Source organism: Ambystoma mexicanum, chromosome 5p, assembly GCF_040938575.1.
Source record: "Ambystoma mexicanum isolate Mex_15411 chromosome 5p, UKY_AmexF1_1, whole genome shotgun sequence".
Lineage (NCBI taxonomy): Eukaryota > Metazoa > Chordata > Amphibia > Caudata > Ambystomatidae > Ambystoma > Ambystoma mexicanum.
The window spans coordinates 1211650692-1211794870 of record NC_090930.1 but is presented as its reverse complement, the minus strand read 5'-3'; positions in this window follow the sequence as shown (position 1 = coordinate 1211794870).

Below are 144179 nucleotides of genomic sequence, written 5' to 3'. Positions count from 1 at the left end.
AAAATTACCTGACTCCTACTCTTCTTGAAGACACCTGTGATGATTCTTCTTCCACCCATGGTCTTGCCTCTCTGTGAGGTTAAGGGTTTACCAGGCAATGAGCCAAAAATGGGGTTCGGAATAAAGACCAATCTCGGGGCAATCTCCAGGGTCATACACCCCCAGAGTGACACTCTTGCAATTTGGGCTTTACTGTAACTCACCCACTCACAAGGACTTAACCCTGTTGGGTCCCGCAAACACATGACGGGTGGAAGGTACTCTTATTGGATGTCTTGCACAGTTCCTCAGGCTGTTCAGTGTTGCTGTAGCTCACATGGAGACCAGTGGCCTCAACACCCTTGGTCTGAGTCCCTCTGCACTGGAAACACAATACCCACTGATGGTCAATTGGGTCAGCAGCCTTCCACATGCCTAGCCCTTCCATTGCCCGGCCATCAATGCAAGTTACCAGGGCTATCTCCTTTGAAACCCACCATCACATCATAGCGCCCAGGGCTGGGCTCACCGCAATAGCTAATTCCCCCTTGCTCTCCTAGGAGATGGCACTCAGATAAAGTGACACAGACTTCAACATTTGGCAGCAGAACCCAAATATTGTGGTATTTATATTTAATTACAACAGAGAAAGGTAGTTCTAAACTTACAGAATGCCATTGTTGATGTCACTATTGAGCGCTCCAGATTAAAAACAAGCTCTACTGAGACAGTGCATTTATTTAAATCCTGTCTTTTTCTTAAGGGCACTGGTGCTTTGGAAATCAAATATTTGAAACTACTACATGGTGATTAGGCTACCTGAGCTGTTAAATGGTGTGATTAACTAGGCATATGATCGCAGCGTCAGGTAAATGCCTACCCAATTCCTATACAAAAGGTAAAGTGTTGGCTTGCCAATGCTTGTGTTGAAGAAGAATTCAGTACAAGAAACAGATGGGAAGGCACATATACTATAGCACCCTAAAAATAGCGTGGTAAAGCACAAATAAGGCTACCTACACACATTGTTTTCCCCAGAGATTGGGGGTTTCAGGTGGCCCAACTGTGTGTGATTAACTGTTATTCAAGTCACTATTGCCTGTTATTCAAGCCAAGAAAGTGCAATCTATCCACCACTCGCATGCACAACACCACAAGGTGCACTGATCTTCGGGCGCACACAGATCTCCACTATGCAAAAGGTTTTAATTTGTGAACATTCCCAGAGTGTGTGGTAGAAAGTGCCACCCTCTGTTCCGCATCTGAGGCAGGTATCACTATCTATCCTCCCCCATCTATTGAGCATTGTGTGAGAGTAGTATACCCTGTGGAGGATTTTAAATTGTATTAGTCACAGCCGTGCCGCTATCCAGACCTCTCTTGGGAACATCAAGGCCTCTACCCATTCTTCAGGTTCGATCCTGCCCAAATCTGGCTCCCATTTGCATTGCAGGTTAGTTAGGTCTCCTGCCCCGAACGCCATGAGTAGCTGATATAAGGTGGATGTTACCATAGTGGGAATGCCTGCTTCCAATAAGTTGGCCTCAAGCCGGGATTTTCTAGGAATGTCGCTCAGGGGAAGGGGGGACTGGGCTGAGATGGCATGGTAAATTTGCCTGTATCTGAAACCCTCTGCTATGGACAGTCCCTACTGCAGTTGTAGTTCCCGGAACGGCCTAGGCCTGCTGTCCTTTGTAACATCTGCCAGGTTGTCTATCTTTTTCTTCGCCCAGCTTTCCAGGTACCCCACTTTCAACAGTTCCCCAAGGAGTGCGTTATGCCAAATCGGTTGTGCGAGGGTCGGTCTTTGGCCCCATCCTATGTCTTGGTGAGCTTCTGCCCAAACCCGACACGTGTGTTTCATTGGCCCGGGTAGGGTTCCATGCTATCGGTTCCCCCCATATAGGGCCTGTCTGGGTGTCCTCCCTCCCAGTCGTCTCCTCTCCGCTGCGATGTGTGGAAGAGATTGGTCTCCATGCAGCCAGTTATTTACTGTCCCTAGCTGGGCTGCCCAGTAGTATCTGCGCAGATCGGGTAGACCTATGCCTCTCTCCCATACAGACCTCTGTAGTGTCCTCAGTGCCACCCAGGGTTGTTTCCCTCCCCACAGGAGCCCCCTCAAGGATCCCTCAATGTCAGTAAAAGTGTTTTTTGGGATTGGGAGCGGGGCGTTTTGCAGGACATATAGAAAGTTGGGCAGGGCCAGCATTTTGAACAGGGCCACCTTGCCCAGAAGGGTCAGTGGGAGGGATTGCCAGTGGATGGTATCAGATGCAAACCTATTCATCACCGGGTTTAGATTGAGTTGCATGTAGTCTCCCAGTGTGGGGCTGAAATGAATTCCAAGGTATTTAAAGCCTGCTGTGGACACTGTGTATCGGCATTCTGAAGGGGGCCCTGTTGTTTCGCCCTGTATTGGGAAAAGGACCGACTTTTGCCAGTTGATTTTTAAGCCCGGAAAATGTCTGGTATTCTTGTAATATTCTTGTCACGGTTGGGCATGAGTCCCTGTGGTTGCTCATATAGATTAAAAGGTCATCCGCATAAAGCGATACCCTGTCTTCTCCCCCCCCCCAAGGCCATTTGAATCCCACCCAATTTGGACTTTCCCTGAGCCGTATTGCAAGTGACTCTATCGTGAGGACGAAAAGCAGTGGTGAGAAGGGGCAGCCCTGTCGCGTGCCTCTTTCCAGTGCGAAGGTCTGGGATCTGATCCCATTTACCCTTATTGCAGCTACAGGGGCGGTGTATAGTAGTTGGACCCAGGCCAGGAAGTTCTCTCCAAATCCCATTCTGCTCATTATTTCCCAAAGTGTCTCCCACCTCACAGAGTCGAACGCCTTTTCGAAATCTATGGCAAGCAGCGCCAGCTCATGCGGTATCGTAGTGGCTAAATCAATGGCTAGTTGCGCCCTGCGGATATTAATTCTGGTGGATTTGGAGGGCATAAAACCGCACTGGTCCGGGTGGATTAGTGAGCCTATCACCGGCATTAGGCGGTTGGCTAGAATTCGAGCCAGGACCTTGGCTTCCCCGTTTATTAGGGAGATTGGCCTGTATGATGCACAACATTCCGGGGGTTTGCCCGGTTTTGGGAGGACAACTATACATACCTGTTTGAGGTCGGGTGAGAGGTCCCCATCTGTCTTACATTGTAAAAAGAGGAGATGTAAATGGCCATTAATCTTATTCCCCAGTCTCTTCCATACCTCTATCGGAAACCCGTTGGGCCCAGGTGTCTTCCTAGGCTGCTGCTGGGCGATGCCTCAGAGACTTCCTCTTCTGATATGTCAGCTTCCAGTCCGGAAGCCTGTGAGCCGATAATTTCAGGATAGGCACTTGTTCAAGAACTGCCGGATCCCAGTCTTGCCGGTGTCTACTACCCACACTGTATAGCGCTTCATAGTATTGCGCAAAGTCTTCAGCTATCTCTGTTTCCTCAGTGATTTCCTCCCCGTAGGTGTTTCGTAGGGATCGGACATGCCTTGGTCCCGCATCCCTCCTTTCCAGCCAGGCCAGCGTTCTATCCCTCAGTTCTAGGATCCGGCTCTGACAGGCCTGGTGGGCTTCTTTGGCACTGTCCAGTGCAATGTTGCGTAGCAACTCTTGCGCTGTGATGAGCGTCTGCTTGGCCCTCTGTGCCCCGGAGGAGAGGAACTCCAACTCCATTTGTTGGACCACCCTTTCAGCCTCCTCTACCTTCTCCCCATGCTGTCTCCTTTTAGCTGCGACCATAGACAGCGCTTACCCCCTTAGTGTAAACTTATACCCTTCCCAGCCCGTGACTGGGCTGTCTACCGTCCCTGCATTTATCTCGAAGTATTCATTGGTTTTGGCTTCAAGGCCTTCTATGAACTCAGGGTGCCCCAGGTAGTAGGCCCTTGGGGCTTTGCCCTCCCATTCTTGGGGCTTTAGTTCGGTGATCAGGGGGGAGTGGTTTGAGATTCCTCTTGATAGGAATTTAGCTGACAGCAGCCGGTGCGTCATGTTGGCGGGGACGAACAAGTAGTCAAATCATGACATCATGGCGTTGGCCCCCGAGAGAAAAGAGTATCCCCTTTCGGTGGGATGTAGCCACCTCCACGTGTCTACCCACCCCGGGCATCAGTGAAGGAGCGCAACTTAGTGCGGGTCGACAGGCTTCTTGAACCTATATGGGATCTGTCAAGACTATGGTCCATTACTTCGTTGAAGTCCCCACCTAGTACCCAGGTGTCAGCCTGGCATTGAGTTGTGAGTTCTTGCAGTTCTGTCAGGAGATCCAAAGAAAGTGGGGGGGGGCATAAACTGCTACCATTCCCAGGGTGTTGCCTCCCAGTTCTCCCCTGGCCAGGACGTATCGCCCCCTTGGGTCAGACCTCACCTCCATCAGCTGGAATGGGACCCTTTTGTGCAAGAGTATGAGTGCTCCCCTGGAGCCTCTGGAAAAGCCTGCATGGAAAGCCACCTTGTAGGTGGTCCTTAGGAAAAACCTGCATTCTGTCCCTGCCAGGTGGGTCTCTGTAAGGAACACGATGTCGGGGGAGTGCCTGTTAAGAAATTGCAAGACTAGTCTCCTTTTGACCTCAGAACATAACCCATTCACGTTCCAGGTCATCACTGTGATCTTCCCTTCAAGAGCCATCATCCCAGGGGAGTCCCATTTCTGCCCGTGTGGCGCCTCCTCTTCCCACTCTGTTCCGGTAATTCACCTGCCCTTTTCTGTGTGTGTCGGCTGCCCAAAGGGTGCCGGTGCGTGCTGCATACAATTGTAACTCTAGTAGAAACATAATCAACCCAACTGTGGTATCTAATCTATCCCTTTACTCTCCCTGTACTCCTCCCCAACTGGAAGCACCTGTATCCCTAACTTTGCTCCAACTGGGTGCGAAAAACAGAGTAAACCGGTTGTGGGGTGGTTGCTGCAGTGGACTGCGAGAACCATCGCCTCCGATCCCAAGGCCGCTAAGGGCTTCTGCTCCCGTGCCACCCGCAAGAGTGCTGTTGGGGTCCGTAGGCCCCGGGTCATCCGTTGCCCTCTCCCTCGGGCTCAGATTCAGCGGGAGGCACCAGTGCGGGCCACTGCATCTCTCTCTTTGCTGGAGAGCAACTTTGTATGGTCTTCCACCGGGTCATCCACTGGGTGTACGATGTTCTGGCTGCGACAGGACATAAATTTTGATCCACGACCATGCCGCCTTTGAGTTGTGAAAAAGGTGCACTGTGCCCGCATAATTTACCTTGAGTTGTGCTGAAAAAAAGAGCGCATACTTAAAGCCTAGTGAGTGTAGCTTCTTTTTAACAGATTCGAAGGATTGGCGGGGGTTTTGAACTTTTTTGGTGGAGTCCGGGAAAAACCTGATTCGGTCGCCATTGTACGTAATGGGGCCGGCGGCGCGTGCCATCTGTAGCAGGGAGTCTCAGTCCCGGTAGTTTAGCAGGCGCGCCATTATGGTGCGGGGTGCCCCGGGGATGGACCGGCCCGTTGGCATCCTATGGGCTCTTTCTACCAAAAATTATTTGGAAAGTTTCTTGGGGGCAAAGATTTCGGTCAGCCACTGCTCCAAGAAGAGCTCCATGTTGGGTCCCTCCTCTTTTTCCGGTACCCCAAGAATGCAGATATTATTCCGTCTGGCTCTCCCTTCGCTGTCTTCTGCCCGGTTCTCTGGGTAAGCAACGTTAGTTGTTTTTCCATTTTCTTTATGGTGTCCCCTGAGTCTGACATGCGTTGCTCTGCTTCCCCAACTCTTGAGCTCATGTTCCTCATGTCCTGTCTAATAATGGTCACCTCTGACGAGAGTCCACCCTTTTTCTCTTCCATAGAGGATCTGGATTTGTTTATGGCCTTCATTATGTCACATACCGTAATTTGGGAGTCAGTTAGCCCCACTTCCATGTCCTCTGTTCCACTAGTGCTTGCCCCAGTTGTTCGGGAGGCCTCTACTGTGTACTGGTCCATATTACTTTGGAGACCGGCCTTGTTTACCTTGACTTTTCCCATTGTGTTTTGTTGGTGGGCCACAGCGCAACGGGCTTCAGCTTGAGGTTAGCGGTGGGTGCTGGGGTTTTATGCCGGTAGAGTGCTTGATCCGTATAGCATTCGGTTAGGCGCAGCACCTCTTCCTGCTCCTTTGTATTTTGCCTTATCTGGATGGGGTGAGTTTGGCCCCTTTGCAAGGGGATTGTGTCCTTGCGGCGTATGATGCCAGGCGTCCAGTGCATCGGAGCTGGGTTCTCTTGTTCTTGCCTCCCTGGCCCATGTCTGATTCCTGGTTTAAGCTCCTGCAGGCCCCCACTGCCGGGCTGGGGTTATTAAGAGGGCCTCTGCCCGTGGGCCCCTTATTGCCCTGCAGAATATTGTAACTCGCTGGTCGGGGGACCCTCGGGACCCTGTGTTGGGCTGCTTGCCCACCCATGCAGTAGCCACCAGGCTTTCGGGTGTCCTTTGCTGGTGGTGAGTGTTTAGCCTGGTCTTGTGGGTTTTTCCGGGTTTAAGGCCCCGCTGTAACAGACAATGGTCTATTGCTGGGGAGGGGAGGGTCTCTCCCCAAGTGTGCCGGAGTCTCCGCCACCTTCAGTTCTGCGACATGGGCCTGGAGGAACGGGTCTACCTTCCTCTCCTCATTACGTGGCTCAGGCCCCCGCTGCATGTAAAGGCTCCCCTGGTTCTTGAACGCTTGGGCCTTGATAAGTGCCCTTCAGCAAGTCACAGTAATGGGCAATGGGCGGGGGAGTTTTTAGTGTTCCGCCGGGATGTCTAGGGTGCAGCTGCATGTGGCAGCAGGGGGAATGGGGTCCCAATTCCCTTCCTCCTCACCTGATCACAGCCGCGGGCTATGTCGTCTCGCCAGCTTGGGGCATGAATAGCGGTCCCGGGATCTTTGGTGGGTCTCGCTGGGTCTGTTTTTGCGGCCGTGACACCCCGGACCTCTCTGCCCAGGGTGGTGGGGTCCGCCTCGATGCTTGTGGCCGGTTGGAGGCTCCAACCTAAGTGCGGGGCTGCGTGGGAAGAAATGGTGCCTGTTAGAAGGGATCCCGGCTCTGATTTCCTTCAGGAGCTCAGCCGTTGCAGCACGGCTCCTCCGCAGTCTGGGGTTGTCCTTTGTTTGTGCGATCTTAGCAGGGAGTTGGGACAAAATTCCAGGATATTTGCTGTGGCTCGGGAGCTATGGCCGCTCACGTCCTCATAGTTCCACTGTGCAAAGCGCCCCTATTGAGTTGCCTTTTGATTTAGAAAAGATATGGGGGTAAATACCTCCACCTCAGAGCCTTCGGGGACACACAGGAGGAAGAGTTGCGTGGGTCCTGGAAAGGCACCTTGGATGCCTACTTCCCTGCTAAAATGCCTGTTCCTCTTAGCGTCCAGCAATTGCCTGAAAATAAGGGCGTGCCAGAGCAAGATATGAGTTTTACTCCATTTGATCTCGACAATGGGCCTCATTACAAGGTGCCGGTCCGGATGCAACGGTACCAGTAAGCTTACCGGTACTGTTGTATCCGACCTGCAAACTGGGGATATACTGGCACCGGCACCCATGAAAGGGCAATTACCGGGGCAGGAATACCCTGGTAATTGCCCATTCGCGGGTGCCGGATTTTCTTGCCGGTATGGAGGTAGCCTTGCTGGTAAAACCGGCAGGACTACCTCCAACCTCATAATGAGGTCGATTGACTCACTTTTACAGCTATGCTATGCTCTTCAAAATAGTGCTTAACCAGTGGTATCTAACCCTGAGCACAGAGATCTTGGCGCAGTAGTGGCCCCGAGTGAGGGCCTGAGGGAAACCCATATTGACTCCATTGTGGAGGTAGGAAACTTACCCTCAAAAGTAAGAAAGCAGTCCAATGGCGCTGCCAGCAAACTCTTTTTCATCTACATCCCTGCCACCACCTATAATTTTGAGGTCAGGTTTGTCTACGTTAACACTTCCCTTGAGGCCGGCTTGTACTCAGAGGCTATCGACTAGTCCTAATATTATATGAGACCAAGATCACCACTGACTCTGAGCCTGATAATTACAGCACTCATGACAATTCTGATTCCCCTCAAAGTAATTGTATCTTACATTTTGCTGTTAAGATACTTTTAAAACTTTGCGGGGCAATACATGAAGACGTAAAAAAACAGGCTCAGTCCATAGCTCCCTTGCACCATTTACTTAGTTGCCAGCCACTATTGGAGGTACAGCAACCTCAATCTTCCAGTAAGCTGCCTGCAAAGGAGACCCCGTCCCTGGTGGGTGGCCCTCAGTTATTACCACCACTAGCCTCAACCCCGCAGGTGGTGGAGATTGGGGAAATTGATCCCCTCATATCAATGGAGGGACTAATATTGCTCATTCGTTCCCATCTAGGAAACAGCTGCGCCTGGCTAAAAGATTGCAAAGTAGAAATAAAAAATTGCAAAAAATTGTGACTGGCCCCGAGGTTCAGATCCTACAGGTGGACAATCAGCCACTAAACTCTACTTTACGTTTCGGAAAAAGCAACCTCTCCAAGAAACATCATCCAAGAGGGGCCAGAAGAAAAAGGAGGTCTGCCCAGTCGGTGGGTACCCTGACAAGCTGGTTGGTAGCGGGGAAGTCCGAAATTCCTTGAGCCCCTCTCCTCCTACGGCCGCCCTTAATGTTTGCAGCAATGGTAATACATCTACTGAGGCTTGTCCCTTAATTAAGGAAGCCCCCTTTCCTCCTACGGTACCGGGGCCGCTCCTTGAGCAGCAGCGGCTTATTGATAAAGTACCCTTGGCCGTACTGGATCCGAAAAAGTTTACAATCGCTCAAGGAAGTGGTAAGGAGAAGGCACAGCCTTTGAACCATACCATGTTGATGATGCTGCTTAATAAAGTTCCTTCATTGAGAATCCTGAATTCTGGCGATTTTGAATTTGTGGAACCCCTTCGGCATCATCAGTCAAAGGTTACCAAGGTACATTGTTGTCTACCAGAGACAACCATTCTGATGCGACTCAACCAACTATCCTTGATACACTTGGGTTATGTTTTGGATATCACTGAGCAGGAGAAGGTCACTTCTCGGGATTGCTCTGAGTGCAAGTGCTCTTGTGGAGACCCCAAAACTAATAGTATTCCCAAACACGCAGTACAGAGCGGAAATTTCAAGGACTCTCAAAGTTGGCAATGATAAGCCAAAAATGCCCTCCCCAGTGATATTTTAAAGCTCTTAGCTGCAATACCAGGGGATTAACAGGATGGGTCTCGCCATTGCTTGTCAGCCAGTGACTTATTTGCATCACAGGAGACTTGGGTTACTTTTGACGATGGCTGTGCAATATTCCAAACGCCTGCACTTAAAGGAGTTTGGGGACGACCTGCAGGTGGTCTTCTGATGGGAGTTAAAAATTAATATAATACCAGACCTATTGTATTGGGTGGCCACTTACTAGTAGTCTACTTTTCTCTCCCTGGTACAGGGACAATATGAAATAATATGCTGGTCATAAACATCTATGACCCTCTCGGCCTGGATGTATTAGACTCAGTCTTGTCGGCTTGGTTCAGCAACTCTTCTATCAATGCAGTACTCCTGTGTGGTGATTGGAATGCTAGATGTTATGACCTTGAAGGTGGAGTCTCTATCGAAAATGTCTTCGATAAATGCATTATGAAATGCGGAAGATCTATTGACAAGGGCAAACAGTGGCTTGGTTTCCTGGAGGACTGGGACCTCACGCTGTTGAACAGACGCACCACGGGCGACCAGCCAGGAAACATTACTTGGTCCCTGGGTAACAATGAGGTTACCCTGGACTATATGGCCGGTAATCCAAGACTACTTGAACGAGTGATATCGCTATAAGTGTCGCCAAATGATCATAGTGACCATGCATTCATCTTACTAGTATTGAAATTCTGTGATTCTCTTGTGAGGACCACTATGTGTAGTGGGGCTATGGTGAATCATGCTTGAAATTGTATCTCATGGACCAAAAAAAAGATCACTAAGATGTGTGAGACAGCATTCCCTTATGGCATGGTTGATTGCATTAATTTCCGAGGTAAAGACCCTACGGCTATTGAACATTGGATATACAATCTGGCACATTATTTTGGCCAATCTGTCACCATTCCTGAACTTTGTGGGAAGGGCAGTGCTAAGGCAGTATTCGATATAAAAATCTGCGATGCCAAGCGTAGTCTGTGTCATGAGGTAAGAACCCTAATTGCAAAGGGGCGGCAGCTGGGTTGTGTAATTATTTTTCTAAAAGGCATGAAAGTCAGCAAGTTGAAATTTCGTAGGTGTCTTAAATTCCATCACCAGTCGGAACAAAGAATGGCCTGGCAGCGGTTTGTGCAGGCCATGACTATGCGCGACACACCAGATATTTGGAAAATGTTGACTACAGTCAGGATGACAAACAGAATAAAACCCTTAAACCAATTTCTGGGGCAGAGTGAGTGGCGTATATTTCAGAAACATTTTAAAAAGGAATCCGCACCAAGATCACTAATTACCAATTGCTGTCAATGCTGGATATCACAGGGAAGATTTTTACTTCTATGGTACTCAGAGAATTACAGCAATGGGTCGACAACAACAAGGTTCTGAACTTGGCACAGAACGGTTATCGACCTGGCTCTGGCACTAACCACAATCTTAGGGTTTTGGACTAGCTCATACAGATGACCCAAAGCCGTAGAAATGTGACCTTATATGTTGCATTTATAGATTTCAGGAGTGCATGTGACCAGATCAACAGAGACATCCTATGGGCTAAGTTCCGGGCTCTGAAATGTCCAGACTGGATCATACATATCCTGATTCTCCTTCACAGTCATAACACTGGCAGAGTTTGTTTGGACCTAGGAGGTGGAGTCACGGACCCAATTCATATAAATATGGAAGTAAAACAAGGATGTGTTGCCGCGCCCTTACTATTCAATTTATATATAGCTGATCTACTACTTCGTCTGCTTGGGGTTGCTAACTGCCTACATAGGATTGGCGATCTTCCTATGGTGAGCATGTTATATGCAGACAATTTAGTATGCTTTAACCGTGCATTTAAAGGTATGAAGACTCTCCTAAATGAACTTGCTAAGTACGCTTTGGAATTGGGCCTGACCATTAATCTTGAAAAAAACTAGTATTATGTTGATCACCAGGAACATTGTTAATAGGTCCAGGATGGACACGATGATTGCCACCATCGAATATGCTGCATCCTACACATATTTAGGCCTTAAAATTAGCTCAGGTGCTGATTATGATCTGATCATGGCTAACAAAATCAGAAAGGTGAAGCAGCTCATATGCCAGGCGCGCAAATTTGCTAGTGGACATGCAGGTTTCTCCCTTTGAGGGGGTTTCATTGCTTTACAAACAATGTTTTGCTGCAACATTATTGTACAGCCTAGAGTCACTTGCCATGCAAGATTTCTCCTGGGTGAATAAGCTGGAGGGACTTTTTTGGCAGGCTATGTTGGGTATGAGCCCTTCGTGCTCGATGGAGTACCTGCGCCTTCAACTCGCCCTTACTTTGCTGGGGGGAATGGCAACTCGGGCAAGAGGTAGTGTCTTTCTAAAGACTCTATCTAAACCTGCCTGTGAGTTATTAGCTGCGGTTGGTAGGAACCTTGACCTCAAAAAAATATAGAGGTTTCAATTTTGGTAAACTTAACTAAGAGCTTTTCGATCAGCTGGTCCCCTGATTTTGCCAGAGGGACTTCCTAGAACCATCTAAAGAAAGACTTCGAAAAAAAAAATTAATAAGTGGGATTGCTGTAGTAATTACTCTCACTTGGCCAAACTAAAAGGGTATGAAGCTGTTTCCCATGTGGTGCACCGGTATAGGAGAATACAGCCTTACTTACTTTTTTGCCCTGATACAGCTATCAGGACATTCATGTTGAGGCTTCGGACTAACCAATTACCGGTTAGATCTATAACAGGACCCCGAACAGGCTTAACGTCTGATAATAGATATTGTCATATCTGTGCAGTTATGGATATACCTGAAACTGCCAGATATGTGCTTACGCAGTGTGCTAAATCGGGACACATATACATGTGTAATCTGGGGAGTCTAGTACATAGTTATGAGATGAGTCTTACTGCCTCCTTTTCGGATTACTGCCTTAAAGCAGATCACATGGCCATGCAAATCGCCCTCTATAGGATGTGGTGCCATGTACAAACCCTTCTGGTTGAATGAGGGCGTCTGCTTTGTACTTTCTACTGGCATTTGGCAGCAGGGGAAACTGGACGTCATGCTATGCTAGAGGAGAATTAAGCCATCTCTCTAAATACTGAATGGTTCCTGGTATGTTTGATATAGAGTGTGTTGACCGACTGGTAACCAGAAGGGTTATTAGTTGGAGGGCATGTAGTTTAGTTGGGGCTCCTCTGTTTGTTTGATAACTTATCTTTCAGATTCTAAAAAAAAAAATGAATCAGTCCCTTATTGCGGAAGTTTGTGTAAGTCATTCATTAATCGTTCACTTAATGGGAGTGATTTTGATTCTGTGTTACTGAATGTTCATTTATGATTATTTATAATTCAGCGACGTTACCTACGGTATACATTTTAGGGTTTGTCACACTCTTTTTATACAAGCTGAATATAGAGTATCAAATATAGTGTATATTACGAATTTGAATATTGAATTTCAATGTTGAATTTTTATCGTATTGAATTGTAATTTTCTTAAACCTGTGTATATTGATTGATTGTTCATTGATTTGAGTAAAGTTCTTGATTGAACTAATCACAAAGTTTATTAATAATAATAATTTTGAGTGGAGACTGTGATCGGCAGTCAACACACGATCACCAATACAGTTGTTATACTGCACTACTCAAGTGATTGAAATACAAGAAGAGAGCTCACTCCGACAGAGTTGTAGCACATGCACTGCACCCATCAGGGGTGTGCATTGAACTGGGCCACATGCCAGAACCCGGGTCTCAGGGCACGGCCAAACAAACCAAAATGAAGTTTTTTGCCCAACGCAATGTGACAAAGGCTGAAGGGACACTGGTGATGCCACACTATCAAAGAATTGCAAACAATGGTACAGCATCTGGTGATGAAAATCCTAAACACGGCGGAACTCCGGTGCAGCGAGCAAGAGGGGCTTGTTGGCAGTCTGAGGCAGAGAAGAGAACACAGTGTGACACGGAGTGAAGGCACTGGGAGCGTTGGAGAGACTCCCCCGCGCTCGCAGGTGCAGGACCGCTGACTGCCGTTGACCGGAGTTCCGAAGTAGGCAGCAGGAAAGCGAGAAAGCTGTGGAAGACGTTCTATGCCAAAAGGAACCAGCACGAGTCAAACACAATTGGTGACGGTCCTCCGGAAAGCTGCAGAAAGTGGAAAGCAGACTGTGAGAAGGCTGGTGAGTCAGCCTGGGGGAAAAGGGGGTCCCGGACATGGTTAATGGGTGGCTTAAGGCAAGAGACATTTAATTTTGAATATCTGAATTGAATATAAGGAAACCAATGTGAAAAATCAATATGAATGCATAATCAATGTGATGAGATGCAGCAAAAGCAAGCATTGCCAAGAGACAAGAATAATTGTTTAAAAGAACATTAATACTAATCAAGCCTGTATGCATGAGAAACCTGGGAAAAGTGTGCCAGGTGCTGTAATAAAGAAACCTAAAACAGAGAATACGTTTCATAGCATGAGATTGCACTGGGAAGCTTATGATGAATGGTCCAAATAAATTATAACCGTAGCAGAGTTAACTGCAGGAAATTGTCCTGGGAATCCTATGATGGTTCGGCAAGTGAAATGTACTACATAAATGAATAGTGACAAAAGCAGTGATAATAAAGCTTCAAGGGCACTTGAAAGTATATTACGTCAAACCTCATTGTGAAGCTGAAACTGTGGCAAGATATATATGAAACCAAGAAGAGGGTAAATCGCCCCCTCTCCCCAGGCACATCAGCAGACAGAACAGCAGGAAGAATAAGGAGCGCACTCATCATTTGCACCAGGATCCAGTATGCCCATGGGTGACAAATATGCTGAAAGACACCCACTTCACCAACATTGCAACCTACATATTGCATTAGCCTCAATGCAGCAATACCAGAATCTGCAAAACACAAGAATTCTTGTGTAAAGGCTTAAAGGCTTTTATGTTTTAAGCTGTTTAAAGGCTTGCAGACGCTTATATGAATTAACCTAATCTAATGGCACAGTGTAAAGCCATGTTTTAGGAAAATTACAGCCACGTACACTTGTCTCACTGAACACCAGCCGCAGTGGGGATTCGTGCTGACTTCAGCAATGCGCCTCGCAAATCCAGCAGCAGCACAAGGTCTTACAGTAAGATAAGATTTGTTTCCTTGAACGACAGTGATCTCTGGCAGACAAGCATTTTTAATTCTTCACAAATATGAATAAGTCAGAGCAGAACATCCAGGGCCCAGTGTTTTTTCTCTGGGAATGAAAGACATTTTCGCAAGACCCACACATCATTTGAAACATAATTGTAACAAGAATGGCTCAGCTCTGGCCAATGAATGCCGAGGGCCCAGGGGCGAAAAGCCTGTTCAAGCTAAAACTAATGGGAACAAATTCACAATGCAACAATTTTAGAATTAGGTAATGGGGGAGGCGCAGTTAAACCAGCGCACTGACACCAAAGTCCAGAGGTCCAATGACCAGGTGTCCTATAAGAGCACTATAGGCTACCTATCAGCTTAGCTGCCAATCTCAGGACGAGATATGCTTCTGGGAGCTGGTCCAATTCTGTGATGTCAGCCTGCAGTGTGTTACAAAGCTGGCTTGCAAGCCAGCCCCGGGGGAGACAGTGCCTGGATTTTCGCTGTGCACGAAGCCCTCTGTGTGTTTTTTGCTGCCCAGAAATAAACGCAGTTTGGAACATGTAGCTGCTTGCTTGGAACTCTGCTGCATTTCTTCGGGCAAAATGGGAGGTTTTGGGGCCTCCCATAGCTGGGACCCCCAGAAGCCCTGGTGGGGGTCCAACTTCTCCCCAACAAGTTGGTGCCCTCTGTGAGGCTCATTGCTCATTGTAAGACATTGGTGAATGGGCATGAATGGGCACTGCCTGCACAAGCCCTGCATTGAACTGCCCTCCCTGCCGCCGACCCAAGGAAGCTGTGGGACCCTCGCCTGCACCTCAAGACCACCGGAACACGCATTTACCGGGTAAAGGCATCAGGGGCCACTTGGAAATACCCCGCTTAAGGGCAAGTGAGAGCCCTGCAGAAGAAGGGGTCCGGTGAAGAACCTTGATGGGGGTCCAGTAGCAGAGCAAGTGTCAGTGCAACATAGGAAATGTAAGTACAAGTCCAAGCAACCAGCAACATGGGCTTTGAGGGGAGGGTGTGATTGTGTGGGGTAACAATGGGCAAATGTTTTAAGTATTAGGAAGTATTGTTGAACAGTATGTTGTAGAAATGTTACATTGTATTGTCTGGATAGGGACTGGAGCTTTTGTATGTAGGGAGTGTTAGGTCTTCGAGGTAAAAGGTTCTGGGCAATAACCAGGACTATAGAGTTGACAGGCTTGGACTGCAGAAGTATGTAAATAGAGGTATACCTGTGAGTCGGCGTTGTAGTCTGGATCATGGATGATGTATTCCTGTAGTGATTGGTTAGCTGGAGCTATCCTACATTGCGGAAGGTGTTTGACTGGTTAAGTCTCCTGGAGAGAGGTGTGTCATCCATGAGGCGATGCCACAGGTGCATTTTAAAGCAAACACAAGGGAATAAAGAGAATACCCCACCCTGGTGTGTGGGAAGACAGCTGTGGGGGAGGTATTGTAAATAGGGTGGTGGTTGATTGTACATTGTCGCAAAATTCAGCATATTGGTGGTGATTGGCACGTGAATTGTAGTCGGAACTGGAGCGGTGGTAGTGGACCCTTCTTCTGTTTATGAGGCTATTGGGTGGGGTAGTGACTCCCCACGTATCGGACGGAGTGCCGCGCAGGTTGGTCTGGATGGCGATTACATGTACAGGGGTGTGGTATTGCTATGAGTCGGCGTTATAGTTAGATGAGTAGATGAGGATTCCTATTAATTTAGTGTTTTAGCTCGGTGAATAGATGACGGATTCCCGCTGGAGATAGCTAGAGTCTGCCTCACATTGCGGAAGATAGTTGGCTGGTTAAGTTCCCTTGGTGAGGGTGCGTATCACATGCGAGGCGATGCAGCGTGTGCAGACTGACTATTTGAAAATGATTAATGGATACTCCACTGCAGGTAAAGTGGGAAGACAGCTGTGGGGATTGTGGGGTTTTATTTTGGGATATTCGTGGGGTTTTGTGTGGGGTTGGAAGCAATGGGTTGTTGTTATGTGTATGCGCATTTGTCTGTTCATTTGTACTGTGTTTTTGGTTTGGTGATGTCACCTTCAGGTTGATGCATAGGATACAGAGTTTTGATGATGAGGAGCTAGTGGTGTGGATTTGGAGAGGAAGAAGAGGTGACCAAGAGACGGTGTGCGCAAGGCACATGCGCAAGATTGAGGGAGTGTGCCGGAGAAGGCAATGGATTGGTGAAGATGGGCTGTACATGGAGTACACTGGCTAAGGCGCAGAGCCAAGAAGGCTCATAGAAATTTTAAAATGTTAAATTATCTTCTAACTTTTGCTCCCTGAACAGCGGACTATCGAAATTCTCAACTTGAGATGAGGTAAAAGGTATCACATAATAGAGAAATGACTCCCCTTCAACTGTTATGTAGGACACAGCCCCCATGCCAAGGTAAATTAGTAAAACATAGTGTACAATGGTTCAAAAGTACTGAAGACAAATACACAAGACCATAGCTGCCCACAGGCAGCTTCTCCAGAAGCGTGCAGCAATTGCTAATGACGCACATACATAGCACTTACACAAGAAAGAAGCTGAAAAAGCGCCTGGCTACAGTTGAACTGTGGCGCATGATGGAAAGGAAAGTGGTAAGGCGTCAGCAAATGCTGAACCAGCACGAGCAGAGGGAAGAGGGGTCTCACCCTTCTGTACATCAGGGAGTGTAATATTTGCTGACACAGATGGTAAGCAAGGAATGCATTCCATGAGAGAACTGAAAGCAGCAGCAAGGACAGATACAGGGATCATTTCAGCAGACACCACAAGCACCAACGCAGGCACTGTCACCACTACAGGTACAGACACAGACACAAAAAATTACAGCACCACTACCCCAGGACTTACAAGCATCACAACCCAGGGGCACTACACAGCAGTCAGCACCCATACAGAACACTGACACAATAGCAACAGTACCGGTTACATGACTGGGAGGGGTCATCTTGGTGGGGAACAACCCTTTCAAAGGAAATGGATTGACATTATACTCTTAATAAGACAGCCCCATACAACTGATTTGTCTCACTCTGCCACACACACTCACGCACACTCAATCATGCAGAGGACAATTGCATAGGAGTGGTGATAGGTAACAAAACATTTTCCTTTCTGGGTGACAGTGGGGTGACTAGGCTATTCATTAGGGAAGGGACATTTGTGACATCATGAGTAGACTGGATATGACCATTGTATTCGCAGACAAAGCCATAACTTGTTCAACACCAGGCATACACATGCTGAAAGTAAGGAAGATTGTTTAGGCATAGTGGGGGTGCACGCTACAAAGGGGGGTGCGTAAAGATAGTGCATTGAAAGAGAGTAAATTGAGCTACATTCTGAGCGCACATATTTCAGCAAGGAGACTGGGCTCATGCATACACAAATAGCACAGAGCAATTCAATGAGACACACATGGAGGAGAAAGGTGCACTTGAGGGGGGAGGCGTGCATTTCATTGACGGTTCACTAACTATTGATCAGACTGAAGGGGTCAAGAGGTTAGGAAATGCTCTAGTGAGACTGAGGGAAGGCAGGACAAGTGAGAAGGTTAGAGGCGCACGATGGCCAACTAATTATTAAACACACACAGTAAAATGAGTTGCTCTCACACTGGCACTAGAACACAGCACAGAAAACTGAAGGAGAGACACATTGCCCTGAGAGGAGTGAGGAACATGGTGATGTGAGTGGGGTACAACAATACACAAGAGACACACATCATGGAATTGCGAGGAGCTGCACCCAGGGAGGAGAGAACTCTGGGTAAGGGGTGGATGATCCATGTTTCCAACAGACACCCTATGGCGACAAAATAACAGAGTGCAAGTAGTAATGCCACTAGCGCTTTTGAACACAGCACTGGCACAAATGCATTAGCCAACACACCAACACACATAGGGGAAAAGGTCATTGCTGCATGAATTGGAGAACAATGTTGGTATCAAAATGTGGGAGTATATCATGGGGGGAGAAATATATTGTTTAACTGTAACAGGAATGAAAGTATTGGAGTAATACAATACTAGACTTAAATGAGTAATTAACAGAGTAGGTAGGGTTTAACAAGTGGACATGGGGTGGTATACAGAGCATGGGAGTACATTGTGATGGTTAGGATTGATAGAAAACAAAAACAAAAAGAAAAAAGAGATAAAAAGAGGGGAGGGGGAAGGTAGCGAATACTTGGTAGCAAATTTCATTAGAACCAGCTTACAGTGCCTGCAGTTCACTGCGGGCCACGCCCTGAGAAGTTGTGAGAGGAGCCACAGAAGAAAGGTGTAAAAACCCTACGATTATCTTAATTAAGGAACATGATCCTCTTAATTTAGAGACACAGCCACCCTATATGACAGATTTACCCCCCTGATGTTTCCCTGTTTGTGCCTAATGCCCCCGGGACAAAGGCGCGCACTATAAATAGCTAAAAGTAAAGTACAGTAAATTCAAAGACTCAAAGACCCATTTGTACACCACCACCTAAATTACGTGTATATGATCCAAGTTTGTCATGAGTATCTTCACTTAAATTAAGTGCAGATGATCCAGATGTGTTAAGGATACAGCTACAGGACAGTGGTTGTCTACCCATTTTCCTGGTACATTTCAAATTGTGCAACAAGTTACGGTCAGACCGCCATTGAACGCCACCAGGTGGTGACAGGATGGTGAATAAATGTACCCGTGGCTCCTCCCACTAGGACACTGAATAGTGTAAGAGTCTTGCAGAGAGGTTAGGTCAAGAAATTAAAGAATATGTCAATTCTCAGGTCTCAAGCGCTTCTTTTTCATTTCTCGCCAGATACAAAGGACCCAGGGCAGGCTTGAAGACAACGGACAACTGAATTCCAATGGCTAGGGACTAGAGTGGGACATTTTGCCCTCCTACGGACTTTGTTAGATGTGTAAGGCGTCAAGCCCTACAAATCGATGGCCACCCTGGCAACGAGGGAGCAACGATCAACAGGGCCAGCGCAACAGATTTTCATGAACTGCAAGACAGCACGAACATTCTCGAGTTAGGGAAACATGGCCATCCTATGGTCTAATGCACACAAGCAGCTAGAATAGGGACCAACACCCCAGTGTGCATAGCATGCTGAAATAGGCTTCAAATGATATTTTGTGTACCCGACAGCTGTAACACTTTTTGCTCTCTCTCTCTTTTCCTCGCACATGCAGGTTGTTGCGTATGTATGCTGTTAGAATTATATAGGAAATGTCCTTGATGTTACCTCCCATTCATCACCCTGAGGCCTACTCATCCAACCATTCTGAAGCCTTTCCGCACTCAATTTGCCCACTCTGTCAGAAAACCCAGACCCCTTAGAGCATGTTTCCCTGAAGAATATTTCCTTGCTTCTATTGAATACATAGCCCAAACTTTTCCCCAACTTGAATACAGTGCATATACTGTCCGCCCCACATTGAGAAACCCTCAACAAGAAATGTCCGGGGGGAGGTTTCATTTTTGCCATCAGTGATTGTTTAGTTTGTGGAGCTTGAGGTTACTAACAAGTACTAACATATTAACGCCTTTCTTGCGATTTTCAAGCGGGTAACTTTATCATCTCATCAGCTGCAAAGACTCAGCAGCGTAAGTGGCTATGGGCAAGCCAATAAGGACTCTTATCTTCATGATGGGACTGTTAATGATGAACGAAATAATGGGGGGTGGTCATTTAAAAATAATATGTAATAGTGAGCATTACCGCTGTACCCCCTACTAACATTCCCTAACCCAAGCAGGAAGACTTACGGTGTCAGAGGGTGAGGAAAAGACTGCTACCAAAGTAAGGAGAGGTAAGCGCAGTGTAACTGCAGACACAAAGGGAGTAAAACATACACATAACACACATAGCAGAAGTAACCAACAACATGCATGCATGTACAAAATTGATAGGGACACCACTGGGGAGAGCTGTCCTGACTGCTCTTTAATCACCTATGCCTTGAGAGAATTGATTGCAACAGAAATACATGCAGCAAAGTACGACGCCCATGTATCTCAAAGTGTTCCAAACGTGAAGGAGATTGCAAGGGAAGACAGCAACATTGAGATTGATGTAAAAAAAAAAGACAATCCCCTATGAAAGAAGAGTACATCAAGACACTACTTGGGTAGAGAATGAAGAAGGACCTATACTTTGAAGGCACCAGCCTTATGTTACCAGCACAGCAGTGAAAAGAAGTGGACGAACATGCCGGATGCAAGAAGGTTGAGACAAGTAGGGAGATGAGAGCAGGAACAGCAGTGCTTATGGACAACTATTGAGCATATGGATCTAAAGCTCAAGAGTAACTGCCACCGAATTGGGGAGGAGACTGTTTGTTGGTACACATCAGCATGCCCTTGTTGGTGATGCCCAAGGAAGATGTCAGACCTGACGACTTCCCCAAGATGGAAAACAACCAAAGGAAGAAGAGATGACTGAGCAAAGCACCAAAAGCCCAAACAATGGAAGAAGAGAAACAGACAGAGGAGTGAAAAGAGGGGGGAACTACTTCTCGAGCGAGACAGAAGCAACATTGGATGTACCAGCACACGAAAGACTGTTCAGCAGAAAACACATGTGAACAGAGAAAGACAAGAACTGGCTAACGTTTCCATGGTCATGGATGCCATCATGACTGGCTGGTGGATTGAAGATGATAATTTAAGCACTAGTACCGAGCGCAGCATCATTGTGCAAGATCAAAATCCATTGCAAGATGCGAGAGAACAGCAGAAGAAGAGATCGGAATGCAAATAAAAGACATGGTGAAAGGAAGAGCCGGACTAAGGGAGAAGATAGCGGTGTGCGACTTGGTTCCAGCAGTAATAAAGGTGGACACTCCCTGTGATCCGAGGAAGTACGAAGGGAAGTGAGTGTGGTGGATCGCAGAAGGAGAACACTCCTACATGTACTGTTCATCGACAATCATGTGAACAATTATGGACACTTCAGAGAATTCACAAAGATATGCCGACCGGAAGGAGGTGAACGTTGCTTGGTGGTGTGGTCGACAAGTCGACCAGAGGGAGGACCGAAGAGGGAAAATCGAGATCAAACTCCTGCCTCTCACCCCAGGCACATCAAAAGACAGCACAGCAGGAAGAATAAGGAGCGCACTCATCATTTGCACCAGGATCCATTATGCCCATGGGTGACAAATATGCTGAAAGACACCCACTTCACCAACATTGCAACCTACATGCTACATTAGCCTCAATGCAGCAATACCAGAATCTACAAAACACAAAAGTTCCTGTTTAAAGGCTTGCAGATGCCTATATGAATTAACCTAATCTAATGGCACAGTGTAAAGCCACGTTTTAGAAAAGTTACAGCCATGTACACTTGTCTCACTGAGCCCCAGCCGCAGTGGGGATTCGTGCTGACTTCAGCAATGCACCTCGCAAACCCAGCAGCAGCCCATTGTCTTACAGTAAGATAAGATTCCTTTCCTTGAACGACAGTGAACTCTGGCAGATAAGCATTTTTAATTCTTCACAAATGCGAGTAAGTCAGAGCAGAACATCCAGAGCCCAGTGTTTTTTCTCTGGGAACGAAAGACATTTTCGCAAGACCCACACATCATTTGAAACATAATTTTACAAGAATGGCTCAGCTCTGGCCAATGAACGCCGAGGGCCCGGGGGCGAAAAGCCTTTTGATGCTAAAACTAATGGGAACAAATTCACAATGCAACAATTTTAGAATTAGGTAATGGGGGAGGCGCAGTTAAACCAGCCCACTGACACCAAAGTCCAGAGGTCCAATGACCAGGCATCCTATAAGGGCACTATAAGCTATCTATCAGCTTAGCAGCCAATCTCAGGATGAGATAGGTTTCTGGGAGCTGGTCCAATTCTGTGATGTCAGCCTGCAGTGTGTTACAAAGCTGGCTTGCAAGTCAGCCCCGGGGGAGACGGTGCCTGGATTTTCACTGTGCACAAAGCCCTGTGTGTGTTTTTTGCTGCCCAGAAACAAACACAGTTTGGAACATGTTGCTGCTTGCGTGGAACTCTGCTGCATTTCTTCGGGCAAAATGGGAGGTGTTGGGGCCTCCCATAGCTGGGACCCCCAGAAGCCCTGATGGGGGTCGAACTTCTCCCCAACAAATGCATGACCTGTAATGGGTGGACCGTGTGGTCCAACAACTGCGCCTAAACCAAATACACACACCTAAGGAAAAGCCACTTTGTGTCTGTTGTGATTAAGTAAATAAAGAAACTCTGTGTGAACTGAAATTGAGGAATTGAACTTTCTAAATTTGAACATTGAATATCTCAAGGACATCATCGTCTTATGCATCTTCAACAGCTATCTGAGTTTCTTGGGTTTTTCCCTTAAATTCATTTAAAATGTTGAACAACTCTCTGGTGCAGGTTTTGGCACCCAGAATACACTCCTCCAATTTAGCTAGGATGGCGTCTCTGTAGTACTTAGCTGCCTCTTTATAAAGACCCAGAGTATTTTTGGTTGGAAATTTCCGCAATCCTGTTTCAGCCACTCGCTTAAGTTGTCTGGCTGCCAGGATATCTTGGGAGAACCACTGTCTAGCGCTAGGATGAACTTCTTTCTTACAAGAACAGGGTTTAAGGGGTGCTAGCTTGTCAAAGACCTGATTTAGGATATTGCGCAGCTGAGCTGTAAGACTCCAGTGACTCATTATCCTGGATGGCCAGGAATAGGGGGGAAGTAATAGATGTAAAGGCCTCCAGCAAGGCATTGCGATTACATCTACGTGAATTGGGTTCCAGGTTTACACACACTCTCTCCGTAACATGGCTTCATGTTAAGATAGAGAACAAAACAAGGTGGTTGTCAGAGCAGCAGCAGGTTTTGACGTTAATAGGTGAGATAGGCTGCTTTCTGGTCAGTATTAAGTCCAATTTATTACCTGCATGATGTGTCGGCACATTAACATGTTGTGTGAAACAAACACTCTCAAGTAGGTTCAGTAAGCTGCATGCTTCCAGAATAGTAATTTGCCCATAAGTTAAAATCTCCTGCCACAATAAATGGAGTCTGGGGTTTAGTGTGCAAGCTAAGAAAAGCCAGGAGGTGTTCCTGGAAGTCAGGTAAAATTGTAGGGGGACATTAGATGATAAAAAGGCTTAGCGTAGAGGTGGGGCTTAGGAAAAGCTTTGCCAATAGGCCCTCACAGCTATCTAGCATCAGTGTACAAGATATAAAAAGTTTTAGACTTGCCCTGTAAATTATTGCCAGCCCTCTACCTTTTTGCCCTGCCCTAACCGAATGCAGAATTGTATAGCCCACAGGAGTGGCTAACTGTGTGGAGTGCCAGTTGGCCTCAGTAAGCCGGGTTTCGGTTGTGGAAATCGAAATAATATTATACCTCCTATCGCATTGTTTGAATGTATGTTGGCCTACGCCAAGTTGTCTAAAACATCGTGTAAATAGATTCCGCGGCAAGGTCTTGACCTTAATGTATTGTGTAAATCGCCATCTTGGATTTAGCCGCCATTTTAGGTTCTCTTGTAGTGTGGAAGTCGTCCTCAACAACAAAATGGAGGCTGAATGACATTTCGAGTGGGATTCTGGCCGTTGTGACCTCCGCACACATGAATAAGTAATATGCCCGCAGGCCACTTGTTGGGGTCGCGAACTGAGACCTTGTCCTATCCCTGACCTATGTGTAAATGAACAACTGCATTAGCGGAACTGATCAAATGCATACATTATGGGATTGACCTGGCAACGAACTCTAGGCCTGGTTCCAAGAATGGTTAACCCGTGAGGGGGTTGGCCAGAGCTGGATAAAAAGTATAAAAACCCGAGTATCCCAATGTACGGTCTCTCACACTAACATGGCGAACTACCGTTGATAGTTCGTTCTGTTACTCTGAGGGCCGAATAGCTATCCGTTTGTCAATTGACTTTTGGTAATTGTTGTATCTTTGAATAAAGCGCTTTGTATGTCCTTTGTAACCTGTGTTGGTGTGTTTCCTTTGGGCTTCCCGGCCTCATATCAATTTTTCTGTTTCCACAGTTGGCCCCCGAACAGGGACCCTGAAGATTGATGCCGGATTATTGAAGGTTGACGCAGACTATCGAACCGGGATCGGACGGTGTGATTCTGTGGGCCCGACCGATCGAGACGCGATACCTCGGCAGCGCTGCACGATCCGATCCTTGGATGATAGTCGTGTGGTCTGACACTGCATCTTGACGAGGGTCCAATTTTGAGGCGGGCAGATTTGCCGAAACCACCAAACACAAGGTAAAATTCGTTAGGTAAGTTCTTTGGTAAACCGTATGGTCCTCCTTAGGTTTGGTCAGGTGCAGTCGTGACCCGGCTCTTAATTTAACCCTGACAATTTGAATTTGGCGTATTGTATCTGCAGACACAATTATTGAACCAGGTAACACCAATTTTTTGTGAAATGCCTGGGAAATTGTCTAGCTGCTTTAGGGCTCTGTTCCGCAGCGATCGACAATCCTTGGAATTTAGCCGCCTGGCACCACAGGAGGGGTCGCCGGCGTGTACTATGTACTGTAAGTATGGCATTGGAAGTATAGTATTTAATGATATTTGGCACAGACAGACCAGACATGCCTCCGAATTTCAGTGGCCAATCAACGGTAGTTTTGAGATCCCCCGTATTGAATACTTAGAATCGATCCTGTTAAAGAAAAAGGCTAGACCTAGCAGCCTTTGATGTGTTACAGAATTGGAAGAAAGAAGCATTACAGCAGCTTAAAAGTAGGGATAAACATGCACGTCGTCATAAAACAAACGCTGAAAAAGCATTATTATATGATAAAGAAAAGCGGTCAGGATCAGTTAAAAATATGGATAGAGCCTTTTCACTCGGGATCCAGAAAATGTATCCCTCTAAAGATTTCCATGTTTCTGAGGAATTTATTGAGAAATTATTAAATGAACGCAGGCCCGATGCCTCAGCGCCACCTCCGTATGCTCCTGTTCTGGGCGCTCTGCCCATTCCTGCTGTTGTTCCTGTTGTTATTCCTGTTCCCCCTGTACAGCCTATTGTTCTTAGTCCATTGGTTATTGTTCCTCCGCCTATCGCGCCACCCCTTCCCCCTGCACCGATAGTTGCACCTTTGTTAAATTTACCTATACCTCTGTTCCCGAGTGGCCCCGTATTGACTGAAGTCGATTCAGGTGCAGGGTCAAAGATCGTGACTCGTAGTACTGTTTCTGCAGATAAGAAACAGGAATTGTTTGCATGGGCTAAGCATTGCATGGAGAAAGGTGATCAAGCTAATGTTTTTTCCACATTATCTAATTTGAATAGTTTTCCCGAGAAAAATGTTTTTATCGAAGGTTTGGGGACTCATTTGTGTGTGATGTGGGGTAGATTACAAAATTCGGATCTTCCACAAGGGGTGAGAGATCGGAATGCTTTGGCACTTTCGAGGGACACAGAGCAGAAAGTATATGGACATGTTGAAAGATTGTTTGAGTTTAGGAAAGACTTTGAAAAATCACGAGACGAGGATGATGAAGATGATAGAATATATGTACAGACACGGTTCCTTCCGTGCCGAAGATCGGCACCTGAGGAAGTACGAATTTGTACTAAAGATGCGGTTTGATGGATCTCGGATTCATCGATACCGCCAGACGAAGTGTATGACACGTATAGTCAGTATACAGTAGAAATGCAAAGAAAGGTAATTCAGGTGATGGTACAGCACCTACAAGAGGAATGTGTAAGGAAGAGGCTCTATTGCTTAGTAAGCGGCTGGAGGTACCTATATCTCAGTTGCCTATGAGAGAGGTTCCTCCGACCTTTGTCCCAAAGGTTGAGATCCCCGCCAACGCGGCGACTGGTGCCCCCGCTGTGGATATCCCTGCACATTATGTATCACAATTCGTTCACGTCCCGTTTTCACGACAGGAAGTGAACACAATTAGACAATCAGTTCCCGATATTAGGAAAAACCCGACGGGGTTTTACAAAGAAATAGAGTCCGTTTTACAGTCCTCTGTGTTCACCTTGAGTGACATTGACTTGTTATTCCCTGTACTCCTACCCGTAGATGTATGGAAACAGGTTCGGACAATAGACGATGTGCCGGGGCTGGGAGATACGTGGGCAAATATGATTAGAATTGATGGAGAAAGACCAGCTGGTGAGAAACCACCACAGGTAATACTTACTTTACCTGATAGGATTGTCGCTAAACTAAAAACTGTAATTCCAGAAAAAAAGGATTATTTGGGACAAGCTTACGGCCTGTGTCCAAGGGAAAACTGAAGGTGCCACCGAATTTTTTAATAGATTCGAGCAGGTATTTTCTGACTTCAGTGGACAGGATTTAGGTACAGAGTCGGGGAAGAGGTTGTTCGTGGACAGATTTGTACGTGGATTTTTACCTGACATCCAGTCACAAATTATGTCCTCTGAGAGCGCTTGGCAGGCAAAATCTCAATCTGAGGTTTTGCACATGGCTCAGTATTATGAGAACCGTGTTAATAACGAGAAGGAAAACATTGAAAAGAGAAAGGGAGATTTGAAAACCAAAGTATTATTACAGCAAATTATTAGAAACCCCAGAGGAGGTATGACACAAACTAGAGGTCAGTACGTTCCAAAAGGAAATGCTCCTCTGAGTCCTGTAAATATTAATCAATGTGCTTATTGCCGCCAGGAAGGTCATTGGCGAGCACAGAGCCCTGTCCTTCGCCAGAGGTCAAGCAGTGCATTTGGGGGTATGGGTAGATGACCTAGGGGCCGCCCTGGAGCAGGGGGCCCTGACAGAGGTCAGCTTTTGCAAGATTCTCAGCAACCTTTTTCACAGGAAAATCAGATCTCGAGTATGGACTCGAGAAACATATTTGATCACCCTTCTGCTGCCTACCTTTCTGAAGAGCTTCCTTCTGATGAGGCTCTATTTCATTAGGATTGCCCGAAGCAGGGTTTGGAACCTTCACCTATTCCCGTTAATCAGAAAGGCCCCTACGTTGAATTCTTAGCTGGGAATAGGAAACACCAGTTTTTGATTGACACTGGAGCACAGAAGTGCTCCATTGATCATTCTAGGGTTCCAAACATCCCACTGTCAGGGCAAACAAATGTTTCCTTAGGGTTTTCTGGTATACCAACTGTCTGTCCGGTTTCTGCACCGGTATCCGTTTCTTTGGGTCCCTTCACGGACCATTGTCCTTTTCTTCTCACTTCGAACTGTGGAGAGAATTTGCTTGGGTTGAATTTGTTAAAGAAATTGAACGCAGTAATTCATTGTTCTTCGGATGGAGTACGGCTAACGGTTTCACCACAGCAACTTCCTAATTCTCAGTTCTTGATTCGACCTTTACCTCCCGAGTTCAGCATTGTCCCGGAATGTTTGTGGGCGGTGGACGACAATGATGTTGGAGTGTTACAGATTGAGCCCGTTAAAATAGTCCTGAAATATGGGGTGAAACTGCCACGCATCCCGCAGTATAAAATATCAGTCGAAGGTGAACGTGCTTTGAAATGCATTGTCTCCGATTTTGTACATCGTGGGGTGATCGAGGAGATTACAGGTAGTTTGTGTAACAGTCCGATCTTACCCGTATATAAGAAAGGCGACAATGCAATTCCATACCGGTTTATAATTGATCTTCGTGCTATTAACCGAGTGGTCGCCCCACAATCTCCAATTGTGCCTGATGTGACGACGATATTAACAATGATCCCTGCTACGGCTACGCACTTCAGCGTTGTGGATTTAAAGAACGCTTTCTTTAGTATCCCTATACATAAAGAAAGCAGATATCTGTTTGCGTTCACCTTGGGGGGACGCTCATTTACGTTTACAAGGGCACCTCAAGGGTATACTGAAAGTCCTAGTATTTATAGTAGAGCCTTGAAAGAGCAGCTCGACACCCTTGAATTGCCACCTGCTTGCACGCTGCTTCAATATGTTGACGATTTGCTTTTGGCTGCAGACTCTGAGAGTGCCTGTAAAGAAGGCACTGTATTGTTGCTAGTTCGTCTAGCTAAAAATGGTCATAAAGCTTTGCTTAAAAAATGTCAATATTGTTGTCAGGAGGTTGCCTATCTAGGCTACCTCCTGTCAAAGGAGGGGAGAAGATTGACACCTGAAAGAATAAAACACATTTCTGGCATGCCTGTTCCAAATACACAGAAGGAAGTCAGAGCCCTGATAGGTATGGCTTCTTACTGTAGGTTGTGGATCCCGAATTTCACACTAGTGATAAAACCGATGTTGGCTTTGACGAAGAAGGGCATTTCTCTGCCACTGCCATGGGAATCGGAACATCAACGATCATTTGAGCTTCTCAAAACCGCGCTATGTTCGGCACCGGTTCTGGGTACTCCAAATTATGACAAGGCCTTTGTGTTGCTTGTGCATGAATGTGATGGATGTGCTTTGGCTGTGTTAACACAGGAACACGGAGGGAAGAATAGGCCGTGCGGCTACTACTCCTCCGCCCCTTGATCCTGTCGCATGCGCTTTGCCAAGATGTTTGCGCGCTGTCGCTGCTGCTGCCGCGTCTGTAAAACAGAGTGAGGGAATGGTCGTAGGCCATGATTTGATTTTGATGGTACCTCACTCTGTTGATATTTTATTGAACAAAACCCAAACGCAACACCTCACCTCAGCACGGTTAACAAGGTATGAACTAATTCTGTTTGCCCCTCATATTCAAATTAAGAGGTGTTGTGTTCTCAATCCGGCTGAACTCTTACCTTTCCCGCAAAACACTGTTTGCGGTGACGAAGAATTACATGACTGCCTGTATACCACTGAACAAGAAACGAAGGGCAGGATAGATCTCATAGATACTCCTTTGGACAATGCAGAAGGGGAGCTGTTTTGTGATGGCTCCTGCTTCAAACTTTCGAATGGTACATCTACAGCTGCTTATGCAGTTACTACATTGAGCAAAGTTGTCGAAACTAAGAGAATTTCGCATAACTCCGCGCAGGCCGCAGAGATTATAGCGTTGACCCGAGCTTGTGAACTTTCCCAGGGGCATAGAGTCAATATATATACTGATAGTCAGTACGCATTTGGGGTGGCTCACAACTTTGGAAAGCTTTGGTCGGAAAGAGGGTTCCTGACCTCACATGGGACCAAGATTCAGCATGGCCCCTTGATAGTGCAATTACTTTCGGCACTCTCACTCCCTAAACAGTTAGCGATCATGAAATGTGCAGCACATCGCAAGGTCATAGATGATGTAGGCAAAGGGAACGCTTTTGCGGATTTGATAGCCAGACAAACGGCCACAGACCTTAGCACGGACATGTATGCTTCGAGGGAAATGAGAGATGCTTGTATAATGGATGAAGGTATTGGGTCTGTGCGAGATATTCAAACTGATGCCACAATGGAAGAATCTAAAAAGTGGGCTGAAGGAATGGGGAAACTGGATGACGAAGGGTGTTGGGTGGATACATCCGAAGGGAAATAGTTGCTTCCTGATTCTTATATATTGGCAATGGTTACAATGGCACACGGTCCTACGCATGTGTGTGCCCAGCAGATCACGAAAATGTTAGAACAGGTTTGGGTAAATGACAAGATTCTGGAAAATGCAAAGAGGCACGTCCAGAACTGTATGATCTGCCTACAGCACAATGTGGGTAAAGGGACAGTGGGCCTCATTACGACTCAGGCGGTAAGGGTTTCACGGCGGCGTAAACAGCGCCGACCCTTACCGCCTTAGTACGAGGTCCCTTAGCGCCATGGAGTTTTTAACACAGGTGTTAAAATCCATGGCGCTAAGGGACCATGGAGTTAATTACGCCACCGTAATTTACGGTGGCGTAATTAACGCCTTCCCCACTCCCATTATGCCCTATGGGGCAAAATGGGAATGGGGAAGGGTAAATGGGAAAATGGGGATTTACCGCCCCGCCAAGGTTGGAATGGGGCGGTAAATCCGCCAACCACCATGGCGTAAACATAGTTTACGCCATGGTGGTAAAGTCACGGCCCAGGCGGTAACTTACCGCCTGGGTCGTAATGAGGCCCAGTGACTCCAAGGGGAAGTTTCGGGCCCCCCTCTGTCCCCTTTGAGGTCATCCACTTTGATTTTATTGAGATGGAACGATGTAATAATCTAAAATATGTTCTTGTCATTATTTGTGCCTTCAGTAAATGGGTCGAGGCTTTCCCCGTCAAAGATGCTACCGCCATGACCACTGCAAAGATTATGGTAAAATAATTCTTCCCTCGATTTGGGCTCCCGAGGATAATCTGGTCGGATAATGGTCCTCACTTTATCGCAGCAGTAATTTTACAAATATGTGCAGCCCTATGTATTGAGAAACGATTTCATTCAGCTAGACATCCTCAAAGTGCTGGGTTGGTAGAAAGACACAACAGTATTTTAAAGAATAAACTTGCAAAAACATGTGCTGATACCAAACTAAAATGGCCAGATGCTTTGCCTATTGTGTTATTAGCTATGCGTACCACACCTCAGACCAGAACTGGGCTTTCTCCATTTGAAGTAGTAATGGGGAGACCCGCTAACATTTGGGGTCTCCCGAAACCTAAAGCCCTGAGGGAGGTGGAAAATGTATTGCTTGTAGACTACTGTAACCAGTTAACTAAAAATCTGTATTTCATTTACCACCAGGTGAATTCTGCTTTACCTGTACGGTTCACGGGCCCAGGACACGATATACAGCCTGGAAGTTGGGTCCTCGTGAAGGCCTACGAGAGGTCTTCCTGTCTCGCGCCTCGCTGGCGGGGACCCCATCAGGTGTTATTGGTCACTCGGACAGCAGTGCGGGTGGCTGGAAAGAAGAACTGGATTCACGCGATGCACGTCAAGAAACTTCCTCACCCGACGCCACACGTTACAGAAGAAGCAGAACCCCTCGCTGATGCTACAGTCTCTGATCTTGGAGTAGCAAACAGCGCTGTGAGTGCGTCGGAGAAGTTCTCTGAGCCTGAGGAGCTTGGGGAACAGTCCATTTCGTCTCCGCACTCTCTTGAAAAATCACTTCCGGAAAACACTGTTTCGAGCTCTGCGACTTCCGTCGCCACCGACACGTTGCTTCCCTCAGGAAGTGACGACACTTTGCTTCCAGACCAGACAATTTCGGGTACCATCAGGTACAACCTTCGACCAAGGAAATAGAACTACGGCACGAGTTTCATGCATCTGGGAAAAAAGGAAGTGATTGGAAAATTGTCTTGTTATGAGAAAGTTTTGTTGAACAAAAAGGAATTCTGCTGGCTAGGGTTGGGAAGGACTAAGAAATCACGCGACCGTAGTGTCGCCAGCAACGAACATTGGGGCCGTCGATTGAGAAACTACAATGCCTGCCACCTTCACCCCTGCTCCCCTTACTGAATTTGTAAATAAGGGGGTGACCAAATCGAACAATGAACAATGTGCCTGGGCCCCGAAAACGTACTGTTGTGTTTTGATTATGATTATTGTTATTTTTGCAACTGCTGCTGTAGGACTTTGGTATTTCAAAGAAATCTATCCTTTGAAACCTTTATTACCGACCGAGATCGTACCAACTGTTTTGACTCCCTCTGTACACCTTCACACTCTGTCCCCTAGAGACTCCCAACATAGACAAAAGTATCATAATAACACTCTGATGATAGTAATGAATGCTACTCATGCCATTTTTAATAAGAGTAATTGTTGGATTTGTACTCATTTACCGCAACATGGGAACAAGGGACTGGGATGGTATATAGATCCTCTACCTTTAACGACTTCTTGCTATGCCTCTATTAGAGCACTATTCTTTGGCCGATGGAATGATAGCATCTTAGGGATCTTTGATGGAACTAATTTAAATGATTTCGAGAAACGTGAATTGACTCCCCTGGGATGCTCGCTTTTCGCAAATAGAAGTAAACCTAACGTCGCTTCTATAAGGCCGTCTGACAAACTATCTCTTCCTTTTCAAACTCTGATTTCCTTTAAAATGGCTCCGATAGGCAATAAGGACACTGTACCTCCTTCTTATTCTATAAATCATAGTCCTGACTCGGTTCCCTTCTGTGTACAGAGAAATGGCACTAGGCCAATGGGAGATCTTGAAGCTTGTAAAAATATTGTAAATTTGACTGGGGAAAACAGGCCTCTGTATGTAGGGGGGGCTGTTTATTTTGTTTGTGGTAGTTTAGCATTTCCCTGGTTGCCCAAGGATTGGCAGGGAACCTGTTATTTAGGAATATTGTTACCTGGGGTATTTGTAGCTAGTACATTGGAGGTTTCTAAGGCTCGCCCACGGCGAGACAACAACGGAGATACCCCTGGGCAAGTATTGGGGGACATAGCTAAATCGGTTGTGCCCTTTTGGGGACAAATAGCAAACTCAGAGAACATTAGGGGATTAGCAAGGGTACTGGAGAGAACGATCAACCGGACCACGGACATACTCTACAATATGACCTTAGAGCAAAAGTCGATAAGATTGGTAGCACTTCAAAATCGGATGGCATTAGATGTCATCTTGGCAGAACGAGGTGGAGTATGCAAATTAGTGGGGTCCGCTTGTTGTGTTTTCGTACCAGACTCCTCACCAACAATTTTTAAAGCAATTCAGAACTTGCATACTCTCAGTTCTGAGGTCCATATCCCTGTAGGAGACTGGAACCTTAGTACTTGGTTTTGGGATTCTTTGCGATCTTGGGGTTGGAAGGTTCTTTCCGTTATTCTGGTTATTTTAGGGATTCTGTTATTCCTTTGTTGTTGTTTTCAATGCCTCCCAAGTATATGTGGAATGATAGGGGGGTGTTGTGCTCAAGCAGTGAGCGCAATAGGGCATAAAATATATATCCCAGATACAGCATCTAAAGAATTCATGTTACAAGAGGTTTTTATGAACAACCTCATGGCTATAGACATTACAGACAATGATGCGGAATCTATGGATGATAACACATGGAGTTATTTTCAAAAGTATTAGGAATGATGTTTAGCACTTGGCATAGGCCAAAAGGAGGGTCTGAAGAAATCGAAATAATATTATACCTCCTATCGCATTGTTTGAATGTATGTTGGCCTACGCCAAGTTGTCTAAAACATCGTGTAAATAGATTCCGCGGCAAGGTCTTGACCTTAATGTATTGTGTAAATCGCCATCTTGGATTTAGCCGCCATTTTAGGTTCTCTTGTATTGTGGAAGTCGCCCTGAACAACAAAATGGAGGCCGAATGACATTTCGAGTGGGATTCTGGCCGTTGTGACCTCCGCACACATGAATAAGTAATATGCCCGCAGGCCACTTGTTGGGGTCACGAACTGAGACCTTGTCCTATCCCTGACCTATGTGTAAATGAACAACTGTATCAGCGGAACTGATCAAATGCATACATTATGGGATTAACCTGGCAACGAACTCTAGGCCTGGTTCCAAGAATGGTTAACCCGTGAGGGGGTTGGCCAGAGCTGGATAAAAAGTATAAAAACCCGAGTATCCCAATGTACGGTCTCTCACACTAACACGGCGAACTACCGTTGATAGTTCGTTCTGTTACTCTGAGGGCCGAATAGCTATCCGTTTGTCAATTGACTTTTGGTAATTGTTGTATCTTTGAATAAAGCGCTTTGTATGTCCTTTGTAACCTGTGTTGGTGTGTTTCCTTTGGGCTTCCCGGCCTCATATCAATTTTTCTGTTTCCACTTGGTGAGTAGCATAATGTCTATATCGCATGACAGGATGTAGTCAAGCTATCTCTGTAGCATGACCTACTAGCGACCGAGTGTTAAGTAGCACTGTTTTGAGTGTGCTTGCACTAGGGTAGCTGTTAATAAGCGCAGGGGAGATTTGGTCATCAGTAACGGCTTTCGCTACTTCTGTAGAAATAGAATTTTGTGATTCCAACACTAATTGCATAGTTTCCGCTGTGGGCCATTAATGTTGGAGGTGTCCGCCATAGGAGCAGAGTCTGGGGCGCGGCCCTGCCTTTCAGCTTGTAATCTTAATAGGTGGTTGCACTGGGTCTGCGAAATTAGATCATTCCTTGACACTCTATTAAATGTGGAGGTTTCAGTAGATGCAAAAGATAACTTACAATCATATTAGCTGTGCCGGAATACGAGGAGACTATAACAGGGCTCTCCTGCCCTCTCCTTGCACAAACCGGCCCGTTAGTGCGAGGCGTGTTTGTGCCTTTTTCCTAAATTTAAAACTACAGGAAGTATGGGAAATATAGTTCCCAGGCTTCCGGCCATGCGTTAGAAACTAGGTTTCTACTTCAAATCGCCTGGGAGGCTAACAGATGTAATGGAAATATTGCACACACAAGTCAGTAAAAGCAGCAGTAATATGATTCAATATAAATAAAAGAATAAAAACACAGCGACCGAGGTGGATAAAAATAGTTACGTAATGTGTAGAAAGGCAGATGAAAGTAAAGGTGAAAAGGCAGCAAGTTGATCAGAGGCCCACTCCTACATTTGGCATCCCTGGATGGGCCTCAGGCTCTCAGAGACATTGGAGGTCTCTGGTCCTCCCAGCTCTGTTGCAGCACTTCTCTGTGGGGATCAGTCATTCATGCACGACAAATAAGAGGTCTACAGGTGCCATATTGGTTAGAGGCCTGTCAGGCCCCCGGAGGTGTGGTACTGTGGTCCAGCTGTGCAGGACGGCTTAATGGAACACCACTGTGCAGTGCTTCGAGCTTCACTTTCATGTGAATGAATCTTTGCCAGATAAAGCAAGAGGGTATTGGGGAGAAGAAACTGTTTTTTTTTGTTCTTGGATAGGGTAAGATAGGTGTGGGTGGAGTTAGATGAAGTTAAGTAGGTTTGAAAAGTGAGTTATTTTTGGGGTAGTGGATGGATTGTTCTATGGCGCAAGTTCTTTTTTGTTATTTTAGAGGTGTGGTCTCCCACTCTTGCATGTCCACTTTAAGGATAGCCTTGATACCCTTCACTTTGCTTGTCTGGTTGGCTGGAGCCCTCACCTTAGAGTGAAGTGGCATCTTATGGTAAGTCCACCCATAGATACCTTTCTGCAGTATACCCTTGGTAACCCTCTACTTTGTATTGTTTTTACGGACGGAGCCCGCTGCTCGCTTTTTCTTTGTTAGTCGTAGTCGAAGTAGTGAAGGGTATCTTCCTGTAGTCAGGAAAAAACAGCACTGTAGTCAAGAGTGTTGTACTAGTAAAGAAGAGAGAGAGCTACAGGAGTGGTGTAGTGGAAAACATTGTGCTCATTTTATGCTCGAGTGAAGGAGAAATCTCAGGAGTAAAGAGGATTTTGGCCGGCGTGTGTTTTGATAATATGATGTCTTTTGTGTATGCATGGAGAGTTTATAAGTGAGTGTGGGGATTTTTTTTTTTAAAGAAAAAGAAAAGTGATTTTTTTGGGTCATACTTCTGTGCTGAGGGTTCTGTTCTTGGAGGTTTATTGTGATTTTTGAAAATGTGTTTGAGTTAGATTGGTTTTGAGTATGGAGACTCCATTGAATCATTTATGTCAGGTGCTCCCTGGACATAAGGTAAAGATTTAAAAATATAATCGAGAATGGTTGAGGGAAATGAAAGGCAAAATGCTTAATTCTTGGCCTAATGAAGGGTCTTACGATAGGGGTATGTTGGAGAAATTGCATACTTTCCCAGTAACTAAGTATAAAGGTTCGAAATTGGAGAATAGATTGGAGTTAGGGCTGTTGTATGAGAAGGTCCAGAAGGCCCATAAAATTATGGCCATTGAGATGGGGATGAGAAAATAGGGTCAAGGAATTTCTTCTGCACCGCCCCCATATGGGTGCTATACTTTGTCGCCTGCAGAAGGATACCAGCCCTGAGTTTGAGCCTACATATTCTCCGGTAACCACTCAGGTAGTTACAAGACGAGCAGGGGTGATACCTTCGTCGGCTCCAATTTTCAAAAGATGGAGTTATGAAGAGAACAGTAGGATAACACCTTCTTCAGTAAAAGTTATTGAAGGGTCTTGAATGGAAGGTGGAATGAGAAAAGTGTATTTGATGGTTAGACAAAAAATAGCAGAAACTATAGCTGGAAGAACGAGAGCAGGGGAGAACTGTAAGAGGAAGGAGTGATGAAGAGGGAAGAGGTGCCTCCCATCACCAGAATAGCGGATAGACTGCAGATGACAGTAGAGAGGCATGAGCAACAGCACCGGGAAGAAGCAGTAAGGTTAGCAGAGAATGAAGTAGCACGGTTACGACAGAGCAGGAGTGAAGAACGGGAAGAAGAGAACAGGCAAGTGAAAGAGGTTGAGGAAGGGAGATGGAGGAATGGTCAGATCCTCATTAGGTTAGACAAATCAGTCACAAAGGGAGTAAATGTGGATCTGGAGGAAAGATGTGCCATCAAAGGTACTGAATCAGAACAAGGAGAAAGAGAGGTGGCATGCTACGGCAGTGCCGGATATGCGTATGTCCCCATAGAAAGATTAGGGGAAGTGGTAAAGAATAGGGGATGTGGTAACAGGGACAGAAGAGGATGAATGAGAAACAGATGATGAGCAGGGAGGACAGGAGGTAGTGGTTATGCCTCCCACTCGATAACAAACAAGGGGAAACAGACCATGAGGCCTTCAAACCCACTGGGGAGCTCACATGACTGTAGGAAGAAGCCAAGGACAGATGGGGAAACCCCCAGTAAAGGTAGGAGCAACTCAATTACCGCTACTTCAGAAGGGTCAGGGGAAGGCATAGTATGTCCGGTGGTCACACACGGACCACATAATCTAATAAAGACGCTTCCTACGCTCACTGAAGGGGCAGGGAAGTGGATTTATGGTTTGGTAAAACAAACTGCCGGTATCATATTAGCAATTGGGGACATGAAAAGCCTTTTCACAGCCTTGATGGGGGAACGGGTAGATAAGCTCTAGACAAAAGCAGGATATCCGGGGGTTCAATTGAATACAAACACCCATGATGTAGAGGCCTTTAATAATTATAGGGCACTAGTTTGGGAGGCATTGAGGATGATGTATCCCAATAAGCCCGACATAAAATCGATTTTGGCGAAAACGATGAAACTAGATAAGGATCCTGCCGCACACATCCAATTAATTCAAGAAATGTGGAGTGTAGAGATGGGAGGAGCTCGGGACAAGAATGTGGCTATCCTATATCACATGTTAAGGAAAGGACTCCACAACGAAGTCCAACATGACCTGGATAAAGTAGTAGGAATAGAGGCCAAGAGTTGGCCGCAGATTCAAGCGCACATTGTGACATCGTGCATTTTTGTAAAAGGCGGCAGGAGAAGAAAAACATGGAGCAAGCACAGAAGGAAGAGGTGAAACTGGTTCAGAAAAAGCTGGCAGAGATCTGCTTAGAAGGAGCAATGATAACAAGCTCCACAGAGGGACAGCAGGGACAAATGGAAACTGGAATGGGATAAGGATGGGCAGACAGGTACACACCTGGACAGAGGCCAATGAGAGGATTTCCATGGGGTAGGTGAGGATTGTCACACGGTGGTGGGTCATTTGGCAGGTTTGGAGGGATGGGGCCCCAGTTTAATGGGCTGATGGGAGGAGGCTCTGGAGGAATGTATGGAGTGCAGTGTTGGGCGTGTGGGAGAATGTGACACATGGCACAGGAATGTCAAAGCTGGACACAATATTTCAATGCAGGTCCCCCACAAATGAATCCCCACCTTTTCCATATGCCCCAAGCTCTGTGCCATCGCAGCAAATCTAGTTTGATCAGAACCCAGGAACTGGAATGGCACAGACCTACATAACCACAGCGACTGTGTCAGCCCAGACACTGGTACAGGCTTGGGAGAAAAACGCTCTAATCCATGAGTCAATCACTCACTACACCAGAGCAAGTGTGTTCAGAGGAAAGCCTTTTTCGCCTCTTGGTGCTCAAATATCCATGGAATAGGACAGCCCACAGGGATCTCTGATGTGTCCAGTTATATCGGTTACTACTGATCTGGAAGAGGAACCTCAGATAGAAGTAAAGGTAGGTGAACAGACGTTTTCATTTATGGTCAATACAGGGGCCACAAAATCATATATCAAAGACAGTGCGTTTCCCCTGTCAGCTAAAATGATGTACACACAGGGATTTTATGGGGTTGTTCTGTCGGTTCCTTACACTGAGTATCAAGGTAGGTAAGGAAATTTGATCTGCTCCCTTGTTATATTGTAAGAATACCCCGGTGAATCCTTTGGGAAGGGACCTCCTGAGCAAGCTTAATGTGTTTATTACTTTTTCAAAAGTCAGCATAGTATACTCGACAGCAGGATTGTACTCAGTAAGAGAAGCAGCGCATTCCCATGCATATTACAGTGGCAGAGCGACCAGAAGGGTGCTGGTGCATTCAGCATTGTTTCTGTATGGGGTGATGATAGTATTAAGTTGGGTCTCAGAAATAAAATATGGAACATGGAATATGACTCTTGATTTTTTGTTGCGATCTGCTGAGTCACAGGAAATAGCACCAGGGACTATTGTTACCATTCTGTTAGAAGCAGTGGTTGGCAAGAAGGACAGGGTGGTTCTTTCAGGCACCGATGAGGAAGAAGGCGAATGGCGCACAGTGTTGTGTCCGGATCCAACCTCATCGTTAAGAGACGTGTCCGATGAGCAATTGTTCAAGGATGCAAAAGACACAGGAGAGATGGTCTTTGAGTTTGGGGTGCCTTGCCAGGTAACGATAAAGCAAAGAGAGGTACCTTAGACCATGCTTGTCGCTAGGAAAACATTGCCGTATTGGAATAAGGATTTGGAGAAAGTGCCAGACCACTTGTGGACCAGCAATAGTCATGACGTGGGGTTGTTGAAAAGTGTACGAGCATTACAGATTAAATTAAAACCAGGAGCAATATTGCCACGAATTAGGCAATACCCCATCTCTAGGGAGACAGACAAAGGGATGTTTGAGACCATTATGGCATTATTAAAGCAAGGCATTATACAACCATCTGCATCCCCATGCAATACGGCCATCTACCCTGTGAAGAAAGCAAAGGGGTCCAGTTGGAGGATGGTCTCGGATTTGCAGCCTCATTTGTGAAGCAGAGTTTCTTCTGGTATCGAATCCTGACACCATTCTCTGTAACATCCCTTCTGGGTCGACCCATTTTACAGAAATTGATTTAAAAAATTCCCTTTTCTCGATTCCCTTACACCCTGATTCCCAGTACCTCACAGTGCTCACGTATCGTGGGCAGAGATTTCAGCACACAAGGTTACCCAATGGGTACTGTGAATTTCTAAGTGTTTTTAACAGGGTCATTCAAATGAGTTTGGGAAATTTACTAGTATTCAGTACCATAATACAGTACATGGACGACCTATTAGTCTCTAGTGGTTTGGAGGAGCAGTGTCAAGGACACTCAATCAAGCTCCTCCCCTGCTCGTGGAGAAGGGGTACAAAGAGGACAAGGATACATTTCAGTACTGCCAGACAGAAGTAGTATATTTGGGACAGGTAATATTGTCTTCAGGGAGAAAGGTGATGCCTGAGAGAGCCACCGCAGTCCAGAATACACCTCAGCCAGTTATAGTAAAACAAATACAACAGTTTCTGGGGCTGTGTAACTTTTGCAGGTCATGGATTCTTGACTACTCTCGTTACACGATGCCCCTATTTCAAGCACTTAAGGAAGCACAGAAGGAGAATGATCTGATAAAGGTTCTATGTCATTTCATTGCGGGAGGAAATTTCATTGGGTTTTTTCCACAGATATTTTAATGAAGAAACTCATCAAATTATTTATTTTGCCCCCCCAATCCTCTATCTCCATTAATTTTGTATCTATCACCCACACCCCATATATATACTTTTCTAAGCCCCCCAAACATTTTGATGAGTTTTTTTGTTAAAATAACTGCAGCAAAAAATCCATCAAAATTTCATCCTGTAATGAGAGGACTTCATACCCCGATAAAATGGTCGGAATGAAAACATGTTTCCGGTAACTCAAGACCAAAAACTGCAATCGGTAATGCTTCAGTTTTGACGAACCCGAATGACCAGAAACAATTTTTTCTATTTTCACATACATGTGGAAAGTTAATGACAGCCGTCCTGTCTCAAAAACATCACTAGGTCACAAACCCTTGGCTTTCTAATGCAGGCTTTTAGATTCAGTTATGCAAGACCAGTTCACATGTGAAGAAGCTCTTGCAGCAGTGGCCTGTGCAATACAACAGTGACATTGTATGTGGCACATGCAGTTTTTCTGATTTTGGAAAAAGTCTAAGTCAACTTTGACAAACCAAAGAGTATCAGGGTACAAAGTTATTTTGTTATATGCTTCCATACATACGATAAGGATGAATGTTCAGGAGGATGCCTTAGAAGGAGGTGAGGTACTCTTTGTTGATGGGTCGTCGACAATTAATCAGGACACTGGTAAGAGGGACACAGGAGTGGTTGTTGTAGTAATGCCCGTAGAGCTGCTTCTTAACATTAACCGTCACATACATCTCGACAACAAATGGCAACAGAGCTACAGGAGGAGTGGTTTAAACCAAACATTCACGAACAGATAAGTAGGTTGCTAGGGAATTGTATAGTTTGTAAATAAATCAATCCTGGTAACACCATGAAGGCAGTGAGAGGGTTAATACCCAGGCCTTCAGGTGCTTTGAGAGAGCTTCATATTGACTTCATCAATATGATACAGAAGTGCAATAATTGTAGGTACTTGATTGTAATTGTATTTCCGTTTTCCTCATGGTTTGAGGTTGGTCCCTGCATGCACTCTGATGCACAATCAGCAGCATTTTTGGTGAGGGAGGTAATTTGACAGTGGGGTATATTTGAGTTCCTGAGATCAGATAATAGGATCCATTCTTTAATGCATTATTTGCCGAGATTGCGTCACTTCTGGTGCTCAGTGTAGCACCCACAAGCCAACAGATTTATAGGAAGACCTAATGGTTTTCTTAAAATGCAGTTGTCTAAGCTATGTAACTATGTAGTAGATTTGCGAAAACGTTGGTTGCATTGTCTTCCTTTGGCCCTGTTTTACTTACAGAATAAGCCAGGGTAAGATCACCAGCTCAGCCCTCTTGAGGTAGTGACAGGCCGTAGTTTGTATACACCACTCTCAACCACACGCACAGGTTCAGATGCACATAAGTCAGCAGAAATTCAAGGAGAAGAGTTTTAGGAATATCTGAGGGCCTTAACTAATCAAAATTGTATCTTTGCAGGTTACAGCATCACATCAGCAAGCAACGGAAAACAATGGGAAAGAACAAGAAGATCAACAGAAACCATGCTACTCCCCGGGGACTCAATCTATGTGTGTTCTTTTGTATGCCACTGAAATGAACAGCGATTCCATGAACTGCACAAGGTCATTTTTGCTACACCAACTGCAGTGAAAGTTGAGGGCAACAAGAATTGGATCAACAACCATAACATGCAAAGAGACACCACAGTCCCTCCACTGACACTTGGGGAAGGGCAGTCCTCAAAAAGATAAGTGTGCCCTAGGGAATCACAGATCATGCCAGTGGAAAGGGGGGGTGCACAAAGATCGAGAACTGTTATTCAGACTGTAAAACAAAAGAATGGTTTCAAAAATGTGTATGAGAATGTATACATTTATTTCTCTATTGATGTCTGTGTTATATGTTTTTAATAGTAGAAATGTAAATGGATCTGAGTTATTAAGCACTATTGATATGGCTGAAACATTATTAAGAGCACAACAAGACCGCAAAATAGTAATGATAATGAAAATTTAAAAATAGTAAAAGATGCACATGGCTTTGCAGCAGACAACCTTTGGGACCATCATATGAAGAGGGTGGGGGGAGGGGGAGAGCAACAGAATTGTGTTACAGTTGCTCTCTCATCCCCCATGCTTTCTGGTGTCCCTAGATTATGTATTCCCGTTGAGGTAGTGGTAATGGAGGCACAGTGTCTAGTGTATCTAGCCATGTGCAGGGTCTGAGGACAGTTTCTGGGACAATCTGTAGCAGCTTCTATCCTTCCAGTCAAGGAAGAATGTTAAAGATCAGATTGGGAAGAACAGAAGGATATTCGTTGCATGCAAAGAGTACAGATCAATCTTGAAGGAATTGTCAGTGCGAACTATTAATGAGACCAAAGGGTTGAAAGTTGCAGAGCAGGAGGGTTGGTGGGACTCTCCGAAGAACGGATGGCACAAAATCAATCTAGTTTGTGGAAATGTATGGATAAAGTTCTTGAACTTTTTGGCATGGCTCAAAGAGCCAGAAAAACCTGTTAAGATCCAGTTATGTACACATTTGGCTCTGTATTTTAAGGGCAATGGCACAGTTCCTGTAAGCACAAATCAAAACTGCAGCTGCACGGTTTGCATCACTGATCTGGATGGAGGTACAGCAACACTTCGCGACTTGTTCTGACCTTTTTCCTATAAGCAGTTGCCTCTGGCCTCGTGTTTGCATTCTCACCACTCTGCACGTGCCTGTCCTTGTGGTTCCCCAGAGCCACTTGACACTTGCCAATTCAAAATCTGAGTCTCAAATGTGTGCCCTGTTTGTCCCCCGTTCCCCTTGTATCCCTTGCACCATCAGATAAGGACAATCCACTAACTTCTATCTATCTATCTATATTTATTTTTATATAGCGCTGTTCACCCACAGGCCTCAGAGTGCTCACAAAAGATAGACAGACACTAATACAGAAAAAAGACAATTAAGAACGGCAGAGTGTTAATTATCCAGGAAGGCAAGTGGAATTGGTAAATTAGTTACACTGTTCCTTCATCCTTCTTAAATGCGTTGATGGGTCCACAATTTGTTATGGAAAGCGGAAGGGAGTTCCAAACCATGGGTGCCCAAAAATTGAAATTGGTACTACCAACTCTTTTGAGAAGTTGTCGGGTTGATACAAATCATGGTTATTGTCTGATCGCAAGTTTCTTCTGATAGGAGCTTGCTTTACTTTATCAATGAGATAGTTCGGCGTGGAACCTGCAGGGCATTTGAAAACCAAAACTATGCCTTTGAATTTTATTCTTGTTCAACCGGGAGCCAGTGTAGCTTCCCCCTTGCTGTTGAGATTTTAGAGCATTGGCTGAGCCCATTGAGAGCCCTGACAGCTCCATTTTGAATAGTTTGCATTTTTGTTATATTAGATTTCGAAGTGCCCATTAATAGACTATTGCAATAGTCTAATTTGGAATTTATTATGACTCCAGCAATCACAGCAGGGTTATGCTTGGTCAGATACGGGCAGAGTAAGTTGGGATAAAAAGCACACATAGATTTTAAATATGATGCATGCCTCTTAAAGGAAATATTTGAGTCCATGAAAATTCCAAGTGTTTTTACATGATCATTTACCAAGATGCTGTTGTTATTAATTTTAAAGCTTTGGTATTGATCATCTAGTTTTTTTTAATCTCTGAGAGGTGACAACTATCAGTAATTCTGTTTTAGCTTCATTGAGAGCTAAATGTTTGGTTGCCATCCATTTTTTTTACAGCATAGAAGACCGACCTCACTCTTTGGGCATCCTTTTCCTGAAAGAGTGAACACCAACTGGGTGTCATCGGCATAGTTTGTAAACCTGACACCCAGGGTAAGTAGCATGTTGCATAATAGTTTGGAGAAAATATTAAAAAGTAGGGTCGACAAGCAAGACCCCTGAGGGACACCAGAGAGCAGCTGGGTTTTTAGGGACGTGAAATTTCACTTAACCACTGCCGCCATTGGGTCCCAAAAAGGACTTAAACCAATTTGCTCCAGAAGGAGAACATCTACTGACTGTTATTAATCTTTCGGCTAGAAGATTGTGATCAATCAGATCGAATGCTGAAGAAAGATCTAGCAGCAGGAGTAGCTCTGGGTTCCCTTTTTCGATGATGGAGGCGATGTTTGCCTGAAGATCTAGAAGGGCCATCTTCGTGCCGTGGTTGGCACGAAAACCTGATTGTTCATCTGCAAGTATATTGTTTTTTCTGCGAATTTCTGATACTGTAGGTTTGCAATCTTGTCAATTATTTTCTAACAAAAACGACACATTAGTAATGGGCCTAAAAGTTCCTGGGACTGATTCAAGATTGTCTTTTTTGATGAGCGGAGTGATCCATGCTTCCCTAATGTTTCCTGGGACATAGGATTCATCAAAGGACTGGTTCACAAAGTGGGCAACCCATGGTGCTAGTGTATCTGCAAAATACTTGAAGAGCTCAGCAGGGAAAATATCCCCTTTGCATGAAGATGGTTTTAGGTTGTGAATTACCTCTAGAACCTCCAACCCAGATACTCTTTCAAAGGAGAAAGCTTCGGGATGGATTTGAACGGAGTAAGCTACAAGCTCAGATCATGTGTCATCATTAGCAAGTATGTTCAACTGTTCTCTAATGGCCTGCTGATGTTTTTCAGTTTTGCTAGTGAAACCATCATGAATCGCTTGACACCAGGCTTTGCCCTCTTGTTCCTGGCAACTTACTGGGGCGTTTTTTTAGCTCCTGTAAGATAGTAAATATCTCTTTCAACTGGGATTTCGCTTGATGGATTCTATCATTAAATTTTTTGGCTTTAGCATTAAAGATCGTTAGTTTGTAGAATTATACTGCCTGTTTATAGCTTGACATTGGGCCTCATTCTGAGGTGGGCGCAAAGGGATGCCTGGCACCGGTAATGACACCAGTGCCAGTAATCCCTTTGTTCCCTATTCCCAGGTCCCTTAGCGGGTCCCTCCCTTAACGCCTGGTTTTACCAGGCATTATGGACGGGACACGTTAAGGGATACCTGGGTCAATAACGGTACCGCAATTTGCGGTACCGTTTTTGACGCCTTTCCCCTTCGCATTGAGCCCTATGGGGGCTCAAATGGGAATGGGGAATGGCTTTTACAATGGGGTCTTACCGGTCCCGCCAAGGTCGGACTGGACCGGTAAATCCCCATTGAACGAGGGCGGACACGGTCCCGTTATTGGTGCTAGTTATGCCGCTAATAGCGCCATGAATAGCAGCAACCTCGTAATGAGGCCCAATGAGAGAAATATGATCCTGTATGGATGGAAGGATTGGGATTACTAGCTCCTTAAATGCCTCACTAGTAGCATTTTTGTAACTACGCCAAGTCTTAAGTGGCTTATTCCTGATTGACAGAGATGCCTGTGGTAATTGTGTGGAACAAACAAAATATATAAGGTAGTGATCAGGCCAAGCGCATTCTAAAATTTAGGAAATTATTACTTCTTTGATTTTTTCCACCATCCAGTCTAGTATATTGCCACCATTGTGTGTTGCGACTTGGACCAATTGTTGGAAGCCAATGGCTTCCAAAGACATTTTCAAATCCTTGGCCTCCTCATCTGAAGGGTTATTATCCCAAAGATTGAAGTCGCCAAGGACAACAAAATCTGTGGAGTCTTTAGAAGAATTACCTATAGTGGCTAGTAACTGTTCCTCGAACAAAGGGGTTGATCTTGGGGGACGATACAGTAACAGCAGGCTAATAGAGGAGACTGGATTAATATTGAGTTTTACCATTATAGCTTCACAGTTTTCTATATCTGGAATGTTGGTTGTGTGGAGCTTCGAATTGTGCCCCTTTCATTGAAGGACCATAGTTGTATAAAAGGCAGAGCCATGAAGGGAGAGGGTGAGGCCTGGTGAACTTGGACAGAGACTATTGTACAATCCAGCAGATCCAGAGGCAGCCGTGGCGGGATCCAAGGATAAGACGGGATGTCGACTGACATTCCCCCACCAAGGGAAGCCTCCTTTATGCAGAATCAAGACTCCCATGTGAAGTGGGAGCAAAAGGGGCTGCAGTGTGGTGCGAACAACAAGAACACTGTGCCAGCCGTGCAGCGGCAGTGAAGCTACCTACGCCGACAGAGCTCCTGTCCCCATGCGAGCGGGGCACACCGAAAGCTGCAAGGACTGCTTGAGGCTGTCCCCATGCAAGCAGGGCTTGCAGAAAGCAGCAAAGACCACCGGAGGATGACAACTACAACCGATGAGTGCTGGGAAGGCTACCCAGAGACAGGTGTGCTCCGGGCAGGTTATGAAGGTTGAATACAGCCAAGCTGCGAATATTGAATACTGAATTAAATGAAACCAGCAACACTTCTAATATTGAATCCCGAACAGAACGAAAACAACACAGATGAAAGGCGTAGCACAAAAGCACACTCTTAGCAAGGCAAAACACACAAGGAAGCAGCAGTTCAGAGGTGGCAGTTTAATACGAGGAGGGTTGCAAGGAGGGAAGTGCCCTTGACCTTTTCAGAGAAAAAAACGCTACTTTCATGAGCCCTTGAGAATAAGAAACATAAGACCTGGAATTCAAGTTGAAGAAAGGTTCATTGTGTGTCGGAGGTACCCGAGGCTCTCCCGCGTCAATAACCCAGGTGGAGAGGAGCGGTTGGCGCTGTGATACTGTCCTTGGCTCCTACAACAAGGCTGCACCAGTAAAGTCAGCACAGCCGGTGAGTCAGAGAGACCGATAGCAGACCAGTCTGTGTTAGAACCAAGCTTGCAAGCAGCAACTTTGTATGAGCAATCTGAAGAAACAGTGTGTGAAAAATATGTAATGAGCTCCACGCAAGCGCCAGTTCAAAATGTTTTATTAATAAATTTCATTTATAAAACATTTTGAACTGGCGGTTGTTTGGAGGCATTGCATTGATTTATCAAATTTAAGAAAGCAGTTGGAGCACTTCAAGCCCACACACTCCAGCAATGATGGCAATGCCACCACCTCTAGCGTGTGCTCTGTCAGCGCTTATGATAGTGTAGTTGTCTGGTACTGCAAGTAAAAGCGACGGACCCTTTAGCTGCATGTAACCATGACCCCATCCCAATAACATGCAGAGAACATCAAGGATCCTGTGTTTCACCGACTGTGTATGACATTTTCACAAAGCCTCTGTTTGATGACCTTGATCATCTGGGTGTCACCTACACTAATTATGCAGATGATACCCAGATCCTCATACCTCTCACTGGAAACTATGATACAGACTTGGCCCTGGTGAATAAAATGTATCTAATCATCCAGGCATGGATGGCTTCTCATGGCCTCTGCCAGAATGATGATAAAACAGAGCTCCCGATTCTAGGTTCCTCAGCTAACCTCATCAAACTCAGCAACAATTATGACTCTTTCAACATTGACGGGAACAACATTAAAGTGGTAAAAGAGGTAAAAACGCTAGGCTTCTATCTAAATTCAGCTCTTAACCTACGTAAACAAGTCAATGCCACAGCATCGGCTACAGCATATACTTGCAAATTGATTCGGACCTGCAAACCCTTTCTCTCCAATGAGAGCTGTCATATCTAAGCCAGAGCCCTCATTCTATCAAAATTGGATTATTGCAACGCACAATACTTAGGTGTAAGTAAGTATGTTGTCAATAAACTCCAAATTCTTCAAAACAATGCAATTAGAACCGCTCTGAGTATATTGAGGAGAGGACATATCTCGGAGACGAGGCGACAATATAAATGGCTTTCCATCAATGACAAAATTCAGCTTAAAACAGAGTCTTTAACCCACAAATGCCTCAATCACGCTGCCCCACTATACCTTACTGAGTAAATTGACTTAAAATCCTCATCACGCCCCGCCAGTTCCACTAACTCATCCTGCCTGCTAGTGTCCAAGTACAAACTAAAAAAAGCAGGGGGAAGCAGCTTCCTGCTTATGGCAGCTCAGCTTTGGAACACACTCCCACCCGCTATAAGTTCTGACCACTCCTTCCCTAACTTTTGGAGAAATACCATAAACTGTCTGTCTGAGAAGGACCAATGATATGCCTAGATCTGCTTCTCATTCATTGCGTATTGTTTCATAAATGTTCTCTTGTGCCTAACTACAGTCAATAATGCCCACTTGTGCTAGTCTTTTTTTACTGTATTAGCCGCTGTTTCTCCTGTACATATTTGATGTATTACCTGTAACATTGTTTATTTCATCTTGTAACTTTTGCAAAAGAAACCAGATACCCCTGGGTTCGGCACGCTATATAAATCAATAAACAAACAAACACGATGCGACAGGCAAACTGGCACTGATTTCTGTCACACCAAACTGATTCACGGATTCCTGTCGCAGCACTATTCCTCCACCGGATCCCACAATTAGATTGCCAGTATGTAATGAGCGACGCAAACATAATTGAACATCCAAGGAGTGAGTGAACTTTTGAAGCCAAGATAGATACCATAAACAGAGTGGTCTGGCACCAGGTGGGTGCTCATTCTAAGGTCTCTGTTAGGTATCCAACTGTGAGGTGGCAAATGTGAACTGTGAATTGTGAAATCGAAGTGGTCCTGCAATAGGTCAAGCTAAATCCTGTGCACATAGCTAATACAAACTGCAATTGGTCCAAACCCGGTGGAGGGAGACTGGTTGTGTAAGAGGAAGGATCTGAGCCGGCTGAGGGGCAACCGGGGTGAACCGTGAGTCACACGAGAAAGGATATTCTCTGAACATTGGAGAAGGGGGTCTGAGCCTGGAAGAGGGGGATCCAAAGTAATGCGTGTGGTATAAAAGGGATCAGAGCCTGGCTGAGGGGGATCCAGGGTGAAGACTGAATCACCTAACTTGAGTACTTGTAAGAGAAAAGTAGCTTTTCATTTATTTTGGTACATCAGGCCCTCTGAATCAAGAGACTTTTATAACTTAAGAGACTTGGGGACAGAAGGCTGTGATGCTGGAATGGAACCGTGGCCTTGTGCCTAAGAAGCCTGAGAGTGTGTTATGCTCGAGTGAACCACCTTGTCCCGTGCTGAAAACATGGGGAAGGGAGGCCAGCGGCCTGAACATCCTGACATATCATTTTTGTGAACACGTCTTTCTTTTTCATGAACACTATTTGTATTTAGCAGTAAGGATTGGCAATTGTTTTTTTAGTATAGGCCCTTTTGCTTTGAGACTCCACTAGGACTGCATTATTATTATTTGATGGTCGTAGCTTGCTCCCATCTGGAGATTTAGGATTACATAGGCATTTATCACCCCCTTGTGAAAGTTCAATAAACACCCTTGAACTGTGGTCACTTATGTCTGGCTTACTATTGATGCCATGCCTTTCTTACAGAAGGGAACCCTGAGCAGTGAAGAATTGTTGGAACTTAGCTCAAAGACAGCGATTCAAGATACTGGCTCTTATTCCGAGTTAGGACTACACCATGGAGTAAATAGCTCCATGGTTGGCAACCATGGAGCTATTTACTCCATGGAATACCAGCATGGTGAATGGAGTAATTTCCGGTCCATTCCAAGGTTGGATGGACCGGTAATTCCCCATTCACCATAGCCCTTCACCATCCCCATTTCTGCCCCCATAGGGCTCAATGGGAATGGGGAAGGAGATAATTACGGCACTGTAAATTACGGTGCCGTAATTTACTCCAAGGTCACTTTGCGGGTCCCGTAATTTACTCCTGCTAAAAGCAGGAGGTAAAGAGGGACCCGCAAAGGGAACTCGGAATACAGAGGTAAGGGGTTACCGCCATCGGTGCACTTACAGGCGCCGGTAATCCCTTACCTCCAACCTCGGAATGACCCCCACTATCTTTTGTGGCATCTTTTATATTGAACTAACTTGGGGAAGGGCATCCTGACTTTTAAAAGGTTGTGGATCTATTTTGTTTTAAACCCAAGAGAAGGTGATTTGAACATTGTGACGAACTTGTCAATATTTGAGGAGGAGAAGCTGAAGAATAAGCACGAGCTGGAAATATTTTTGGAACACTGTTTAATTGATGGTTGCCATGCCGACACATTTTGATGTTAGTTGTGAGGGCAAGCATAGGTTTTGGACACAGACAGATCTTTAAGTTGAACTTACTGAAGCAGACTATCCTTAGTTTCTTTAGGTAGGTAAAACCCACCTTAGCATGGGGCAAGTTAGACCTTACACCATCCTGACATTTACATTAAGAAACACTTTTTTTATTACACTAAATCTATTGTCTGTGTCTCCATCCATGATGCCAACCTCACAGTGCTTGCCACTGTGTGTGATCTTACCTTGATAATAGAGGTCTCATGTGTAGAGAGAAGTTTCAATTGTACACGCCATGTTGGGGATTTAGGTGATAGCGATGTTGATGCAATGTTGCAAATTGGCACAAATATAGTGTAGTTAATGTGAATGGGATGAATGTTACTTTAGTGTTATTTATGTAAGATGATACATTTTTAGATTTGCATGTGTTTTGAATTCTATTAGAATGTTATTTACCAAAATGAGATGTAATGACAACTTTGTTATAGATACAATGTATATGCATGCAGTGCCACTCAGCTTTAATGAAAAGCGATAAGTTCAACATGCGCACGCAAGATGGAAGTTTGTAAATGGAGATAGTGGTACGGGGATACAGTAGTCTATAACACACACATGCGTGAACATACTTACACAGGAAGCTTTTTGGGGAAGTTGGGAAATATGGGGTACATTGTGAATAGATGATTCTGTGTGCCGTGTGTCCCCTCACTGTGGGGAGTTTGTGTGATTCACTGAAGCTTGGATCTGTGAGGTAAAACTCTGAACGGCCAGGAGATTGGTTTTGCAAGATTGAAGACTGAGAGAGCAGCAGCTGCGATCAGTTTTGGGCAGGTCTGCCTTATGGCCTGGTGCTGTTGTGGAGGGGAGATGTAATCTCTCTAAATACATGGGAGCCTGTTAGTCAATGAAGGGAAGATTCAAGCCACCTGTCAGAGCTAGGTTTAAGGTCCGGACAATTAACCTGATGCAAGGGTTGCTTGTAGGGAAGATGCAGCAATAGATCATGGGTTTTCAAATAAGTTGTCAGGGTGTGGGTTAAGGACATGTGTGCTGGAATGGTAAGTCACATAGTTTAGAATGAAACGTGGACACCAAAAAGTTTGGCCGGATAAAATCAGCAACAATAGATTAAAAGGAAGTTTGTGTGTTTCCCTCCTCTTCACAACAATGGAATTTCCATAGAATGCCTGTGTGCGTCACAAGTAGGGGTAGAGGTTTCCAACCAGATGGAACCTGTAATAATTGAAATCTTTTTGTAGTGGTGTAACTAAGAGATGGGACTGTGACCAAATATGGAAGGACCCCAGAGAGGGGGCATTCTGAATGTCAAGCATGCAATTATACGTTTAAAGAGGATGGTGCTTAAATTAATGTGTCCAATGAGAAGTGTGGACACTGAAGGGGATATGATTACATTGTACAAGCTTGACCAATCATGTGTGGGTGACTGACTTTGGACTGTTTTAACTGTTTCAAAGTGTATAAAATGGGTGTTCTTTGTGTGGTTTGAGGAGATTCTGGTTAGTTTGATTCTTGGATGTCATCTATCCCCTCGCAGCCATTTGTACAATAAACTTGCTTTACGGACAAACCCGCACTTGCTCTTTAAGTGGTGGGCCTGCTTTGGGTTAAGGTGCTCAAAGTCCCACTCCTACACTAGCAATCAGCAATGGCAGGTAGGGGTTGCAATGCAGAATTGTGCTCTGGGGGAAACAGTCTATGCTTGGAGAAGGCAGCCCCTCTGTGAAGTGGAGGCATTTCAGCACAGGCTTGTGATATTTGTGAATACTTCACATTCTAGCTTCTCTTCTTTATGATGGCGCCTTGCCTGAATGTTGCACATTATAAAAAACAAAATAAACAAAGTGTATTTATTGGCGTACTTAGAGCATCGTTAATATAGCAAACTGCATTGGCTTCTCTGAAAGTTAATGAAATTGTAAAGCAAACCATTATTTCGCAAGATGCTCCCTCCATGGTCTTCCCTGTGTTCATATTATTTTCCAAATTGATCGTTGCACCTGGGTTCACTAATACTTTTTGTGATCTTGGCATTAAAATTGCTTGGTAATGTAGTATGCCTGCGACGCCTTTGTGCTGAAGGCCGCAGGAAGGTTTCCCATCTCCATTCCAGCAACTGTAGTTGGGACATGGCAGTGTGATTGAAAGAAATCTTCAAGTAATTGATAGCAGCCCAGAGATGTCTTTTATATTTTAGCATGTTGTCTCATATTTCCTGCTCCAAACCAGCTGCCACCACTCAGACACCCCCACTCCCTCTACTCCCACTCACTCCACTCTACACCATCCACTCTATGCCCACCTTAACCCCACTATCTCAACCTCTACCTAGCTGACCCCACTCTCTCCATCCCAGCCTACACCCACTCGCTCTACACCAATCACCCACCCTACACCCCTAGCCCCACTCCCTCTACAACCCTACCCATCCTATCCCCATTTTCTCTATTCCCACCCACCCTATCACCACTCTATCCCTACCCCCACTCCCTCTACCCTGATCACCCACCCTACCTCCACTCTCTCTACAACCCCACCCACCATACCCTCACTCTCTCTATGCCCCTCACCCTACCACACTCTCTCTATGCTAACCCTCCCACCTACCCTCACACTCTCTACAAACCACCCACCCCACCCAACTGTCATTAAAAACCCAACTCGCTCTACCCCACCTACCTTACCCAACCCTCTCTAACCCCACACACCCTACCAACTCTCTCTACCAAACCCTCTATGCCCCACTACCCATCCTACTCCCACTCTCTCTACCCCCCTACCCCCACTCACTACACCACCCACCCTACCCCCACTCTCTCTACGAACCAATCACCCACCCTAACCCCACACTCTCTATGCCCCCACCCACCCTACCCCCACTCTCTCTACCCCAATCCTCCCAACCCCCACTCTCTACAAACCACCCACCCACCCTACCCACCCAACTTTCTCTAAAAACGCAACTCTCTCTACCCCACCTACTGAACCCAACTTGCTCTACCCCACCCACCCTACCAACTCTCTCTACTCCAAACCACCCACCCTACCAGCTCTCTATACCAACCCCCACTCTCCCTACCCCGCTCCCTATGTCCCCCCACCAAACTTAACCCATTCTCTCTTCCCCCCACCCACCCTACCCCTCCCTCTCTGCCTCCAGAGACCCACTCTCTCTATCCCTCTGCCCACCAAACCCCCACTCTCTATGCTAATCCACCTACCCCTGCACTGTACCCCCACTGCCCTATCCCCACTCCCTCTACCCCCACCCACCCTAATCCACCCTCCTTACCCCCACTCTCTACCCCGACCCTCTTCCCCCACCCTACGCCCACTATCTCTACCTGTACCCCCACTCTCTCTACCCCCACTCGCCCACCCTACCCCACTCTCTCTATCCCGACTCTATCTACCCCATTCTCCCTAAACCCACCTGCCCTCACTATCTCTACCCCAACCTACCCACGCTCACCCACTCTACCCCACTCACTCACCCTACCCTCACTCTCTGTGCCTTCACTCTCTGTAACCCAATCCTCCCACCCTATCCCCTCTCTCTACCCCCACCCTCTCTATCCTCACCCACCCAACCCGCACTCTCTCTACCCTCGCACATCCCCCACTTTCTCTACCCCACCCTCCCTCACCCTACCCCACTCTCTCTACCAAACCCCACTCTTTCCCCACCCACCTTACCCCAACCAACTCTCTCTAAAAGCCCAACTCTCTTTACTTCACCCACCCAGACTTCCAACTCTCTCTACCCCACCTACCCCATCCACCCAGCCTTCCAACTCTCTACCCCAACCCACCTACCCTACCAAATGTCTCTACCGCCACCCTCACCCTCTACCCCAACAACCCACCCTACACCCTCTAATATCCCTAATCCCCCTCTCCCTACCCCATCGACCGACCCGACATAGCCACTCTGTCTTTATCCCCACCCACCCCACCCCCTTCTCTCTACTGCCACCCATCCTACCTCCTCTTTTCTACTCAACACTACCCTACTCTCTTTACCCAGTCATGCACCCGCCCCCTCTCTCTAGCCCCACCCAACACCCTTTATTCCAAACCCACCCAACACCCTTTATTCCAAACCCACCCTGCCCCCTCTATTCCCCCACCCACCTTATTCCAAGTCCCTATATCCACTCAATCCTTCCTCTCAATCTCTCACTTTACCCTCTCACTCTCTCCCTTTCTTGCTCATATTTCCTCTTGCTCATCACTGATGGCACCCTCTATCAACGGCTTCCTCTCTTTTCTTTCTCATTCCATTGCACACATGCACCCATTATCGCATTCTCCTTTGAAACGTTGCACTCGCCTCCTTGCACCCTGGTGCCTATAAATGCAAAGAACAGCAGTAAGCGCCAAAACGATTGGCATTGCCAATGCGTGTTTATTATGGCAGTTTGATACATAAATAAAGCTAAAGGGTGGAGTGGGAGAATGCTCCTGTTTGAGAATAAAAATTAGCTCGACCCAAAAAGTGGCGACCAAAATTACACAGACTGAACAGAGGTCGTGGTGACATAGAACCAGTGAAGACAAGTAAATGATAGCATTTTTACGAGTTAAGGGAAGCCCGCTAATTCGGAGTCATTAGTAAAGGGCAGTGTCTGCTCACATCAATGACTTCACAAGAAAGCAATGTGGATGCAGTTAGCCTCCAGGGATTCACGTACTGTTCGGGCAAGCAGAACACAATGTGCCTCCAAGGAAAGAGGAGATCCTGTCATTTTATCTGATCGTCTTTTCATAGAAAGGGAAGAGGTATTTGTAATGATCTAGATTAGAAGGTATGTAAACCCGCCCACTGCGTGTTATATTGATGTACTGCCCAGTCAGCTAATATAGGAGCCGCCCACCCTAGAATGTATTTACGGATTCTGAAACAAGTCACTTGAGCCACGACCAACACCACTAATCAAGCGAACATCTTCCAAAAGGGGCTTTTGTGCCGTGTTTACGCTTCCAGATGTTTCTAAAGTATGTCATTTGATGATGTGCAGCATGTGAAATATGAAGCCACATTGTTTAGAGAAAGATGATATTCCGCGTGAACAAATGTGTAGGGATGGGTAAAAGAAAACGTGTAATTGTTTTCTTATATCCCGTTTCTTGCCGGACTCTAGCCTCCAAACCCGGGACCGAGTATCGAACCCATGAAGCCCCTGAACTATTCTCCCGGCCCATAGGAAGGTGTGGTCCATTAAAGCAAGTTAAAGAAGGAGCATGTTCTGTCTGTAGCCGCCCTGGCTTCCTCTACTGAGTGTACTTCTGAAAACACCTGGAAATGCTCATGTGTCACTTGTTCTCCAGCGTGTGTCTTAAATCTGCCCAAGAAGTCGATCTTCTCTTCCTTTTAGTGTGTTTTTGTCAACGTTGTTTCCCTCTCATCTACACCTAAAGTGTACACTACCTTTCCAAGTGTGTGTCTCACCTTCTCCCAAACGTTCTCTCTTCCTCCTCAATGTGTCTCTTTCCCATTTCTCTTGTCTTTCTTTTTTTCTGATGGGCAGTTAGTATTCCCACAATGCACCCAGGCTGGTGGTGGAAGCACATTTTACGGTAAAGCACACTTTGTCATTGCCAAATATAAAAAAACACAAAGGCATTTGAAGGATAGATATGAAAGTGAGTCTGCAGCAGTTATTGTCCGTCTCCTTATGACTGTTTTGAGAAGTTGGTGTTGAATGCGTTGATGTTCTGTGTATTACCACCACATTCCATTTGTTATGTTATGTTACTTGGCATTAATATAGCGCTTTATATTTCATTGGTATGACCTCAAAGCGCTGGTAGGTTGAACGCCCTTGGGAACCGTAGTTCATGTCAGTAGAGAGAGATAGTGTTGTATGGTGCGTGGATGCACCAGATATGTGTGCAGCTGGTGTAGTTGTCGGATGATAGCTGCTTCCTAGCAATAGGTGTTGTGCTGAAGATTTCAGTTGGATGTGTGCAGTCTGGTGGGTGGACACCCAGACTTGGTTCTGGCTGTGTTAGGCCTGAGGAACGTGTATGTGAGCTGCTAGGGCGGAATGTGCTCAGCTAGCTGCGTTTTATTAGGGTGATGTGGTGTTCATGGGGTTGTATTCGTATGTGGACAGCTAGGCCGAATTATCAGGGGAATAGCTGTGTTCTGGTTGAATGATGGTGTATAGTAGAGAGTAAATGTAGTGGTATGATATGGTGGTTATCTGTATAGTGCCTGAGACCAGGCACGTGAACAGGGCGGTGGGGACATACATAGCGACATATGCATATATAGGGACAGGGTCAGTACAGGTATATAAGGGGATACAGATATATAAGGGGATACAGATATATGAGGGATACAGATATATAGCATATATAGGGGATACAGATATATGGCAACAACACGGGAGCAGGTGCATAGTGAAACAACGCGTGGGGTGAGTTTCAACAGGTTCCACTCATTCTATTCTTCCCCATTCATTCAGTCTACTCCGACCATTTTTCTGCTTCGTCTACTCAATCCATTGCATCTATGTTATCTATGTCAACTAATCCACCTATTCTATTCACTCTCTTCATTCTGCCTATTCCAGTGCGAGATATGCTATCATTCTTAATTATAACGAAGTGAGAGGTATGCTACCAATCATAATTCTATCTAGATGAGGGACATGCTATCATTCCCAATTCCATCGAAGTGTGGCACATGCTATTGTTCACAGTTCCATCCAAGTGCGGCACATGCTATTGTTCACAGTTCCATATACGTGTTGCACATGCTATCATTTATAATTCCAAGTGAGGGATATGCTGTCGTTGGTATTCGACCCAAGAGAGGGACATGCTATCATTCATAATTCAATCTAAGTGTGGCACATGCTATCCTTCACAATTCCATCAAAGTGTGGCACATGCTATCCTTCACAATGCCATCTACGTGTGGCACATGCTATCCTTCACAATTCCATCTAACTTTGGCACATTCTATCCTTCACAATTCCATCAACGTGTGGCACATGCTATCCTTCACAATTCCATCTAAGTGAATTTGATATTAGCTTTAAAATATGCAGACACGCCCCTTTCCGGTCTCTTTATAAATATTTAATATAAGCATTTTTCATCATTCCATTTTTTCAGAAGTTGGGAGTAAAAAGTAGTTCTCTTTCTCAGCTGGTCTATTTGTAGTGAAATAAAAACATGCTGACTGTACCTGGAGTAGCTCATGCAGGTCTAGCACTCCTCTCTGTCTCTCTATTTTTCTTTTTCTTTCTCTGTCCCTCCCTCACACTCTATGTCTCAGTCTTTCTATCTCATGGCTAGAGTCATATGGTCAGGCCGCGTTTGCTAGAGCCATCCCAGCTGTTGCTGACAGCTGCAGAACTAGAAAAAACACAGATATCTTGAAGAAGGGTGGTGTTATTTTTTATGGTTAAAAGTGGAATGGCATGGTCCAGTAAAAAATGTTATTGTCCCTACGGGTCGGCCATGTTTTTTTAAGCCTAAGTGGCTCGATTTTAGAAAACTTTCCTATGGACCTTACCCGAGTTTTCGTCCATTAAACGCACGCGAAAACAGGCACCAGGGAGCCGCCATTTTGTGATAATCCTATCACTTGCCGCATCGCCCTGGCTGACCTGCTTCTGCGGCACTAAATCAAATCCCCCGCCCCTGAGCCTGTCATCAGCAGACTCGTACCGCCCATTTCCCAACGCCAAAGCACGTCTCGTGTCAACAATCGCTGCGCCTCAGCTAATGACGTGTCGCCATGGAAATGGCAGGATGCCTCTTTCCTCAATAAGTATAAACAGACCGTTTCCCAACACACAGCAGCAGATTTTCGATTCCATTTCTCTCTCTGTGTTACTTTGAGTATTCTGTGACTCGTTTCTGTGCTCTGGTCAGCTACCTTCGCCACTTGTAGCCCGTGTGAACACCTGCACCATCTCTGTAAATTATTTTACTTTGTTTACCACACAATGGCTACAATAATGCCCTACATGTACAAGCCCGAGTAGACCGAGGAGGAACTACTGGAAAGGGAAGCACGCGAAAACGATGGGGACTCGGACGGCAGTTTGGAGGACGATTCAACAGATGAAGAGCCTGGACCTAGTCGCATGGACGGCGTCTCCACCTGGTGCACATGCAATCGGTGCGAGCTAATGCCAACCGAGGACGAGAACTGCTGCTGCCGAGAAAACTCGGGATGCCTGGCCTACATTTCGGAAGGCAAGCCACGACCGCAATGCATCACCGAGCTGCCAGACTTCAGGGCAGCCTGCCTCACATGGGCGGTGTTGAGAATAATGATGGTGCTTATGCACGAACTTCGCGCAACTGTTCGTCCTCGTATTGCGAGTAACGAGTAAGTATACTCTGCTTGTCATGCCACTCCTATTTCATGTTCTTCTACTATATCCAAAATGATATATTCATATCATAGTAACGCATGAAAGTTGTTCAATAGTGTGCATTGTCTAGATAGCATTTGTCCGTGCAGAATGCCATTAGTTACAAGAATTGTCATTGACAACAAACGTTTATTAAACTTATCTTGGTCATTTAAAAACAGTTTGTTTCATTCCTTTTCACAGGTGGTACAGGCTGGTGGCCTATCGTTCCTTTACATGGTGGCTCCACGGGAGGCTTGGACACCGGGTTCGAAGAGTGATACCCGCCTGTGCCGTTCGTGCCATAAGAGAAACGTTTCCGAGTGACATCGGTCAGTACAGGGGATTTTCTCTTGCTGTGCTGCAACCTGACCTGTATGATCTTTAAAGTCTTGTATTTTTGTGTCATGATAATAAGATACAAAATAAAACACCACATATATTTTAACAACGGTTGTTTCGATTTTTTAAATGAATCAAGTATGTCTCCATTCAAGGATGGAGGTCAGACATCTGTGCTCCGAATGGGTGAAGGTCTGGTCGCTGTGAAGCAGGGTGGTCACTATCTATCTAAGCTAACATAACATATTCTCGATAATGCATGCACTAAATAACATTTGTTCAAAGTCTTTCAGTAGGTTATGTCTCTATAAAAGTCACACATATATCTATACTAACAATTACCATTGGATTATACAGGCCTTAGGTTAAGGGTCTTGCGCACTATAATACACCGGTTGAAGTGTGGGTCTGTGCTCACAAGAATCTCCGGTATGTGGCATTTGTTATTGATAAGCAACGATATACTATCAAAGGCAGTTCGCACCCGTGGATGAGCGCTGGCATGTGGGGCTGTCTGGGGCGCGAACGGCCAAGGTGCCAAACAACATGTACACTTCAAAAGGTATCCCACGCCAAGGGGCCATCGCTCACATGGTCTCCTCAGACCCTGTGTCTCCAGCCAGGCCTCCCCCTCCCCTCGAAGCAGGCCGCCCCCCTGCAATCCACATAAGTGTGTCTCCATTCAGCATTCTTCCTGTGCCTTATCTGCACTCCCCAGGCTCATCCATCCCACCCACCCTCTATCAAAGGCGGTTTGCGCCAGTGGATGCGCGCTGTCAGGGGCGCGAAAGGCCAAGCTGCCAAACTACATGTACACTTCAAAAGGTATCCCACGCCCAGGGGCCATCGCTCACATGGCCTCCTCAGACCCCGTGTCTCCAGCCAGGCCTCCCCTTCAAGCAGGCCGCCCCCCTAAGACCACGACATACATATGTCATTCATTCACAAACACACCCCTGTTTCTAATACTTTATAAACCACTTGATATGTCTCATGAGAACATCTTTGTGCTTTGCAAGTCAACTCCTGAACGTGCTACCTGGCAACCACTGAGATATACGCTAATCTGCTCGTCGTCGTGCTATCCGTGAACTTCTGTGACCGCTTAGAGCAAACCCATCAGTGTGCTACCTGTGGCCACCCAACTATTCTCCTGCAACATACTGCTCTGCTTGTTGAATCCAACTGTTTGTTGGTCAAGGTAAGGCCATGTATCCTAGTCATATTTCGCAGATTTTCAAATTTCTATCTATTTGCGAGTAGGATACACAATAATGCTATGTTCATTGGTCTCATTGCTATTGACTTGAGTTTCCATTGCTATGCTATCAATAGATCTATTTATTTTCATCTTTGTCTATTGTCATCGAATTGCATCCTTCAGGGGTCCAGTCTATAATGTAAGCATGTTTCCTTCTCGTGCAAGACAGAACATCCAAGGGACGAGTCACATGTTCAGATTTTAGTCACATCATTTATACATTTCTGCAACTTATGCAAATACTAAGCCGCACATAATGAACTGGTATAGTTCCTGCGACCAAAACAAACCTTGCATTGATCATTGTATGATTAATTTACTTTTGTATCAAATCTTTATTCATGAAGATTGTATAATGTCGATATTTACTTTTCAGATTTATCAACAATGCCTGCCTGCCCTTCGAAGACCCATGCGAAATCTGAAGGCACTACAATGCATGTATTCCCAAAAACTGTTGATCGAATAAGAGAATGGGTCAGACATTGCGGATATCCACTGGATGAGCTGGAAAGTAGAGTCCAACAAGTCTTAGAGGACAAGAGGGGTGATCGATACCGCATCTGCGGCCGGCACTTTTCCTTGGACATGTACACAACATCTTGTGTAACAAAGAAGAATAAACGGCGAACGACACGGAAATTGCTCGAAAACGCTATTCCCACTCTATTCGTCCACATTCCGCCACCGGTGAGTAAAGTGTCCGGATTTAGGTTTAGGCCTTGCGGTAGTGTGTAGGTAGGCGAATGGATTAATTGATATTGTAGGTGTTCTATCCCTTGTAATAATTTCGATATTGATATGAGTGTATAGCTTTTTGAATAATGACATTTATCAATATATTCTTTTTCGATTTCATAACCCACAAACGAAATGTATATATATGGGAACAGGGAACTGTGCTTTATTGAGCATTTTTCAAGTATTCTGTCGCCTTACATGGCTATTTTTAATATTGGCATTTCATTATCAATCATTAATTTACCTTTACAACTTCTTGACTATCCCTTGAATCTGAAGCAAGAACATTCTACATCCTTGACGTGGTCGCAGTTATCAACCACTTCTAGCGCGTATCAGGTAATCTTACTAGGCTAATCCGCTACAGACTTGTTTTATGCATGTCAAGTAATAGTTTTATTCTATCGTGTAATTATTTTACCGAATGTTTGGTTAGTGCTTTCCAATTGATATACACCTTAGTTATCGTCCACTGTTTTTGTTGTCGTGTTTGTTTTCAGTTATAATTAGTGTTATCCATACTAATGCAAGTACTGTCTTTCAGGGAGATGCTGAAGTGTCCGCCACATCTACAACATTTCTAGATGTTCCTCACCAGCAGGAGGTATGGATACTGACAGCTCCATCGAGCGTCATCATCAGAGCTGGAATTATTGCCGTTTGATTGTTCTACACAATGTTTCATTCGTGGTTAGCCGTTGATATGTACCTGTGATGTCGACCCCAGGTGTGTGTTATGTTTTCACTATTGTAATCCTCACTAATGCAAGTACTATGTTTCAGGCAGTTGATGGAGCGTCAACCCCTGCACTTGATGCAGAGCCTGACATTCAAGTAATTCCAGGGGAAGTGGAAGCGGGACCATGCGTATTCGAATCAGCGCAACAGCTTTCGGAAGTGCGCACTACATTTGCAACATCCATAGATATTCCTCAGCAGCACGAGGTATGGATACTGACAGCTCCATCATGCGTGATCATATAACGTGATTCCATTTGCTATACTTTCTTCCCTATTAACGCAAGTGCTGTGTTTCAGGGAGACGACAGAGCTTCCACTACAATCACAACATCCCATTTAGATGATGCAGATGTAAATAAATCGGAGAAATAACTCGATGAAATGTGATCATATTTAGATTTTCCTTGATTCTTTTAGACAATGCATCGTTTGTGGTTATCTCTTTATATGTACCTGTGCGTTCGACCCCAAGTGTGTGTTATGTTTCCAATATTGAAAACCATAATAATGCAAGTACTGTGTTTCAGGGAGACGACGGAGCTTCCACTACAATCACAACATCCCATTTTGATGATGCAGATGTAAAGGAATCAGAGAAATAAGTCGATGAAATCTGCATATTTATATTTTCCTTGATTGTTTTAGACAATGCATCATTTGTGGTTATCTCTTTATATGTACCTGTGCCTTCGACCCCGAGTGTGTGTTATGTTTCCAATATTGAAAACCATACTAATACAAGTACTGTGTTTCAGGGAGATGCTGCTGCCTCCTCTCCAATACAACCATTCATGGCAGTCCATGCAGAGCCAGAGGTATGGATACTGACAGTTCCATCGAAATAGATCATCACAGGTCGAATACTTGTCGTTTGATTGTTGCACACAATGTTTAAATCGTGTTTGGCTATTGAGATGTACCTGTGTGTTCGTCCTCACGTGTGTTTTATGCTAACAATATTTTGATACATAGTAATGAAAGTACTATGTTTCAGGGAGACGATGGAGCCTCATTCCGTGCTGTCTATGCGGATACAGAAAATATAGTCGTTGCAGCGCATGTAGAAAAATCTCTGGATCTACCGGAACGCCTCGCAGAGCCTCTTGCCCTCTGAACGCCTTGATAAACTCTCCCATGTTTAAATAGTGTAATCCTGGAGTGGAGCACACTATTCCTTGATCGCTAAATTAAATCGTCATGTTGAGTTTCTTCATTAAATCTCTTCCCAAAATATTAACTAGTGTTTGTCGTGAGTATAACAAAGGAACAGACATGTCACAGTCTCCTATGGAGACTGGTAATTTATCAGTAAAAGGAACTCGACTCATAGGTCCAGAGAACCCTTGAGCATTGGATATCTTCCTTCTGCTATACACAAACAAGTTGTTCCAGTGTCTACAAGAAAAGAAAAGGATGTGCCTCCTATTGTCATATCGACCCTTGGTTCCTCTTGGGGTCTGGGGTCACAGATAGTACTGAACACATTAAGTCACCCTGTGCACTGTCCTATTGTGTATACAAGCTCATCCCCGTCCCTGTGAAAGGATTTCCTCCTACCACAGTGACACCTCCTATTCTGGGTGTCAATACTTGTTCTGTGTTTGGATACTGTTGTGTCTGCATAGGGGCTTGTTGCGACTGCCCTTGTGGCAGATTCATTTGTACTTGTCCCTGCTGTTGTACCTGTTGTACTCGTGGCGTTTGCGTCTGATAAGATGTGTGATCTTGGGCAAAGCCCTCTCTGGTCTGTGTGCCATATGGCAGAGGATAAGCTGTCCCCCCTCTGGAAAATTGGCCATTTTGTACATTCTTGGCTTCCACATATACACGCAATATGTCCTGTCATTCCACAATTCAAACATACTGGGGGAACTCTTCTGTTAATTCCTCCTTGGTTATATCCTGCCTGAGTATTATTGTTTTCATTTTGTATATTTTGAAACCCACCTTGGTTATTCTGAAGTCCACCTCCTCTTCATCTATATCATATGATATGAAATGGTATTTATAACACGTCTATACAAAAGTGTTTTAAGACGCGATGAGGCAAGGGAAGTACAGAGGAAGGACAGAGACAACGATCTTACTAGGCCAAGTGACATTGAGTTTGCGCAAGTGCAGGGGAGAGGGGAGGGGAAAAAGTGCCAGGGGAGGCGGAGGAGGGAAGTGCTGTACATGGGATCAAACAAAACAAGAAATCCGGCCAGCAACGTGGCAGGTGCAAGGGTAAGTGCAGACCGCGGGTGCCCAATAAGTGCAGGTAGGGAGACTGTAGGGTTACAGATACAGCCCCTAGTGCAAGGGTTGTCAGGAGCCAGTGCATGTGTGCATCGGGTGGGCAGGGACCTGGGCCCGAAATCAAGAGGGTATCATGTGACCAGTGCAGTATCAGACAGGAGATCAACACGGGAGAAGAAGAGAGAAGGCAGAAGCAAAGAGGAAGGTCTTGGGGTGCTTTCCGGAAACAGAGATGGTTCTCCTCAAATTTCACAGAGGCAGGGAGGCTGTTCCAGAGGGATGAACCAGCCGAAGAAAGAGATCTACCACCAACTTGTTTGTTGGAGAGGCGTCTGACCCTGAGGGAGTTGGAGGTGGAGGAGCGACGAGCTTGAGTAGGAAGGTATTTATGAAGAGTGAGTCTGGGGACCCAGGCCCCAGAAGGCCTTGTGGACAGTGCAGAGGGTCTTCAACTTAATCATTGCAGCCACTGAGAGCCAATTAAGAGATTTCAGTGCTGTAGAGATACAATCCCTGGGCTTGAGGCCAAGTACAAGTCTGGCAGTCCTGTTCTGGATGAGTTGCCGAGGGCGGAGAGTAGCAGCAGGCAAGTTTAGAAAGAGGCTGTTGCAGTAGTCAAGCCTAGAGGAAACCAGTGATCTACAGACAGTGACCTTCTGGGGGAAGGAGAGGAAAGGAAGAATACCTCTAAGGATGTGCATTTGGTAGTTTGACTTCTACAGATGTCAGAGATGTGAGGAGCCAATGGCTTTGCTTCCATCCCTACTTGTTTCTTCATCTGCCTCTGTACTGGCTCAGGCAACCCCTTACATAAAATATTGTAAAATAATGCCACTGTTTTTCCCACGGCTCGCGAGTTTCAAGCTGCCATTTCTCCTGAATATTCTGAATGTAAGCAATATGGTCTTCATCTTCCTTCATTTTACGTGTCATAATTGCACCCATATCTGATGTGTCAGGATACTGTACTCTGAGAGCCCTCCAAACATCTGATCTACAATGATTAAATGATGCTCCATCATGCGTTGTGTTCTGTGCAGTCACATTTGAATAACCCGCTCTCCTACATATGTGACCAGTCCTCTCTCCAAGAATAGCTACTCGGCAACCTTTTATGTCCCCTAAGGCCAGTGTATTTCCTCCTGTGATTGTCTCTAATTCGCATATCCATTTCCAAACGCCCAAAGTCAAACTAGTGAGTTTGCATTTTAAATTGTCCTTGTCCATTTGTGGCCTTGGAATTTATTGCAGTCTTGTTCCCCCTTTCTCTAATAAGGAAAACTGTGTAAACCCCATCCCATAGTCAGATCCCACTATTGGTCTATCCATGGCATGGATAATCGTCCCTGTCTGTCTCCTTGTCGGTAATGACCTTAACCTGCTTACATATGGTGGTGACTCTCCCTTCTCACTAGGGACCTCTGGGACGCTCAGGATATGCTATGGGATCTGTCTGCTGTTCTATCTTTAGGCTGTTCCAGATCCAACCATCTCGCTTCCTTATCCATTTGTGGGCTTCCTTCAGGGACACACATGTTCCCTCCTTCTGCCCCAAGACCGGACTCTCTTTCCTCGTCTGACATGTCTAGGCCCCAACTAGTGTGACTATCATCCTCCTCACTTTTGTCTAAGTACAGTCTGCTCAAACACAATGCTCAATGTTCATCACTGAACAGGTTTCCCTTCTCACCTCGTGACTGAGGTACTGGGGATCGATCACCATTCCCTCGAGTGCCATACTCACTACCTCGTCTTAACTGTTAATAGACCTGGTCGATCCTTTCTCCAGTGCTTTCTGCATCATCTCTTTCTTCTTCTAGTGCTACTCTAGATACTGCTGGCGTTACTTACTTTATCAGAAGAATCTCTTCCACTCTGTCTCATTGTATTTCTGTGTTCGGCCTCATTTGTTCTTTACGAATGTGACTGGCATCAAAACCTCACTGTCTCCTTTTTCGTTCTATTTCTTCATCTACTTCCCATCGCTTTCTCGCATCCCTTCTAATTCTTTCTTCCTCTTGCCTTTGTTCTTCTCCTCTCCTTATTCCTTCCCTTCTTTCCTCTTCTTCCCTTTGTCTCTGTAGTCTTTTGTCCCTTAGTCTTTGTGCTTCCTCCTCTTCTCTTTCTTTCCTTTCTCTCTTTCTTCTATCGCTCTTTGTCTATTGTCATACTTTCTTTGTTCTTTTGCCCTTTCTTCAATTTTCACTTGTTCTTCCTGATATATCTGCTATCGTCGCTCCCTGCTTTTCCTTTCCTGCTCATCTTCTTTTATTCTCTTCTCTCATTCCTTATCTTTTCTTTCTTGTTCCTCCTTATCTTCTCTTTGCCTAACTTCCTCAATACTTTTCCTGTCTACCTTGAGTAATATCTGTCCTCCCATCCATTCGTTCTGCACAACTGCTACCTCGTCAGCCTTATCCTTTTTTCCTTTCCATCTCTTAATCTGACCCTGATTCCTAAATCTTCAGCAGTACCTTGGGAAGCAGTGGGATTGGATCAAATGCATAAAGCAGAGCCTGTTGCCATTCCTGCGTTAAGGCATCCACACCCCAAGACCCTGTAGACAGAAACTGGAGCAGTTCAGCATCCATCAGAGATGCAGACAGGTCCAGCACTGGTGACCGAACTTCCGACAGATCCAGATCCTGCGAAACACCGACCTGTGCGATTAGAAAATGGGACAATCCTGATCAGACCATTGCCCTGGATGCTCTCCACCCCCCTGGTATAAACTACTTGCAAAGACTGCAGGCTGCTCTGCACCCATCACCTCAACTGGAACGCTAGAGACTCCAGGCGAAATTATTTGGTAACACCCTGTCAAATGACATACTCCAAAGCAGACATTTTGTCCGTCAGGACCAGAACAGCTGACCCCAGATGGCACTGGAAAATGTACTGAGAGCCAAGAAGATCGCAGCCAGCTCCCTCCAATTGGATGATTGTGATGCCTGCATCGGCGTCTAGCATCCCTGAGCACTCTGATCCCCAAACACTGCCCCCTCCATCTGAGGCCATTGGCGTTAGTAGTAACAATGTTTGGTAAGGGGTGAACCAACAGAAAATCCCACAACAGACTGTCCACCTGAAGCCCCTGCTGAAGCGCATCCTCCTCTCCATGCAAAGGATAAAGCCTGGCCATAAAACAAGAAATCGATGCCTTTTCAGGTTCCGGCGAACCCTTGAGGGCTTCCGCCCTTATCTCAGGAAGTAACAGCATTCCTGCCCTGGTAGTATGTTTGAACTGGGGAGGAGTGAGCCTGGAACAGGACACCACACTGAGCACAGGGGGTGTTTGATGAAACCTCATGTATTCTGCCACTTGCACCAACAGTGCAACCAGCACTTCTTTATCCACATACTTCCCTTTAGGATCTTCACCATCGTCTTGCACCACAGAGGAAGACAAGGAGGACTCCACTTCAGAAGAAGAAGCCGACAGCAGCACCAGATTCTTGGAGCGTCTGGAATTCTTCTGCACACCAGCCTCCCTACTGAGTGCCTTCCTACAAATGTGGATCAAAAACCTATCGGACAGTGCAGAGGCCCTCTTATACTTGGAGGAGAAGCACCGGTCAGAGTCCGAAGAGGAAGACAGTGAACTTGGCTTGTCATCCTCCACCTCAACATGCTTCAGCTTACACCACCTTTTTACCTGGAGACAAGGAACCAGGTACAACACTGCAGTCAAGCACCAGCAAAATCCTCAACAAAGCCGCAGTAGAGCACAGCATGAACCAAGAGCAGGGCACTGGGCACCAGCACTGCAAAATACCAGAAGTCAAATAAACTGAAGCAGAGCCCCTTAAAGTAAGGCTGCAAGGCCAACCCAGGTGCAAGCAATTTCAATCAAGGAAAGCCCCATGCCAAGGCTTCCTCCTGCAGCACCTGGGACCACATTGTGACCACCTGACTCAGTGAAGCAGTCCAGAGCATGCATGCATCCGGCGGAAAGAGGCACGGCAAGCCCGGACGGTGTTGTGCCAGTCACCCCAGCATCCACCTGCTGCACATTATAATATTCATATTATTTTTAAAGAATGACCTTGTGGAGGCTCCGGATCCATACCCGTATCCCTGCGGAGTCCAGGAATCATGCGACCGCGCCTAGAGGTTGCCACACACAGTGGAGCCCAGACCCATCTCCATGGAACGAAACAGCATCAGAGACGGGGACCGGAGCTGTCCTGCCTGTTATCACAAGGAGCAGGAAGCCTCTCCCACCACCTCATATGACAGCCAAGTGCCCCAACCACAGCCCCCACTCACTGGCACCCATTCCTGGAGTGACTCTCTGGCCCGGGCAGATACAAAAATTAGGAAATCCACACTGGGCCATCCAGCAGGGCCCACAGGATAGGTGTCAACCAGCCCCCCTGCTCAGCAAAGGGGCCCGGGAGACCAACATTCCCACCCCAAGTACCCCAAAGCCCAACAGGGAGTGTAGGGGGTAGGGAACACACAGGTGAACTTCCAAGGCAGGAACTTAAAAAATGAACATGTTTTAGGGGTGGGGGATTATTGTTCTCTCTGGACGGGTGGGGCCTTTGAAGCCCACAGAGCTTTGAAGGGGGGTGGGGCCTTTGAAACCCACAGAGTTATGTGGAAAAGACTCAGAAGTAAGCCAAAGGCAACACGAAATGTGTGGCTCTAGACAACTCCACATACTATGAAGTATGTTCCACTAATTAATTAAAACACCAAGTAAATCAAGTAAATCAAGCAGTTTAAGGAACCATTGACTCACGAGCATTTATACTATATCTAAATATCCACAATCCGTTATAGCATATTTGGATATCGACAATCCTTTGTAAGGAATCTGAACATGCCCAATCTCGTTTATGAGAAAAAACATCATGGTATCTTTGTATTACCATACTAAGCAAAATCAAACCAAATAAAAGCACTTCACAATTCAGCTGTATCATTTTCTTTCTTTCAAAATTGAATAATAGTTAATTGCCTAAAAAGTCCCGTCTAATATAAAAATGTTTACTATTCAGTGCGGGAGTATCTTCTTACCTTTTTTTAGGTTGAAGGAACGATGGAAGGTCTGACCCTACGAGATGGAGACACAATTCTCATTACAGTGGAGATAGAGCCCGTATTCATGAAAATTCCACACAAGATGTATCATTAAGAATATTAGCTGAAGTGCTGCATAAAAAACCTCTGGCATATGCATCAAAGCCTTTCAACTTTTGGTGTACAGGGATGGCCCTCCGAGAGAAGTATGTCCCCTTCCACAAACAATTTCATCATTAGGCCGGTGTGGCACACCGATTGGTTCTCCTGTGGCTCCCAGGATCGCCACCACCATACATGGCAACTCTCCCAATATAGGCGGGAGACTCCCACCTAAAATAAATCTAACCCCAATGCACTCAAATGGAGAAATTTAATTCTACTGCTTTCGCTGAGAATGTAACCCTCAGGTGCTTCAAAAAGTTGGCCTGTATGCAACATATACATTGAAACATTCAAAATATTACACATTTACTGCAACAAACCACTGCAAGGAACGCATGGTATCAAAGTAAGACCGACACAAGTGATCACAGTTCAAGGGTGTTTATTAAACTGTAAAATGGGTGAGATAAATGCCTAATCTAAACCTAAATCTAAGATGGGAGCAAGCTACGACCATCAAATAATAATATTACAGTCCTAGTGGAGTCTAGTCAAATAGAAAGGGCCTATACTAAAAATCCTTACTGCTATGCTACACAAATAGTGTGGGATAATGTTCACAATAAAAGAAAAAAGTGTTCACAAAATGATAAGTCAGGATGTTATGGCCGGGGTCTCCCTACCCCACGTGTTTAGCACGGGACAAGACAGGACTCTTGAGCACATCACACTCCTAGACTTCTGCGACACGATGTTACAGTTCCTTTTCCAATATCAGGGCCTTCTGTGCCCTAGTCTCTTTCATGCAAAGTCTCTTGCTTCAGAGGGCCTGATGTACTGTAAACAACAAAACAAAAGTTCCTTCTATTACTCTTCACGTCGGGCAATTACTCTTCACCCTTGCATCCCCCTCAGCCAGGCTCTGATCCTTCCCTCAATGTTAGCCTCCCTCAGTCGGGCTCAGACCAACCACTCACTGTGGACATCCCTCAGTCGGGTTCACACTTGTTGTCACAATGTTCACAGGTGTATTACTGCTCACCGGAGTTCGCAAGCATCCCTCAGCCGGGTTCTCATTTGCCCACATACAGGGTTAACTTTGCTTAGCTTTCTCTTGGCATCCCTCAGCAGATTTCATATTTGCCTCTGCAATGTGAAAAAGACTTTTGATTGTACAAGGGGTTTAGCTTGACCCTCGTATGACCACTTTGACACCTCACGCTGGCCTTCCCTAAGGCCTCTTGGTACTTGTAGTTTCTACAACAACCAAATACTTTTGACTGTGCACAGGATTCAACATAACCCACTGCAGGCCCACTTCGATTTCCCAGTTCAATACATTCTGTTTGTTCATCAGCGTTGTATCAGTCAGAGTCCTTCGAATTAGCACCCACTTGGTGCCGAACAACTGTAACTCTGTTATCAGTTTGGCTCACAAAAGACCTTTGTACCTTAGTCTTCTTTCTTCACACAATGTTGCTCTTCGCAACCTTGAGCCCAACGTAGTCCTGTCTATTATCAGCTCTTTCCAACTCACTGGCTGTGCCAAACTCTCTTGACCTCTCTTGCCTCTTGAGTCAAGGACGGTACCACGTTGGCAACCGCTTCTCCCCGACCTGGCTATGAGTGCGGGAGGGTGCCATGTAGTGTTGACATCCTTTGCACGATTCGCCATCTTCGATTCCTGGTCTTACATTTCCCTTCTCGGAGGTTCTGCGGGTCTCAGTTGAAAAGGGAAAGGGCAATTCCCTCCTTGTCGTCCTTTCAGGTGACCACCTTTCTCCTCCGTTTGAACTGCCGTCCTGGGATAGCTGCTTCCTCATGCATTTGGTCTTGCTCAGAGTGTGCTTTCGTGCTCCGCCTTTTATCCCTATGGGGAAGCAAAGGGAAGTCAGGTGTGTGTCGTTATCAGCAATTGGCTGACTATGCCTGAACCTTGTGCTGGGACATGTCAGGTACACGGCTCTGGTTTTAGCCTGTTGACTTTCACAGTAATCTGTCTGTGAGAAAGTGTTTGTGCCAAGAAATGGGGGGAGGGTTGAGTTTCTAGATATCCCAGTGGGTAGGATGGGAAGAAGGTGCCATAAGGAAGGGGATACCATCTCTCATCCTTCGGTGTCCCACTACCACTCCCAAAGACCACTCACCCAGGTGATCCTCCCGCACTGGTCCAACCCCAGGAACTGAATCCAAAAGTGATGGCCGTGTCCGCGCCAGCTGGATGACAGATCCCCAGGGACTAGCGAGTGAGAGACCGCCAGGTTTCTCATCCCACACAAACAGAATATCATTACATGGGGACATGAAGTTACATTGATGACATCTTCATTGACTGGAAAGGTAATACAGAGGTAGCCCAAACAATCATTGCATTTGGAAAAGGCAGTGACCATCCACTACAGATCATCACCGGATCTTGCCTCTTGTAAAAGGATTATATCAAATATTTTCAGATACATAACAGCATCAGGAATCGTACATTCTTCAAGTGCTCCTGCCCTGTCGGTATTGATAGGTTAAAGCATACTCTACACCAGGAGTATAGTAGCAAATGTGTTTTATTTAATCTTTGTCCTTGCAAAATAGTAGAACTTCTGCAATATTTACCCTTAGTCCTGGCGAATAGTACATTTTTACACTAGTTACCATTTGGCCAGGAAAATAGTAGAAATTCTGCACTGTTTACACGTTTTCCTTGCTAGTAGTAGAACCTTTGCACTATTTACACTTTGTCCTGGCAAATAGTACACAGTTGGCACTATTTACCTTTCGTCCTGGCAAAAAGTAGAACTTCTGCGCAATTTACCCATAGTCCTTAAAAATAATAGAACTTATGCACTATTTACCCTTCGTCCTTGCAAATAGACGCTTATAAAGGTAGATGGTGAGCAACGATCTCCCAATCCATGTAGCATACATCACAATGACCTTTGTAGGGCTGATTTTGCTCATGCCAGGGCGCTGCAAAGGCAGAGCCCAAACTAAGTACATTTTAAAAAAATAAGGGCCAGGGCCCAAATATTTTCTAGCACTCCTGTGACACTGCAGGTTGGCAGTTCCCTACCACTGCTTTCACCACCCTAACTGCTCCCAAAAGTGTCGACATATTTGGAGTTGCGCTACAGCTCGCCCCTGCTTAGTTACAAAATCTTCAAGTATAAATTGAATACTGTATCTGCCCTCCTTTTTCCTCGGCACAGCGCTCGGCCCAATTAATATCGGGCCTTTGGCATAGTAACCAAGGATAAGGACAATTCTTGGTAATAGAATCACGTTGGGGCTTTTTCAAGCCCTTTTTGTCATGTATTTTGTGAGTGTGTTTCATTGTGACTTGATTAAGGGGCACACTTATCAAACAGTCATGCCAGTAAAAATAAAACACAGAGGATGGACCTTTTTTACTTGTGTGACTTTGAGATAGGCGCAAGCACTTGATTCGCAAAGGTGACCTGCAGCAGTGCAGATGATGTGTTGGCCAGCTCACTGGAGACACACATTTGTAACAAGCTCCCAGCACCCAGTGGCTGATTGCTGTTCATTTCACAGAGTCTGCACCTCAAAGGGCCTCATTATGAAGTCATAACAAACAAAAAACATTTCTATCCATGTTTGGGGAATAGAAATGCAAGTGAAGCAACAGCAGTTGAGGCTGCTGCTCTCCAACTTAACAAAATGGATGGAAGTGTGAAAAATAACCCCCTCAACATTGCACTTCAAAATGTGCCTGTTCAAACAAGTCAGAGGAATGCTTCTGCTTTCTTTTCGTTTTAAAGCTCATCCCATTTGTGAATTTGAGGGTGCTTTAAAATGGCCAGAAACGTCTCTTTAGCTGCACAGCTGTTCAATGGGATGAAAGAGGTCATCTGGCTGTATTCGCATTCAGATGCCCTTTGTCAATGGGGAACATTTTTCTGGGGTGCAAGAGACGTCGATGCGTTAATGCATCTTATCACTTGTGCCATAATAACATTGAGAAGCGGGCCCATAATGCTTTGTGAGAATCTGCATTCACCCTCTAGTTTTGGTTTCAGTGATTACTCTGGAAATTGTCTGCAGGGAGCCCTAATCATCACAGGAAGTTAATGCCTCTCCACAGTGCTGCTTTCACAATTGTAATGAAGTGACATTGTCTAAGGCTATTTGGGGAGAACAGGGGGCTCCATGATCCAGGGATGCCCGCACCCTAAGTGAAGTACTACCTGGATGCGGTATATGGCGGATGCCCCAAAGCCCCTCGGTGTGTTGCAGGGCCTGCTGTTTATCAGGGAGACACTGTCCTTATATTGAAGTTCAGGGATGTGAGAGACCAAAGCAAATAAAGCTCAGTTTCCAACTCAAACACCTCTTGGAAAACGTCCAGCCCCCACTGCCCCACCCAAATGTCCTTATGCCAGCAATAGTGCCTCTGCTAGACAATCCAGTACCATCCCAGGTTACCTTGCATCTGGTACCCTACCAAGCCCCCCTTTTCATTTTAATGTGGGTTCAAGTTTACAGCCCTATACTCTGGAACCCCTCCATTCACCCATTCAGCTACCGTACACTAAGTCACCATCATAGAAGAATAAACTCAGAGGAGCTAGGAGGAGAGAGAGAACAGAAACCCCTTGCCGCACATTGGAGATGACCCAATACAAATGCTCACTCGCTCATTGCCTAATGGGAACAGAAGGCTCCGGGGCAAGGATAACTTCTGCAGCATTATTACCACAGTCATACATAGAGCTCCATCACCCACAGTGGAGCCACACTTTATGACAGCGCTACAGGGACGCGAATGTATCCAAATGAAACATTAGAGAATTAGATTTCAAGGAAAATCCTTATGAACCCCCAAGAAACTCGTGTGGGCACCTCATTAGAAAGAGGGGAACCACCTATTTTGTACCGGATTTCCAACTAGCAGGATGAGTAAGACTTTAAGAAAAGAACTGAAAAGTCAGGGTCATCACGCGCCCCCACCTCCCCAATAAAAGGATTCAAAACTCTGCAGGGTTTATCAGGTACCAGGATATCATCCTGAAGGCATAGAAAGCAGAGGATGAGATCATGAGAGCGATTACGGGGCGAACACTAAGGGAGACAGTCAAGAGCCTACTGAGGGCTACATCTCACACACTTTCAGCAACCAGAACCAGAGGAGGCAGAGGCAAAGCCCAAACTTTGTTGTGTGTTGAATCTGAGACACTGATGGAGATCAGACGCAAAGGAACTGCGGCAAGCCTGGTAAAGTAGGGTGATTATAAAAGTGTAGCCTTACGCAATAAACCTAATCAAGGGGGAAGAAATATTTGGTGATAGAAGCGCGTACCATCATCTTAATTAACACAGGTGGGTAACCTGCATCCAAAGGATGAAAACATGTGAGCTGTATCCATACTTTAAGGTAGGAGATTATTTTTTTTTTAAACTTTATTTACACAACATCCATAACAAATCCCAATACAATCAGCGTATATCAAATAACACATGAAAAAAAAAACCACAAGAAAAGCACAACATTTTACACAGTACTATTTACACAGCGAGATATACAATACCCTAAATCCCCAACATCTCAAATACATCTCTCAATTACCCCCCCACCAAACAACTATAATGTCAATTTAAAACAACTGCAAAAATCTACCCCATATTTTCTCAAACAAAGCCAATTTACCAAGTCTCATATACATCACTCTCTCCATATTTGCCAATTCATGCATCTCAAACAACCACATCTCCACATTCAATGTCAAAGCATTCTTCCAGTTCCTCAATATAATTCTTTTACCAGTCATCGCCCCTCTGAACAACCACTTCTTCTCACTTTGAGTGAGATCATCCAAAGACTTATCACTCCCCAATATGATCACACTAAAATCCAAGACAGGGAGACCAACAATCACTTCATCACACACACGTCCAATCTCACCCCAAAACAGGCAAAAAAGATAGGAGATTATTAATAGGTGCTGGTAGCCTAAGCCAAGGAAAACGTTGGGTGTTATATTTCTGGGACTTTCAAAGCCAAGAAGTGATCTTGGCGCTACATCCTTGGTATTGTAAATCTGTCCATGTAGCGATGGGTTCTTATATAGTGCCAGGATTCAGGGAGGATGAGTACTAGACCCACACCCTCCAAGAAACCACATCATCTGTATGACACATCCCCTCTCGCCATGGTTGGAACAGGTGCCTGCACGTGACAGGCCAGCATGAGGCAGCCAGTGGAGGGAAGAGGGTTACGGCGAGGTTGGGGATATGAAGCAGGTAATGGGGAAACTAGAAAGAGGGTATAGGAAGAGGTTATGGAAAGGTAGGGGGATTTCTTAGGAAACACAGAAACAATAGAAAACGTAATCCACCCTGACCTGACATTAACACTCTCACATTCACTTTACACTCGCAAAAAGTAACTTGTTATAATACAGTCTCTTCAGGTCCAACAATTGCCTTAACAGGAGGAACCCGGGGGACAAAGATAAGCTGCGTAGCTGACAAATAAACCCAATAAGCACATAGAAGCATTAGCTTGTGTAGTTCATGAGCAGTATAGTCTCTTCAGTCCAGTGGATAGCGATCAGACAAACACACAAGAAATCATATAAGTGTTTATCTATGTTGCATGAAGATTAGCACAAATACTGGAAAGCGGTAGTTGCATAGAGGTAGGGAGACCAGTTTTTCAAGAATAAAAACCTTGACGACCAACAACATAAAAGAAGGACTACCCCGTCCCCCGCCCATCCCAAAATGATGTGTGTATTTTAATGTATACATACTTTATAATGGTTGCTGACCCTCCCTTTCAACAAAAACCGGGACTGACACCATTCTTTCTGGGACTGGCACCTCCCCTTCCCCCAAACCCAGGACAGGGTTTTTTAATTAAAAAAACTGTTGGGGCGGGAGGATGGAGAGCCCAATTCCAGGACTGCCCCAGCAAAACCCTGACATCTGGTCACCCTACATAGAGCACATTGTTGTTCAGTCTTTTAATCTTTTTCACTTTATAGATTCTGTTATGAGGCCCATGAACAGTTGGCGCACCTAGATTTCCCAGAGTTCCTGCCATGCGCTGCATGTGTTGTGGACTCCATGTTAGTCTCTGCCTCGCCTGCACTCCTCACCAGTAATTGTGTGATTCATAAGGAGGCGCGGGCGAGCAGATTGGAAGCCTCAGTAATCCCCGCTCCCCTCGGTAGCTTTTCTTTGAACGCGTCTCACCATAATCGGAAGAGCCCACACTGTCCCTCCCATAGTGGATGCCACAGCCCTGAAAGGTAGCCCTTTACACTATTTTAGTAACCCCACCCTGACACTTTTAATCCAGTCATCAACGAGAATCCTTAGTCACTGTAGGCGTTCATCCCATCCATCGAACTCCATAAATAAAGATTATGGGCCTCATTACGACCCTGGCGGTACGGGGTAAACGGTGCCGTAAAAGGTGCCGGTGCCGGCGCCGTTTACCCCGTACCGCCTCATTACGAGGTCCACTCGCGGGACCCAGGAAGCAACGCCTGGTCAAACCAGGCGTGCTTACCGGGTCCCGCGAGGGGAAGAGGAAGCAAACAACGGGCCAACTCGTAATGGCCCGTTGTTTGCTCCCTCTCCCATTCCCATTCAGTACTATGGGGGCTGAAATGGGAATGGGGAAGGACTGGGTCAAGGGTCCTTGGAGGGAGGAATTACCGGGCCTTCCGAACTCGGAATGGCCCGGTAATTCCTCATTCTGAGGACCCGGACCCGGACGCGATTTCGGCGGCAGCCGTGCCGCCAATAGCGGCATGGCTACCGCCGAGGTCGTAATGAGGCCCTATAACTTGGAGTGGAAACTTGGAATCCTGTGAGCCAATCAGGAGCCGGGGTTTCCTGGCAATAATCTCTGGTGAAGCCATGGATTCTGATGTCCGGAGTAGTGCTAGAACTGGGGACAAAGTTGCCCTAAGTCACAGCTAGGAATTCCCTTGAAGAGCAGGGTTTCAGTTCTTTTCTGAACTGCAGTAGTTTTAGAGAGACCCTGGGCTGATAACACCCGATCCGACCCACCAAAGAGGGTGTTAAGGCCATTAGCACCCAGGGGTACCAAAGCGGCAACCCAGGGTGCTAAAAAAAAAAAAGAAAACATTTTTTCCTTCTTACAACAGGGCGCGCGCATCACATTGTACGAAGGGAAATCCTTTACCAACATGGCAGCCATGGAAAGGGAAGGCAGGGCTCTGCCGTTCTGTGCAGAGAGGAAAGTGTGGTTGCAATAAGTTAAGCTGGGCATGGGGGGGATTAAACATTTTTAAAAAGGGGGCAGGGTTTGGGGTGGGGTGGAGGGAAGATGGCGGAGGGGGAGCCGGCTATCAGGCGACTTGGAACACGGGCTTACAATAGTGGTTTAAGCCCCCATTCCTAGCCATCTGATTGGCTGGCTCCTCCCGCCCGGGTGCTAATGGTCTGTCTCTTAGAAGAGTGTGACAGCCCAAAATGATACATTGGTCTGCAAGGAAAGCAGTTGTCTGGGCTGTGGTTGCCTTGTAGGTGATGCATTCAATTTTGACAAGAATCCAGGCAGGTCTTGGGAGCCAGCGATGGACGCGCAGGATGGGGGTGATGTCGAATGTGAGGGGAGCCAGGTGTACTGCCGAGAGCCCTGCTAAGGTGTGCTTACCCCATCAATGTGTCCAATCACTAGGGGATTAGGTCTTTAGCTTGACTTCCTTCCTATAGACACCCCCTTTCTCTCCCACGATTGCTCAACATTATAAACCTCTAGAAACATCAAACTGATAGGCATTAATCACTACTTCTCAAACATACACGCATTCTTAGTCTAATTTACAAAACTACTCATATTCACACTCTAAGCATGTATTATACTCTTTACACTCCATACCTTACCTCACCAGTACAAATTAGGGAAAAAGATTCCTGGGGATAATCATGTGAATTTGGAATCTCAGTGATATAGACTTAAGTCTATAAATGTAACTACTGCTTGCCCTTGTTCTGTAGCACATGCAACAATAATAACGCATGCCAGAAAAAAGACTAAGAACAAGAATTTGAATATATAAAATGAGAAAATCCCGCATGTCACCAATTGTCACAAGGTGAGCACCAAGTTAGGACACATATATCTTATAGATTGAGACGGCCACAGTTTAATGCAGCAAAGCATACCATTTTAGGGATGTGCCTTTCTACTATACAGTATTTAACTTACTTCCTTGTTTATCTGTTCTTAACCTTTTAAAAAAAGAAATAATAATGAAGTATGTCAAAAGCACCCACCAAACTTCAGTTCACTAAGCAAGCTCACCACTGTAGAGCCATGGGCAAGTTGGCAGACAGGAGAAGGAGAAGGGTGCACGTTGCACAATATATAGATAAGAACAGGTAATGTAAACCAAAGGAGGTTTATTTGATTTCACATCAACACAATATTTAATCATCATATGCGTTAACATTGGCGCTAACCTGAAAACTCGTTTTAGTCTCCATTTTGCCTTATTATTCAAATACTGTACTTGTGTTATTTATCAAATGATATGATTCGTATGCGTGTGAATGTAATCAGTGTAGCAAATATATTCGTTCCATTTCATCACCGCCGAACATTTTATATAAACGGTCTCTAGGTGGCGCTATAGTCGAGCAGTTGGAATGAACGTACTGTTTTAGACAGCGCATTAACAGGCGACACTTTAAAGGCGATCATAGGACAAACGGTCACAAGGGTTTGTGCAACTGTTCGGAAGTCGTGCGGAGTGGGGAAGGACTTAATCTTGTAGAGAAGCGTGATCTGATATCACAACGCGAGGGATTCGGTGGACGGGCAAAGTTGGAGGGGGAGGGGTGAATCCATCCAGCTGCATCTGCCTCAGACATCCTTGGATGGTTTCCTGTTTGCAGGCATGGCCGAGGTGCATGAATTCCGTTTTGTTTGGGTTGAGTTTTAGCACTGCGCTTGTCATCTATGTTTGACTAGTGGCAAGGTGTTTTCAAAGGTGAATGATGTTGTGGGAGCAGTTTACTTTAAGGGACAGCTGGATGTCATCCAAGTACTGGTGTAGTGAGATTTCTTGGTCCTCAAGGATTGATCCCAGTGGTCCTGTATATAAATGAAAGGTCACCAGGGAGAAGATTGAGCCCTGTCACATTCCATGGTTAAAGGGCATAGGTCAGAACTGAAAGGCCCATCTGGGCAGCCTAGCATCTGTCCGAGAGGTCAGAGGAGAACTGATTAAGAAGTGCTCCTGTGAATCCCATTCTTTGTCTGAGGAGTCGAATCAGAGTCTGGTGGTCCACCGTATTGAAGGTGGCGGATAGGTACATGACCAGGAGGCAGGAACCCCTTTTGTCCATGATCTGCAGAGGATCCTCGATGACCTGGATGGTTGCGGCTTCGATGCTGAATTTAGAATGGAACTTGGATTGGTAGTCCAGGAGCAATGCCGATGGATTGATTAGCTTGTTTAGTGGATTCACTGCTACCTTCTCAATCATTTTACCAATGCATGGGAGGCTAGTGATTGGTCGCTAGTTTGCAAGGTCTTCTGGATCCAGTGTGGCTTTCTTAAGCAGTTGGCGGGTCAGCCTTGCTTTTAAGCAGCTTGAGAAAAAGTCCTATTTTAGGGAAAACGTTACCAATCTGAAGGAGCATGATGAGGGCATGGCGAGAGGTATTTTTTTACAATAGTATGAGGTAGGGAGCCTTCGGTATAGGTGGTTGGCTTTACTGATGAAAGTAGGATCCTTGGAGGTGATGGTTGTGAAGTCATTCCAGCACAAGGAGGCCCTGAGCGGGAAAGATATTGGCGGCACACATGGTTTGAAGGCATCAATGTGGTGTCTAGGTGTGTCCCTTTTGCTAAAGAAGAATTCATTGATGACGTAGCATTTCTGAGGAATGTGGTATTTCTGGGTCTGGTAAGGGGTTTTCACAGTGCTTGACTGTTGCGAAGAGGCTTATGCTCCGATTAGGTGCTGTCATAATTGTTGAGGAGTATTAGGAGGCTTTGCTTTCAATACCCAAGGCCTGGCATGTGGAGCGGATGGCCTTAAGAGAAATTAGAAGGCCCTCAGGTTTGCACATTTTGCACCAACGTTTTTGTGTGTTTAACAGTGCGATTGTTCTCAGCTAATTCCTATGTGTACCATGGGGCAGAGGATTTGATCACAATGAGCTGTATTTTTAAAAGCACCATGTTTGGTGACAAACTCATTTGAGGTTTGGTTGAGTATTTCCCTATGGGAATTTATGTTTTTGGTGGCAGGTAAGTCGGTCAGGCTGATTATCAGTGCTTCCAAATGGAAGTTGCTGAAGGAGAGATATGCAGACATGGCAGGTTTGCTCTGTCCTTTATGGGATGAGAGGGTGTGTGATAAGGTGAAAGGGACTGTGGCATGGTCTGTTCAGTCGAGTGGGATGGAGTCGAAACATTTTGTCAGAGCCCTGCAGGAACAATGGCCTCCCGCTCCGTGGGTCCCTCGGTGCCCGTGTCTCATAGCACGATGTTGGCAGTTGCCATGGTGACTGGGGGTAATGTCAGCACATTGCCATCCTGGCCAGCCAATGGGTACTTGCCATTCTTTGTTGCCCGGAAATAAGTCCTTTTGGTATTCCGCGGCCCTCGCTTTTCAATCAAGTTCTTCCCGAGAATGAGTGACTCTCGTATTTCTCTGTGATACTTGTTGGTACTTCATTGAGTCCTGACCCTCTGTTTTCATATCCTGGATTAGGCTTGGATTTCCCTTTTTGGATTTGACGACCTGGATTGTTCTTGTTGTTATCCTGACCTCTGCCTCCAAGGTCTGGACTGCCCTTAGTTGCTTCTTACCTGTTTTGGTGACATTATCTATTTTATATTGTTTGGACTGTGGTCTTCCTTCAGACAAGGGGTCTTTTCTTTTGGTTTGTTTATTCCTGTAACTTTAACCTAAAGACCCTGCTACTGGAGTATCCTGTTTTGTCGTACCTCCTGAAACTGAGATCCATTGCTTGTATATTGTGGAACCTGTTTACCCAGTGTGTCCTCGTTCTGGCGGGTTAGGCCCTTGCAGACAATTTCTCTCTGGACTTATCTCTGGACTGCTTACTAGACTTGTTTTGGAAACGTCTTCTTGTTGGTTCCCCAAACGGGACTTGTGTGGATCAGAAGTAAGCCAAAATACAGGATGCCTGTAGATTACTAGTGCATTTAATTTTCTCTTGACCAGTTTGGGAATTGTACTTTCTGTCTGTTTCTCCCTCACATATGTGAAGCCAGTTGGCAAGGTATCAGCCTTGTGTCCTATCTTTTAACCTAATGCCTTGTGTCATGGTGTCTGTGTTATAACTCTGAAGGTGGCATTTGGGGAAAGGCCTACTGTCTCCGTGGAAATCCTGAAACCCACAACACATTTGATGAGAGTGGAAGCAGAGAGAACAAAGTCAAGGTTGTTTCCCGTGATGTTTCTTGGAGTTTGCACATGTGCTATATCCAGATATTCTGCTAGGTTATACAGAGCATCTCTGGTGGCTTTAGTGGCCTGGCCACTGGCTAGTTTGAGGTGTCTGAGGAGGATGTTGGTAGGGTGAGTGAATTTGCCTATGAAGGTGCCGCACTAACGAGGTGGTCAATACATGAGGTAAAAGCGTCAGACTCCTTATGTGATAGTGGTAATTGACAGGTAAGTAGCTTCATACATTCTAATGTAGTTGGGGTGTGCACCATGCAGGGCCATTCGGTATTATGGGTGACCTCCATACCTTCCCTGATCTAACATAACCGGTCAACATTTTAGATTCTGGAATACATGGGAGGAGGTGTGGGAGGTTTAGGTTTCAGTGAAGATGGCATCTGGCTTATGAGTGATGATGAGATCGGCAATGTCAGCTGTGTGTAAGATGGCCCAGTAAGAATCAAAAAGCATCAGGGTCTGGAAACAGCAGGTGGTGGATGGAGGGATGGTGGTGAGGGAAATTTGGATGAAATTTGCGAGGTTGAATCTTCAGTGCTGATGATCTTGTTTACAGGAGCAAACCTTAGCAAGCGTGAGCATAGTTTCTGATTGTAGGAGGCAAATGGTGATGTCTTACTGGCTTCGGTGGGACAGGGGCATGGCCCTTTAGCCCTAACTAACACTAACAGACACAAACAAAGTCCTTGTCTTTGACCATTGTTGGGTGAGGTGCCTAACATGAGCATGCCTAGGTGGGTCAGATGAAATAGGTTGCTTGAGGCGGGAGGGGGGAGAGTAGTGAGCACATGACCAAAGCAGCCCAGACTCAATCATGGCTTAATGGAGATGTCTTTTGAATGCCAGAGCTGCGCAGGAAAACACTAAAACCCTTATTCATTAATGGGCAGACGGGAGGGTTGGATCACCTTCAGCTGATCTCCCCTGCCAAGGTAGCTATCATGGGACACTTGCAGTACCCACAAAAAAACATGTCCCAGCTGCCTCTTCTGTCCCTCATGGCCTGATGATGATGATGGTCTTTCCCTGCATTGTCCAGGCAAATGGGCACCGCAATCAATGGCAGACTTGCTCTCAGGCCTTGGTCACTATGCACCCATTGCTTGGCAGCTTCTTCTAGCCCGAACTGTTTTTGTAAATGTAAATGCATTTTGAAAGACAGGCCTTAGCTCCCGGTTCGGTGACAGTGTTCTAATATTCATCTTGCTTGGAGCCCTGGGCAGCACCAGCAGTTAAGATACTTTAGCCCTCATTATAAGTCAGGCTTCTGGGCGCTCTGAACACCAGTATTGCCCAGGGCTATGGACAATGGTGCTTAAATATTTGATGTAGTGAGGAGTTGGTGCTCCTTTGTTGTTCGCTGTGCTTTACAACTTCTCAGCCTCAATATTTGCCGGTGCATCAGAAGTCCTCTTTTCATCTCCATTACTCCTTCTAAAGGGCCCAGCAGGAGCAGAGCGCGTCAGAGTGTTTGGTGTTCGGGGTAAGGAGGCACAGAGTTGCGAGGTACAAGTGAGGTAAGCCGGGGGAATGTTATCTTCTGTGACTCGACTTCTTGTCCTTGTGCTCCGTGTTACTCAGACCTTGCTATGAAAGCCCCGGCAAGCCCTGTGGCGTTGATACGAGTTACACAGTGTAGAGGAGGTCATAAATGAAGCCTGCACTCCAGTCGCCCATTTTGAAGTACCAGGAACGTTCACACCACAATATGTGACGTATGATGAGCAAATAAACCAGCAGAGAGCCACAGTAAGGCTCTGCCCTGTACCTATCAGAAGAGCAATGCCTATTGAAGTACCGATACCCAGAAAACCATGGACAGTAAGGTATCCGTTAAGAAAACCCTACCAGCAAATGAGACGAAATGAAGAGTGCCTAAGTACTGTCCCGGAAGAAACCAAAAAGGTCTTAATGGAAGATGAATGGTGACGTCACGAGGACCTGGACAGACTCACAGATAGAAGAAATTATGACCCGAGAATGACACAAAGAGATGAAACGCCATGAGAAAAGAGAACGTGAACTTAAAGTGAAAGAATGATATCAAAATGTAAGAGAATTAAGCTGTAAGCAAAATGAACACAGTCGATCAGTTTACATCTGTACATATGCTTGGAACCACAAGAAAGCTAGGAAAACAGTACGGCTTGCTATGCTAAGTAGAAGAATAGTAAGGCAAGTGCAATTATACATAAATCTACCTCAAACAAAGTACGTTAGTATAAGTATATTCCACTTTGCAAACAAAGCAGAATCAACTCAGGTTACTAAAGGCCGAATGAACAGAGATTCATATTCTAGCAAAATGAGAAGAGACTGCTGAATCGAAACTCGGCAGATGCAACTCGTGCCAGGAGAGCCAAGGTCATACCAATAGAAGGAACAAACAGTAGCTGCATATAATTGAAACTTAAGAACAGACTATCCTGTCTCTGAAAGGTCAAGATAAGGAAGCGTGGGCAGGTGGCTGAGCTAAATAAGAATCAAACACACAAATTGAGAGAAACTAGACAAATTCACGGTGTGGGAAGTACGTGCCCAGCCGAGCGAGAAGAAGCACAGGTTCACACCTACGCTTGGCATCCGCCCAAGCAGAGATATCAGAACTTTTCCAGACAGAAGATGCACTTTCGAGGCCAATCACAATGGACCAAATAATCGAGGGTCCTATAGTTAGTGGAACCAATGGGACGTCGCACTTTTAGTGACGTCTACATTAGTCATTTTTGAAGGATGGGTTTAGATGCCCACCTGACAGTGTTTACCCAATCCCCTTACTCCATTACCATATACAGATTTAGTACCTGTATTAAAGTTACCTTTTCCTAACCAATAGAATTGCATATTAACTTTTGAGTGTTATATGTCAATTATGACGAGTTTTGAGTATAAATGTTACAACTTGTATGAAGTTCGTTGGAGTTGAACTGAGAAGGACGATCGCATCACTGCTGATTTCCATGACTCCCCGTTTTTTGTACTTGTCATTAAACGGACTCCCTTTGCCAAACCATTGAGTTGTCCTTATTGATTGGTGTTGGAGTAATACATCTGCACCCCATCCATCTCAAGGGTGCAGCTATCTTGTCTTAAAGAACTTCAGAGCAAACCTCGGCTCTATGGGCCAGCCGGGGGTCTCCAGAGTACACTTGGTAGCAGAGGATGGTTTATCTATTATCGATTATTGATTAGAATAAGGCACACATTGACCGTCGAAAAGTAACTCTATGTCTTTGGCAATATCACAAGTCCTTTGCCATTCGGCTGAGTAGACCGTGAAGCTCCCCGTAGACAGTGGTAGTGTAAGAAAAACGGCAGACCAGGGTCTGAAGAGACCCGTGTTCCCCACGTTATCCCTTCCCATTCCTACGGGCAGCTGAGCTGGTGAAAAGCCGAAGGAGGCGGTAACAAAGACATTGATCACGAGGGTCCAGAGAAGAAATATGAGAACGGTGAGTAAAAAAGATTGAGTTTTTTGGCAAAAGTGCATGCTTTAGAACAAGTAAAGGGAAAAGGTAATGGAGGGAGGTGGGAAAACAAAATATAGTTAGAAGTAGAGAAGAATGTATATGTATAAGGGGATAATGACTCGAGAATAATTGAGTAAATAAAGGGTACCAGGGAGGACACCCAAGAAGAGAGAGGTTACCGGGGAAGACACCCGAGAAGTGAGAGGATTCGCCTTATTCCTACGCTTTTAATACAAGCGGCTAGATGAAACATGTACCCATAGTCCCAAAGAAAGGGGAACGATTAGACTACCACGGCGGTTTAAGACGTTGTGAAAGTGGTACATTTAGACTCCATGAAGGGGAAAGGATTAGAGGCAGAGATACCTGTGGCCAGCTGGTGTTCGTCTAGTCTGTCAAGCGTCTGTCTTACATGTTTTTTTTTGTGACGTCATACATCGACAAATTTTCTTGGAGAAAACTGATTTAAATTTTAAGCAATTGAATAGCTGAGATAATATAGCATATGAATGGATGTTTTTTGAGTGAAATAGAAGGTATAAAATGTGTGGAAAAATCGGGATTGGAGCTTGCGGTGTTGGTGCTCGCTCATATTGTTAGAACTGTTTAAATCACGCAAAAGTGTTGACAAGTGTTATATAAGAGGAAAGGGAATAGATTTAAGCATGGAAGACATAACTCCATTGACACATTTATGCAAACAGTTGCCGAAACACGCACCCAAACTGAAGAAATACAGTACACAAAATGTTTATGCCATGGCCACAGGGTGGGTCCTTATCTAAAGCCGTCTTACAACACATGACGACATATTTGCATGCCACATACACGGGCAAAAAGCTAGACAAACGCCTAGCTATTTTAGAACTTTGGAAAATTATGAACAAGAGAAGGGAGAGGTGCCGCCAATAGATTGGATACTTAATATATGCACAGAGGGGGGTAAGACGCCTACCACGCCACCCGCCCAATCTGAAATGAAAGTTGAAGAGAATAAAGACGAGGGATTGTACCCGCTGAGCGAACTTAAAGCAGCTACGGGGAATAGCAACCCTGCATAAGAGTCACCAGGCAAAGTAGTGACGAAAATCAAGGGAAAAATAAGGACAAGGATATTACCTCCACAGTCCCAAGGGACAAGGGGAGACGCGATGATGAAAGAAGGGATCAGGCACAGACAAGCGCATCTCTCGACAAGGAGAAAGAAGGGAAGCGATGGAAGGGAAACGAAGATAGAACTGATGAGATAGCATTCGCAAAAAACAAATGGATGGGAGGACACATTTTATTGAAACTTGATGGCAAAGGCATTGATGACGTGAAACAAAAGGAAAGGATAGAGGATCTACAGAGAAAGGGAAAAGAGAAGGAGTTGAGAGACGAAAGAATAAGAAAGAAAGACAGACAAAGGCGAGAACAGCTATATCGCGAAGAGCACGAAAGACAGCTCGATTGCAAACAAAGAGCAGCAAATGATCATGACAGACAGGAACAGCAAAGGTCAGAGGAAGAACAAAGAATACGAGAGAAAAGAATTAAGAGACGAAGAGATGAGGAAATTCGAAGGGCAGATGAACGTAGAAATGAAAAGAAAAAGGAAGAAGACGGAGTAAGAGAAGAGGCGAGGAAGCGCAGCGAATTCGATGATGACGTAGAAAGTAAGCAGAGACAGAGAGCACACGATCTTGAATATCTGGGAGAGAGGTTAGAAAACCCACTCCAGTAGTAGATTGGGAAGACATAGAAGAATTTTTTCCTGCGTACGATTCAGTACCAGGCACGTCTAGGGCAAATATGGAAGATGACTTCGACACCAGAAGCATCGGAGAAACGATCAATAAAATATATGATGAAATGGGGCTGGAACAAACACCCCATGGGGAGGGGGAAGACGAGCGCCTAGAGAGCACCCAGCTCTACGACACTGAGGATCTCACCCGAAATAGTGGGAATAGGGAATTATCCCTGGATAGATTAGAAATTCATATGAACAATGAAGATACAAGAGCTTGCACGAATTGGGGACAGACAATGTCCGACTCGGAAAGGGATGAGCGTGAGGAAAATGAGGAAGGGAGACGAAGCGAAAGATGACTCCCAAGGGAAAAAGGAAGAAGATGGTCAGACACTAGTGAGTCTGCACCAAGAGCATCAGAATCAGCCACACAGTTAGACCGGCATGAAGAAGTATCTCACAGTCAGAGGGGGGTGTCTTCACCGCCCTACGTGGACAGACTTAGGTCCCTACCAGGCAGGCGACGATGCAGGAATATTACCCCTGCCATAGATAGAAGAACCATGAGGGAAGAGAGAGAGAGCTATACATCCCAATTTCCGTTGCTCGAGAAAGTAAGACCACAATATATTCCATGGCCACACATGGATCGAGAAAATTTGAAAAACAAGCTTCCAATGCTGACATCGGGAGCCGGAAAGTGGATACATGAGTTAGAAAAAATGACAGGAGGAAACACACTAGCTATAGGGGACATCTAAGGTCTCCTAAACACCATACTTGGTGAGAGAGCAGACGATGTATGGGCACGAGCAGGCTACCCTGGTGTAACCACAATTAATACCACGCACGACGGAGCTCCATCTAACAATTGTAGAGTCGCAGTATGGAGAGCGCTACGAGTGCTATACCCAGATACTTCTGACATGGGAGCTATAATGACACGAAAAATGAAGGAGTCTGAGGATCCGTTAATTTATATACAGAATTTTCAAGACGCGTGGGTGCTCAGGACTCATGAATCTTGGACGAAATCTATACCTGTGTTCTACCATATATTGTGCCAAGGGCTGCCAGAGCCGGTACAGAAGCAGCTCAAGAAATTGGTAGGAATTGAGGCTAAGCCTTGGGCAGAAATACAGCTGACCATCGCACACTATTGCAGATTTCTGCAAGAAAAGAATTGCAAAAAGGAAGCTGCACGAAAGGGTGAGGAAGCGAAATTGGTGCAGAAGAAATTGTCAAAATATGCTCTTCAGGGAGCCATGATAACTAGCGCAGCTGAATCGAGCATGCGGCAGGTGACTAATCCACAGCAGAATAGTAAGGGCAGTGCTGGATTTTATCCCAGGGGAAGAGGATTTAGGGGAAGAGGATGGCAGAGTAATCAGGGAGGTTTCCAGAGTAATCAAGGAGGGTTCCAGAATATGCAAAATGGCAATCAAGATATGTCCAATGGGCAAATGATCTGACCGCCACCAGTATGTTGGTTGTGTGGAATGACACGGCACTTAGCGTGCACATGCAGAAACCAAGGCATGATGCAGAACGGCCAAGGGACAGGAGCAGGCATGGCGAATCCACCTGCAGTTTTACTGCAGGGTGTTGCACAGAATCATACGGTGCAACAAGCGCCAGGAACGCAACAAGGCGTGCAACCTCAGAATATGGGGAATTTTCCACAAGGACAATCCCAACAGGCACCGATGCAACTATCACAGACGATGAGCACAGGGCAGACCACGAACCCTGGAATGGGAAGTAACAATGGGAATGGAGGAAATCCACCAGCACACAGTGGGCCAAACTTGTATATGGACTAGGACAGCTCACTGGGAACCCTGATGTGTTCTATCCTATCAGTGACACCAGACCCTCACAGGGAACCTAGGGTGGATGTAGTTATAGGGGATAAAGAATATTCCTTCCTAGTTGACACGGGTGCAACACGCTCGTGCATATGTGAAGGCAAGTGTTCCTTGTCCGGCGAGGTCATAAATACTCAGAGTTTTACAGGAGCTACAAGTCGTGTTCCCTTCACAAATGCACTTCCAGTCTCCATGGGAGAATGTGAAATGAATGTGCCTTTACTATATTCACATCAGACCCCAGTAAACATTTTGGGTCGAGATTTAATGACAAAGTTAAATATGACAATCTTGGTCACGGAGGAGGGCATAATATGTTCAACTCCAGGAATGCACTATTCAAATGTATGCAAAATGATCAGAGCATATGCGGGACACACAGCCATGAGGGCTATACCATTAGAGCCAGAAATATTTGCATATGGTATGCATGTGCTTATGGCAGGACTGCCAGGCCTTGCAGACAGAATCATGAGAACCCCTGATGAATTCCTATTCAGACCAAGAATATCGATGCACGAGGAAAAGGGACAAGTATTTCCCTTGATGATACACACAGCTGCAGTATGAAGGAGAATGGCCTTGATTGATGGTTATGATGACGAGGGCCGACAATGGTGCGCAGTAATTGCCATTGGAGAAGGATATCGATTGACTGATGTCACCGATGACGATCTGTTTGAAGAACAAGCAGATATGGGAGAGACAATGGTGGAAGTGAGTCTCACCTTTTGGGTGAAAATGATCAAAAGAGAAGTGGCTCAGAGAATGATGTTGGCACGAAACCCGTCCTGAATATTTTGATGACGACATGGCCCAGGTGCCTGTCTCAGTGTGGACTACAGGACCCTATGACGTAGGCCTCTTGAAGGGGGTTGGAGAAGTGAAGAATAAACTGAAACCAGGAGCAATTCTACCAAAAGCCTGACAATATCCCATGTCCAGAGAGGCAGATGAGGGGATTTTTAAGACAATTTCTGCAATGATGGAGCAAGGCATCTTGGTGACGTCAGAGTCGTCATGCAATACTGCGGTTTATCCGATCAAAAAATCAAAGGGAGGGTCTTGGCATTTAATCCAAGATTTGAGGCCAATAAATGATATTGTTGAGGCCGAGTTCCCTCTAGTCCCTAACCCGGCTACAATCCTATGTAATATACCCGATGAGGCAAAATATTTCACGGTGATTGACTTGAAAAATGCATTTTTCTCAATCCTGTTACACCGTGACTCACAAGATCTGACGTCATTTACATTCAAACAGATGTATCTGAAAAGCACAAGACTACCCCAGGGGTATTGTGAGTCTCCATCTATTTTTAACAGAGTCCTGCCGATGGACTTGAGCAATATTGCACTAAAAAGTGTTGTCCTGCAATACGTGGATGACATCTTAATTTGCAGCACAACAGAATAGCAATGCAGGTACGATTCTGTTCAGCTATTGACTATACTGGCTGAGAAAGGATATAAGGTTGACAAGGAAAAGTTACAATACTGTCAACACGAAGTGCTGTACATAGGCCAGCTGATCTCACATGAAGGAAAGGGAGTGACCCCAGAAAGGGCTGAAGCCTATGCAACTATGTTAGGGCATGGGTCTTCGACTATAGCTCATACACTAAGCCTTTACTTCAGGCACTAAAGAAGGACCAAGTGACAAAAGAAAAGATTGAATGGTCTGAGACAATGGAGAAAGGATTTGCTGAACTCAAAAGAGCTATTTGCACAGCACCAGTCCTAGGGATTCACAATTATGCAGAGGAATTTTACCTGTTTTCACAAACGAATAGCAGCGTTATGACGGCAGTACTCACACAAAGAACCACATTGGGGTACAAGCCCCTGGCATACTACAGTGGGAATTTGGACCCAGTAATGAGAGGTCATTTTCCCGGTGAACATAGAAAGCTACAACCATTGTGATGGGATGCTCCGTGACGTTGTACGTCGAGCACTCACTCTTTGCCATTCTAGAGAAACCAAAGGACACATTGACATCTCAGAGAGCTTCGGCTTATGAAGTGATCATATCAAATCCATAGATTAAAGTAGTTCGATGTAAGATAGTGAACCCAGCCACGTTTATAGCAGAGCCAGTCACTGAAGGAGAGCCAATACATGGCTGTGCAAATTATGAAGAATTCTATGATGAAATTCCCAGGGTGAAAGAAAATCCCTTGGCAGAAGGAGAGATCGTCTTTATTGACGGTTCTTCGCGGATCGATCAAAACGATGGGCAAAGATATACAGGCGTTGCTGTAGCAAATGGAGAATTTCGAGTACTTATTAGTGTGCAAATACCATCTCACTATTCAGCAAAGGCTGCAGAATTATTGGCGTTGAAACTCGCCATTGAGAATCACGCAGACCAGGAAGTAACGGTGTACAGTGTCTCCGCCTATGTGACGTCAACAGTGCACGCAGGCTTAGCGCGCTGGAAAAGGAGTGTAACGCTCACCTGGTATCCACGGGGGCGCCACCCAGTCCGGACTGCTTCCGCCCTTGGACCCACTCCCTTGGACTCTTGTTCTGCTGAAGACCCGGTCTGAAAACACAGGAGTTATATTTTAGCTTTATTGTTTCCTCGAACCCGGAGCCCACCTCCCTCGTGGGCTCAACGACCCCTTAGTGCTCTTCTCACCTTGCTTTTTGATATGGTGCGCGCTCCGTCCTGCCGTTCTGTGCAGGGTTGTGTTGGAGATGGGCACGTCGCTACCTAGTTGCTTCACTGGTGCGGGCCCCTCAGAGTCCAGACCTGCTGCGACTCCGTTCGCCAGGTAAGTCTGTTGCTTTGACAGTTTGTCCTTTATTTTTGCAATTGTCTCTATTAATGTCTTTCCTTCTTTTGCAGGTGTGGATGAAGTTCTCGTGATGTCGTGCTGCCTGTGCTGTGCATGAGATGGTAAGTGAAAGCACGGAGTGTGGCGCTATGTGCCTTTCATGTGCTAACCTGTTGATTGTCCCTTTCTTGCAGGCCGCTATGCTGATCCGGAGTGTATGTGCCGAGAAGATGGAAAGTGGTGAGTAGTGTTGAGCGAACTGCCTACTAGCACTTCTGCATATAAATCAGTCCTTTCTTTCTTCTTGCAGGTGGTTGAATGGCCCGGAATGGACGTGGACCCAAAACAAGTCCAATGTAGGTAATCAAGCACCTTTTGCTGTTTTTAGATGTTGAAGAATAAACGCTTACTAATGCTGCTTCTCTGTTCTCATTTTTCCCAGGTTGCGGTTTCCTTGATGGAGCAAGGGTTCGCCAAGATGCTGGTTGTTCGGGTTACTGGAGCGGAGGACGAGAGCAGGGCTCGCTAGAAGGTAAGCGAATACTAACGGTGTTCTTGTTCTTGTTCTTGTTCTTGCAGGTAGTCAGGGCCGACATGCAGAGGAAGATCCCAACAGACCGCGGTGAACGTCACGCTGTGACTAGCAGAGCAACGCGAAACGTGTTCTGCAGCTTGGCCGTGGCTTATATAGCCTGCAGGTATCCCAGGTGCCCCTAGGCCAGGCCACACCTAAAATGCTAGACCGCATGGCTCAGTTATCGAACTGAGCCATGCGGGGGCATCCGTGTTGTAAAAATGGCATTATGGGCCCCAATTCACTGGCTTCCCACATGAACCTGGCGCCAAAAGGCACCAGGACTGACTCCAAGAGAGTCTGGGGGGACATGATAAGGCCCTTGAGGCCATGATGGAAGACCGTGGTGCAGTCCAGATGGCCTGACTGCCGAGGCCAGGGGCAGGGGTCATGACAAGGAGGGGCTACCTCCGAGCAGATGGCATGCCAGCGCAGCACACAGCCTTATTGGACAGGCTGATTAAGGCACTACAGCTCCCAGTGGGTGGGCATAGCGGTCGAAAGGGACAGATTTTATCTCACACGGAAATCAAGCAGCAGACACAGAAGCCAAGTGTATGGCATCCAAAAGTGAAACTATCAAGGAAGTGGAAGTTATCCATGCCAACGAGCGAATGATGGTTGCACAAACTGCACCTGAAAGTTACAGTAATTTGGGGCAAACACAGCTAATGGAACTCCAAGGGGAGGCACCACAGGAGGAAAACCACCTTTGGAAACGTCGAGGGTGTTCTTTAAACCCCTCTGACAGCTTGTGGCGACAAGACAGCACTGGTAAACCAGTAATGCCTGTAGACTTATTAAAAATAGCGCTGGAACAGTTACATTATCCGGCACATATGACAAAAGAAAATCTAGCAGCAACACTCACAGAAGAGTGGTTCATACCGAATTTAGCCGAGCACGTTGCATTTTTTATAGTGAATTGTATGATATGCCAACAATTCACAGCTGGGCACACATTAAAAGTAATCAGAGGAGTCATCCCAAGGCCAAATTGGCCTTTTCAGCACTTGCATGTCGATTAAGTCGACAGGATTCAAGTATGTAATGGGTACAGATACTTAATTGTTGTGGTATATCCATTCTCTAGATGGATTGAGGCAGGTCCCTGTACACACCAAGACTCTACCTGTGCGGCCACATTTTTAGTTAGGGAAGTGTTCCCCAGGTGGGGGGTGAAGTCATGAGATCAGATAACAGAGCTCATTTTGTAAACGAGACATTTGAACAGATTAGCTTGCTGCTTGGTATAAAGCACAAGTTCTCGTTGGTGTATCATCCGCAAGGTAACGGAATCTGTGAGAAGCTCAACGGCTTATTAAAGGAAAGGATAGCCAAGTTGAAGCTTACTCTAAAGAAGGGAAGGTTGTACTGCCTTCCTTTGGCATTGTATGCACTGAGGAACCAACCCGGTTCTGACCATCATCTTACGCCACACGAGATAGCCACAGGAAGAAGAATAAGAACTCCCTTGGCACCCCGAGATAGAGCTAGATGTGATGCCCAATCAACAGGAGAAATTTTAGGGTCTGAAATGCAAAACTATCTGAACTGCATGACATCTTGCCTTAATGTAATTTCAGACCAGCTGCAACGACGACGAAAGGGGTGCAGGGCAGCACGGAACACAGAAGGAGATACTACTACAGACGCAGCTCAAGGACTTTGTATACCATTGTCAGGGATGGCACTCTATTAAGAGTGGCACAGGACACCCAGAAAGGGTTTGGGTGGTTGTGCCTAAATAAAGGGGACAGATAAGTACACACATAGCAGAAAGGAAAGAGAACGAAGAGTAGGCAAGAGTAGCAAGGAAAAAGGTACAGAAAGAATTCCCTCTTGGGGTGTATGCAGATATAGGAAAAGAGTATTCCACGAACCTTAGGAAATACTCTAGCCTTCTGCACAGTTTGCTATAACAGAGGCCCACGCTGTTTGCTCATGGCTTGGAACAGCAGCTATGGGTGTCCGTAATGTAGAAACGAGACAAGGGAAGGGGCAGAGGTTGACTGATGGAAACCAACAGACAAGCTCTGTACAAAAGGGTCTACAAACAGTACAAGAGAAGATACTTACAGACAAATCCAGGAAAAGGAGGTTGATAGCAAACTAGCAGAAGGAAATGAAGGGAAAGTTGTGTACAGGATTGGATAGCAGAGGACAGTAAGGAACAAGGTTGAGAGCTCAGAGGAGCAGGAAAGCAATGAGCAAGCCCACGGGAGCAGGGCTGTAAGGTAGAGAGCCCAGAGGGAAAGGGCTTAGGGCAGCAGAGTAAAGCAAGCTGCACGGCAAGGAACCCAGAAGGGCCGGGCAGCAAAGAGTGAGCCCTGAGGGGCAGGGCCGCTGACCGTAGAAGGTTGCAGAGGACTGTAGAGGGCTGCTAGGCCGAGAACCCAGCGGAAAAAGGTAGGTAGTAAGCAGCGGAGCGTGATCAGCTGCAAAGTAGGAAGCCCAGAGGACAAGGGCTGTAGGCAGCCGGAGTGAGGCAGGCTGCAGAACAACGAGCCCAGAGGACAAGGGCTGTAGACAGCCGGAGTGAGGCAGGCTGTAGAGCAGGGAGCCCAGAGGAAAAAGGCTGAGGCTGGAAAGCAGCAGAGCGTGATCAGCTGCAATGTAGAGAGCCCGGCAAGGCAAGGGCGGAGTCTGGAAGGCAGCAGAGCGTGATCAGCTGCAATGTGCAGAGCCCGGCAGGGCAAGAGCGGAGGCTGGAAGGCAGCAGAGCATGATCGGCTGCAATGTGAAGAGCCCGGCAGGGCAAGGGCGGAGGCTGGAAGGCAGCAGAGAGTGATCGGCTGCAATGTGGAGAGCCCGACAGGGCAAGGGTGGAGGCTGGAAGGCAGCAGAGCGTGATCAGCTGCAAGGCAGGAGCCTGGAAGATCAGGGCTGAGGCAGGGAGCCCAAAAGGCTAGGGCTGTAGGCAGCAGGGTGTAGCAGGCTGCAAGGCAGGACGCCCAGAGGAGCAAGGTTGAGGCAGGGAGCCCAAAAGGCTAGGGCTGTAGGCAGCAGGGTGTAGCAGACTGCAAGGCAGGACGCCCAGAGGAGCAGGGCTGAGGCAGGAAGCCCAAAAGGCAAGGGCTGTAGGCAGCAGGGTTTAGCAGACTGCAAGGCAGGAGCCCGCCAGGGCACTGGAACAAAAAGCAGGCGAAAGCAGCAAACAGCATACAAAGTTTGTAGCTCGAAGCAAAAAGGTGCCGGAAGGACTCTCAATGCTCTCGCAGGCAGCAGCTTTTATACTGCCCAGCCCAGTACAGAGGCAGGCTAATTGGTTGCACCTGGCTCAGCACACCTGCAGACAATCGACCACCTCCCTCTCTGTTCCTGAGCTGGTGGAAGCAGAGCAAATCCCTAGGGCTTCTGGGGATTGTAGTTCTGATGAAGAAAAATAGGAATAGCCAGGAATAGATGGTTATAGCCAAGTGCATTATGGTAAGTGTAGTTTTTTGGGAAAAATAAAAAAGCACCAAAGTCTTGCAAATGGGAAATAAAGTCCAAATAGTGAATAGCGGTTGATCCAAGAGTTTTCTGTAGATAAATGAATAACAATTTGTCCATATTGATCGCCAATGTATGCGCCCATGGTGCAGGCATGACAACCATCCATCTTCCCTGGAGACACCGTCCTTGTGAGGAACCATACAAGGAAAAAGTGGGACGAGCCAAGATTTAACGGTCCCTTCACAGTGGAGGACTGTACTCCATCCGCAGTGAAACTACAAGGCAGGAGAGCTTGGATTTTTCTCGGCGATATCAAACCCTACATCAGAGAAGGCCCCCTGCCTACACCCCAACGAGAGGAATCGACGAGCTATGGGGACGAACCACACCACGTGCAGACGAGATCCATGACGAGGAAGAAAGACGCATGATCAGCCAAACAAAGACAAATAACTTTTGCAAACTGTGGCTTAAATTGAACATTTCCTCTAAGCAAAAAAGAAAAGGAGGATAAGGACACCCAAAACAGACACTCTGTGCATCCTAGTTGCAGGGTGAAGAAGAAAAATTGCACGCATAAGTCACAACATAGTCTGTGAACTTTGAACTTTGGACTGAGGCACACTTAAGTCTTGATGAGAAACGAATATGCCAAATTTTGACAAGGACACTTACATTGGAAGCAAATACAGTATCCCGAATCATTCCACACCGAGACCCTATTCGGAATCACTTATGGTGTCCCACAGTAGTGACATCACAAAAGACGTGATAACTTATTTCAATCTAGTGCTAGGATCACACCTTCATTGGTGGGAAGGCTCACGAATGTCACTGAGTTTCTTCAAAAGCCTGAAAACAAAAAAAGACAATAAAGAGATTGATTACTGTCATTGCCGAACAATTTCTCCTACTTCCTGAGTACAGTGAGAAAGAACCAAATGTCCCAAACACAGACGGAAATAAATGAGCTTATCAACACATTGTTCTTTTGCATAATCGAAGACTGTCCAACTCTTGTCGGAAGAACAACAGACACAATCACGTTTCTTCGAGACCCAGCAAATACAGAACATTTAAGCCAACTCCTAAATAAAATTGTGATCTTAGTCGCACTCCACGCGACCGGACAGTGCAGACATTGTTTACATTAAGGAGAGAACATATAATCCCGAACCTCAGCAAGACAGGACGAATGTCCTTGTCACCAGACGACAGCAGATTGGCCCAAAACGTCCTCTTTCGTCTAGTCGCCAACTTTCCAGAGCTAGTGGGGAGACGGATCAATGTTAACGTCCTCACATTTACCAGAGATCCAGCTAACGTTGCACAGATGGGCATGCTCTTGCATGGAATTGTGCTCCAAGTGGAACTCTCTAACCATCAGCAGAGCTATCTGAGGAGATTCTAAAAGCCTTCCGCCGAGGGACACATCGAGGAAACAGTGTCAAGGACTTCACTTACTGCATTTGTTGTTATTTTGTCCTTAATTCTTCATATTGATCAGCATACAATATGTCCTCAGGACTGAAGCAAATCCGAGGAGTGGGCTGGGAGCTTACTTACTTTGAACATGCACAGTAAAAGGACATACTGAGGTGTTATTTGATTTGATTTTTGCCATAGTCTAGCAAAGGAACTGTATCCTGAAATAAGAGACAATTCATCACCCGCAAGACGGGGTACACTTGTGGAGCACCTGACACTCTTAAACACAGAACCCGAAAGACGATATTGTTTAAAGGAGTAAAATAAAAAGGTAGACATTTGACGAATGATCGAGATGGGAGTCCAGAGCAGCAATCTGGTCCTCCCGCAGGAGCAGAGAGGACCATGTTTCTCTGGAAGTAAATGCTGCTGCCTGACTTTCAGGAGCATAATGTATTTGTGTATCATATTCATCATTGTTTTACTGTCATTAACGATCAGAACTGCATTTTTTATTGGTGCACAAAGCATTCCAATTCCAGTGCACCCACCTAATGATGCACGCATGAAACCCACAAAAGCACCCAGACCTTACATAGTCATTTCAGTCCCTAGAAGATCTGATAGAGGAATGAATGAACTTGAAATGGATGTGATTAGCAATGACACACACACACTTGTGGTAACAACCAAACAGAAAGGCCGGAGACAGGGTCGGCAACGAATGAATGAAGAAAGGTTACTGACAACCACACGCATGCAAACACTGAATGCACACGAAACAGGCCTAGTGTCAATGACTGCAGAACCACAAACCAAAACAGTAGAGAAGAAGAGACTGCTTACCATAAGAAACTCCACAGCAGAGGGTGTGGAAAGACAAGGAGAGTTGGGAAGAAGGCCAACAGAAACAGCCACATCCAAAACTCTTAAGAAAACAAGAACCAACTCGGAGAAGCTCTCTGCACGAACACAACTGATAGTAGACTCATTATGGCCGTTCATAGCCAAAGCAAGGAAAATACAAGAGGAACTGAAGAACAAAACCGCAGAGACTGTATTGCCAAGCATATATGTTCCGACACAAGGGACAAGTACCAGTCCTACGATACAACCATACACCGGACCAGTGTCAGGGTGGTTGAAATGGATATTTATAACCAACAGGAAAAATATGCATGAGGACCAGGAAAGAGCTGCCAGACTCTTGTCCACTCAAATGGCGCAGATGAGGAAGCCTGCACCATGGACCGGGATACCTGAGAATCCTACAGCAAGAAAGAGCCATACAGATGCATTTAGGGATGTAGTTATAGCGAACTACAGGAAAACACTAAGAATCAAGAGAAGCATGCATGGAGATGACAATGAACTAAACGACTACCTGGACAGCACAGCACATTTTGGAAACAACATTTGTTAAAAGCACATGAAGGAAGTTGGAAGACGAAGTCCAGAAGGGGAATGCTTTGTTGGTGCACTCCTGCCATACAGCATGGGGAAGTCCAAGATCTTTGTAGCTGTAGAAATTGATGTCCAGACAGCGCACTGTCTTTCACACATAGCCATGTGCAAAACTAGTGGGCAGTTTATGGGAAGTGAAGCATCCCTAATATGGGCAATTGAAACATCCTATCCCGATGAAGATGATTATGTTAAAGACATTAAGACCAGAAACAGAGCTCATACTAGGAATCATGTGATCAGGTATGAGAAGCCTGGAGTTAAAGGAGCAGAAATAAGATGGGAATTGAACCGAGACTAAATGTCCAAGGAAAAACTCCAGAGGAAGCTCGAAAGTGGAAAAACAGAGCCCAAATACAGATTTGGGGAACGGTGCTTTCACCAGAAGGATGGGAGAAAGGAGTGGTGATTTGCAGAGCATGGGTGATCACTGGACTCTACAAAGAAACTGTTGACATTGTGCAGAATGGCTGCAAGCCATTATGGCCAAAGCTTGCAAAACTGCTGACATGGGTCGAAGACAGAGGAGGACCCTTGCAGATGGTGCCACTGGAAAGCCCAAAGTTCTGCTTCAGGAATAATGGCACAAGAAAGATGGGAGAGAATCAGAACTGTGGACGAGTTTTTGACGCTCCAGGAACGGTGCATGGAACTGCAGTAATTATGGATCATTATTGGGCATGCGGATCCAAAGTGTACATCAGACTGCCAATAGATTGGGGAGGCATATGCACAATAGTGAACATCCACATTCCAGCATTAGTGATCCTGAAAAGTGACCTGAATATTGACAGTTTCCCAAAAGCAGATGCTCACCTGAGGAAGAGATCTGTGTAACTGATAACTCGAATGAAGAGAGAGAATTACTTCTCTGCTAAATCTTTAGAAGCATTTCATGCAATCCCATATGAACATAGGCTGTTCAGCCTCACCTCATCAGTGTTCATGACAATCTTCATGCCGAGAATCCAAGTTGGAGTAAATACTAAGTGGTTGCAGATAACCAGATAGGAGTTACTGCAGACCATCAACACGATCAAAAAAGGATTGAATGTGATCAAGGAAGAGTTAAGAGCCATCCTACTGATGACTCCCAGAACAGATATGTCCTTGACATGATCACAGCTATGGATGGAGGAGTTTGTGCAAACATTGGAGAATCATGTTGCACATTTATACCATCTCACGATGAGGAGAATGGAACCTTAACAGAGGCCATAGGTATGCTGACAAATCTGCAGAACCAGATGATTGATGAAACTGGTGTGGATCACTGTTCTCATGGGTTCCACAATGGATGGCAGATGCATTTAAGTTCTTGGGAGCCCTGTTAGTGATGATAGTGCTAGGATTTTGTGTTATCAAGATAGTACTCTCTCAGTGCCAGAAGACTGCGAAGAAAGCCATAGGGATGAAGATCATGATGGATGTCCAGCCAGGATGGAAGCCCAAAGACCTGACTGATGAAGAAATAAGAGACTTTGTGAAGGCCAGCATTCACGCACCAGAAGGGGCAAAGTTCTCTATCCCAGGAAGCACAGAAATTATGTGGGAAGATGGGTTTACTGCAGCCCAAATGGACAATGTCAACTAATGACATGGAATAAAGATGAACACGTAAGAACAGCAGGAAGCCTGAAAGGAGTAATAAAAATATGGACTCCAAAGAGACACTTCTTCAAACCATCATGTATAGACCCAGAAGATGAAGAAGGAATGAACCCAGGCGATGGAGTGAAGATAAATATAGAAGAATCGAGTAAAATGAATCCAAAAATAGAGGTGAAAGTGGTCGATGAATCACCCAGAGGGGGGCGTGTAGAGAAAGTCCCAAATAAAGCCTGCACTCCGGTCGCCCATTTTGAAGTACCGGGAACGTTCACGCCAAAATATGTGACGTATGATGAGCAAATAAACCAGCAGAAAGTCGCAGTAGGGCTCTGCCCTTTACCTATCAGAAGAGCAACGCCTATTGAAGTACCGATACCCAGAAAACCATGGACAGTAAGGTATCCATTAAGAAAACCCTACCAGCAAATGAGACGAAATGAAGAGTACCTAAGTACTGTCCCGGTAGAAACCAAAAAGGTCTTAATGGAAGACGAATGGTGACGTCACGAGGACCCAGACAGACTCACAGATAGAAGAAATAACGACCCGAGAATGGCACAAAGAGACGAAACGGCATGAGTAAAGAGATTGTGAACTTAAAGTGAAAGAATGATATCAAAATGTAAGATAATTAAGCTGTAAGCAAAATGAACACAGTCGATCAGTTCACACCTATACATATGCTTGGAACTGCAAGAAAGCTAGGAAAACAGTACGGCTTGCTATGCTAATGTAGGGGAGGACTGGCCGCAAGGCCCTCCTCACCTGCAGCCTTCTCCCCAGGTGAGGACCATGACTCGGTGGCCGTCCCCTCATGCCACCCGGGCCCAGGTGGAGGAGGGGTCACCCGCCGACGACATTGCCCACACATATCCGTTCCCTGCATATACCAAAATTCAGTTAGGCCTAGAAGCCATCTTGTTTAGCAAACATGGCGTGAGTTCAGCACACTGTAACGAGGCCCCCACCTTTGGAGGGCCTTTCATGCATCTCCGCCGCCGCAGTAGCCCTGGTAGATCCGCTGCGAGCGCGTTCCCATGAGAAAGTCGGGTATGAGCTAACCAGAGATGTTAACACTGTAACATTTCATCGTTCACAATGTAATATTGCACCCCGCACGACCTGGTCCGCGAGGCCAGGGTGACGGGAAAAAAGCTGAAGCATCACTAGCTGAAGAAAGTAGAAAATACTTCAAGTATTGGTATTAACGAACTACCTCTGTTTAAACAGATCCTGTAAACTGTGAATAAACCATAAAGATGCAACGTTACATGATACCACCCCAGGTCTGGACTAGTGCTGCTATAACCACAGAGAAAGATGTCGACCAAATGTGTAGCCTTTATCTGTATAAGTGTTCTTACAATTTTATGTAGAAACCTGAACTCATATATGTTTTCTTAATAACCTAAAGCAGCGAGCATTAATCTCTGTAGGCCATAACCTAGAACTACCTCGTGTAACGTCTAATGTACATAAAATAATCACACCATGTAGTAAATATAATGTTAGGTAATGAAAAGGTACTCGGACCGACTGTATTAAAGAAATGTGTAACGAAATTGAAATATATATGTGTGTTTAAATAACATCAAAATAAGGCGGAACATTATAAAAGTTCTGCATTCAAAAGTTAGCAACGCACGAGGAAAAAACCTTTGTGAATATATGCAAGGCCATTCTCCCTCCCACCCTACCAAGCCTGCCAGATAAAGAAGCTAAGGCATGTGCCGCGCTCCCTCACCTCCCCCAACCAAGCTGGAACCGCTTCAGAGAGTCAGAGGCCCCGGTACCGCACCCAAGGCCAGAGCCCGCCACCTGTGTTATTTACAGCACGGTAATAAACCCACGTTCGAATCTACTGATCTACCAGCACCCTCTCGTAAATCCCACAACCCCCCTAGACCGCCCCAAGAATCATGACGACCCCCATCACTGGGACAAGACACAGAGACCCATTTATATAATAACTTCTAACGCGGCAGACAGACATGTATCATTCGGCTCAGGCCCCAGAGCCCAGCCCCTCGACCTAAAATACCGGTCAATAGGACACAGGTAAATCTCACCCCAACCGACAACCACCGGACCTCTCACGAGGTGCATTCCTCATGTGTTGCGTTTATTCTATAAGACAAACTGCTGAGCGATTTATTGATGAACTTAGATGTCGTTTCTTGAATAACTGCAGTGTGCATGGCCTAGGGCAAACGAGTCAGGAAAGGTATTCATCTTTGTCACAGGCTGCCCCAGCATACCAACACCGCTCGGATGACCTCAAGCTGGCCTGCCAGGCCCAACCCAACCCACGAGGCTGACCAGTGACGTCCTCACGCCAAGACCAACCACGCTGCAGCAACACCTATAGTTAGTCGACGCCACCCAATCCCAATTAACTTGTGCCCCCTATAGTGTGTAGGTTCTGATGACGTTTTTTGTATTAGAAATACGCCTGTCTTTGCTATTGTCAGACAGAGCGCTCTCGGAGGTTGCAGAGTTCTTTGCATGCCCTAATCTTTGGATAAACTCCCACTTACGCTCACCCGCACTCTGTCTTGGTCTTATTCCCACTACGGGAGAGTCCCTTATTGTCTCTCATTGCGGGGAGGATCGTGCTGGAATTGGGGGCGCTTCCTTTCAGTGGTGACCCCGATAGCGTGATATCTCCAAATTATTTTTCCTAACTCCTTTTTAACGACCCCCTTGTAGCACGAGAATCTCCGGTCGAGAAGGGATACGCACGGTGAGCCGGCTCCGGGAGGCTGCCCGCCAACGGCGACCGGCACAATAAGAAGTGCGCACTCAATGAGAAAGGGTACGGGATCCCGATTGGAAAAAAATCCCCTTTGAGTGCCGCTCGCCGGAGCCAGGGGCTGACCGTTGAGTTACCGGTGACACCGCCTGGACGGACCCAGTTTCGGAGACTATCGGTTCAAGACGGGCACGTGAGTACTGAGTGCGAGCGATCGTAAAGGGGAAGGGAGGGGAAATTGTGAACAGAGGAACGGGGACAGGTAGAGGAGAAGAATAACGGGGGTCTACTAAAGACGGGTCTTGAAACTTTCTTTATTTTTTCTTTGCATATGGCCATTAGGAGTAAGAAATAAGTGAAGTGGTAGAAGTGACGGAAACCTAGCTCCGAAAGGGGGTGGAAGGCGGCGCCGCATAGTGCTATCTAAACTAGTACTGGGAATATATGAAGAAGTAAGAAATAAGTTATTGGTGTCTGGCAAAGGGAGACACCGGGAATATTTTTTAGTGATTGCTACTCTCTCTATTTCTTTTTTCCATTCCACGGGGCAGGGGGAGAAAGCGAAAAGGGTATAAGGTAAATATACTTGTAGAAGAACTATAAAATAGGGAGCACATTTTTAGGAGTGGGGATTAAGTAGTGGCACGTACAGACGTGAACATAGTAACCTTAGCAGAAAAACAGGGACAGCTGGCCAGGGAGGAAAGGGAGGAAAAAAGACGAGGTGTGAGTGGAAAAGCATTGTGAAGGGTGCGCGCACCGTGTGAGTGTTGGAGACGAACGGTTGACCGCGAGGTGGCGCCAGAGAGTGTTGACCATAACTGGTATTTGATCAGTTGCGAGTGAAATCCCATGAGAGTGTATGGGAATGGGAAGGAGATGAGCTATGGTAAGTGAGAAAGGACTTGCGCAGTGAATAAAATTGGGTGATAATTTTTGAGACGTCCGCTCTTGTCTGTGCCATACAGGTATACATACACATATCTACACCTAACTAAAAGTAAAAAAGGTGGACACGGCTGTGTTAGTGATTTAGAATATGGGGGCCGAAACTCCCTTGTCACATATTTGTAAGAGCTTACCGGGATACGCTGAACGAATAAATAAATATCACGATCAATGGGTAACAGAATTGAAAGGGGAGGGTCTGCCCCAGATTTGGCCCGAGGGAGGGTCTTTTGACAAAAGCGTTCTTGATATGGTACGAGCATGCATTAGCCTCAAGTATAAGGGGAAACAATGGCAAAATAGGAAGGAGATATTAGACCTCTGGAGATTGTTTGAGGAAGTACCCCCACCCAAAGCTCCGGCACCAAATAGTGATCTACCTCCCACCACAGATAATCCACTGATGATTCCAAGAGAGGAAAAGGAACAGCTAAGTACGGAACAACCTACGGAGGTGATTAGTTTGTACCCGATATTACCTAAACCAGCCCCCGCAGCAGGGTATAGCGACCCTACTTATGTGCCTCCCCCCACAACTGGTACACTACAAAGACCAACAGCCCCCCCGCCATACGAAAGCACCAGAGAGCGCGCCCAGGGAAGCACACAGAGGGTGGATATAGAGAAGCTAACAAGTGACTTAGAGTCAAGGCTTACTGTGGCAAGGGATGAACTCTCAAGAATAAAGGACATATGTGAGCGCACGGCGTGCGCCCCTATACAATCAGGACGCACGTCTAGAGCGTCGAGCGAAAGTAGACACATTGAGGAAGGATGGAAAAAGGGGGAAATACTGTTCAGAATTGAGGAAGAGCCGACACGAATAATAGAGATAGGAGCAGTAGAAGGGAGCATTGGTGATGTATCACGAGAGAGAGGGATCAGAGAGGACTTGTTATGTGATGTCAGAGGAGGGTTGGATGAGAGTGATAGGTTGAGTATGGCAGTAGGAGGGGAAAGCGAGGAGGTGGACGGTGCATGTTCGCTAGGGACTATAGACGACGAATGGATGGGACGACTAAGAAATAGGGTGGGGAAGATGGCGTCATTGGAGTCAGCAGCGACTAAGGAAAGGGAGGGTGCAACCGCAAAAGGGAAGTTACAACTTCCATTGATACACAGAGGGGGGGGAGACCAAACTATATACCATGGGCTCAGATGGATAAGGCTAATTTAATGAAATTATTGCCCCAGCTGTCAGGAGGGGCGAGCAAGTGGATATATGCATTTGAGAAACATACCGCCGGCATACCGTTGGCAGTAGGCGATGTGAAAAGCCTACTAGTAACAGCAGTAGGAGATCAAGCGGACAGAGTATGGGCTAAGGCTGGTTTCCCGGCAGTGACGTTGGACTGTGATCGCCATGATGGGGCTTCCTTTAATACAGTACGAGCAAGGGTGTGGGACGCACTGCGGGAGACATTCCCAGATACCCCTGATTTACAGTCAGTAATGCAATGTACAATGAATGACGGGGAGGATGCTATGGATTACATTCTCCGGGTGCAGGAGATGTGGAGAGCGGAAACGGGCACGCCCTGGCACCAATCCACATCTCTATTTTATTTTATCATTAAGAGAGGGCTCCCAAAAGAGGTGCAGAAGGCACTCGATAAAATAGCGGGCGTCGAGGCAAAGGGGTGGCCAGAGATCCAAAGTATAATAGTGCACCATTGCAAAAGGATCAAAGAGAGAGAGAGGGAAGTAGCACAGAAAAGGTTGGCAGACGAGGCGAAGATGGTACAATCAAAACTGGTGAAGGTTGCAGCAGCGGTAGCAGGGCTCCCACTCATGAGGGAGGGAGACGAAGGAGAGGAGGGGCAAATAGCAATACAAGGAAGAATAGCAGCAAATTGGGCAGGACAAGGACAACGACAGTGGACTGAGCAGGAGCAGAACGGAGGTCCAACGTGGCAAGAGTGGGCCCCAAGAGGGGGAAGAGGTGGGTACAGGGGCCAAAGAGGAGGACAAGGGTATGGAGGAATGGGAGGAAATGGGTGGCAGGGTCCCAGAGGTCCACAGGGGAGCTGCTGGAATTGTGGGAGATGGGGGCACTACTCAAGAGAGTGCAGGAGCAGACAAAACAACGGGTTCCAGGAGATAGAACAGTACGGTCACCCCCACCCAGGAAGCCCCTATGGCCTCCCCATGGGACAATACCAACAACCAGAAAATGTAGGAAAAAGAAGTAACGCACAACTACACGGACATCAGTACAGAACACAAAACCACCCACAGAATAATGACAATATGCAATACACGCCAGGTAACACTTTCGCCACAGTAGCTAACGGAGCTCCTGCTCCCGCACCTTACAGCGGGGTGTCAGTAGTTTCGGGGAACATTTTTGATCAAGGGGGGGCAATGAGACACCCCGCATAGGACAGCCCACAGAGAGCACTTGCGTGTCCAGTACTATCTACGACCCACAATGCATCAGAGGAACCATTGATAGGAGCGCAGATAGGAGACAAGCAGTTCATATTCATGGTGGATTCGGGAGCGGAGAAATCATGCATTAGAGAGGGCCGGTTCCCGTTATCTAATAGAACGTTAGAGACGCAGGGGTTCTCTGGGGCTGTAATTGAAGTTCCTTACACAGAGGCATTGGATGTGACAGTGGGGGGTAAAACAGTGAAAGCACCCTTACTGTACTATGAACACTCTCCCATTAATTTGCTGGGGAGAGATCTCTTAAGCAAACTAAATATGACAATATCATTCACAGGGAGCGGTATCGTATGTTCGACGCCAGGCATATGCCCCCTCCGCATATTAGCAGTAATACACGGCCACACAATCATGCAAGAGATCAGAGGGTTACCAAAAAACGAGGAGATGTTTGTTGAGGGCATGAGAACATTGGCTCTCATAGTACCAGAACTAAAAAGGATGGATTGGAGGATTCCAGCCGAATTCCTTTTCCGCCCCATAGCAAGCCCCAACACTGCTCCCGGGTCAGTGCTATCTTTGGATTTACACGCAGTACACGTGTCAGCAAACAGAATATGTGTGATTGGCGTGGACATGGAAGGATGTGAGTGGCGGACAGTACTGTGTACAAATGCAAATATCCCACTGAGGGAGCTCTCGGACGAGGAGCTATTTTCTGACACTGAGACAGATGGCGAAATAGTGATGGAACTAGCAATGCCGTGCGACATTGTAGTTACAGCCAGGAAAACTCAAGTTGAATTAATGGCAGTAGTAGGAGCACCACACGCATTTTTTGATGACGACATGAGGTTAGTACCCACTAACATATGGACAAATGGCCCCCATGATGTGGGGTTATTACATGGGGTTCAGCCTGTGGTAATAAAACTGAAACCGGGAGCAATTCTACCCCGGGTAAAACAATATCCACTGTCACGCGAAGCAGAAGAAGGGATCAGAGAGACACTAGATGCACTGCTAGCACAAGGAATAATAGTGCCCTCAAACTCCCCATGCAACACATGCATTTACCCGATTAAAAAGGCGAAGGGAGGTTCATGGAGGATGATACAGGATTTACGCCCACTCAATGATGTGATTCAGAAAGAGTTCCCTTTAGTCCCGAACCCGGCGACAATACTGTGCAACATTCCGAAAACGGCATCCCACTTCACAGTTATTGACTTAAAAAACGCATTTTTCTCGATTCCCTTAGCAGAGGAGAGCAGGTACTTAACAGCGTTTACACTAGGGGGGAGGAGGTTCGAACACTGCAGACTACCACAAGGATATTGCGAGAGCCCAAGCATATTCAACAGGGTACTACATGAAGATCTGGGGAATTTGTTTGTAGAAAGCACAGTGATTCAATACGTTGATGATTTATTGATTTGTGCACAAACTGAGGAAGAGTGCAGAAAGGACTCAATGACACTCCTGACATTATTGGCCAATAAAGGGTACAAGGTGGACAAGGGGAAGTTACAATACTGTCTGACAGAGGTCCTATACTTGGGACAGCTGATATCAAAGGATGGCAAGCGGATCATACCAGACAGGGCACAGGCGATTAGAGCAGTTGGGGAGCCCAAAACAGTAAAAGAGATGCAAAAATTTCTGGGTATGTGCAACTATTGCCGAGCATGGATATTGGATTATGCAGCATACACAAGGCCCTTGTTACAGGCACTAAAAGAGGCACAGCAGGAAAACAAACACATAGAATGGACGGAAGAGATGAACACAGCATTTAACTCACTAAAAGAGCTGATATCAAGCGCTCCAGTACTGGCAAATCCAGATTATGGGCGCGAATTCTTCTTATTTTCACACTGCAAAGGAACACTGATGACAGCAGTACTGACACAAAAGACATCGTTAGGGCACAAACCACTGGCTTACTATAGTGGCACCCTAGATGCAGTAATGCAAGGTCATTTCGCGTGCGAGCAATCCCTAGCTGCAGCCGCGTTCGCGATTGAGAAAAGTGCCACGATAGTGATGGGCTGTCCAGTGACACTGTTTGTGGAACACTCACTCTTTGCAATATTAGAGCGATCAAAGAGCACATTGACGACACAGCGCGCCACAGCATATGAAATAATACTGTCCAGCGCAAACATCCACATAGTAAGATGTAAAACAGTGAACCCGGCCACATTCATCACAGAGGCGTGCACCGTAGAGGACATGCAGAACCATAACTGCGCTACGTACACAGGTGACGAAGGTCAGGATCAAGTGATTTTTGAGAATGCCCTGAACGAGGGAGAGGTGTATTTCGTGGACGGGTCAGCATCAATAGACATGGAGACAGGAGAGAAACATGTGGGTATGGCAGTTGTACGATTAGAGGAAGATGAATACGAGACACTAGTGCAACACCGCCTCCCATCACACTATTCAGCCCAAGCAGCAGAACTAATAGCGCTAATAGAAGCCTTGCATGCCGCCAAGGGGTGCGCAGTGACAATATATACCGACTCAGCATACATGACAACAACAGTACACGGCGGGTTGGCACGGTGGGGGCGGAGAGGGTTTCGACGAGCAGATGGAACACCAGTTCAACATGCAGAATTATTGAAAGAACTGATTGAGGCCCTGCAAGAGCCCACGGCAGTGGCCATCGTAAAATGCCAAGCCCACACCACAAATACAGATTTTATATCTTTGGGGAACGCGGCAGCAGACGCCGCTGCCAAAGAAGCTTCGTATTTACAGAAAGGTGTAGTAGGAGAGTACATGTTGCACCACACAGCAAGCCAAGAGGTCCCCACAGGATACAACATGATGCCCACACAGGAAATAATAGAGCTGCAAGAGGGGGCTAGTGCAGAAGAAAAATTGCTGTGGACTAAGAGGGGATGCAGCAAATCGCCGACTGATTTATTGTGGCGACAAAAAAGTTCAGGAAAAGCGGTAATGCCAGTTACATTGTTAGAAATAGCATTTCAACAACTACACTTTCCCGCACATAACGCAAAGCAACACATAATGGCGAACATACAAGAAGATTGGTTTGCACCTTGCCTCCATGAACACATCACAAGGCTGGCTTTAGAATGCACGACATGTCAGATTTACAACTCAGGTATGACATTGCGCACACTGAGAGGAACGATACCAAAACCAAATGGCCCATTCAGAGAGCTCCACATTGATTATGTAGACATGGGAGAAAGATTTAACGGGGCTCGCTACATGATTGTGGTTGTATGTCCATTTTCGAGGTGGGTGGAGGCAGGCCCCTGTGCGCGCCCAGATGCGAAGGGCGCCGCGAAGTTCCTAGTGCGGGAAGTATTCCCGCGCTGGGGGATTTGCGACGTTATTCGCTCAGACAACGGCACCCATTTTGTTAATGAACTATTCAAGGAAGTGACTACGCTACTGGGAATAAAGCACAAATTATGTTCGATTTATCATCCTCAAAGTAATGGCGTAGTGGAAAAGATGAACGGTCTGTTAAAAAGCAGATTGTCAAAACTGTGTTTTTCCCTTAAAAAGACCTGGATGTACTGCCTGCCTTTGGCCCTGTTTGAGTTACGAAATCAGCCAAGTAAAGACCACCATTTGTCCCCGCATGAGATCGTCACGGGAAGGAGAATGCACACAGCGCATTCGCCTCTCCGTGAACGTTCTGATGCACACAGAAGTGCAGCGATATTGGGAGAGGAGTTCACAGAGTATTTGAAAAAACTGACACGGGCAGCGCGCGTAATTGCAAAGCAACTAGCCCCCCCCTCTACAAGAGAGGAGGGGAACACAACAGAAACAGAGACACTGCCTGAAAAACCATTACAACTAATGCCTGGTGACCTCATATATGTCAGAAGTTTTGTGCGAAGGTGGAATGCGCCACGTTTCCATGGCCCTTATGAGGTAGTGTTTTGCACACCCACAGCAGTAAAGGTGAAGGGCCTACGATACTGGGTACATTTGACAGACGTACGTAGAGCCTATAGCGCCGTGGAAGGTGAGGTACAGGACGAGGCACAGGCAACTGCGGACAATGAAGTGGTGCAGAATGAATGATGGGAATTTTGTGTGCATTAAGTGATGAACATTGAACGCGACTGGCGCACGACAAGTGTACTGAAATAAATATGTGTATATATATATATAATTCTTTACAACTTTTGAAGGTTTTTGTGGTTTTTTTGTTTTAGAGAAGTTTTTTTTTCCTCTCGACTTTCCTCTTTATATATGAAATAATGTACGGATAATAATGATTGTAAAGTTACCTTGTCTGTGGACACACCCCCTCCCTCACCCACTCCCATACTTTGTCGGAAAAAAATGTCACAACGTTATAAATGTTTACATGCTTGTACTTAATGCACTTTTATGTTTCAAACAGGATTTACTATGGCATCGAATGGGCAGCCTGCAACTAATAGATTTGTTAGATTTAGAGAAATGTTAGTAGATAGATTGACATATTCATACGAATGTGGTTTATCAATGTGTGTTATTGTGTTCTTCATCTCAATATTTTGCCTAGTGACATATTGGGTCATAGCGTTCATCTCTACCGAGATGAACGAGGGGGGAGGGGGGAGTAACACCACCCTTGCCCCTGGCACGAATTCAATTACAAGTATGAATATTAAAGAAGGTGATTTTTTGGTCTGGGATGGATCACGTCTTGTATGGGGTTACTACACTGCACCACCCACTGCTGCCCCGTCACAATCAAGATATAAAGATATGGAAAATGACACAATGCCCCTACCTAAAATATATAACAGCCCCACTACCCTTCCCGCCCCAATACAAAACAGCGATTTGTTGTTTATTGAGGAAAATGGAAAGGTAATTACGATGACAGAACACAAGCTCCTGTATGAGGAATTGGAAAAGGGGGGTGGGAATGGGAAAGGGGGACCTATTATTTCACCTATCGAAACTAAAAGGTATAGGAGGGGGGAGAGAAGTAGGCGAAGAAGAGAGACAAGTAGGAGGGGGTATGATGAGTACTATGGGTTAGGATTGGACAAGATGGAAGACCCACGACACCCCCACCAAGCAAATAAATGGTATGCAGATATGAGTACAACAGCTAAACAGACAACCAATGAAAGCTGCTATGTCTGTTCGCTCATCCCCCATGCATCAGGTACACCCAAAGTGTTGTTGCCAAGAGAATTGCCCATTGTGGATGCCCAATGTCTCCTTCATCTCACACTGTGTAGAATAAAGAACACCTTCCAAGCACACGATGTCTCTTTCAAAATGATACAGGACAACAAAACGTGCTATTCAAAAGCGTCTGGAGTGGTCTGTCTTAAAGAACCTTTCTTTGCAATACAAGGGACACTGTTTTCCGAAAACAAATGGAAAGATGAAGAAGTACTGTGCAAAGCGGAAGCACTGAGAGGTGTCCAACCAGACAAGCTGCGGTGGATGGAAAAAACGTGCTTACCAATATGGAAAGAACACATCTCTAAACTAACATGGGTAACAGCGATGGAGAAACCCTTCAAGCTACAAAGTGAAATACAAAACGAACTATGTTTCAAGGGAGAAGGAAAAGTGGCAATGGGAGCGAACAAAAACTGTAACAAAACTCTCACCATCCCAGACATGAAAAAAGGAACAGCAGCACTAATGGACACATACTGGGTATGCGGGAATAAGGCTTACTTGCACCTTCCCCAGGCCTGGAGTGGCAGCTGCTCAATGGCCACTTTGCATTCGGCCCTAATGGTGATTCCAGAAAGTCACGTCGACGAAAATAAAAGGACGCAAGGAAACGTGAACAAGGATGCGACGTCTCCCACTGCAGAAGCGCACCTCTATGTCCTGTCCTCCGGAGGGAAAGAAGAGGAGCTATCACGGAACAAGCGAGCATCAAACTACATATCACAAGCATCATCCGATTTATTGGCACAGATCCCAGACAGGTATCGCCTGTTCAGCTCCGTGGAAACATTTTTTGCCTCACTAGTTTCAAGTGTCCAAGCAAGAGCAAATGCAAAATGGCTCCAGATCACACGGTGGGAACTGATTCAGCTGGCCAATGACACTGAAGAGGGGTTCAACATAATAAAGGTGGAACTACGAGCTCTGCGACTAATGAACATGCAGAACAGGTATGTTCTGGACCTGCTAACAGCGATCGATGGAGGTGTTTGCCGAAAAATAGGAAGTGCGTGCTGCACGTTCGTACCTTCTGAAGACGCAGAAAATGGGTCCCTGTCCCACGTCATTGAAGCAGTACATAACCTGGGAGAGAAGATGAAGCTGGAAGGTGGGGCTAAAGATAGCTCATGGTTCGACAATATCTTCTCCTGGGTTCCCTCATGGCTTGGACTGGCGATGAAGTTCTTGATACCAGTTGTGGTGGTCCTCCTCGTGGTGTTCTGCCTGTGCCAGGTGGGCCTCCGATGTTGTGCTAACGCAGTCCCTAACGGTGCAATGATGATGGTGACAATGGGCAACTCTGGTGGTACAATTAAGGCGACACAAGAGGTACATGTACAGACAGGAACAGATAACACTCCCAGATACCAGTTAGTGCCTATGTGCCGTGATAAGTACATAGTAGATAAACTATGGCACACCACTATTAAAGAACCCCGAGATGTGGAACTGGAATGGTATGAGGAGGTCTGGGTAGACTTGGAAGGAACTGGTGACTGTATATATTTAACATGTACCCCAGATGAGTATGCTAGACGAGGTGAGAGCTTGAAGGGGGTATGCAGAGCCTGGATGCCTAGAAAAGGAACACCTGCATGGGATGACGCAGTGATAGAGGAGCAAGAATGTAGAAGATTAGAAGAGCTAAAGAATTCGTTACTTTAGTAACGAAAGGGGGGAAATGTAGGGGAGGACTGGCCGCGAGGCCCTCCTCACCTGCAGCCTTCTCCCCAGGTGAGGACCATGACTCGGTGGCCGTCCCCTCATGCCACCCGGGCCCAGGTGGAGGAGGGGTCACCCGCCGACGACATTGCCCACACATATCCGTTCCCTGCATATACCAAAATTCAGTTAGGCCTAGAAGCCATCTTGTTTAGCAAACATGGCGTGAGTTCAGCACACTGTAACGAGGCCCCCACCTTTGGAGGGCCTTTCATGCATCTCCGCCGCCGCAGTAGCCCTGGTAGATCCGCTGCGAGCGCGTTCCCATGAGAAAGTCGGGTATGAGCTAACCAGAGATGTTAACACTGTAACATTTCATCGTTCACAATGTAATATTGCACCCCGCACGACCTGGTCCGCGAGGCCAGGGTGACGGGAAAAAAGCTGAAGCATCACTAGCTGAAGAAAGTAGAAAATACTTCAAGTATTGGTATTAACGAACTACCTCTGTTTAAACAGATCCTGTAAACTGTGAATAAACCATAAAGATGCAACGTTACATGATACCACCCCAGGTCTGGACTAGTGCTGCTATAACCACAGAGAAAGATGTCGACCAAATGTGTAGCCTTTATCTGTATAAGTGTTCTTACAATTTTATGTAGAAACCTGAACTCATATATGTTTTCTTAATAACCTAAAGCAGCGAGCATTAATCTCTGTAGGCCATAACCTAGAACTACCTCGTGTAACGTCTAATGTACATAAAATAATCACACCATGTAGTAAATATAATGTTAGGTAATGAAAAGGTACTCGGACCGACTGTATTAAAGAAATGTGTAACGAAATTGAAATATATATGTGTGTTTAAATAACATCAAAATAAGGCGGAACATTATAAAAGTTCTGCATTCAAAAGTTAGCAACGCACGAGGAAAAAACCTTTGTGAATATATGCAAGGCCATTCTCCCTCCCACCCTACCAAGCCTGCCAGATAAAGAAGCTAAGGCATGTGCCGCGCTCCCTCACCTCCCCCAACCAAGCTGGAACCGCTTCAGAGAGTCAGAGGCCCCGGTACCGCACCCAAGGCCAGAGCCCGCCACCTGTGTTATTTACAGCACGGTAATAAACCCACGTTCGAATCTACTGATCTACCAGCACCCTCTCGTAAATCCCACAACCCCCCTAGACCGCCCCAAGAATCATGACGACCCCCATCACTGGGACAAGACACAGAGACCCATTTATATAATAACTTCTAACGCGGCAGACAGACATGTATCATTCGGCTCAGGCCCCAGAGCCCAGCCCCTCGACCTAAAATACCGGTCAATAGGACACAGGTAAATCTCACCCCAACCGACAACCAACGGACCTCTCACGAGGTGCATTCCTCATGTGTTGCGTTTATTCTATAAGACAAACTGCTGAGCGATTTATTGATGAACTTAGATGTCGTTTCTTGAATAACTGCAGTGTGCATGGCCTAGGGCAAACGAGTCAGGAAAGGTATTCATCTTTGTCACAGGCTGCCCCAGCATACCAACACCGCTCGGATGACCTCAAGCTGGCCTGCCAGGCCCAACCCAACCCACGAGGCTGACCAGTGACGTCCTCACGCCAAGACCAACCACGCTGCAGCAACACCTATAGTTAGTCAACGCCACCCAATCCCAATTAACTTGTGCCCCCTATAGTGTGTAGGTTCTGATGACGTTTTTTGTATTAGAAATACGCCTGTCTTTGCTATTGTCAGACAGAGCGCTCTCGGAGGTTGCAGAGTTCTTTGCATGCCCTAATCTTTGGATAAACTCCCACTTACGCTCACCCGCACTCTGTCTTGGTCTTATTCCCACTACGGGAGAGTCCCTTATTGTCTCTCATTGCGGGGAGGATCGTGCTGGAATTGGGGGCGCTTCCTTTCACTAAGTAGAAGAATAGTGCGGCAAGCGCCATTATACATAAATCTACCTCAAACAAAGTACGTTAGTATAAGTATATTCCACTTTGCAAACAAAGCAGAATCAACTCAGGTTACTAAAGGCCGAATGAGCAGAGATTCATATTCTAGCAAAACGAGAAGAGACTGCTGAATCGAAACTCAGCAGATGCAACTTGTGCCAGGAGAGCAAGGTCATACCAATAGAAGGAACGAACAGTAGCTACATATAATTGAAACTTAAGAACAGAATATCCTGTCTCTGAAAGGTTAAGATAAGGAAGCGTGGGCAGGTGGCTGAGCTAAATAAGAATCAAATGCACAAATTGAGAGAAACTAGACAAATTCACGGTGTTGGAAGCACGTGACCAGCTAAGCGAGGAGAAGCACGGGTTAACACCTATGCTTGCCATCCGCCCAGGCAGAGCTATCAGAACTTTTCCAGACAGAAGATGCAGTTTCCAGGCCAACCACAGTGAAATAATTGACACATAGTTGTTGAAGTGATGATTGATTGTAACCTTAATTGGAGAAAGGCCAGGTAACTAGGGGGCACCCCGCACCTGGCCAACCGTTCTGCGGGCTACTAAGCAAAGTGGAAGAATATGCATGGGGTTGGTGCCAACCCAATCACAATGGACCAAATAATCGAGGGTCCTATAGTTAGTGGAACCAATGGAACATCGTACTTTTAGTGACGTCTACAGTAGTCATTTTTGAAGGAAGGGCTTAGATGCCCACCTGACAGTGTTTACCCAATCCTCACTCCGTTACCATATACAGATATAGCACCTATATTAAAGTTACCTTTTCCTAACCAATAGAATTGCATATTAACTTTTTGAGTGCTATACGTCAACTTGTATGAAGTTCGTTGGAGTTGAAGCGAGACGGATGATCGCATCACTGCTGATTTCCATGACTCCCCGTTTTCTGTACTTGTCATTAAACGGACTCCCTTTGCCAAACCATTGAGTTGTCCTTATTGATTGGCGTTGGAGTAATAAATCTGCACCCCCATCCATCTGAAGGGTGCAGCTATCTTGTCTTAAAGTACTTCGGAGCAAACCTCGGCTCTATGGGCCGGCCGGGGGTCTCTGGCGTACAACATTATATGTGGTGCATCATAAAGATCCTCGCAAGTTTTCCTTGATTATCAATGCTTACCAACGGAATTAGAATCTTTGCTCTACTGTGGGCAGGAGAAATTAACTTTTTTACACTTTGCACTTTGCTTGAAGTCTGTTAGTCACAATGGGCTTCCTCTGATAAAAGCAATTATAAACTGTCTCTTCACTGGGAACTTATATCAGGGGGAGTGAGAGGAAGTGACTGTGGGCCATCTGAGCCTTTGAGCTTTCGCTAGCCTTGATTTTTCTTGCTGCGCACCTAGCAGCCATACAATCAACCTTCTTACTGGGTGCTCACATCAGCGGGAGTAAGAGGAAGTGACTGCAGGCCATCAAAGCCTTTGAGCTTTCTCTAGCCCTCATTCTTCTTGCTACGCACCTAGCAGCCATAAAATCAACCTTCTTACTGGGTGCTCACTTCAGGGGGAGTAAGAGGAAGTGACTGTGGGCCATCAGAGCCTTTAAGCTTTCTCTAAATTGGTCTCTCCTTCCTACGAACATAGACTAAATTATAGTCGCAGTAGGTGGGAAATCCTACTAAAAGTGGAGCCTAGTGGGTGCCAAGGTGTGGAACAACTACATTTAGCCGCCTTGGACCGCATTAGCAATCAAGCGGAGACAGCTTGTGCTACAGTTAACAAGTTTAAATTAGGCTGGGGAAGGAGTGATTGTGGGTACAAGCTTGTAGCTGCTTGACTATCGGTATAAGGATTGATATGTACACATTGGGAAAATATCACCATCTAAGATTAAACTGCACGAGTATTGGCATATTACAGCCTGGTACAATCCATGATGCTGCCTGTATAAAAAAGAAAGAAGCAATCTACGCTTACAGTTACAGTCTCAAGTAAACAGACAAACAAACAGAAAACACGATCTAAGGCTCAATCACCTGAAATAGTAACGCGACCCCAAGAAGATCGAGAGGTGATGTCGGGGGATCTGATTAGCCTAGCAAATTCTTTGAATACTGCACCATCTACACTTCAGCAGGACAATTGCCTCCTGAATGCTATTTGTGTTGGTTTGGGCCTTCCAGGGCAAAACAAACCTCAACCATCACGGGGAACGAGTGTCCCCAGGATTCAACCGGAAACTGCGCAATTACAAGTTATACCCACTAGAGATGTTAATGTGGGGTAAAATCATTCAACCCCCAGAGTGTCTCAAAGGCAACACTGCTTTTTCAAGCCCGTAGGGGCGAGTACGATGGCAAAGAACATCCGTCCACCTATTCAATTGAACCTAGACAGAGGCAATATCAGTGACATTACCTTTCTGGGGGGTGTTGGAGAGTTGGGATGTGTAGAAGGAGAAACCTCTGTTAACAAGGGGCGGTGCCTCCCAGAACACATGAAGAAGGGGGGCAGCTGATGGATACACGACACCTGAGGAACAGTATTAGGGAGACAATAGCCCTATCAGAAGTTCACAATCAGAGCTAGTGGAATTAATGTCACTAAGTAATATCGCACAAGGCCCTGAAGCAAGCAGAACAAACATACTTCATCACACCTTACGTGAGGCAGATGAATGCATAAAACTGTTATCGCCATCAATTTCAGTGCTCAATTCCATACTGAGTGCTCAAATTGCCCTATATGATAATATTAGGGATGTGGTAAGAGCTCATACGCTCATATTGTCGGAGTTAAATGTAACAATTTACATACTGAGTACCAGTTGTTTCAACACACAAAAACCTACAAAGAGCATAAGCGAGAGAGCAGTAGGGCAGTAGGAACTAACGACAGCACTGAGGAAACATCCATTATTACAACACAAGTACACCAGGCGAAAACAATATCTTCACCGAAGAATTCAAGAAAAGCAAAGAAAAAATCACTGAATGGTAGGAGGAATCAATTGAAGAAAGATTCAAGAAAATACTTGAGATGTGCTGTGGCAGTCAAAGAAGGATGAGGCGCAAAAAACCAACGGTGAAGAAAATAGAAAACTACGAAAGCTACCAGTAATAGAGACCATTGTAGAAAAAGAGATCTCTATGGATAGGGACAAAGAAAGAGACTCAATAAGTAGAAGGGGGGAATATATTACATTGGATAGTGATTCATCAGATACCCCACAAAATATTGAATTGGGAAAGACAGAGAGATTAACGGCTAATTAGCATTTCTCATCTACAATGAAGACAATTGGTCTAAGTATTACTAGATCGGCATCGCCAGCTCGAGAGAAAGACAGTATGGATCAGGGGAAATTAAGCCCTCCGAAAGAATGGGTGAAAGAAAGGATGACAGTGGTAGATGCAAAGAAACAATGGGCCTCTTTTTTTGCTATGCCTACGACTAGTCAGGAATGTCACAAGCAAGTGCAAGTGGGGAGTCTGTCCACACAGGGTTCTATCCCGGAACACTTGATGACAGGGGCAGAACAATTGAGCGACCTAAATAAGGCCAAGGAGGTCCGGGACAGGACGGAGGAAGTAGTGGGGAAAGCGGAAGATCAGCTCAGGGTGTCCCCAATGGATCGCTTAAGGAACCTGTTCTCTACAGCAAAGAAAATGCAGGAAGAAGGCAATCATAATACCAAGAAGAACATGTTAAAAAAAAGGAATGAAAACCAACAAACAGGCAAAGGGCCTAATGGGGATTATGAGGTCGAAGTCTGCACAAGACCCGAATATTATGCACTTTGAAATGTGTCAATACGTTGATTTGAATATAGTGCTCAATAGATCTACTATCCTCACTTTATTGAGGCAGGACAGTAGTCTGGCAAAGCTATCGAAACGTGATATAATATATGTTAGTTTCCCATTTGAGGATAGATGCCATCTTGCAGAGGTGGCCTGGAGGTTGTCATTTGTTAAGTGTATGGTTTTGGAGGAAAGAGACGAAATATTGAAGTATGGATTAGTGATGTATGAAGAGTGTCAGGAGGTTCAGAAGTATGCTGTCTGAACCTATGCGAGGAGGGACCCAGAGTGACACGGCCAGGCAAAGTCCAGTGTATGGAAAACCTTGCTTACAAGTAGTGTGACAGCGAAGGAGGGGATAACTAATACCCCATTTAGCAAGCAACACGGGTTGGCCATTTCTGTTCTCCAGTTATTGAAAGAGAAATTATTAGGAGCAAGGGGTGGCCAGGTGAATCTCTGACCAATGGGAATATACGTTGCCTAAATTCGAACACAAGAGGATATAATAGCTTTTTAGGCTTTGAAGACGCAAGCCACATTTTTGAGGCGTATGACCTTATTACCTTTCAGGAAACCTGGCTCAGTACTAAGCTGTGCCGAGATGGGTTTACCGTATTGCAGCAAGAGGCTAAGAAACAAACGAGAGGTTGACCGATGGGTGGACTACTGCTGGCAACAAGAAAGTCCAAAATAATGTCACCCTGTATTATATTCAATGTAATAGAAGGCATCTTGGCTGTGGAAATAGAGATCTCATGTATGGGGTTAAGAAGGAATCTTCTGGTGGTTAACGTATATTCGAATAATCAGCTAGACACCTTAGATACATATATTGATCACAACTCTCATTCAGTGGGTAAATGGCTGAGTGAGGCTGATTCGTTGGTGATGATTGCTGGATATTTTAATACTGATTGCGGGAATGAAGAACTTAGATTGAAGCTGTCTGCCAGACTGAATAGGAATACATGGGATAATCTCTGCACTACTTGGGACCTCCATATCTTGAACAAAGCAATGGCCAACAATAAAACAATGGGAAGCACATGGAAGCAAAGGGAATCACGAACTACAAATGATTATGTTGTGGTTTCCAGAGCGCTGTTAGACATGTGTAGCCATTTTGCAGTGAAGGAAACAACAATGAGTGATCACAATATGCTAGTTACTCACTTATTGATGAAGACAAATGAAGCAGGCACCAAAGTCACTATAGATGTGCTGGTGAATCATGCGGGAAACCGTATACGGAAGAATAGGCATAAGGGCAGGCCATTAAATGAAAAGCTGACTAATTATGTGGAGCATGTTAGCAGAGAGACCCTATTAGGTAACTGGTCAGCTGAGGGCTTTAACGAGTTTCTCCTGGATCAGGAAACTCCAAACATAATGGGGCTGATTCATGGAATTTGTGCGCTGAAAAACGGGGTTTGTGCGCCATTCTGCCCACAAATCCCCTTTTTTTAAACAGGGATTTGCAGGCAGAATGGCGCACAAATCCCCATTTTTCGCCACACAAATTCCATGAATCAGCCCCAATATGTTTAACTAACAACTGGCATAAATACTCCTTTGACAAAGAAGTCTGGCTAAAAAAAGGGGTGTGAATTACCAACTGAGACAACTCAGAATTAATGAAAATGGTACAGGAAACTATACAATAAAAAAAAGGAAATTCAACTAACCCATAAGCGCTAGCTAAGGGGCCATAGACAATTTATGAACAATAAAACTGGGGAGAAGATGTTGGAGGTACTCATCAAGAAAGATACGAGGCAATTTTGGTCTATAATAAATGACAATGAACATCCACAATGTGCATTGCAATCAACAGGTGTGTCTGAGGATTCGTGGATTAAACATTGGGAAAACATTAATGGTATGGGCTCTGAAGGGTCCAGCAACGTTGCTAATGGTAACAAACCATGGATAATAGAATTTGACTCACCAGCCATTGAAAGAATAATAGTAAAAAGCATCTATGTTTGCTGCATGCGGCCCGAATTGTTTATCTAACGCGGTGCTAAAAAATAATGTAAAGCTATGGGCTGTGTTACTGGACCTATTATTTAAGGATATTCTCCGGCAACGTAAAATCTCTCAGTCCTGGAGGGAATCTATTAAAGTCCCGATCCACAAAAAAGGGGAATGGTCTGATCCATTGAACTACCGTCCAATCACCTTGCTGGACCCGGACAGCAAAATATTTGCCACAATTGTTCTGGAGACATTGAATGATTGGCTGAGAGAAAAAATGCTTCTAACCAAAGCACAAACTGGGTTTTGAAAGGGGATGGGAACAACGCTGAATGGCTTAATCTTATCCATATTGAAGGATAGAATTGTTAAGGGTCACGGAGGTAGCCGGACACGGGTGCTCACAGCTTTAATAGACTTCTCCAAAGCCTTTGATCTCGTTGACAGGCAACTGCTATGCAAGAAATGAAAGGCATGGGGAATTCCAGCATCACTACTAGCAACACTTGAACACATCTACCAAGAAACCTGGATTAAAATAAGATTGAACTCCAAAGGAACATTAACAGCCCCAATCAGAACATTTAAAGGGTTAAGGCAAGGATGCATGTTTTGCACCGTGCCAACTTACAGGCCGATTCATGTAATTCCTCACAAAAGTGTCGCACGCGGCTGGCGCACAGCGTGCCTGTGCAAATGTCTGAGCCAGCCGCGTGCGATAAAATCGATTTCTGCGCACAGCGTATTCATGGATTCTCGCCTCCAAAAGCAGACGTGGCGCAGAGTGGCGCAGCGAGCCTGCAGCAGCACCAGTTACGCCCCCAAGAACGCCTTCGCGCAAGGAAAAGCCATCAAGATCGCAAAACCATCGCCAATGGCTGCGCCAACCCTGGACCAGTTCAACGGACTGGCAAACAGCAAACGCAAAGCGGGGAACGAGTATTACGGGTTTCGGGAACACGCGTGTGCGAGAAGTCCCACACGCGATCGGGCCTGGGGGAGCGTGTGCGTGTATTTCAGGGGTGCGTGAGAAGTTCCACACGCGATTGGCCTGGACGCGTGTATTTCAGGGGTGCGGGAGAAGTTCCACACGCGATTGGCCTGGGCGCCTGTATTTCAGAGGTGCGCGAGAAGTTCCACACGCGATTGGCCTGGGCGCGTGTATTTCAGGGGTGCGCGAGGAGTTCCACACGCGATTGGCCTGTGCGCATGTATTTCAGAGGCGCGCGAGAAGTTCCACACGCGATTGGCCTGGGCGCGTGTATTTCAGGGGTGTGCGAGAAGTTCCACACGCGATTGGCCTGGGCGCGTGTATTTCAGAGGTGCGCGAGAAGTTCCACACACGATTGGCCTGCGCGCGTGTATTTCAGGGGTGCGCGAGAAGTTCCACACGCGATTGGCCTGGGCGCGTGTATTTCAGAGGTGCGCGAGAAGTTCCACACGCGATTGGCCTGGGCGCGTGTATTTCAGGGGTGCGCGAGAAGTTCCACACGCGATTGGCCTGGGCGCGTGTATTTCAGGGGTGTGCGAGAAGTTCCACACGCGATTGGCCTGGGCGCGTGTATTACAGGGGTGCCGGGGAGTCCTACATGTGATTTGGCAGTGTGGGTCCTCCCAGGTGTTCCCTGTACACCCTCCACGGCCCCTGCAGGCAGCCCACACCACAGGGGACTACCCTGCATCCCTGGTTATGTCCCGCAGGCAGCCCACCCAACATGGGCATGCCCCCCAGCAAAGGCACATGTCTCCTTGCACTAATGATCACCAACTCATGTCCCCTTGCACCCCCACCCCCAGCATTGCGGGGCACCTGCCATCAGGCCCCCACTCATGTCCCCCTGCACCCCCACCCCCAGCATTGCGGGGCACCTGCCAGCAGGCCCCCACACATGTCCCCCAGCCAACATGTCATCACAATCTAGATCCCTGGCCCTTATGGTCAGCCTCCAAATGCCAAACACCCACCCGAGTATTGCATCCACCCACTTAGAAATGGCAATGACATGATAGAACTCCAATTGCAAGTTTGGAAATGAACACATGTCCCTCACATACACCCAATGGGTGTCAGTGAATCTCAAAACCCATATCATGATATGCATGATACCAATGAGATGATACTACACATTGAAGTCTGATGAAAAAAATGTATTAAAAACAGCATAAATGGAATTAAAAATAAACAAATGACAATGCGAATAAAAAACCAAAAGCAGCATGTCCGTAAAATAATGAAAAACCACAAATCATAATCCAAAGGAAAGGTGTCCAAAGTCACAGTTCAAGAAAGTAAATCCAAGGTAAAAACAAAACCGAAAACCATTGCTCCATGGGTAAATCCAAAAAAAACCACTAAAATCCAACAGTCAACTATATACAGCTAAACAATCCAGGGTCCATGATCCCAACTGAAGAAATGAAACCTATATAAAAATCCTACCTAATATAAAAAGTATTTACAAAAATGTGGTCCATAGTCCAAAAGGTCCAAAATAAATAAAAAACCAAAGGAAACCTAACACTTACTACATAACTATTTACCAGGGCAGCGGGCTGGTCCGACGGCTCACTGGTTGTTGGCATGGGCCAGGGCATCATCGAACTCCTGTTCAATGGCTTGGAGGCGGGCCCCGAGGTCTTGCAGGGATAATGCAGTGTCCAGCTCCAACTCCCTGTGAAGACCCTCGAGGCACTCAGCCCGCCTCAGCGCCCTCCGCATGGAGTCCTCCGCCCTGACCATTGTGAGCCGTTCCTCCTCTGCCCGCTGCCGCTCCGCACCTATCTGCTGGCACAACCGCTCCCACACAGAAGCCACTCCCATTCCAGGGTTCTCCTGCCCTCCGGCCGATGCCTGCACCCCTGATGTTGATGGCCCCGAGCCATGATGCCTCCCAAGTTGAGCCTGCTGCTGCCTCCAACGCAACCGGCTGTGCCAGCACGACGGCATCCAGGCTGATGGAAACCACCGACGCCGTTGTGCACGTGCCCTGCCCGATGATGCCGTCACATCCTCCATCTGCTGGGGTCCAGTTGCTGGTGTGTCCACCCCTGCTGGGCCTCCGACTCCCGACTGTGGCAGGGATGGGATCCCCACCGAGGTGGCTGCATTGGTCGGGGCAGGTCCACACAGGGCCCTGGTGGCATCTGGGCCGGAAGACGGCATGGAGCACGACTGGCGCATAGCCTCCACAGAGGAGGAGAGGGTCGCCAGAGTGCCCGACACATGTACGAGACCCCCGACCATGACCGCTCCCAACTGGGCCACGTTGGCACGGTGCTCTTCATGATGACGTGCGTGCTCCCCCCGGGAAGCACGCACCTCATCACAAATGACAGCCGTGCACAACGCGACACCAATCAGGACCTCCATATGGCCAGGGGTCCCCTCGTCCGCAGGTGGAGGGGAGTCAGATGACATGGACATCCCCCCTACCTGCGGACGGGCCTGGGATGGGGCATCCCTGCTGGTGCATGGTGGTGCAGTCACAGTGTCAGGGACAGTGACATGCAGAGGCACCTCCACGGCGACCTGTGCTGCCTCCTGCCCCTGCCCCTGGACTGCACCACTTGCACCAGCAGGGATGCCCCCACCAGGCCCCATGTGCGGCTCAGTAGCGGCCTCCTCCTCCTCTGTGGAAACCACCAACCTGGATGGCTCCACACCGTCTTCCGCCGTTGCAAGTCCCTGTGGGGGCTCACCCACCCCTTCCGCTGCATCCGTGGGGGCATCCCCGCCGCTTAGCTCCACAGCGCCGTCTCCGCCCTCTTCTTCACTTTGCGCTTTGTAGAGGGAGACATAGAACACAAGCATCAGGGTACTGTACAATGGTCCCCTAGACAGGAAGCAATAGCAGATGAGTGGCACTGTCAAAGATCACTTCCATCATGTCCCTCCACAACACATGGGTCAGTGCAGGCAAAACACATGCAGTAACAGGCATGGCGCATGCTATGGACATAAGCAAACTTGTCCAAGGGACTCTTGAGGCATACAATGTTGTTTTTGGACTCACATGCATGATGGGTCATGCCTATCACATGCACACACTTCAACGTACTTTCATCCATCTGGACTCGTACACCCCAGACACAGTGGATGCAAGGATAACTAGGCTGCATCAGTGAATCTGAACATTGTCACAGACATGTGTCATGCATCCATAGCATTCACAAGTCACAGACACGCAGGTCAGAAACACAGACATGGACACCATACATGTACATGGCATCAGCACGCATCCCTCACCCACACCCATGTCCAGGAACAGAGACTGTCATGCTCTCATGTGTCCATTCCGCATAGGCCTCCCCATGTTACATTTAAACACATACACCAACCGTGTGCTTCACACATTACTGGTCTCACATGCATGACCATGATGTCCCTGCACACACACACGCGTACATGGCCTATGTCACACATACAGACAAGTATCAGACAACCAGCACGCTGCAACATGCCCTGTCTCACACAGCAATGCTTGGCCACTTACCGCTCAACTCCAGACGGGTCTGCCTCCTAAGGATCTGGGCATGGAGCGCTGGGCATACGCGTTCCAGGACCCTCAGCTGGATGGTACTCATGCTGCCCCGGCCCGCCTCCACGAGGCGCCGGGCCTTTATGAGGGTCCTGGACCTGAAGTCCTCCCAGCGCTTCTTGACTTGCTTGATGTTGCGGGTTGCCACCCCCTCCGCGTTGATGGCAACCACAAAGTCGTCCCAGATCCTGTCCCGTCCTTCCTTGTCGGCGCGTGGTGATCCGAAGAGGGCATCATAATGCCCCAGGACAAGCTCCACCAGGACACCAACTTCCTTCTGACTGAAGCTGGTGGCCCTCTGCCCCTCTGGCTGGGGGTCGCCAGTGGTCTCGGATGGTGTTTGCCCCGACATGGCGACCCCTGAGGCAGGCGTGGGTGGGCAACTGGGTCCTGGGGCTGGGCTGTGGAGCGATGGTATCCCAGTCGGGAGTCTTCTGTTCCAGCAGGGGTGGACACAGCAACTGGACCCCTGCAGATGGCTGATGTGCAGGCACCAAATGGCAGGGCATGGTGGCAGCAGGCCGGCAGGCAGCAGCAGATGGCTCGTGGGAGGCTGCTCGGGGCTCTGGGGGGCAGTAATTCGGCCTTTTGGGCAGGAGCGTGGTCTTCCGTGTGCTTACGCGTGGCCAGCTTGATACGGAGTGATTTGGCACGTGAAAATTCTGCACGTCAGCGTGTAATTCGATGAAAGGCCCTTAGCGCGTAAGCGCGTCAGCACGCATACGCGATTCCATTGGACCAAAGGCCCTTAGCACGTATGCGCGTCTGTGACGAATCGCGCACGGGCGTTGCTTTTCGTGGGGTGCGGTGCGTGTGTTTTGCAGGCGTTGGGGTTCACACGCTCTCACTTCACAGCGGGTGGGTGTTGGCTACGCGTTCTTCTACACGCAAGGCAGACGGTGAGTGGTACCCTGCTCCCCCAGGCCCGATCGCGTGTGAAACCACCCGCGAGCCCCAGAAATACACGTACCCCGCTCCCCCAGGCCTGAACGCTTGTAAAACCACCCGCGAGCCCCTGAAATACACGCGCCCAGGCCAATCGCGTGTGGAACTTCTCGCGCACCTCTGAAATACACGCACACGCTCCCCCAGGCCCAATCGCGTGTGGAACTTCTCGCGCACCTCTGAAATACACGCGGCCAGGCCAATCGCGTGTGGAACTTCTCGCGCACCTCTGAAATACACGCGCCCAGGCCAATCGCGTGTGGTACATCTTGCGCACCTCTGAAATACATGCGCCCAGGCAAATCGCGTGTGGAACTTCTCGCGCACCCCTGAAATACACACGCCCAGGCCAATCGCGTGTGGAACTTCTCGCGCACCTCTGAAATACACGCACCCAGGCCAATCGCGTGTGGAACTTCTCGCGCACCTCTGAAATACACGCGCCCAGGCCAATCGCGTGTGGGACTTCTCGCGCACCTCTGAAATACACGCGCCCAGCCCAATCGCGTGTGGAACTTCTCGCGCACCTCTGGAATACACGCGCCCAGGCCAATCGCGTATGGAACTTCTCGCGCACCCCTGAAATACACGCGCCGAGGCCAATCGCGTGTGGAACTTCTCGCGCACCTCTGAAATACACGCACACACTCCCCCAGGCCCAATCGCGTGTGGAACTTCTCGCGCACTTCTGATATACACGCGCCCAGGCCAATTGCGTGTGGAACTTCTCGCGCACATCTGAAATACACCCGCCCAGGCCAATCGTGTGTGGGACTTCTCGCACACCTCTGATATACACGCACACGCTCCCCCAGGCCCGATCACGTGTGGGACTTCTCACGCACCCCTGGAATACACGCACCCAGGCCATTCGCGTGTAGAACTTCACGCGCACATTTTTTTCCTGCGCAGGGACGCTACCGCCTGCTTTCGTGTGGCGGACATGTATGGGCCTGTGCGTGTCTTTGGCCGTGCGCTGTTTTTCCCTATTCCATTCCATGAATACGTGTTGTAGGCGAGCGTGTGGGCGTTCCGCGCACTTGCCTCCTGTACTTCCCCCGTGATGCCCACATTTTCACGAGTTGTTCCCCATTCTGCGTGTAACGCCCCGTGTTACGCCTACTTTTGTTGTGTGCGCCGCGCTATGTGCGAATTCGCAGTGGCCTTATCGCACAGCGTTCGATGACCTGTGCGCCAGCGTGCGCCAGCGTGCGCCGCAAACTTTTTCAGCGCACATCCCACATTTTGCGCGTGCACGGACTTCCATGAATAGGTGTGCGCTGTTTTCTATGCGATAATTGCACTTGCACTGCGATTTTCGCTATTTCACTGCGAATCGCACGTTTTCGCACGCATGCGCCGTTTTTCCGGCGCACATTCATTCCATGAATCGGCTTGTTAATCTCTTTATGGCTGACTTCTACCTGGCAATGAAAGATATTGGCCTGGTCTCGCCTAAATTGGGGTGGGGGAGTCAAAAAACTGGTTGGATTATGCAAACGATCTGGCTCTGATAGATTATACACCTGTAGGTTTACAGCGCCTAATAACCAAAATGACTTATTATGCTGAAGCAAACGCTTTAGATATTAATCAAAAGAAGTGGCAGATTATTCAGCTAACCCACCCTCAGATGACCAGTGCAAAATACAATTGTCCGATAAATAATCTTAAAATAGTACCCCAGAGGGAGCTAATTTATCTAGGGTTTCAGCTATGGGACAAAACATCTTGTGAGGGCAGTATCAAGCTAATAATGAACATCAGTGAGCAATTGATATTTCAAATGAAGAAGGTACATAGTAAACAATGCAAGTTTACAATAAACCCTCCGCTGACCTTCTATGTAGGTAAGGTGGTCCTGAAGATATTGTATGGGATGGAAATTAACCTGGAGAGCCTAACCATTCCGTGGGACAAGATCGAGGGACATATATGGAAAATGATTTTGAACCTTCCCATGGGGACACCACTGCCTTCAATTAGATTTGAATTGAGGTTATTGTCTCTGGCTTACTAGTTCCATTGGAAAGTCCTGACTCTGATGGAAAGAATGTTTGATCTGAACATTTTAATAAGGAGTTAGAGTCAAGTAACTCCCCTTTTCTTGTGAACATGGCTAATACTGTTGATACTATTATATCCAAATGTAATAAGAGCAGAAGAGAATTGCATGAAAACCTAGACTCAGTTAAAAAAATATTCTATTCCATGCCTCTCTTTTTCTTTCCTCTTTCTTTTCCTCTTTCTTTTTACAGATCTTTATATTGGTATTGAATTATTAATCTGTGGGATGTTAGTATTTTGGTATTCCTTTTTAGAGATAATGATGTTGAAAGTATGCTGTTTGCATTAAAAATGATGAAAGTATTTTATTTGTTTTAAAAAGATATGATTGCTTATTATTCATGTTTTAATGTCACTTTTGTAATGGATATGTGTAAAAGTTCAAATATTGAACATAAACACAATAATAAAAAAAATAATAATAATATAATACAATATTGATCTTCATTTCTGATTTGCGTGTTTTGTTGATCACACATCAAACATTTCTACTTTAATTCAACAGGCGAGGATACAGCACAATTATTGCACATTATTATTTAAGGGTAGATCATTGTTTGTTTACGTTTATTGCACACCACAAACTTAATTATCTCTAGGGGGTAAAATCCCCAAAAAGCAGGAGCAAAGAAGGAAACTTTCAGTGAGGATCTGTAAGAAGGAAACAATAGGAAAAGAGAAAAGTCAGAGGAAATCAATGATAATAAAGAGAAAAAGGGGAAGGCTGGAAGAAGTGCATAAGAGGCACAATAGGTGTAAGAGCTGAATAAAACAGAGGTATTATTAAAACAAGTGAATTAGCATAGCACAATTTTGCACACACCCCCATGATCAGCCAAAATTATATCAAGAGCCATTCTATTCTGAAGTGTCATTAATCTAACTGCTTTCTCTTCTAGTGTCATGTTATAGAGTATATCGGTAGTTCCATTTATCGGCCTTTCTAACACCCTGTACAGTTTCCTTATATTCCATGGATGTATTGCTTGTCCCCAAAATGGTATAAATGACTTTGCTATATCGCCTGCAATCAGTCCTGTATCATCCCGCCGTGGCCTAGATCTGGATAGTTTGGATATGTCTGAAGTTTTGGAAAGGAATACACCAGGGAAAAGTATTCCTAAGTAACAGGTCCCTCCCCAATTTCTAGGTAACCAGAGATAGGCCTACTCTCCACATACAAAATACACATGATCGCCTACATATATTGGTTCCTCTTCTTTTTCAAGCACTGCAGTATTCATACATCTAGTATACGTTCCAACCGAATAGGAACCCTTTTTTCGTAAACAAAATGGGACAGTACGTGGACTGTAATTAATAGTATAGGAGGGAGGCACAACATCCTTATTCCCTACGGGAGCCATGTTGAAAGTGATTACAGAGGATTTGTAAGGCACAAAGAGCCTATCTACTGGTTTTGCATCGGTTTATTATTCTCGCCCTGTTAAATATGGAACAACCTACTGGTTCCATTACCACTTTTTCGAACTCATCAATGTTTGTTCCATCCAATTGACCAGTATCACTGTTATTCCACTTTCCGTAAAATAATGCACTCAATGATACATAACATGCGGTATTAAGCGGTAATGGCTGCACATACCAACCCATTCCTTTTCCGCCATGCTGGGGTAAATGGGAGCAGACCCAGCAGTTGGACCTATTCAGAATAGCATGAGTCATATTCATAATCAAAAGCAATGTGTTATTATCATACCCTCTTCTGTGTCTCACTTCTTGTGAGGGGAGAGTATAAGAGAGCACATGTACTGGGCTGCTTGTGGCAGGAGCATTGGTAGCAGGTAAAAGAAAGCTCAAAGGATGCACAGTTTCCAGATACCAAAATATTGGGACCAGTGTAATCAAGATGCAAAGTGGTATCATAATTATTAGCATATTTCTTACGAGAGCTTTCAATTTGATGCGTATTGATACAGCTCATGCGCTCCATTTCCCTAGGCCTCCGTTTCCCATTCCATCCGTGTTGGGAACAGAGGCAAAACAAACACGCAAATCACTTCCGACTTTGAGAACGTAGGTTGTACCTTATGGCTCCAGGTACTGTATGATCACTGAACACTGCACTCTCATTTCCTGATACCGGATCAGCGCCAACCTGTGATGCAAACAGTGATGATGCGGCAGCATTCGAACAAAGTTGAGGCACCTTTGGCCTCTCGATCTTTGTTGCAATCTCCCCAGGCCCTTTCTCAGGCTTAGGAAGCACTTCTGGCAGAGAACTGGTGATGGTATCTTTGAGATCGAATGCAGCTGTTTCTCTTTCAGCGTTCGAATCAGGCAGTTTTTTCAAAGGAAACGGAATTCTTTTCATATGCGTGGTATGTATCCATGACTTGCGGCCATCCACTCAGACAGCAGTCTGTGTTGCCAGGAGGACCTGATAAGGCCCCTTCCACCGCGGTGCAAGTGAAGATTTTCTTTCAAAGTTCTTAACGAGGATCCAGTCTCCAGGCTGCAGACAATGCCCTGGGCCGGTATATCTGACAGGAAGAGCCTCCTGCACCTGTTGATGAGTTAAACGCAAGTTCTGAGTTAACGGTTTACAGTAAGTAATAAGCAAAGGGTGTTCAATGTCTTTCAAACGCTTAGCCTGCGGGGCACTCCAAACATTGGCTGGTCTCCCCATGACAATTTCATAGGGGGAGAGTCCCGTTTTTGGCCTGTACAGAGGTTTGCATGCACAACAAAGCTAATGGCAATGTGTCAGGCCACTTCAACTGACTCCCTTCACAGATCTTGCTAATTTTATTCTTTAAAATACCGTTCTGGCGTTCTACCAAACCGGCATTCATCGGGTGCCTGGCCGAATGGAATCTTTTATCAATCTGAAGGCCTGTGCAAATCTGTAGTATCACGGCTGCAATAAAATGTAGGCTGTTATCTGACCATATGACACGTGGCAAGCCGAAACGGGTGTGCTCATTGCTGCACAGTCTTTTAGGGGATAGGCCTCCACCCATTTGCTAAATGCACAGACCACTGCAAGGACGTATTTGTAATTTTGACACCTTTCCATTTCTATAAAATCAAAATGGATTACTTCAAATGGCATTGAGGGTCGGCCAAAACTACCTACTGGAGTCACTGTTCCTTTTCCAATGTTATGTTGAAAACAAGTCATGCAGTTTTGAACCAGCCTGTCAGCAGTTTTTCTAATGTGTGGATTCTGCCATACTGTGTCTAGATGTTGAATCATTTTCTTAGCACATATGTGTGTTGGGCTATGGGCCATAGTGACCATCGCTGTTACATAGGCATTTGGCAACATCCATTTTTTATTCTTTTTGTCCACCCAGCAACCTTCTATGTCTAATTCTGCTGACCCTCAGACCATGCTTTTATTTTGTCTGTATTTGCTTCTGTTTTCATTTCCTTAACTGTGGCAATTCCATTTTCTACCATGCGAGGTACCTCTTTCTACTTCTCAACGTACATTTTTGTGTGTAAATCAGTGGCAGTTTGTTTCGCAATTCTGTCTGCAAATGTGTTTCCCTTTCCAACGTTACATGTTACCTTTTTATGCACTTCGCATTTCATTAGTGCTAATCGTTTGGGAAGCGCAAGTGCGGACAACAATCTTACTATCAAAGTGCCATGTTGGATCTTAGTTCCGTGTGATCTCAGAAAACCCCTTTCAGCCCATAGTCGACCAAAATTGTGTACCACCCCAAATGCGTACTGACTGTCAGTATATATGTTTACATTTAGGTTTTCAGAAATATCACATGCTCTGGTTAACGCTATTATCTCTGCAGCCTGTGCTGAATTGTATGGGATTCTTTTGCTTTCTACAATACTCTTTAGTGTTGTGATGGCATATGCAGCCGTTGATGTGCCATCGGGTCATTTAAAACAAGAACCGTCACAAAACAGTTCTCCATCTGGCTCTTTTTGTGGGGTATCTGTTAGATCTATTGTTCCTTTCGTTTCTTGTTCAGTAACCATTAAACAAGCATGGGGGAATACGTTTTCACACGCTTTTTCATTGGGAGGAAGCTTTAACTCAGCCGGATTCAAAGCGCAACACCTCATAATTTGAATATGCAGTGCAAATAGAACTATTTCATACCTCGTTAGCCTGGCTGATGTAAGGTGTTGCATCTGCGTTCTATTTAAAAGAACCTCTACTGCGTGGGGCACCATGACGGTAAAGTATGACCTAAAACCATACCCTCGGTTTGTTTTACTGACGCGGCAGCCGCAGCAACAGCTCGCAAACAACACGGCAAAGCGCATGCAACAGGATCCAGAGTGGAAGAAAAATAACTGCATAGTCTATTTCTCCCTCCTTCTTCCTGGGTCTAAACAGCCAAAGCGCAACCATTGTTTTCATGCACAAATAACTTCAAACTCTTGTCATAATTTGGTGTGCCCAAAACTGAAGCTGAGCACAATGCAGCTTTAAGCAGGTCAAATGCTTCTTGACATTCCATGCTCCGTGGCAAAGGCAGGGCAACATCCTTCCTTGTCAATGCGACTATTGGTTTCACAATCATGAAGAAGTTTGCAATCCATTGCCTACAATATGAAGCCATGCCAATTAAAGCCCTGACTTCTTTCTGTGTATTTGGAATAGGCATACCAGAGATGCTTTCTATCCTTTCTGGTGTCAATCTCCTTCCCTCCTTCGAAAGGAGGTAGCCCAAGTAGGCCACTTCCTTTCGACAATACTGACATTTTTTTAACGAAGCTTTGTGTCCATGTGCTGCTAAATGTGTCAATAGTGTAACTGTGCTTTCTTTACAAATGTCTTCTGTGTCTGCTGCATTCAGTAAATCGTCAATGTACTGTAACAATACACAACCTGTTGGTAGCTCTAGCATGTCTAGTTGTTCTTTTAATGCTCTACTATAAATACTCAGACTTTCAGTGTAACCCTGCGGAATTCGTGTGAATGTAAATGAACGTCCTCCTAGAGTAAAAGAAAATAAATATCTGCTATCTGGATGTACTGGAATGCTGAAAAATGCATTCTTCAGATCTACAAGACTAAAATACGATGCAGAAGCTGGAATCATAGTTAAAATTGTAGCCACATCCGGGACTAATGTAAATTGTGGATCAACAACTTTATTCAATCCGTGCAAATCAATTATGAAACGGTACGGTATGTCATTACCTCCTTTCTTATAAACCGGAAGAATTGGACTATTGCAAGTGCTACCTGAAATCTCTTCACTTACGTTTCTTTTAATTAAATCTGACACAATGCATTTCAATGCTTTCTCCCCTTCTGCCGAGATTTTATATTGTGGAATACGCTGCAATGTAATTCCTTCTTTCAAGACAATTTTTACTGGCTCTACTTTCAAACCACCAACATCGCTATCATTTACTTCCCATATACAAGTTGGTACTTTACTCAATTCAGTCGGTAATGGTTTAGATAAAAATTGTGATACAGGAGTCTTTTGTGGTGATATTGTCAAATACACCCCATCAGGAGGACAATAAATAACCGCATTCAATTTCTTCAACAAATTTAAACCCAACAAATTTTCACCGCTATTTTTTGTCAAAAGAAATGGGCAAGACTCTGTAAATGGACCTAGTCTTATGGGTACTGATTGTGACACTGGACTAATTACTGATGTACCCTAGAACCCTACTGAGACATTATTTTGCCCTGACCGTGTTTTTTTTGGAACCTGTTGATGGTCAATTGAACATTTCGGCACACTTGTGTCCACTAGAAAAATGTGTTCCCTATTCCCAACCTTCATTTCTACGTAGTGCCCTTTCTGGTCTACGGGAATAGATACTGGTTCCAACCCCTGTCTTCGGCTGTCCTAGTAAAACAATACATCATCAGATGTAAAGTCGCCAGAGGAGTAATATGCGCTGGACTGATTATCAAAAACATTTCCATCTCCTGTGCTATTCTAATGTTGCTGGTTCTGGTTCTGATTCTGATTCCACTGGTTGTTCTGAGATTGTGGCGCTCTTGAGTTTCTATTCTGTCCTTGTGTTCCCGGGCGACCTCTATTCTGCCTTCTCGGGAAAGTCCCATTACGGTTCTGTATGTGCGGGCACTGTGCTCGCCAATGGCCTTCTTGTTTACAATAGGCACATTGATTAATCCCTACTGGACCACCTTGCATTAGTACCCTTGTTTTTAAATTCCCTGTGTCCCCTATTTCTTTCTCCTTCTCTGCATTTACTCTGTTCTCGTAATATTCGGCCATGTGTAATACTTCACTTTGTGATTTCGCTTGCCATGCACTTTCAGATGTCATTATTAAATTTTGAATTTTTGGTAAAAACCCTCGCACATACTTATCAACAAACAACCTCTTCCTGGGTTCAGTACTCAAATCTTGGCCACTGAAATCTGCAAATACTTCTGCAAATCAATTAAAATAATCTGTTGCACCTTCATCTTTGCCCTGTAAGCAAGCCGTTAATTTATCCCAAATTATTCTTTTCTCAGGTATCAAAATGTTCAATTTCTGTACTATTCGCGCTGGTAAGGCCAACATGACCGGTGGCGGTCTTTCTCAAGCTTTTCTCTCGCCATCAATTCTAGTCAAATTCTCCCATGTATCACCCAATATATTTGCATCATTTATATTTCTAACCTGTTTCCAAATGTCTATAGGAAGAATCACAGGAAACAATAGATCAATATCACTCAATGTAAAAACAGAGGACTTCAAAACAGACTCAATTTCCTTATAGAATCCCGATGGATTTTTCCTAAGATCAAGGATCGTCTACCTGATGTTATTTACCTCCTGTCTAGAAAAAGGGACATGTACAAACTGCGCTGTGTAATGAGCTTCTATCGTGCTCGCTTCAGTCGTTGCAGTGGCAGCAATCTCTACTTTTGGGACAAATTTTGGGGGCACTTCTCTCATAGGCAATTGTAGACTGGGTGGTTCTACATCCGCTCGTTTGCTAAGTAATAAAGCTAAATCGAGAGAAAAAGCAGTCATTCCAGTTTCAGGCAAAAATGCTCTTTTGTATATCGTCATTAAATCAGCGGGACAACATGCCTTATTCTTCAAATACTCATCTTGTAAATAATCGACCATGACCTGCAATACCTTTCTCTGCATCTCTAGTGTATACTGACTAAACGTATCATGCACTTCCTTTGGGGAAATGGTGACATCCGTAACCCATCTAAGCGCCTCTCGCATACAAATTCTCATCTCTTCACTAACAGGTTTTAACAGCGGCAAGAATCATTGCTGAACATATTACACATGCTGTTTACCTTTTTTCATTATTTCTCCATTCAATTGATCAAGCTCGTTTCTAAACACAAACAGCCGGCCTACATGTTCTTGTATTTCTGACGCATTATACCGCAAATGAGAAAAAACATTTAGATCACGCAACTCTTGCGGTGCCAATGTACCAGTCAATTTACTCCATTTTCCCACAAGATACTCCCCCATGCATTCTAACAATACCTGCTGTTCGCCAAGCCTTCTATAGTCACACATGGAATTCTGCACGGCTCCCTCAGCGTCACCTTCAATATACGTTTCTGCCCAGGCTCTCAGCTCCTCTTTCCTGTCTTTACTAACCGTACTACGAGTTACTCTAGTGCTTCCTTGTGGCGCAGGCCCCATCTCTGTAGAACTGCTTGCCAAAGCGGCTGCTAATTCACGCTCTGATGGCAGTGGAGGAAATGATGTCACGGGCACAGGGGGAGATGGTGCAGATGGAACAATGGGAGTGGGGAGAGGCAGATAAGGTGGAGAAGCAATAGGGTCAGTACTACTTTGAGGACGTTCATTTCTTCGCTCATTCAGGATTTTGTTTATTAGCTCATCTGATGTATGCAAATCTTGTTGTGGATATATTTTTTGTACGCCTAATTGGAAAGCCCTGTCCATTCTTCTAATATCCTCTGTCTGTTGATGCTCATCAAGTTCTAGCGCTTTCTCTGAATTTGATTTATGTCTGCGTGCATGTTTCTCTCTACTTCTCAGACGGAGATTAGCTTCTTTCCTCCAGTCTCTCACGACATCGAATGCCGCTGGGCGTGCTTGCGTAGCAATACCTATTCTAAGTGTTCTAGATGTGTCAATTCAAAACTCCCATCATTAGGCCACTGTAAGTCTGATACATGTCTGGTCTGCTTATGCTAAATCGAATTAAACATTATTACCCCTATTTCGAATTTTAAAAACATTTGAAATGCCGGCGAGCCTGCGTTTGGCGCGACCTGACCAGTTTCCAAAGATTGTCTACCGCATTGGAAAAATCCCACTAGACGGGAAGACAATTTCCCAGGTGTAATTATTCGTTACCCTTTTCTTACCCTGGGCGTTTGATCTTGCAAGAGCAACTCTCAATCAATATCAGGGCATTTAAGAATCGGGGCACGACTCACCTGATCAATCGATTCGTCACTCAGGATGCAATTCGTCCGTATAGAGACGCAACCAAGAATAGTTGTGACTGCGTATCTGGCTCAATCTGCCTCGTTTCAGGACCCTCGCCTGGATGCTCTCTGGACGCTGCTCGTCGATCAGGGACCGGCTGTGTACAGATCTGCAAAGAAGTCTCTCATCACTTCTACAGGGGCACATCTTTCGATCCCGGATCGACAGCTTCGTCCTCGATTCGTTTTTGCCTTCTTCAAACTTAACGTATACGATGGAGCAAAAGGGGGAGGGTCCCTATTCGGGCGCCATCTTTGCTAGGCCGTAAAGACCCCCGCATATGGAAACTAAGGCACAATCACCATATACTAGTGACACGACAGACACGAGGTTCGATTTTCCAAGTAATATGGTTTATTTCAAAGTATGCTCAGTCGGCCGACTGGGGCCTAACGTCTCGCAACGTGTGTGACCCAGACCTCGTGAGATGCAAGAGAGCGAGCTTTGCTCAAGCAGCAACATATATACAAACATGCGATCTTTGAAGGCAAGTCAAACCGCCCATAATGTATCTTCTAGGGCTAGGGTTCGGTGATTGACAATCATGACAATTATGACACATCATGACAAGTTTATTATTCAATCTAATTATACTTATTTTAGCAACAGTTGCAGAGACAGTTCTTTGTTATGGAGAACATAAAGCACTTGTTCAGCAAGGATATCATGTTCGTAAGAGAGACGCATTCCATAGTATGTTATCTACCAGTTTCTATTCGTGAACTAGGGGTCAGACTGTTCTGAGGCAGATCTGCGAAGGAGGACCCCTAAAAGAATATAATTCATGCTTTAACTGCCTATTTCTACAGCTTTGGTAAGACAGGCTGGCACCTGGGCCACTGATTGAATGCTGTTTCTGCTTGCCTCCAAGGACTTTGTGAGGAAGGAAAACAATGTATTTCTGTACTGTTTGGCATTCCTGTCTGGGTTGATCTTTCAACATGCAGGCTGTGGCCTCGCACCATGTATGAGCTTTCAGAATAAAATACATTTTGCAAAGTATTTGACAGAAAATAAAAAAGCAAATGGCGGATATTACACAAAATCGATGCCCTCTGGTTGTACTGACGATTCTGTGTTTGCGATGTTTGTCACATGATGCGATTGGTTTCTGGCCAACATAATAACATACCATTCATAATTAGGGTAGTTTCTGGACTAACAAAAGTTCAAATATTGAACATAAACACAATAATAAAAAAAAATTAAAAAATAAAATAAAATATTGATCTTCATTTCTGATTTGCGTGTTTTGTTGATCACACGTCAAACATTTCTACTTTAATACAACAGGCTCATGAGGATACAGCACAATTAGTGCACATTATTAAGGGTAGCTCTTTGTTTATGTTTATTGCACACCACAAACTTAATTATCTCTAGGGGGTAAAATCCCCAAAAGCAGGAGCAGAGAAGGAAACTTTCAGTGAGGATCTGTAAGAAGGAAACAATAGGAAAAGAGAAAAGTAAGAGGAAATCGATGATAATAAAGGGAAAAAGGGGAAGGCTGGAAGAAGTGCACAAGAAGCACAATAGGTGTAAGGGCTGAATAAAACAGAGGTATTGTTAAAACAAGTGAATTAGCATAGCACCTCTGCTATGCATTTGGGAATACATTTTCCTCAGGTTCAAAGACAGAGAGTTCAAGAGTCCAGGACCAACAACTGAGACTCGTTTGATTGTCTCTGTTCTTGCAGTTTGAAGACAAAAGGTGGAAAAAGCCACCATGTGCAAACCATCTCTATATATTCATATGTATATATATTTATTGCAGAAATCCAAAGGAAGACCGTCAGGTGGGCTTCTAGTGGCCTTCCAAAAGTTAAAGCCATATTTCCCTTATTTAATAACTTAATGGGAATTCAGGCTTGTAAAGTCCATCTAAAGGTTGACATGCCAGATACAGATCTTGTGGTTATTAACATCTACTGGAATCCCGCCTGTTCTCAAATGCAGGTCTTCCGTGCAACACTATCCTCTCTTAAGGAAAAGATCAAAATAGAGTTTGGTGGTGTTAATATAATTCTTGCAGGGGACTTGGATACACAATGTGTGGAATTAACAAAAAGAAAAGAAATAACAAGAGGGAAAATAAATGCCACAAAAGGACGAATTTCGGTGGACTTTTTGGACTCTTGGGGCCTGAAGATGCTAATTGAGTCTACCGGGAGTGATATTCCCCCTGCTGCAACATGGCATTGAGGCAAGTCATCGTCCATATTGGACTATGGGCCTCATTACGACCCAGGCGGTAAGTTACCGCCTGGGCCGTCACTTTACCACCATGGCGTAAACTACGTTTACGCCATGGTGGTTGGCGGACTTACCGCCCCATTCCGACCTTGGCGGGGCGGTAAGTCCCCAATCCCCATTTACCCTTCCCCATTCCCATTTTTGCCCCATAGGGCATAATGGGAGTGGGGAAGGCGTTAATTACGCCACCGTAAATTACGGTGGCGTAATTAACTCCATGGTCCCTTAGCGTCATGGATTTTAACACCCGCTAAAAGCGGGTGTTAAAAGCTCCATGGCGCTAAGGGACCTCGTAATTGGCGGTAAGGGGTCGGCGCAGCTAACGCTGGCGTAAACCCCTTACCGCCAGGGTCGTAATGAGGCCATATATCTTTGTATCGTTGGGCCTATTTTCTCATTGTTTATCCCTTTCTATAAAGCAAGACAGATGGGAGCTATCAATCTCGTTTAGAGTTGGTGCTCCCCGAATTATCAGCTGTACTGTCAGATATACATACACAATAATTAATATGTAAAAAGGGTAAACTACGGCTTTCAAAATATAAAAAGGAAGGGATAAAACTGATCAACAATTTAGAGAAAATCCCAGACTCAATTTGGCTGGACAGTTGTCAGCCAGATACATTTGTAAAATGTATCTGGTCTACTCTGCCACCTTGTGAATCCACAGTGGGGAATAGACAAACTCATAGCCACTGTTTCAATGAAGAAACCTGGGGGTAAAAAGGCACTTAGACAGAGGTTGCGAAGGCTAAAGAGTAAGCATCTCTCTTCCAAGAACTATAGAAGAGAGGCTAAGATAGCTTCCGAGGAATATAAGCACTGGTCTGTAAATCGGGAGAATGCTACGTCTTCAGCGGGACGGAGAACTGATGTTGCAATTAGTAAATGAGAACAACTTCTTCCAACAATATTTTGTGTAATTTGGTTCCAGAAGCTAGGTGGGTTGAGTATTTGACAAAAAACTTTCAGAACCCATGTTTGAATTTGCATGATACCCCTTTAGAAACTCTCTGGCATTTACCCTTTAACGAAGATGATATAATGGACATAATATCTAAGTCATTTGCCTCCAGAGCTGCTGGTCCAAATGGACTCACATATCAGGTATTCAAGAATAACCCGTCGCTCTGGGCTAGGTTGTTGAATCATCTCTTTAAAGAAATTCTTAGGCAACGAACTTTCCCGGCTTCATGGAGGGTCGCAATAATCATCCTGTTTTTCAAGGGGGGGCCATCGTTTACAACCGGCGAACTAGCACCCAATCGCCCTCCTTGATATAGAAAGCAAGGCCTTTATGCAACCTTTGCTGAATGAACTTATAGAATGGGTTGATAGTGCGCAGATTTTGTCTTGTCATCAAACAGGGTTTAGGTGAGGTCTCTCCACTGCCCTGAATGGTTTAGTATTGAATCTCGTCAGTGAATATACTACGGGTAAAGGTAATTATCCATTATATGGGCTTGGGTGGACCTCAGCAAGGCCTTTGACCAGCTAGACAGAGCACACCTCTAGAACAAACTAAGGAAATGAGGGATACCAGAGGGGTTGCTAGCGATGCTGGTGGAATTACAGAGGGACAACTCATTGAGAGTGTGTCTTGATGAGCAGGGGCACCTTTCGGAGCTGATCAAGGTGGAGAGGAGTGTTAGGCAGGGGTGTTTGGGAGCCCCCCTCTTTTTCAACCTGTTCCTGGCAGACATGGAAATCTTTTTGGAGTCATCAGCATTGGCCAGTCCTGAGGTCAGTGGGAGGAGGATTCATTGGCTGGCCTATGCCAATGATATTGTCCTGCTCGATAAGACAGTAGTAGGATTGCAGCGCCTATTAACAAAGCTAGGCGAATATGCTAAATTAAATGGGTTATATATCAACCCCACAACATCTAAGATTGTAGCCTTCTGTCATACACGGATAAAAAATTAATTTTTCGAATTGGGTATTGGAGGGTCAGGTTATCCCAAGAGTGGAAGAATTTATTTATTTGGGATACAAGGTTTATGCATCTCCGGCTATCCAAAAGTCGAGTTGGACGTGCAGGGGAAAATCTTGCAGATTATTCCCCAGATGAAAAAACGACTTGCCAAATATTGTACATTTTCAGTTCTTCCCTTGATTAGATTCTATGTGGCAAAAGCTATTCCAGTAATTTTATATGGGCTAGAGGCGAAGCTATTGCTCTGGCAAACAAACTGGAGCAAATGGGAGGGCCTTTTATGGAAGAGAGTTCTCGGACTTCCAATGAGCACTTCATCTTCCAGTGTGAGGTTTGAACTTGTTTTAAAATCTTTAGGATCTTTCGCAGACTGAAAGCTGATATCCTTATATCGCCAGATTGTCACTGCACAAGACCACACACTGTATAGCGAGATTAAGGCTCACCTGGAGCACTCTAGATCTGGTATCCTCACAGACCTGGACATAAGGTTCAGGGATGCGTTGTTAAAAGCAGACACAAACCTCAAAACATTAATTGTCAACACCCTAAAAGTTAAAAAGGCAGTAGAATTGAATGATTGGATTGTAACAATCAAATATTTGAGAAATTCAGCTCTCATTCTTTCCTGACAGTTAACCATAAATTGGGGTATTTGTCGAGATATTTGGTCAGATTCCCAGATTGGAAGGCCAGAAAAAACGTTCTCAGAAGAAGATTGAATCTAATTCATACTGGGGAAGTTCTGGCTAACCGTAGGCAAGGTGAAGATGCTCGTAAACTCTGTAAAACATGTGACAATCCTCTAAATCAAACCCTAAAGCATCTTCTCATGGAATGTGAGAGAACCTGGCTCATCAGGGTGGCCCTGTTTGGGATATTTGTTGACAGAGAAAAGGGGCTGGTCTCAGAATCGCTTGGGACAGATTGATTTCTGGGTATGAAACAAGTTTAACGATTGCAGTAGTTAAAGTCCTGGAAAGATGTAACATTGTCTTTTGAAAGCGCTCCCATTCGTTATTGGTTGGAAGCCAGAAAGGAGCTTTAGATTTGGTCTATTAGTGGTACTACTGCATTTGTAAAATGGAATATGATGGCTGTAGCTCGTACAGTATGCAAAAGTGTAACGTTAACTCTTGGCTAAACTGAAATATTGTTGCAATGAGTTGATTTTATTGTTGTTTTATTGAATTGCCTTTTGTAAAGGTTTTTTTAAACCATGTACAAATAAAAAAAAAGAAAATATCTATTTATTTATAGATAGGGAAGAACAATGCTGTTTGGATAGCAAAAGAAAATACAGCAGATAAGATATCAGATTTGACGGGAAGCAGTGAGCTTCTTACAATGGCGCAACTTTGAGTGACATTCTGACCAGGTTGTGGAGGGGAGTAAATGGAACAGTCACCGGGACAATACAAAGTTGGATTCACATAGATTGGGGAAAATGCTGAAAATGATTCCCTCAGACACGTGTGCCTAGATGGAAAAAACATGAACCTTCCTGCTGGCTAATCTATGAAAATAATCTGGCGGATGCTGCTAAAAGTGAAATAACCCATACAATTGAAAAGTCTGAGGAACAAAGAGAGGGTGAGTTCTGGGATTAAGTAAACATCTGAGGGAGAATTGCAGGAAAAGGTCATATATGCAAGACTGAAATGTAGCACCTTTAATGAAACTTCACTTCCTTGCTATTTTAGAAAGAGACCTTTCAGTTCAGTATGACACTAATACTGTGTTACTACTTTTGGTTACTTTTGTATCACTTGTGGTAACTTTTTTATCATTGTTCACAGCAGCTTACACTGCAGTATAATGGGGTGCATTTTTGTTTTGCCCTAGACTAACACTCAGAGGATTTTTGGTTACTCTAGATTTGCTAAAAAGATGAACTGGTGGCAGCAGTGACTTTTCCCCAGTGTTTGGGGAATTTCGTTTTTAGTTTTAACAAATTTACTGCGTTTGGCTACTAATTGTGGCTACTTTTCAAACATGGCTGTGCCACGAGATTTTTCACATGTTATTTTTCCATCTTGTTCTTTAGCCTTCTTCCTGGTCTTAGAGGCCAGGAAAATCCTTATAAGGCCTTCCATTGCCCGGGAAAGCAGAAGCTTTTGGGGGGCTACTGGAGGGCTGTGTGTGTTTGCTGGCAGGATGTGGTCTGGCCCAGACTGACTCCAATCCACATGGTTTCAGTGTGTCTGAGTGGTATGCATGACTTTTCCCACCAGTGGTCATGATTGGACCACTGCTGGGGTGTGTGTGTGGCCTAGTCCTTCTATTGGCTAGTGGGAGTTTCAGCTCTTACCTGGCTTTTAGGATAAGAAGAGGACCCCTGCACCCATTCTTCAGAGATCCTGGAAAAACTTGAAGGAGCCAAGTAGCCTATCCAGCTGTGAGACCTGCAAAGAGACCTGAGACCCGACTGTAGGAGGCCTGGCAACCAACCTCTGCTGCTGTCCTGGAGGAGCCCTGTCTTGCTCTTGATCTTTTGTAACCCTGCAAAGGTGATACGACCCTTGGAGTAGAGGGACCATCCATTCCCGAATTCTGTTCGGTGCCCTGCCAAAGACAGCCTTTGGAAGTGCCCTGGAACCGTCCTGTGGCTGACCAACTTTGTTTTTGGGATACCGTGCTAGTGACATCACTGTACCGAGTTTCGGCCTGAAACTTGGTGGACCTTCAGCTGCAAGACTACCTCCTGTGAAAGTTCGGCATCCTCGCACAAAGGGGACGCAAGATAGAAGGGAAAGTCCGACTGTGGCTACTGAATCCATTTGCATCGCAGTGCATGGTGTGCACCATCCGAAACCTGCTTACCTGACTCGAGACCAGTCGTGAGAGGGGTGCTGCATTGAGGTTTTCTGCATTCTTCAACCGAGAGCCCTTGCACCAGCAAAATACACCAACCGGAGTGGAGCTCGAACCTGCAACCCCTGGAAATCGAAGACCGCAAATTTTGGTGGGAAAAGCAACATAGGACAGCCTTCCTTTGTTCTGCCAAGTCTGGGGAAGATTCGGACTAATGTGGGCAAGTTACAGAGTTTTTAACCTACTCCTATAATCCCATTGTAAGTCAATTGGCTTATAATAGACCTTTTCTAACACTTTTGCCTTTGCCATAACTTGCCTATGCAAGACTTCTGACTGTTGGGGCTAATTTTGGGCATTAGTCTATCTTGAACCCTAACCCTAAGAACCCTTCAGCGGACCCCAGATACCATACCTGTATTTTTTCCTGCATCCTAATTTCTGTGTAACTGTATCCTGAACTATAGGGCACAAGTCCCCAGGCAATTTAGGGCTTTACAATTTTAGCTAGGGATCATCTTGGTGGACCTTTTTGTGCATAATACTTGTCTAACCTTTCCTATGCAGGAGTATCTGATTTTTATTATGCATTATAACCAAGTGAATGTATATATGTATTCAGTTTAATAGTGTTGTGTAACACATCTACCTGCTTGTAGTCATTTTCCCATACTGTGTTTTGGCCATAATTAAATAACTATTTTTATACATCCTGTCTAAGTGTAACTTGTGATGCCCATTGTGTGACCTCATTGTGGACCCTTTACAAGCTCACCCCCTCTGAAGAACTTATCGTAGACCGCTTGTCACTCCTACCTAAACTGGTTTGTCTACAGCTTCCCAGAATTGTTCCTGTCACAATAGAGGTTGGCCTTCTATATATCTTTCCAGCAGGCCAGAATATGGAAAACAGCCCTAACAACCTGCAGCATAGCAATGGGAATAGCAAAGTGACTCTCTGCATGCTCCCTTTACT